This window comes from Pelmatolapia mariae, linkage group LG2 (assembly GCF_036321145.2).
Source record: "Pelmatolapia mariae isolate MD_Pm_ZW linkage group LG2, Pm_UMD_F_2, whole genome shotgun sequence".
Taxonomy (NCBI): domain Eukaryota; kingdom Metazoa; phylum Chordata; class Actinopteri; order Cichliformes; family Cichlidae; genus Pelmatolapia; species Pelmatolapia mariae.
In genome coordinates this window covers 12,883,692-13,027,870 of record NC_086228.1, presented here as the reverse complement: position 1 = coordinate 13,027,870, position 144,179 = coordinate 12,883,692, and the positions used below count along the sequence as shown (strand labels likewise).

General features: G+C 42.2%; 5 protein-coding genes across 5 annotated transcripts; 2 read left to right on the top strand and 3 right to left on the bottom strand.

The window, feature by feature from the left end:
• Positions 1–22,499: 22,499 nt before the first annotated feature.
• Positions 22,500–48,962, bottom strand: LOC134635633 (beta-1,4-galactosyltransferase 1-like). The gene is made up of 6 exons (XM_063485042.1): positions 48,627–48,962; positions 41,329–41,564; positions 29,757–29,944; positions 25,333–25,455; positions 24,733–24,837; positions 22,500–23,100 (listed from the first exon to the last, which is right to left on the bottom strand). The coding sequence occupies exons 1-6, from the start codon at positions 48,886–48,888 to the stop codon at positions 22,971–22,973; spliced, it is 1,044 nt and encodes a 347-aa protein (XP_063341112.1). The 5' UTR covers positions 48,889–48,962; the 3' UTR covers positions 22,500–22,970.
• A 27,840-nt stretch (positions 48,963–76,802) lies between these two features.
• Positions 76,803–87,105, top strand: LOC134641037 (RE1-silencing transcription factor-like). Its single transcript, XM_063493224.1, has 6 exons — positions 76,803–76,923; positions 79,262–79,541; positions 80,282–80,854; positions 80,988–81,148; positions 81,262–81,345; positions 82,747–87,105. The coding sequence occupies exons 2-6, from the start codon at positions 79,297–79,299 to the stop codon at positions 84,600–84,602; spliced, it is 2,919 nt and encodes a 972-aa protein (XP_063349294.1). The 5' UTR covers positions 76,803–76,923; positions 79,262–79,296; the 3' UTR covers positions 84,603–87,105.
• A 777-nt stretch (positions 87,106–87,882) lies between these two features.
• Positions 87,883–93,094, bottom strand: noa1 (nitric oxide associated 1). The gene is made up of 9 exons (XM_063493198.1): positions 92,857–93,094; positions 91,292–92,269; positions 90,609–90,773; positions 90,431–90,541; positions 90,059–90,150; positions 89,625–89,756; positions 88,733–88,849; positions 88,538–88,655; positions 87,883–88,446 (listed from the first exon to the last, which is right to left on the bottom strand). Exons 1-9 carry the CDS (start codon positions 93,035–93,037, stop codon positions 88,196–88,198), a joined length of 2,145 nt encoding a protein of 714 aa, XP_063349268.1. The 5' UTR covers positions 93,038–93,094; the 3' UTR covers positions 87,883–88,195.
• Positions 93,095–93,793: 699 nt separating this feature from the next.
• nipsnap3a (nipsnap homolog 3A (C. elegans)) lies at positions 93,794–97,869 on the top strand. Its single transcript, XM_063493212.1, has 6 exons — positions 93,794–94,024; positions 95,227–95,434; positions 95,528–95,689; positions 95,774–95,923; positions 96,006–96,092; positions 96,176–97,869. The coding sequence occupies exons 1-6, from the start codon at positions 93,953–93,955 to the stop codon at positions 96,250–96,252; spliced, it is 756 nt and encodes a 251-aa protein (XP_063349282.1). The 5' UTR covers positions 93,794–93,952; the 3' UTR covers positions 96,253–97,869.
• A 1,349-nt stretch (positions 97,870–99,218) lies between these two features.
• Positions 99,219–138,883, bottom strand: abca1b (ATP-binding cassette, sub-family A (ABC1), member 1B). Its single transcript, XM_063493187.1, has 49 exons — positions 138,845–138,883; positions 134,542–134,660; positions 133,350–133,443; positions 127,555–127,696; positions 125,917–126,035; positions 120,016–120,137; positions 118,871–119,074; positions 117,468–117,557; positions 113,981–114,221; positions 113,504–113,643; positions 113,286–113,402; positions 112,915–113,109; positions 112,624–112,829; positions 111,390–111,566; positions 111,080–111,302; positions 110,732–110,953; positions 110,448–110,652; positions 110,118–110,231; positions 109,806–109,980; positions 109,592–109,723; positions 109,217–109,494; positions 108,917–109,137; positions 108,581–108,656; positions 108,251–108,501; positions 108,083–108,134; positions 107,883–108,005; positions 107,492–107,640; positions 107,277–107,401; positions 107,092–107,190; positions 106,753–106,942; positions 106,124–106,218; positions 105,734–105,766; positions 105,540–105,645; positions 105,140–105,214; positions 104,423–104,592; positions 104,132–104,309; positions 103,937–104,052; positions 103,662–103,806; positions 103,427–103,550; positions 103,215–103,344; positions 102,989–103,115; positions 102,369–102,431; positions 102,156–102,262; positions 101,212–101,353; positions 100,894–101,028; positions 100,314–100,417; positions 99,884–99,976; positions 99,460–99,703; positions 99,219–99,381 (listed from the first exon to the last, which is right to left on the bottom strand). The coding sequence occupies exons 2-49, from the start codon at positions 134,605–134,607 to the stop codon at positions 99,226–99,228; spliced, it is 6,891 nt and encodes a 2,296-aa protein (XP_063349257.1). The 5' UTR covers positions 134,608–134,660; positions 138,845–138,883; the 3' UTR covers positions 99,219–99,225.
• Positions 138,884–144,179: the final 5,296 nt, after the last annotated feature.

Here is a 144,179-nt window from a genome sequence, read left to right as displayed (position 1 = left end):
TTTTAACACAGTAAATGGTCACAAATAACATTCAGTCCTTTAGAAAATAAACGCTATTGGGCTACTTCTAAAACACGTTGCACACGATGTCACCTTTTTCCCCCAAAGCAGCCAGTATCGCTCTTTTCAAACTTATCGTGTTTTAATCACACTCATTTTGTGATTCTGATGTCACAGCATGCAGCGATGCAAACATTTTATTTATTTAAAAACGGATCAAACGGGAATTTCTTCCGTAAGGGGTTTCATGGTTTCAGAGTAGTTTTTAACACAACAGATGGTCGCAAAAAACATTCAGCCCTTTAGAAAATAAACGCTGCAGTGATACTTCTAAAACCAGTCGCACAGACCCGCTCCGTCTTTTCAACAGCCGGTTAATTGTTTGAAATTGTTCAGGATTGCAAAAGCCCACCGCGGGTATCATTTAATTCTTGTGATTCCTTAGGAAGACAAAAGATAGGTGTAACACTTAGTTGTTGAGAGTACCATGCAAACAAGGGCCCAACCTATTGTTGAAAGTGGCCGGTATCGGCTCTTTTTGTAATTCCTCGACAAGGTAAAAGCCCCGCACATGTACCAGTTGAGCAGGGTCTCGCCTATTTTCTGAAGTAGCCAGCAAAAGCGGACCCTTAGGCCTTTCTTGGCCAGTTACACCGGAGCTCAGCAACTGCGTGCCCCACCCTCATTGTTTTAAACTTGCACAGCAAGGTGATGCCCTGCAGGTGTATTGCCCCCAGACTTACGGCCCCCCCCATCTATTGTTTTTGGAAGCACCCGGTCCTATATGAAGCCTTCCTCAGAGCGTGAGACCCTCGCCATTTCGCGTCAGGACCAGCGCCGGTGCAGACCATTTTCTACCCACACAGAGCATTTCTGACAGGCTGGCGTTGCTTATGCATAAGAGAAAAGCAACAATACAACGCGGTTCTCTGCTCCAAGACGTCGCGGGTCCTTTCACACGGTAAGCATGTGTGTTATAGTCGGCGCTTCATAAATGTCTGTCAGCGCAGATTATTCAAACTGTTTTTAAAATGTGACTCATTTGTTGTCCAAAAAACATTTTCTCTAAATTTGCAAAGTTACTGATTTAAAAATATATATTTTGGAATTTTTAGTTGGATGTCAAACATATGATAGACTCTTGAGCATATTTGTATAGCAAAATTCACAGTGGTATAACCATAAAAGATGCCCAATTGTGCACCAATGCACTCTGATGCAAGCCTTTAAACTGTATGCTGATAAGCGCATGAAGTTTACCTTTACCTCTATAGCTGAAAAGAGTCTGCATCCATAATTTGTGGATCTATTCATTTGTTTTTAATGTGGCACTTTTTTTTCCACGAACTGCAGATGATGAAATCCTCTTTATTTGAGAAAGTGTCCCTAAGCTATTGTTGCTCATACTTACTGAGTTCCCTAGCTACTCCTTTACTATGTCAGTAAACGTTTTGAACAAGGCAGGTATCGTAGATTTAAAGACACATCTTAATTGAAGCAAAGGCAAAAAAATTGGAATGAATTTTATGTGGCTGTTCATATTAAATCTATTAAAGAGTGAAAATCCAAAAAGCTGCTGCAATCCTTCGTATTAATGATCTCTCTCTCTCTCTCTCTCTCTCTCTCTCTCTCTCTCTCTCTCTCTCTCTCTCTGTGTGTGTGCAATGCTGCGTGTGCTACTATGTGAGTGTGTGTGTGTGTGTGTGTGTGTGTGTGTGTGTGTGTTTGTGTGTGCGCGTGCGTGCTCCCAGAACGAAGGTCAAGACAGGAGCTTTTTTTTTTTCTTTTCTTACAAGAAGTGTAGCTCATACATTGCAATAAATGTATTCTGCTACATCTGCTAACGAGAGAACATGTTTTTTCATCATAAAGACTGTGATATGAAGCATTGTTAAAGTGTCACTTCAGTAATGCTGCTGAGAGAAACAAGTGTTGACTCATTTTTTTTAAATACATGACTTAAAACACTAAACTCTAATTTCAAAGGTTTATTTTAAGTTTAAAGAGTATAACAGCTGGTAAGACGATGAGTTTTGCTTCTCACTGTCCGTGCTATGTTGTAGTATCCATTATCATGTATAATATTTTGCTCTGTGGACTGTAAAATGTTTCATTGTATTCATGAAATAAACCAGACTTTCAATGTCTGAATCTTTTACCGTTTTTCTGCTTTTGTTCACCCCAAGTTGACAAAACCTGAAGACATCCAGAGTTAACTCACTAAAATGTGGAGCAATCTCAGTGTATTTAGCTGCTTTTACCCTAAACACAATCAGCTGACTGAGATAAATGTCTGTAGTCCTCACTTTGGTCATTATGAATGTTGAAGGAGATTTGTTCCATAGACACCTTATACTAGTGTTTCCTGCACTTAATCCAACACTACTATGTTCTATTTAAATCCAGATTCCTTTTATAGATTGCAGTGAAATGTGTTAAACCATTTGCTTAATGGGACAGAAGTACAAGTTGCTCTTTACTAACACATTGTAGACAAGTTTATTGCTGGACAACACAGCTAGCAGTCTCACACACTCTTTAGATTTTTGAAGTTTTGTGTGTAATGGTTTAGTCTCACACACCTTACCCTTTTCTCCCCAGCATCACAACAGTATGGAAAGATTTCAACATTTCAGTTTGATTAAATTAAAGGTTTGTTTTTTTTAACTACACAGGGATTTATTTTCTCATCTGATATAGTTATCATATTGAACATGTCAGTGATGAAAGCAAGAAAATAAAGAAAAATAGTAAACGACTGTCTAATTAAACTGTTCCTGTGAACCCTAAGCCCAAAACAGCCTTAAATCATCCTTTAATATGTTCGGTGTTACAAACTTGAAGAACCACAGAAAAGATAATCAGAAATTAATCTAATCAGTTTTCAGCCTTCATTCATATTGAAATGTTGAAATCTTTCCTGCTAGACCAAATTGCAGCATTTGATACCGCTGACCAATGTTCCCGCTAATTTTTTATGTGTCTGAGCGAACACACAAACTCCCTGAGCGATCCCTTGCACCACTGTGAGCGACATCAGACGTGTGCACTGTGGTCACGCCAGCATCGAATCCATCCAAGTTAAATAGTTTATTAAAATCAAATCAAATTACAGCAGTTACATTTATGTTAGACTACCTTTAATTAACTGCTTTCGCCCATTTACAATGAAAATGTAAAAAAAAATCTAGTCATTGACCTGTGTAGTATGTTAACACTATTGGAAGTAAAAATAACTTGAACTCCAATTTCGAAAACACAACTTTCTTTCTTTTCTTTTTTTATAAAGCTCTGACTTGTATTATGAGTCTGTGGTCTGGGAGAGAGTCCTGTAACTCTCTGTCTGCAAAATATAGTATATAATGACCAATGCTGGGCAATTAATTATATAGTTACTTCTTCAAAATAGTAACTGAGTTATGCAAACAACAACGTTTTTTGCAGCTATTTTTTTAAATGCAGCCAATGCATTTTTAAATAAACATTTCAAACTATTTACAGAACAATCAGCTGTTCTGCATCAAATCTGATGCCACACAAATTATTTGTGTCACTCCAAAAAATAATTTCTGTCCACTATGAGATAAAGGAGAACAACAGCCTGATACCTGCAGGCCTGACAACAGGAGATGTATCACTCCTGTAACACCTGTAACATCCAGCAGTTGTCTCATTGCTCATTGCTAACAAAACTATTGACTACACTACACACTAACTACACACTAACTACACAAGGTTTGCGCTAAACGTCTCAAATCTCTCACATCTCAAAACACCGCCGTCACTCCTAAAACTTCCCCCCGTTTCTTAACAACTAGATGCCACGTTGCCATATCATTTTTTGATTGGTCGACATGGTACTTTTTTGGACGAATAGGAAAGGGGAGGCGGGGGGTTTTGTTTTTGCTGACAGGCGGAGAGCGCTTTCGAGCTTTTTTTCTTATAAAACGCCGTTTTTACCGTTTCTTCCCGCAGTAAATATAAACAACGATAGTATTCAGGAAGAAAACCAAACATTGCATTTTTTTTATATCACAACTCTGGTTTTACGTGGCCTATCAACACAATTTAAAAACTGGTATGAAGTCCACACTTTTCCCGTCAATTGTTCCGTCTGTCCTGCTCACATCTCCAATGGTTGTACACGTTGTCATTTACGTGGCTTCACTCCACATCAGCCACGCCGCTTTGCTAGCTAAAACACCGGTGTCGGCACATAAGGACGCTGTCATAGCCTGTCAACGACGTTGATTAGCTGCGTATATACGAATGTGAATCGCATTATTGGCTGGTCTATTGGATAAGGTGGCATCGTTCTGATCCCATACGGGAGCAGCCAATCACTTACTGACTCACACTGCAAAACAGAATTGTTAAAGAATTAATTTTAATTTCAATTCAGGTACTGTCAGTTTTTTTTTGTGCGCAACGCAGATTTTCTGTGCGCAGAGACTGTGCCAGCAGTGCGCAATTGCGCACGTGCGCAGCTTAGAGGGAACATTGCCGCTGACCATAACATTTTATTACAGCTATTATTTTGTATATAAATAAATGTTGATGTTGTGCGATGGGCTTCTTTGCTAATACCAGTTCTGTTTACATTATACATGCTTTAGAAGGCATAGCATACATTTTCACTGCTATGCAGATGATACCCACTTTTATTGGTTAAACTGCCGGAATGTCTTAGATACATAGTGAGCTTTAATTTTCTGCTTCTAAATTCAGATAAAACTGAGGTTATTGTAATGGGACTTGAAAATCTTGGAAACAAGACTACGGTACCAAATCAACTTGATGAAGATCTCCTTTGAAAAATACATACTCACGAGACAAAGTAAAAGCAGAGCCCTCACAGGTGGTAGTACAAAACACAGTGACAACTTGTGTATTAGATACCCTCACTCCAAAAGCATATATCTACATATATAGAATCTCCAAGAATATCATCCTAAAATGGCATTCAGGGGGTTGTTAGAAAAGTTAGACGTTGGTTGTACTATTGAAAATCAGTTTCATAAAAAAATCAATTAAACAGATATGACGAAGAATGTGTTTGTAAAACTAGCGGTAAAGTATGGGAACTACAGGGCAGACTGTTTCTGCTATCAAAACAGTTTGTGTTGTTAATCCTGAATGAATCTTGGTCACAACATTTTACTCCACACACATTTGGAAAATTGCATAGTTTGACAATAAATATCTCAGTAGAGACGCTTCATTTCTTAAGAAATATGCAGAAGGGAGTGATCTTTATCAAAAGTAGAAGTTATATCTGTAGCTAAACCGTTGTACACAAGAACTTTAAAAATCTATAGTGTGTGAGGTTGTGTAAGTAAGGGGTGGCTTGCCCTTCTCGCCCGCGTGTGACAAACCATCTGTTGGATCATGGATTTTACACCTTAGCATTGTGAACGTGGGGAAACATACTCCTGGCTGAGCATAAGATTTCTGCTTACAACTTAGAATCTCAGTTCTAAATGAAATTGGCGACTTCAACCACACCAACTTAAAGACAGTCCTCCCCAGATTCCACCAACATGTCTCCTGCCACACCAGAGGAGACAAGACTTTAGACCATGTTTATTCCAACTTGGCTGGAGCCTACAAAGCAACACCCCTCCCCCACATTGGACAATCGGACCATCTCTCCCTGTTCCTCACACCTAGGTATTCACCACTCATCCAACGTGTGAAACCTGCTGTGAGGACAATTAAAGTGTGGCCAGAGGGGACAGACGCAGTGCTCCAGGACAGATTTAAAAACACAGACTGGAATATGTTCACCCACACAGACCTGGACCAGTACGCCTCATCTGTACGGGATTACATCTCCAAAACCACAGACAGTGTCACCACCCAGAAACGGATCACCATGTACCCCAACCAGAAGCCTTGGATGAACCGGGATGTTCGTCTTCTCCTGAAGGCCCGCAACACCGCCTTTAGGTCAGGAGATGCACACGCCTACAGTACAGCCAGGGCTAATCTAAAGAAGGGCATCAAAAAAGCCAAACACCATTACAAAAAGAAGGTAGAAGAACACTTCTCCAACTCCAACCCCCGACACATGTGGCAAGGACTCCAGACCATTACAGACTACAGGACCACCAAACCCTCCCCCACATCCTCTGATGTCTCCTTCCTCAACGAGCTCAACAACTTTTATGCTCGTTTTGAGCGAGGGAACCCCACAACCAAAACAGACATGACGCCACACCACCAACCTCTGACTCTCTCCCCCACCGATGTAGGAGCGGTGCTGAGCAGGATCAATGTCCACAAGGCTGCAGGTCCTGATGGCATCCCCGGGCGTGTTCTCAGAGCGTGTTCTGGGGAGCTTGCAGGAGTGCTCACAGACATATTCAGTCTGTCCTTGGCCCACGCTGTGGTACCGGCCTGCTTCAAATCCACCTCCATCGTCCCGATACCCAAAAACTCCAACCCATCTAGCCTCAATGACTACCGCCCAGTAGCACTCACCCCCATCATCACTAAGTGCTTAGAGCAGCTGGTCCTAGCACACTTCAAATCCTGTCTCCTCCCCACCCTTGACCCCCACCAATTCGCATACCGCCAGAACAGGAGCACAGAGGATGCAGTCTCCATCGCACTGCACTCTGTCCTCTCACACCTGGACAACAACAACACCTATGCCAGAATGCTGTTTATAGACTTCAGTTCAGCGTTCAATACAATCCACCCCTCACAACTCATCAGGAAACTGACAGACCTGGGCATCAGTTCCCTCATCTGCAAATGGTTACTGGACTTCCTGACCAACCGCCCCCAACATGTCCGGCTGGATAACCGCTGCTCATCTACAATCACAATGAACACCGGTGTACCACAAGGCTGTGTGATGAGCCCTTTCCTCTACTCCCTCTTCACCCACGACTGCAGACCTGCTGATGGTTCCAACACCATCATTAAGTTTGCAGATGACACCACGGTGATTGGCCTCATCAGTGACAACGATGAGACCACCTACAGGGAGGAGGTGGATCGTCTGGCTGAGTGGTGCGACACAAACAACCTGCTGCTCAACACCGAGAAGACCAAGGAGCTCATCGTGGACTACAGGAGGAATGCTGACCCACATCCACCCATCCACATTAAGGGGACGGCTGTGGAGCGTGTGAGCAGCTTCAAGTTCCTGGGAGTCCACATCTCCGAGGATCTCATCTGGACGACCAACTGCTCCAAGCTGGTCAAGAAGGCTCACCAGCGCCTCTTCTTCCTGAGGACTCTGAGGAAGAACCACCTGTCCTCAGACATCCTGGTGAACTTCTTTCGCTGCACCATCGAGAGCATCCTGACCAACTGTATAACAGTCTGGTACGGGAACTGCTCTGCCTCGGACCGGAAGGCGTTGCAGAGGGTCGTGAAAACTGCCCAACGCATCGCTGGAGCACCACTTCCTGCCATAAAGGACATCTACAGGAAGCGGTGTCTGAAAAGGGCTGGGAAAATCATCAAAGACCCCAGTCACCCATCACATGGACTTTTCACCCTCCTGCCCTCTGGGAGGCGCTACAGGAGCCTCCGGACTAAGACCACCAGGTACCGGAACAGCTTCTTTCCCACAGCTGTCAGACTCCTGAACTCTGCCTCCTGACATCTGACCCACATTAAACTCATGGACTGAACATACACACACCCACAACCACACACAATGGACAACTGTACCCTCATACACACAATAATAACATGGACTGAACCACCACTCACAACCACTAGCTCTTTATATAGCCTCTGTAGAAATTATCCACATATCTCACTTATCTTAACTGCACTACTGTATAGTTCTGTGTAAATAATCATTCTGTACATACGATAATTTTTAATCCTACAACTGTTCATAACTTGCATAGTTCACATTTCTGTATAACTGTATATCTCATATTTCTGTATAGTTTATGTCATATTCTGTATAGTTTTTCATATTTATATCCTGTTCATAGCTTGTACTCACTACAGCCTGTACATACTTATAGTTATAGAATATTCATAACATACTTCATACCGTGTACATTATAACATACCATACTATTGCTAATATATATTGTAATATATCTATATCATGGCTAAAGCACTTCTGGATGGATCCAAACTGCATTTCGTTGCCCTGTACCTGTGACATGTGCAATGACAATAAAGTTGAATTCTATTCTATTCTATTCTAAATTAAAAATGTTTTTGTAAGTGTTGTGGATAGGCGTAGCTTTGGGTCACGTGGTGTCGGTAATAGTAATAGTGATTGCTATATCACCTGTTCACGGCCCGAGGGAATTTTTGTGAATGAGTGGGTGATAGGGGAAGTCGACTTTTGCTGACCGCTCAAGCTTAGAATGTTTGTTTTGATCACTGTTTTTCTACGGATTTTAATGATTTAACAACAAATAAAGAAGTTTTTAATCTGGAACTTTGACTTACGTTTTGAACAGCGGGCGCGTCAACATTATTCCCCTATTCAGCTGCTCGGCGACTCAAAGGCTTGACAGTCGCCAATAGTAAGTATGGCTAATGTGTACTTTGACTTCTAAGGCATTCACACACGCACACACACACACACTCACATAGTAGCACACGCAGCATTGCGCGCACACACACACACACACAGAGCGAGAGAGAGATCATTAATACGAAGGATTGCAGCAGCTTTTTGGATTTTCACTCTTTAATAGATTTAATATGAACAGCCACATAAAATTCATTCCAATTTTTTTGCCTTTGCTTCAATTAAGATGTGTCTTTAAATCTACGATACCTGCCTTGTTCAAAAAGTTTACTGACATAGTAAAGGAGTAGCTAGGGAACTCAGTAAGTATGAGCAACAATAGCTTAGGGACACTTTCTCAAATAAAGAGGATTTCATCATCTGCAGTTCGTGGAAAAAAAAGTGCCACATTAAAAACAAATGAATAGATCCACAAATTATGGATGCAGACTCTTTTCAGCTATAGAGGTAAAGGTAAACTTCATGCGCTTATCAGCATACAGTTTAAAGGCTTGCATCAGAGTGCATTGGTGCACAATTGGGCATCTTTTATGGTTATACCACTGTGAATTTTGCTATACAAATATGCTCAAGAGTCTATCATATGTTTGACATCCAGCTAAAAATTCGAAAATATATATTTTTAAATCAGTAACTTTGCAAATTTAGAGGAAATGTTTTTGGACAACAAATGAGTCACATTTTAAAAACAGTTTGAATAATCTGCGCTGACAGACATTTATGAAGCGCCGACTATAACACACATGCTTACCGTGTGAAAGGACCCGCGACGTCTTGGAGCAGAGAACCGCGTTGTATTGTTGCTTTTCTCTTATGCATAAGCAACGCCAGCCTGTCAGAAATGCTCTGTGTGGGTAGAAAATGGTCTGCACCGGCGCTGGTCCTGACGCGAAATGGCGAGGGTCTCACGCTCTGAGGAAGGCTTCATATAGGACCGGGTGCAGTGGCGGTCCTAGCCTGTTTGGCGCCCCGGGCGAACACGCCCTCTGGCGCCCCCCCACCCACCCACCCACACACACACACACACACACACACACACATATATGACCCTATATATGAAGAGAGAGAGAGTATGCATTGTATGCAAACGGCTACTAAACAGACATCATAATTCGTCATACAATGAGAACAGGACAAATCAACAATTGACACTGACTAATTAATATTATATTATTGTATATATTGTTTGGAGTTTAGTTTGTTACTGTTACTATTTTTACCATTTCTTCTTGGAGGAACTGTAACCCACATAATTTCCTTAGGGATTAAGAAAGTATTCTGATTCTTAATGTATTAGGATACATGACCTGCCATTATCCAATGACACATCTGCTTACCTGTATCTTTTGCTCGTTTCTCCTTGTAGGAGCCATAATTAAATGTATTGAATTTTAATGATCACTGGGTTTTCATTTGTTTGGTTGCTATGGTGATGTGTAACGGGAGTCACGTGGGTGGTAGCGGCGACATTAAGAGGGCGTTGTCAGTCTGTCTTTCACTGGTTTGATTTTGACAGAGAGGAGGGCTGGGTAGCCGTAGTTTTTGTTGACCGCAGCACAACGAGTTTCCCCTTCACTGTAAACCCGGATAAGTTCAATACACTTAAATCGTTTGAGGAAACCGATTCCCTTCAAATGATTTGAGTAATTAACCCAAAACAAAAAATTAACTGATTTAGTCAAGTAAACTTAAAAGTAAAATTGTCACAATTTACTATATTGAGTCATCGCTACCTAAAGTGTTTAAGTATTCAATATTTCAAAAATAATTTGTTTAAGTACAGTTAACTTAATACTAATAGAAAAAACTAAATTGTTTAAGTGGTGCTAATATTACAAAACTCACTTTTTTGCGTAGTGTTTAATTAAAAGCGTCTTTTAATTAAATGTATTATTATTACTAAAACTTAATATGTCAAGGCAAACACACTCAAAACCAAAGACCACTAAAGTGTTTCTTGTTTTTTTTTTTACTTTATTTATAACAAAACAAGACTTTTGTTTTCCTTTGAACAGTATTCCAATTTTTACACATGGCGCTTCTAAGAAGACATTTCTTTCAGAAACAAACACAATATTTCAGTTGTTCCTAGCCACTTTTTGACAAGAATTTATTTGTGGTCTCTGAGGTAGTTTTTTTTGAACAGTAAGTTTTTTGTTTGCACAATTGGACTTCCAATAAAACATTTTCTTTAAAACAATCCTTTTAAACAGATAAAACTGTGTATCACAAGTAAAGAGTAAAACTTATTTTCACAAATATTTTAACTTGGAAAAATAAAAACTATGGAATAAGGAATGGCCCCAGCGAGACAATGAAATTAAAGGAATAATTCACTGATTTTACATAATAAGATATGTTCTTACCTTAGCTTTGACGAGTTGATGTGTACCAGTCTTGTCTTTGTGCGTGCCCTCAGTCATCCAAATGGAGCAAAGCCTCTCCCATATATTCCAAATACCTCCACTTTTTGCTCCTTTTAGAAGCTACCGAGCTCCTCCACGTTTTCCCTATTTATGTAAAATTACATGAAAAGTTACACTATCTAAGTTTAGTTTCACTAAATTTAACGTATAGATTTTTTGAGCCGATAAAAAGGGGCACTATATTACAAGCGCGCAGTAACCCTAGTGCACTCTGGAGCATAGACTGAGTTACTGGGGGGATGAAGAAGTGCTCCTACAGTGTTATTACACCTTGTAATATAGTACCCCTTCTTATCGGCTTAGAAAATCCACACGTTAAATTTAGTGAAACTAAACTTAGATAGTGTAACTTTTCATGTAATTTTACATAAATAGGGAAAACGTGGAGGAGCTCGGTAGCTTCTAAAAGGAGCAAAAAGTGGAGGTAGTTGGAATATATGGGAGAGCCTTTCTCTCGCACAAAGACAAGACAGGTATGCATCAACTCTTCAAAGCTAAGGTAAGAACATATCTCAGTATGTAAAATCAGTGAACTACTCCTTTAAGCCCTGGTTTTGCCAGCCACTAAAAACAAAAAAAGACAATTACAAACACAATAATGACTTCCTGAACTTGAGAAAAAGCTGCTCAATGAAGAGTGAACATTCAATGTATCTATGCACACATTGAAAGCTCATTTTTTAGCCTTTGGAGTTTTGGAGGAGGATCATTTCGTCCCAGATTCAGCATAATCTGCTGGATAAACAGGAATGTATTCTTCATGCACTTTGGGTACTCCAAGTGGAGTGCATAAGTCAGTCCAAACAGGAGACACATTGCCAAAGGAAGACTGCAGATGGAATCCATTACTACATTGCCCTCTAGAAGGATCCCCAGCTGGGAGGGGTTCAGTTCTTGCTCTGGACTTCCGTTTTCACCATTGAAGATGATTCCTATTGGGATTTCAAGGTCACCATCAGCAGCATTCTACAGAGGGGGGGAAAAAACTGTGAGTTAACCTGTTGGTGGAGAGTAACACAAGTATAAAAGGTCAAAGTATTGTATTTCTATAAATGCTCTTTATTATTTAAGTACAAGTTAATTGTTCAAATAAAAAAAAAAAACAGGAAAATTTGGGGAATCTGTAAGGCTTATTGTCATTATACAACTGTATAATGAAGTTTGTCCTCTGCATTTGACCCATTCTTCAATGTTGATAAGGCAGCAACCCGTCAAGAGAATGGGTTTTTGTAGATTGGCTGCAGGAGCCTGTACAGCAGGTTGCGACCTAGGCTTAACCTGGAAGGAGGATTAACCTGTTGTGCATATTTTTGTAATTTTTCTTTCATAAAGATGATGAGCTTCATCTAACACCGTCCACTGGTTCACTCTTCTACTCTGGTCCACTCCAGTTGTACATTCTCATTTCGCTCTCTGTAGAACATGTCTCACCCCATAGGCTGACCAGCAACAGCTTTTTCGGTTGCACTGCAAAGCCATTTAGACCTTTGTCCCCAGTCCCACCCAGTCCTTTTTTTTTTTCAGTTTTCTGAGTCATTAAAGGAATTGTGACAAATTGAAGGGCTTAAATGAAACTTAAAAGTTTTACAGTTTTTAAAGTTGGCATTAAGTTGTAATTTCTTGATCTTTTATCCACAAATTCATAAAAAATACAAAAAGTATGGACCAAAGCACATTTAACTCCAACACATAGGGTGAACGGCTGGAGGTGCCCGGCCGTGCTCTGGTCCTCCTCCTCTGACCGGGGCCGGAGTCCGGACCCGGGCTAACCCTGAACACGGTTTGGATGTGCTCACATCACACAATGGAACCGCGCGGTTTGGATGGACGAGGAAGATGCTAGAACCATTACGCATGAGCAGGGGTTAAGGCTGTGAGGGTTACAGCCTTAAAACATTTATAATAAATACTTTTCACTACTTTGCGGATTTCACTTATTGCGGGTTGTTTTTGGGACGTAACCCCCGCGGCAAACGAGGGTTCACTGTAGATTGAATTAGCGTGCACATTTGCGTAATGTAACATGCAACTATTTTTGCTTAAAGTTGAAATACAAAGATTTAACTCACCAGTTTGCGTGGAGGTTTGAGGAAAAGTACTCCCTATCGACTGTAGACTGAAACAAACATGTCCAATCCCAGGCAAAACCACCAAAAACGACTTGTCTTAATTTTTTCTGACAAACAAGTCCAGACGTGTCTTCGGTTCCAGTGCCGGGAAAAATATGGGAGGGGCAACAAAAACTTAAAAATAGTGAAAGTGCTTTCAACTAAACATAATCAGTAAACATCAAATTTACTTTTATTATTTGAGTGTTGAGTTTAAAACTTATTCTCTTATAAAAAATTGAACTTAAACTATTTATTAGAATAAACTTAAAATAGAAAGGACCATGTTAAATGTATTCATTTTAGTGCATCACATGCAAAACAATATAGGTTAAGTGCAAAAAGCTTCCACCAATGAGTTCTGTCTGACACAGTTATATGATTTTAGTTTTACAAAGAAAATTAATTACCATCAGTGATTATAGCTAAACCATTTGAATGCAAATAACTTTTGGGATTACAGTGTTGTTGCTTTAGAGCCTGTGATGTTTTAAGAGTTTGAATCGCGAGCCGATCACATTGCTCTGTAAACTTTTCAAGCACTTTAATAAACAAGCAAGCAATTCCACCTCTCGCATTATTGCGTACAGTTGACAGCGCGTCAGGCAAATAGGCAGGCTCCATCCCCAGCATCTAGCGACTGTGGAAGTCGCTACACTCCTCCTCTTCTTTTCTCTTTTTTTAAACTTTAAAAAGGGGTTGTGTGAGACTTTAAATCAACAAAATATAAAATATACATTTTAAATTGTTATTGATCCCTTTACCCCTGGTCCTAAAGTGTATATTTATTTTCTTACTCTTCTTATATTTATTGTTTGTTTACTTGCACTGCTGTAACTGGAGCCTCGTCGTCTCGTCTCTCTATATACTGGACTGTATGTAGCGGAGATGACAATAAAGTTTACTTTGACTTCAGCAGCGAGCAGGCGCACCGAGGGCTCTCGCGCTCACTTTTCACGTATAGAATTTCGAAAAAAAACATCGGTGCAAATTATAAGTCTGTATTATAATGTCTGCTGTTTTCGTGTTGTTGGTTTGTTTTTATTTTGTTTTATTTTGCAAGTTGGTTATTAGATGCTGCTCCAGCCAGCCAGAGAATCCCCCGCCGCCCCGCCCTCTCCTCCCTGTGCCGCAAGCAGCAGGCGCACCTCGCAAACGGAGGGCGCCCTTACTCCCAGCAAATGGGCGATAGAAAACCGATCGGTGCCTATGCCATTCCCAATATGCGCTGGCTGATGTCGGGGCAGCATGAGTACGAGCATTTTTTTTTTTTTTTTGCCGATGCCCGTGATGCCGCCCCCCACCACGATGCCGCCCCGGGCAACCGCCCGTGTCGCCCGTATCTAAAACCGCTACTGACCGGGTGCTTCCAAAAACAATAGATGGGGGGGGGGGGGGGGGGGGGGGGTTAAGTCTGGGGGCGATACACCTGCAGGGCATCACCTTGCTGTGCAAGTTTAAAACAATGAGGGTGGGGCACGCAGTTGCTGAGCTCCGGTGTAACTGGCCAAGATAGGCCTAAGGGTCCGCTGTTGCTGGCTACTTCAGAAAATAGGCGAGACCCTGCTCAACTGGTACATGTGCGGGGCTTTTACCTTCACTGTAAAATGTAATGTTGTGTTTAATTAAAAATATTAAATAGGCTGAACTCAATTTTTATCAATTTGTTATTAGAACTCAATTTAAATAAGTTACCAGTACTTTTTATGCAAAACGCTGATAAACTCAATTTATTTGAGTTGTCTTAACTTAGAAAAACTAACTAAGCTGGAAGTTTTGCTTCTCAGGGCGGAAGGATGAAAGATGTGTTTTGAAAATGCTACGTGACTACCGTCCTCCTCCCTCGCTGATCAGTCCGCATGTTCATGGTGCATTTGTTATGGAATATGTTGAGCAAACCTGGAGAAGCGTCAGCTCAAGAGACTATTGTTGTCATTGCTGTGGATCTTTACCTGATACACTGACGTGGTGAGTAAATGTTTACTCTTATTCAAACTGATTTTGTGGCTTCTCTTAGTTTAGCACCAGGTTTAAAATCTTGCTAGCTAGTTAGTGTTAGCCTAGCGTTGCTGCTGCCGCTGGGCTCATGTTACTTAAAAATTAACACCACAGCCTTAAAAACCTTACATAAAACTATGTCGGTGAAATTTTCTGTTGATCGTTTGAAATAAATAAGTGAGATAAGAGCCCAGACAAAATTCTTTGGGAGGTGCAGCTGTTAGGGGTGGGGTAGGGTAGGGTGTGGGGGGTGGATAACAGAGCTCTCCGAAAACGTGGAAGCACTTTTGCAAATATGTGATATTTTGATAAATTAAGTAGATATTTGAGCATTACTCAGCTACATTCTCGCCTGAAAATATCTTAAAAGGTTATTTTGTGACCCGGAAAGGGTAGTCTGGGGAAAAGGAGGATCGCATTTGTCGGCCACGGTTGTCGGAGCCTGTGCGTACTTAAGCGCGGCAATGGCGGAGGAGCGCGGCTAAAAAACTTATTACTTTTTCTGGGTCACAAAATAAACTTTTAAGATATTTTCTGGCGAGAATGTAGCTGTGTAAATTTCAAATATCTGCTCGATTTATCAAGACATCACATATTTCCAAAAATGCTCCGACGTTTTCGGAGACGTCTATTTCTTTTCATGCTTTGTGGCAGCTTTTGAACATCTGTGTCATCTATTAATGTCAAATCCAGCCTTTATTTAACAACATAAGCAAACTCTATGTTACAATGATTGCACAGCCATTAAGGATCAAATCAATGTTCTGTTTTTTTCTCTCCCTGCTTGCTTCTTACTGTCTTTGAGGCTCGGGACCAGCACTCCTGTTGTTGGACAGAAAGACATCAACTCAGTGGTAAGTGTTTTGGTTTTCCAATATATTAGCAACTGTCAGTGACATTTATATTAATCAGGCTGAACTTTAATCATACTTTAGATCAGCCTGTTTTACTTATTGTTTTGTTTGTGCTTTGGTTTGGGGAAGTTGTTTCTTTACTGATCTTTTCCTGTCTTCTGTTATTAGACTTGAGATATGACTGCACTATGCTGTTGCTGTGACTCCAGTTAATTCTACAAGACATGCTGTGTAAGTAAACAAACAACAACAGTTTGGTCTGCATTTCTTCAAACTTAGTTTAGAGGGTCTACACTGTATATAGTGAAGTCTGCAAGTTTTCTAACAGCAAAATTTGTTTTGTGCCCAAAATCATTTTGCACATCATTAGAATGAAAGTTATTGGCCATGTTTGCATAGCCCTTTTTAAAATGATGCTTTCATGACATTATTGTGTGTTGCGTGGTGGTCAGGGCTATCCAGACTGACAATTTGGGACATTGAATGTCACCTCTCTGGTGGGGAGGGAGCCTGAGTTTGTCTAAATTGGAGTCTGTTTTATACCAAATGCAGAAAAAAATGTTTTAAGAAAGCAATTAAGTTCATGTTCCAAAAAATATGATTGTTTGCTTGCAGGACACCAGGAGAGATGAGTCCTCCGTCACAGATGGTGTGGTCAGTGAAGATGGTCGCCTGCAGGTTCAAGCTCATTGCATCTCCAACCCACATCCACTGCCACTGTACTTAAGGGAAGTTAAAGACTTTCTTCTGCACCTACATTTGGATCACCTCGATCCATGACAGTCATTCAGGCAGTAATGCCTGGACTGGAAACAAGCCATCCTTAAAATATTACAACATTCCAGCTCATGTGTTGGAATGGAAAACAAATGTGTTCTTTAAATTAGAGACTGCACTTGTGACAGAACAAATATTTTATTTTGATTATATAAGTAATGTAAGTACAAAACAAACTTGTGGTAGGCCTAAACTTATTTTCAGAATAATTACATCTGAGACTTTGTTTCATTGTAAGATTATAACAGTGATGGCAATATAATTGTTTGTTGTTCAGCAGAACAGTGTCCAGTATGTTGGCTGTTGTACTTTGTTGTGTTTGAAAATAAAAGTTGGGCTCATTTTAACATCATTACAAAAAGTGTTGTTAATTATTTTTAATCATATTCAGGTTACCACAAATTGTTTTTTCATTTAGTTGAACTTGAAATGTTTGTCAGTAGGTAAAAATTAGTATTGCACAGTCAGAAATATCAAGTTATTCTTAATACTGCAGACTTGCAATGTATAAGTTGTCCTAACAGTCATCTTAAGTAAGCTTTACTTAGTTTTTTTTTGAGGCAACGAGTTTCCATAATTTTTTTGAGTTCTGGGAACTAACAAGGCTGTACAGTGTACTCAAAATGAGTAAGTTGTCCTAACTTGGTCATCTTACGTAAACTTGATCCAATTTTTTTGAGTTCTGGGAACAAATGAGCTTGTACAGAGTATTCAAAATAAATAAGTTGTCCTAATTTAGTCATTTTGAGCTAAGCTTTACTCAATTTTTTTGAGGCAACGAGTTTCCATAATTTTTTTGAGTTCTGGGAACTAATTAGATTTTACAGTGTTGTCGAGGAATTACAAAAAGAGCCGATACCGGCCACTTTAAACAATAGGTTGGGCCCTTGTTTGCATGGTACTCTCAACAACTAAGTGTTACACCTATCTTTTGTCTTCCTAAGGAATCACAAGAATTAAATGATACCCGCAGTGGGCTTTTGCAATCCTGAACAATTTCAAACAATTAACCGGCTGTTGAAAAGACGGAGCGGGTCTGTGCGACTGGTTTTAGAAGTATCACTGCAGCGTTTATTTTCTAAAGGGCTGAATGTTTTTTGCGACCATCTGTTGTGTTAAAAACTACTCTGAAACCATGAAACCCCTTACGGAAGAAATTCCCGTTTGATCCGTTTTTAAATAAATAATGTTTGCATCGCTGCATGCTGTGACATCAGAATCACAAAATGAGTGTGATTAAAACACGATTAGTTTGAAAAGAGCGATACTGGCTCCTTTGGGGGAAAAAGGTGACATCGTGTGCAACGTGTTTTAGAAGTAGCCCAATAGCGTTTATTTTTTAAAGGACTGAATGTTATTTGCGACCATTTACTGCGTTGAAAAAACTAGCTGGCTCTTTCTCCCTCTTAGTTCAACATTCTGAAATCACGATTTTTAAATAAAATGATCGCATCAACCCGTGAAAGAAACCCCTGTAGATGCGTAAAAACTAGTTAGATTAAAACTAGTGGTTTGATTAAATGAAACGCTTGTGAACAGGGTGACATTGTCCATTCAGAAGAAATTCCCATTTGTGCCGTTTTTAAAATGAAATGCTTGCATCACTGCAAGCTGAGATATTGTCAGAATCAGAAAATTAGTGTTTAAAACACTATTACCAACACTTTTGACTAGATGTAAATAAGAAGCATTCCCACTTTTGTTAAGGTGCACTGTGAAGCAAAACGGCTTCCACTCCGCCCGCAAAAGAATTGCTTTTAAGAACACGTGTCTGCATAACTGAATGTTGAGACAAGCCAAAGCGATAAAAATAGTTTAATTAAAAACCCTATGGTTTGATTAAATTAAAATCCAGTTAAAAACACATGAACTCATATAACCCCTCTGACGCCCTGTGTGTTTCCACACATGAACTCGCATACCCCCGAGCACACCTGAACGCGCATGCGCACAAGCACGAAACGGTCAAACAAGTTGTCAAACCGGTTTGGTTGGCCGCCATATTGGACTAATTCCCCCGTATTACTACTCAGTATTTAAAAATCCTTAACTGTGATTTAGTTATTTTTCGTATTTCTTAAGTTTTAGTTATATTTTATTTTTTGTAGAGACAGCACCGGAAGGTCGCCGTTTCGATCCTCGGGTTCTCTGTCCTGGTCGTTGTGTCCTTGGGCAAGACACTTTACCCTACCCCCTACTGGTGTTGGCCAGAGGGGCCGATGGCGCGATATGGCAGCCTCGCTTCTGTCAGTCTGCCCCAGGGCAACTGTGGCTACAACTGTAGCTTGCCTCCACCAGTGTGTGTGAATGTGAGAGTGAATGAATAGTGGCATTGTAAAGCGCTTTGGGTGCCTTGAAAAGTGCTATATAAATCCAATCCATTATTAAACAGTACATTTGCACAATGACTGAAACTAGCCCACTGAATGAACAATGGGTTCAGTTTGTTTCATGGAGACTTTAGCAATCATCAAACCTCAAACGTCTGAAAATACCTCAAACTCTTCCAAACTTTCTCTTATGACTACATTCAGTAAACTCACTCTGATCAACACACTGATAATAAAAGTGTTTGGTTGTAAATCCTGTTTGAAAACCACCTTAAACTTCCTGCTGACACTCCCAGTGTCATCTGGAAAGGCACATTACAGTCCTACCATTAGAGTGAAGCTATAAGCTCCACTCATTTACTCAGAGCAGTGCTGGACAAATCTCACACTTAGATGTGACATCAGTCACTCCTTATTTGGTCTTATGTCACATGACCACATGCTGAGCCCATCCATGCTGGTGCTCTGTTGGTCATATGATCGGTTGTTTTAAATGTTTCCTATTAGATTTTTTTCTCTACTCAGACACTTAATTTATTTAAAATGCTGTCTGCAATACTGTTCTTGATGACCCTGATGAAAGGGACAGTCTGAAACTCTTTGGTCAAGTCATAAAGCTCTTCTTTATACTACACGACTTGGTGGAACTTCATTCTCTATCAAAGGTCAGAGCAGCATTATGTATAAACAATACAATATTAGATTATCAAAATGTGACATGTTATTTTCAGTCATTTTCTCACTATAATAGTATCCAGAACTTTAAGAACTCATTTGTGAAATAATCTGATGGATTTTAATCCAGTCCTGTGGCCAGCATGAAATGAAGATGAAACTAAGAAAGAATCATTGCATTCAATTATGTCTTAGATGCAGCAACTGTCAGTTAGTTCCTAATGAATTAAAGTAGCTATGCTGTATTTCAGCATATGGCACATCTTTGTGAAATGTTTTTGTTTTTTTTTTAAATATAAGAGTGGAATCTAAGGTAACCTCTGAATATTTAAACTGAACAGCATTTTTTTTAACTGTTTTCCATCAGTGTAGATACCTGGGAGAATATGTTGTGTTCATTCTGAAAGAACATAGTCAATGATTTCTGTTTATTCAGAATAAAACGTGAATTATTTTGGCATTTCTTGAATACTGAATGTTAATTTAGCAGCAATTTGTTCAAGGTCTTTAACGTGTAAATATAGCACTGGGTCATCAGCATACATCAAGGTTTTAACACCATCACACAGATGGAAAATCATATTTACTAAATTGTTTATAGTGAACAGCAATGGTCCTAAGATTGAGCCTTGTGGTACTCCCATAGTACAGGCTCTCAGTTATCATATTTTCAGTTTTATCCTGAACACTGAAAGCAGTAAGATAAGCAGCTGCAGGACTGAATCCAGTTTGTTGACATTGATAGACAGATGGAGTTAGATAACTTTAAGAGAAGTACTGAGTACAACAGTCTTATGCAGGTCCAGAAAAACAACACCCACCGCCCATCAGCCTTAATGGCTTCAGTGAAATAGCAGCATGCTGTTTCTGTGGAGCGGTAAGCTCGAAAACCAAACTGCATGGGGTGTAGTAGATTTTCTCCAGTTAGATAGGCCATCAGCTCTTTAGACACAACCTTTTCAATCATTTTTGAAGAGGCTGGTGGTATATTGAGGTTTTTAATGTCATGGGAATATACCTTCCTCCAATGACTAATTAATAAAATGACTAACAGAAGTAGTTAAAATGTCCTTATAATCCTTTAGGGGAAAAGTATCAAGGCCCCAGATGCATTTTGCTCATGAGTTTGGCTATAGTTTAGATATTTTTTACATACTTTATCATCATCTTTATAATTGGGAGTTAAAGTAGTTTTACCAATTAAAATAAAGCAGATTGTATTTCTGCAAACTTTATTAATAAAATATTAATAACAAACATTAATAAAATAGTCGTTAAAACGAGACTGTCATTTTGTATGGTCCAGTTTACTTGAAGTTGTATGGATATACTTTTCAGGTGCTCTCTGATTAATACTTTTCCACAGCAATTTAATATTTATTTTTGTTTTGTTCTGATCTCGAGGAAGAAATTTGTTAAGTTGCCCTGCGACTTTGTTTCTAATGATTCTGTACATTGAGTGGTCAGTTTTAAGCTGTGATTTTAAATATTTGCTTTTAGGACTGTATCCCTTTCCCTCGTTTACGGGCGTAAAATGTTTTTTAATCAAAGCAAAGTTCCTTTTCTGTTATGCTTCGGAGGCACAGCTTTTATTGAATTTGGATAGAATTTGCTACAGGTGAAACTTTTGCAAAAGTTAATTTATTTCACTAATTCAACTTAAAAAGTCAAACTAATATATGATATAGACTCATTACATGTGAAGAAAGATATTTCAAGACTTTATTTTTTTATAATGTTGATGATTATGGCTTACAGCTTACAAAAACCCCAATGTCAGAAACCTCCTGCAGAATCAGGCACTGGCAGGGGTAGCCATCTGCAGCAACAAGTTGGGGGTGAAGAGAGGAAGACAGGACTATAGTGTCTTTCTTTTTCAGGCAAAACAGATTCAAACGTTAAATAAGCTTTCTGAGCCAGACAGAGCAGTTGGGCGGGGCTTCTGTGAATAACATTTGAATAAAAAACCTGTTTTTCAGTAGCAAAAGCTTTTAAAATATTCTAAAAAGCATCAAAGCATTTTACTGGTGCAGGGAAACCAAATAATTCTTTATTTACTTAATTTTTTTTATTTTTTTTTAAATTTTAATCGTGAAATTCTGTTTGCATTACAGGAAAGGAATGCAAATAGAGGAAACAATGAAAAGCCCAACACATCATCTTTAATGTCCACATACAGAAACATATTATAGCCAACATCACTGCAGCAGGACAGAAATCTGATTTCAGGTATTTATTAATTTAACTGGTTTCATGAATCTGAATTTAGTGCATTTAAAAGGATCATTAACTTTTTTTTTCTTTTTTTTCCCCCCTCCTTCCAGCCTGCTGTGTTCCCATTCACGTCTCGTCTCTGTGGGTCAGGCTGACCTCCACCCTGGAAATGATTATCTACAGCACAGCATGACCCACAGAGACAACACCACAAACACCGAGTGAAACAAGACAAAAAGAAGAACATACACATGGCATATTAAAGGGAAAAAAAAACAACACACATTCATACACTGGCTTCTCCACCAGTCCCACCACTAAGGCACATTTACAGGTGATTTGTTCACAGAGTGAGGAGGAGACTGGTCTGCAGACACAAACGAACATGCAGGACAGATAACACACACTGGATCAATATGTGTCATCAATAATCAAACGAACTTGTCCAGCAGTCAGTTGACCTCATCCACAGGATCAGTAAAGTCTTTGGTACCAATAAGGACACTTAGAGATACAATCAATCAATCAAAATGAAGTACAGCTAATCAATCAACAGAGAAACCAACCATCACCGATAATCCATCATTTTTCTTTTTTTCTGTAGATAATCAATCAGTGCTGATTAATTAGTAATAGAATCTATTGAGGAACAGACTCGTTTCATTTTGGATTAAACTTTGGCTGTAAAAAGAAAAGAAACATTGATCACTGATTGAAAACCTGATTTTTAAAAAAGGTCAAACAGACACACTCAATAACCCCTAATCCTCCAGCAGTAAAGCCCAGACCACATGACCCTGAGGGCCGCTCTGATTGTCTGATTTTCAAAACAAAAGTCTTGTTTAGGAAATATCCCAGCAGCAGCGTCTGACGCACAGACGTGGGAGCTGATTGAGTCCTTAAGGCCCCGAAAAAACTCCACAAACCATGAGTCTGTTTGTGCAAAAACCCAAAAAAAAAAAAATCACGGAAACAGTCCAGTAGTTCTGGAGCAGAACCAGAACTTAAAGCTTCAAGTGTCAGAGGCACGGTGTGAATTTCAGCCTGGTCCCGGTGCCACAGATCCTTCATGGCTTTCCCACATCCACGGTGATCATAGTGTAAAGGTCAAACTTCTGGATGCTCAACACCTGGGTCTTCAGAGAGTTTATGCCGTCTTTGTCCATGGTCTGTTGAGTGTGAGCAAGCAGGTCAAACCTGGAACCAAAAACAGCATCCAGACCCTTCAGAACCAACAGCCTCGCTCTTAAAACCACATTTAGCCTTCATTTTAATTAGCAGTATAAATACTGATCAGTAATGGTACTTGTTAGAGAATTGTGGATCAATATGGTTGTCATTGTGCAAGATGATTAGATCTTTAGCATGGATGCTCACCTCTGTTTTCTACACGGACACACATTCACGTTTCACTGATCACCTCACATGCTCACACCCACACATCACACGTTCACTGTTGCGGACACACACGACATATGTTCTGCAGGAGGGGGCCAGAGTTGGAGTCCTCTGAGGTTGGGAGCAGAACTCATAGCTCTAAGATTCCAACTGGGCTCCCCATGCGCAAGTTAAAACCGATCGATCTCTGTTCGTCTTTTTTTGTTCACGGGAATAAGTCTCTGAGTCAGTGAGGTCTATAAGTGTAGACCTAACAGTACTGATAATAATAATAATAACACGTTTTTTTGTGGGCGCCTTTCTAAAACCCAAGATCAGTGTTCAAAGCATAGAAGACAAACAGTAAAAAGGATCAAAAACAGCATTAGACAATAATTGGAGTTGATGTTTAAAGAGAGTGAGCCAGTTTGAAGATGCATTTTTAGTTTTGACTTGAATAAGGGAAAAGAGCCTGTGTTTCTAATATCAGGAGGAAGTGAATTCGCGAGCTGGGGAGCAGAGCAGCTTAAAGCTCTGTTCCCAAAAGTGGTGAGATGGGTGCAGGCAACAATAAGGTGAGTATCAGAAGAAGACATAAGGGAGCGGGAGGGAGTAGCAACGTGGGGTAAATCACACAAGCAGGGAGGAGCCAGGTTATGGAGAGATTTGAAAGTGAGAAGCAATATTTTAAAAGTGATTCTAGACGCTACAGGCAGCCAGTGAAGCGGCTGAAACACAGAGGTGATGTGCTCTCTGAGGATGTAGGCGAGTTGCGATCAAGGCTGCAGAATTCTGGAGTTCATCAAGGGACTTGTTAGGGAGACCAAAGAGAAGAGAATTACAATAATCCATCCAAAAAGTGACAAGGCCATGGACAAGAATGGCAGCAGCATGGAGGGGGAGGACGGGACAGAGACAATTGATGTTGCTTAAGTGGAAGATTAATAAAGTACTGTTGAGGATGACACCCAGACTCTTAACCTGAGGGGAGGGAAGGATGGAGTTGTCATCAATATTAATGGAAAACCTGTAGGATTTGGTTAAAGTGGAATCTGTGCTGACAGGTGGAGCTTCAATTTTATTACTATTGAGTTTGAGAAAATCAGAGAACTATGGTTTAATCTCCATGAAGCAATCAAAGAGAGATGGGTGGAAGGGAGAAACTGAGTTTGGAAGAAATATACTGCAGCAGGTCATCGGCATAGCAGTGAAAGTCAATGTTATATTTCCAAAGTATGCAACAGTGAGGAATAACATTGGAAATGAAATTAAATCTCATGTGAGAAGTTTTATATGAAGTGAAAACAGTTCAGGAGAGTGGGTGTACTCCAGCGTGACTCCCTGTCATCATGCAGAATAAACAGTGTGTGTGTGTGTGTGTGTGTGTGTGTGTGTGTGTGTGTGTCTCTGGTATAACAAGCAGAGTTGTGTGAAGATGATTTGGGTCTGCACCTCTGTGGGTTTGGATCATTCAGCTTGTCTCTGTTGTGTCGGATCATGCGGCACTTCCCAATTTCACTGTCGGGTCTGGAGATGGACATTCCTTTAGTCACCACCCTAAAAACACAACAGTTTTTTAAAAGAATATATTTAAAATGTCTTTGTTTGATTTTTGTTTTTTAAAATATAATAAAGATGGTAATAATTAATTTGTAGCATTGAATTATTTTTTGGTAATTAAAAATATATATTATTGTCCAGGCATGCATTTTTTTTTCATAATTTTAAAAACTATTTTCCAAGTGTTTGTAAATGTTACATATTTCCTTTTTGCCCCATATAAAAATGTTCTTTTCAAACGTGGGTAATTTTAATGGACGTTTTTATTCATTTTTATGATGATTCATTAGCTGATGAGTGGATACCAACACATATTTGCTGTCAAATCAAATAAAAGCTTCAGACACATAAAAAATGCATAGTCTTCTCTGACACTGGCGCTGTGGTTGACCTGCAGACTGTGGATCATGTGACATGTGTATAAAGACGGTACGTGATGTGTTTGTAATGACACGAGTGAGTCCGCTGCAGCATGTAAAGCAGCAAATGTACCTGTTGTAGATGTCATCGTCCTCTCCTCCCCAGCCCCAATAGTTGTTGGGAAAGCCGTTGATCTTCAAGTATTGCTCTTTACTCAACGAGGTGGCGCCTCCAAAACACCCATTGTACGGTAACCTGCAGAGGACAAACAGTTCATTAAAGCTGACCGACATGATCGATCTTGGATATTAAAGGCAGAGGAGTTAAAATGGCTCATTTCAGACAAAGCATGAACTGAGGGATTGCACCAAGGCCAAATATAAGGTAAATTATTATTATTCTAAACTGTGAATCGTGCAAAGTGACTCTAATAAAGTCAAAAAGAAAAACATAAAGCTGGACATGATCAGGCCTCACTCAGCTGCAGCCTGCAGAGCATAGAGGAAGCAGCTTTCACTTGTTCTCATAACCAGTTACCATCCTGTACTTGTACAAAGCAGTTTTTACACTACACTCGTGTTTACACAAAACACTTCGTTTTGTGTAAACACAAAACACTTCGTTTTGTGTGTTTACACAAAACTGACACAGGTGGTGAGCATCCAGAAGCTTGACCTTTTCACTGACACAAAATGTGATCTGAGTGACAGTGGACATTTTTTCCTTCCATGCTCAGCCTGTTTTTCACAGAACAACAGCAGGAGGTGAAATGACACAGATCAGCTTCTTTGGGCTTCCTGACAGGAAACGCTGCTGCTCAGGGACAGCGGCGAGAGAAGGGAGGTTTTCTTTCAGTACCCACCTCTTTCTCAGTGGTTTGAAAGTCTGTCTGTTCTATTCACTAGAACTACACACTGTCTGCACGATTAACCCCGCCCACAACACAGATTCAGTGCTGAGCACATCCAGATCTGAGTACTGACACGTCAGCTCTGCAGTTACTCAGCAGTGCCCTACGACCTGACAGCTGCATGCTGGCAGGATGCTCCGACGCCAAAGTGGCACTTTCGTTTCACACCTCACAGCGAGACCACAGACAAGGATTTTTAGAAAGAAAAAAAAGACCCTCATTTCTCAGCTATGAATGCTTCAAGGAGGATTTTTTTTAAAAATTTATCTTCAGCAACAAGTCTCTTTTACTCCCAAAATGTGACTAATGAGTTCAACCACTTTTGTGTTATATAATTATCCCGGTCTCAAACACAGCATTACAATCAGCAGCTGCACAGCCTCTCCTGCGTTGCAATGTAGTCAGACAGGCTGGAGGATCCAGCAAGAAAAAGGAAGAGGATGTTTTTCTCAAAAACTCCTAAATGCATGCCAGCAAGGGCCATTTTTACAGTTCCAGGGTACTGTTATGAACTAATCATGAGATAATTCTGCCTGACCTTGTGTTCGACCTTGGTTACATAGCTGAGATAAACACGACTCCTTTAAAAGTCTCCTCCCAAAACACCTGAAGAAAACCGCGACTGTGTGTTGGGAACAACAACTGCCTGAAATGATTTTAGCTGACTTGATCCGTGATGCCAGTTATGTGTACGATGTTAAACATTATTAATTTTACTCATTAGCTACAAAGCATGTATCTGACAGGTATACGGCACATACTGTGCTGTCTCAGCTGACCTCAACATACAGAACACACAGAGTTTGACACCATCAGCTCAAAGTATGACAAAGATCCTCAATAACAGGTTACAAGAGATTGATTAATCATTACTGTCTGTCTGTAAGTACACGTGTAAAAATGAGCAGTGTTGGGCAAGTTACTTTGAAAAAGTAATTCAATTATAGTTACTAGTTACTTTTTTGAAGAAGTAACTGAGTTAGTAACTGAGTTACAGTATTCTAAAAGTAATTAATTACTTGAAAAGTAACTATTGCGTTACTTTAAAAAAAACGTTTAACCCTCTGGGGTCCAGGGTATAATTGGCCATTTTTTACTACTTTTGATTTTCCCTCCACATTTTACCTTTAAAAACTATTTACTTTGCCTTGTTTGGTATCATCCTTTTCAGCACAACCTCACGTGCCTGAATTTACAGTCATGTTTTCATTTTGATATACTGTATTAACACAATTGATCTAAAATCAGACAAAAACCATAAAATCAGAGTAGAAAAAGTTATATTTTTTACTGTAACAACCACAAACATCTTTAATGAATCATATTTCATAACTTCAAATGCAAATATTAATTGTCAATTTTAAAATTCTATGCACAAGTTTTGCAAACAACAAAGTTATTTGCATCCATTTACCTTTTACCCTTTTTTAAAATAACCATTTCAAACTATTTACAGAACAATCAGCTGTTCTGCATTCAATAAGATGCCACACAAATTATTTGTGCCACTCCAAAAAAATAATTTCTGTCCACTATAAAAGAGAACATCACAGCCTGATACCTGCAGGTCGGACAGCAGCAGGTGTAAATGGTAAATGGTAAATGGCCTGTATTTATATAGCGCTTTACTAGTCCCCAAAGCGCTTTACATATCCAGTCATCCACCCATTCACACACACATTCACACACTGGTGATGGCAAGCTACGTTGTAGCCACAGCCACCCTGGGGCGCACTGACAGAGGCGAGGCTGCCGGACACTGGCGCCACCGGGCCCTCTGACCACCACCAGTAGGCAACGGGTGAAGTGTCTTGCCCAAGGACACAACGATCGAGACTGTCCAAGCCAGGGCTCGAACCAGCAACCTTCCGATTACAAGGCGAACTCTTAACTCTTGAGCCACGATCGCCCTTTTTCTTTGTTCTTTTTTCCAGGAACGTATGTGGCGTTGTGAGGATAAAGAGCCATTCATGCCAACACCGGCGTCATACAGGCAAGAGCTGAAATAATACCTCAACCAAGGGCGTAGATTTGGCATGGACGGAAGGGACATGTCCCCACCAATATCCAGCGATTATTGAATCGCTGGATATTGAATTGTAATTTTAAATGGTTTAAAAGCATGTAGAATAGCATATGTAGGTAAGTATATTTATCCCCTTTTATCAAGAAGCAAAGACAAAAAGGAAAAAGAAAAGAAACAGGGCAGGGTTCGGTGGTTGAATCATCCGTCCCCACCAATGCCAAAACCAAATCTACGCCCTTGACCTCAACTGAAGCCAATTGTACTAAATGCACTATACGTGCGCTGTTACAAGAATGTTTTTCGTTCTATTGTTTTCTATTAATTTATATAATTTTAAGTTAAGCAAGACAGAGTTCTTTTAAAGTAAGATTTACTTATATTCTCAAAAGTTAAGCATGACAGGCTTTTTTTAAAAAAAAAAAAAAAAAAAAAAAAAAAAGCATGACAGGCTTCTGTTTAAGAAAGAGACCTGTTTTATTGTGTTAATATTGTCATTTTGAGCTAAAAATAAATGGCTAAATGATCATTTGTTTCCCATATGGTCATATCACAAAGAATATGCATCTACTTAAATCAAATTCAAGTCAAATGGTTAAAAAAATAATTTCACACACAAAAAAAAAGAGCTACAAAATTCCCCACACTGGGAAGGCCGAATACAACTGGGTTGCCCGGCCCTGGCCACGAGGTGTCCCTTATTTATTTTTCAGGGAGTTGGCAACCCTAGTCATGATAAACAATATATACGCGGCGTTTTTTCCTCAATAGTTTCGTCACATTTACTGTCTAAGGACAGCGCTAGCAAGCACTCTCTGCTTATGAGCCAAAAACAAAAAAAACAAAACGGGAAGTTTTAGGAGTGACGGCGAGAGAGAGAGAAAGATAGCAGAAAAAGAGAGAGAGCGAGTTTTGAGATGTGAGAGATTTGTGACGTTTAGCGTGTTTGGAGTGTGTAGTTCATGTGTTGTCTTGTGTAGTTAGTGTGTAGTGTTGTGGATAGTTTTGTGTTGTGTGTCAGAACAATGAGGCGACTGCTGTCTCCAGGTAAAAAAAAGGAGTGATACACCTGCTGCTGTCAGACCTGCAGGTATCAGGCTGTGATGTTCTCCTTTATAGTGGACAGAAATTCGTCAACATGTTGCAATCAATCTGAGTCGGTCTCCACTTATCGGGACTCAACTCAAATCAGCTGGTTGTATTCTGGTTATTTGCAATTAAAACACGGTCCTGCAGCAACTACGTCACAATTTATGGAGGAATTTCTGAACTTCTGTTCTAAATCTACGAGGTTCTGACTGGACTCTGACTGTAAGAAGTTCATATGAATTTCTGTGAATGGAGACAGGAAATGATTTCCAATCACAGTTTTTAATCACTAATAAGCAGACTAACTCCGTCCTATCTCGATGCACCAAAGTTGCTTTGAAGACAACAGTAGAGACTGCATGTTATTGCAGACCTGGTCCCCGACTTTGAAGTAATCATTTCAAAGGCAACGGGATCCCAAGTTCATTGCAGACGGTCACAATAAATCTGCTTGTCTTGCACCTCCATTCACAGTTTTCAGTGGCATAACTGTCGTTTAAGTTTCTCATCCCTTTATTTCCTGTGGTGTCTCACCTGAAGCCGAACTTGTCCAAGTACACACCCAGGTGCCGAGGCTGGCTGAAGCACTTGTAGGTGTTGCGGTCGTCCATGGGGATGACGTCGACATCGTTGAAGACGAAGCAGTTGTAATCATACTCCTTCAAGGCCTCTGCGTAGCCAGTATTCAGCAGCCTGCATTTGTTGAAGGTGTCGTTGCCATCCTGACACACACAGATAATCACGGGGTTAAAAGTGCGGCACTGGTTCAAGAACAGAGCGTGAAGTCAGTCACAAAAAACACTTCCAAACTTGACCTGTATCGTAGAGTATATAATATAGTAGATCAAATGTAACGAATCCAACACCAGGCAAACAATGATGGTTTTTTTTGTCTCCTTGTTCAGCAGCTTCCTGATCGACTGGTTTGAAGAATGTTGGACAACTTGAACTGTACAAACAGTGTTGGGAAGGTTACTTTTAAAATGTATTCCATTACAGATTACAGAATACATGCCCCAAAATGTATTTTGTAACGTATTCCGTTATGTTACTCAATGAGAGTAACGTATTCTGAATACTTTGGATTACTTAATATATTATCATGCTTTTTACAACTACGTGAATGTACTATTGCTGTGATTTATTACTATTACTGAAGGTCCGCGGCTCCGAACCGTAGTAAAGGGACCTCTGGCTAATACGTCGGGTTCCGTGTCGGGCTCGTAGCCGAAAACTAGCTTTACTTTGTTGTGTGGGTCAACTTTGCTTGCGAGAGACAGAGAGAGGCGTTGAAAGGCTGCTCCAACGGAACTTATTGTTTCGGAGGAAAACACGAACACAGTGTACAGTCGAGTCTTAATAGCTTACTTACAACTGGGCTCGTCAGGCACTCTTTGTGGCTGCAGTGGTTATTATTATATTTACATGCTTCCAGCTCCCGTTTTTGCTCGATGACAACTCGTACTTTTCCACTCCCCTTTTTCTCCCTCCTCACAGACACATAACGGGTATGGCAGTCCATTCTCCCTGCAGCACGGACTACACTGCCCATGAGGCTACATTGTTTAGGGCTATGCCTAGGGATGGGTATTGATAAGATTTTCACGATTCCGATTCCATTTTCGATTCTGTTTAACGATTCGATTCTTTATCGATTCTCTTATCGATTCTTTTTAAAAAAGGAGAACACTAAGGTCGATTAGCTTAGAACTTTGTTTTATATCTTCTCTTTGAACAAGATAGAAATTTAGGAGTAACATGGCCTTACAAACCCAACAGTGAGATCTTAAGAGATCCACAGCCTACGGCTCTTCAATGGGGTGTCATAGGGTCCCCAGAAAAAAAAATTGTAAATGTAAAATAATAAAATAATCTTCTGTAGCAATAACAAAGTATAACATAAATTATTCTGTAGCAATTACACAAGAACATCCAGTAATGTCCCTGCCTACAATTAAACACATTCACTTACCGAAAATCGGGGGCATCTGCTGTGGCAAATGGGTGCAAGCCTTTTACCACAAACTTAGTCACTGCTCGGTGACATTCGTCTATCCTGGCCTGAAAGGAGACGCTAACGGTAAACTGCAGCGAGAACTGCCAGCATCTGAGCCAGCCAGACTCTGTCTCTCTCATCATGGTCACCTAAACACACAGTAATGGCAGGTTTTGTAATAAGGCAGATCACGCTAACATAATATGCACTGTTAGTTGATTATTTACCTGCCGCATTAATGGCAGAGGACGTGCAAACGTTATGGCTGCTGCTGGGTTGAGATTCACGACTCCGGAGCGGAATTAAAAACACGACATTCATTCAAGGTCATCGCGTGTTTTGTGAGCAAATGCTTTTGCATATTCGTAGTGTTTCCTCCCTTTAATGAAATATCTACTTTGCAAGTATTGCAAGTTGCCCTGTTGTCATCCGTTCTCGTAAAGTATAACCAAACTTTTGAGCGTTTGAGCCGCTTAGGCACCATGTTTCCTGCCAGGTAAATGACGCTCCGCAACGTGGTGACGTAATTTGGGGCAACTGGAATCGATAATGGAATCGTTTGCAAAAATGGCAAACAATTCCAAGGAGTTGAAACAGTGGGAACCGGTTCTCAACAAGAACCGGGTTTCGATACCCATCCCTAGCTATGCCTGTAGCATTCTGCCTATTAGCTTAGCACAACAACAACAACAAAAAGGCGCTCTCTCACCCAGGAAACACACAGTTGCAGAGAGAGAGAAAGCGTCGCCCTGTAACCATGGCAACCGTAACTGCCGCCAGGAACAACAGAACGTAGCTGTCAAACAAAACCCAAACAGTCCTGACCCGCGACCAGTGTTGGGTAAGTTACTTTAAAAAAGTAATTAATTACTAATTACTAATTACTTAGTCAATATTGTATTTAAAATACTTTTCTGACACAGTAATTAGATAAGTAACTTAATTACTAAATAAGTAATTAAACTAAATACTTCTTAAAATCCCTATAAATCTTGAGTGGACAAACAAATAGAAATTAAACTCTTTAAATAATAAATAATTGTTTTTAAAGACGGAGACTCAGTACGCAGCGGTAGCATCTCTTCCACAATGTAGCCTGCAATCATTTTTTAAGCTCACCTTCAGACACTTTCTGTGCTGCTGAAGTAAAATCAAGTTATGCCTGCTTAGCAGGAGCTGCCGCAGTGTTATCCATGGATGATGAACAAGGATCACTCAGAAGTGTTCGTCTATGCTCTCGTGTCAAGCGCTTCAATAGATTACTCGTGCTATTAACAGCAGCCGATAGTTTTTTCTCCCCAGGACATAGCTTACACATTACTGTAATATTCTTGTCTGCTTGTTTCAGAAAAGTGAGGAGACAGCCACACGCTTCAGCCGAGTCCGACATCTTCCGCTTTAGAATACGACTATGCAGCAAACTGGCGCGAAATGATGTGCACCTGCACTACAGCGATGTTAAAGCGGCAGAGTTTACTTCTACGTTTAGAAGATAAATTATTGAAATTAAATAATGATATTCAGCGAGTTTAATTATTTTACATTGTAACGCAAGTACATTGTAAGTAACTGTAATTAAAATACCTAAAAATGAACAGTAATTAGTTACTCTACTTTTTCAGTGGAAAAGTAATTTAATTACAGTAACCAGGGCTGGACTGGGACAAAAAAATCGGCCCGGGCATTTTGACTAGAGACCGGCCCACCAGGATAGAGATTGAAAATGTGACGTCATTCAGGGGTAAAACCGCAAAGGATTCTGGGAACTTGTGGCAAGAGGTACTAGCTTTCACACAGCGATAAAAAGAAACACAAAAAATGGCAAGAAGCTGTTGTATTATTAACTGCAATAGCTGGTTGCATGACAGCCACAGGAAGCCGACGGGTAAAGAGATCGGTTTTTTTGTTTTTTTTTTAATCGGATTACGTCGTTGAAGAGAAATTTTTTAAGCCATGTTTCCGAAGTAAGAGCTGACGGATGGTCTGGATATACCAAATATAACGTCTCAGAACACTCCAGCTCACATGTTAGTCTGCTCCAAGCATTCCCACAAAGGTCAGTGTTTTGTAGTAGTTAATACGTCATTTTTCATAACTTAATTGGTGATATAGGTTACAAGCAAGTCTGGCGCTGAACAGAAATTGTCGCGCTATGCTCCTTTGTTTATTGTGCATAAATAGTGAATTGTCCTGACACAATATTGCGTTTCGCTTCTGTTATTACCACGGTACATTGACAAAAACATACTTTTATTCACAGGATAAAACAGTTGTTTTGTATCACTAATTGCCCAGTACGATTACAACATACAATATTATTGTCACTGCTACATTTCTGTAATGCTACCAGAAATTATTTCCACTACTAATTAATTACCGTTGAGCTCAAAGGTCCTATTAATAAACGTTTAACGAATGTGTATTTATGAAGACGATTTGTGAGACTGGTAAACTTACCTTTGTTTGTACGATGGTCTTTCGTTCTACATGGTGCATTTCAAGGTCCTGTACCCATCCGTCGGTAAACTGTACCTGGGCTTGTTGCAGTGACCTGAAGTTACTAAAAACTTCATGAGTGTATGCACTCACTCAAAGAACCGTATAATTATAAATCTGAGCGTGGTGAAAGTTAGGCAGCACGCTGACGTCTTTTGTCCACTCTGTGTGCTCGTAAGGGTCTGACCCTTTCACTCCTTTGATTTTTTCCTCGTATCTTTTCTTTGCCTTTTCGTCGAGTCTGTCTTTGTACGGTCCGGCATTATTCTCCTTCGTTTTGTACATTCCTTTTTTGTGTGGCAAAGAAAAACCAAGAAGGTATTGGAACCGGAGAATGAACGTTTTGCGGTGCTGCAAATGCTTGCATTTGATGTGGTACTTGGATTGTTTTGCCACGAGTTCCCGGCATGCAATGCGCGAAAGTCACGTGATCTGTCAATCGGTATAGGAAAAACCATAAAGCCTTTGCTTTGATGTACACTGCCTTGTTGATATATATTTATCAATCTAATAAACTTAAACCTACACCATCCTCCCTATTCTGGATTTTAAACAGTACATAGCGGAAACAAAAAGACTGCTTGGTCGAGTTAACCTCCTGAACTATCTACAAAACACGGTAGAAACCTTAAATTAAGACCAAGAACACTAGAGGTGAGACATGATCATTAATTAATATTAAAATTAATAAATTACAGATTTAGTGATATTTTCATAAACACCTCCTTTCCTTTTTTTATTCTCCATTTTCTTTAGTTCGTCTATAAGATTGCTAAACAAGGGGGAGGGTGCATCCGGCCTCCTCGGCTGTAATTGGTCCAGCCCAGAGTCGATCATGACCAACTGGCCAATCCAACACCTTTCATTATATATACCCTTCCTAAAAAAAAAAGAAAAAAAAAATCCATCGGCCCATAAAAACAAAAAATCGCCAGCGGCCCACCGGACAAATGCCCGGTATGCCCAATGGCCAGTCCAGCTATGACAGTAACGCGTTACTTAGTAACGCATTACACCCAACACTGCCCGCGACAATATGAAACAGGAAAGTACCGCCGTGTAATCCATTTATTTCAACAAAGTGACTGTATTCTAAATACCACCTTTTTAAACGGTAACTGTAACGGAATACAGTTACTCATATTTTGTATTTTAAATACATAACGGCGGTACATGTATTCCGTTACTCCCCAACACTGCGTACAAATATGCAGAAACTGATATGAGTAAAAGCCTCCCTCAAGGTAATACAAGACAAAGCTCAGTATGACCTTAAAAAATTGCAGGACTTTGAGACAACCCAAACCTTTTAATGAAATTTTACTGGGTTTAAAAATGTTTATGTCTGCGCTGACGTACGACTATTGTCTCATAAGATTACAGGGGCTACTTTCAATGCAGCCGAATATGCATCACCCATATGGGGCGCCGTTTGTAAAGTGAAACATGCTGAAATTAACGGCAACATTTTTCCACATTTAGCTCAAAACCTTACAAAAACATGTTTTTTTGAGTAATTTTTTACAACATTTAGTAAAATATTTCTAACTTTTCATCAAATGTTAAATATTAAATCTAAATGTTAAATCTAAATATTATATTTAAATCTAAATGCTAAATCTAAATATTATATTTAAATCTAAATGTTAAATGTTAAATCTAAATGTTAAATGTTAAATCTAAATATTATATTTAAATCTAAATGTTAAATGTTAAATCTAAATGTTAAATATTAAATCTAAATGTTAAATCTAAATGTTACAGAAAACTAAATATTTAGGCTAACATGCAAATTTATTGTACGGATCAACGGAAATACCAAAATAAAAGCTTTCCAAAAACCTCCGGTGCAAAAGTGTGCCAGTTGTGGTCAGATTGTGTCTGCTCTCCCCCTCACTTCTCCCCGCCATGAGCTGCTTCACTCCTTGCCTACGAGCATGTCCAGCGATTTTGCTGGACATGTGCTGCAGCGATTGTGAAGTGGAGACTGCAGCTGCTGAGAGTGCACTACTGCTGAACCTTTGGATGGCCGACAAAACGGATCTTCCGATGTTTTCAGCTAAATCGCTGGACGTGCTTTCTCATAGTCCGTGCCGGGTTATGGCTGAATTCCAGTGGAATAACGGTCCCGTGGTAATAGACGTTCCAGCCATGTGTTCCAGCCCTAAACCTAACCTTATCCCTAAACATAACCTCATTCCTAACCTTAACTAGCAGTTAAATGACGTAAAATAGTGTTTTCCAAAGCGATTTTCAGAAAATGAACGTGTGTAGATTGAGTCCAAACGGTTCTCATGTGCTCTCCTTTTTCCGATGCCGTCATTTAGGAACGTGTTGGGTACCCGAAAGCATAAAATGTTGACGATTTGTCACCTAGCGTAAAATATTACGCTTAGGGAGTGAGAACGTGTCTGACCACTACCGGCACACTTTTGCACCGGAGGTTTTCGGAAAGCTTTTATTTTGGTATTTCCGTTGATCCGTACAATAAATTTGCATGTTAGCCTAAACATTTAGATTTAACATTTAGATTTAAATATAATATATAGATTTAACATTTAGATTTAGATTTAAATATAATATTTAGATTTAACATTTAACATTTAGCTTTAACATTTAAAATTGTGTTTTAAATATGAAAAGTTACAAATATTTTACTAAATGTTGTAAAAAAGGACTCATTTTGAGCTAAATGTGGAAAAATGTTGCCGTTAATTTCAGCATGTTTCACTTTACATACGGTGCCCCATACACCCATTTAGCGGTGATAGACTTTGAGTCTCCTGCTGCATTCTTAATGACTTTTTGCAAGTTTGCAGCATTTTTCTTGCATTTAGTATGCTTTCTGCTTCATATGAAAAAAATGACTTCCTTCAAAGAGAGAGTGAAGTCAGAAGAGCCGTTTAAGGACAATAAGACAGCACGAAGCTGCTCCGAACTGAGTAGCGGCGTTACAAGTAGCGGCATTACAAGTAGCGGCGTTACTAACGGCGTAACTTTTTTACAGTAACGAGTAATCTAACTAATTACTATTCCTATCGTTACAACGCCGTTACAGTTACTAACAAGAAAATGCGGTCCATTACCATTTTTCAACAAACAGACGGTTGAAGCTGTGTTCAGCTTACCGCATCTTATATCAGTTGCACGGCAGTAGCTGACTACGTAAGAAATCTGGGCGCTATAGCTTTAAGCAGCTGCGCGCGCTCCCGCGGACGGTAATCACGATCACTGTCTAGCACAACACCTGGAGCTAAGGGGGCAAAACAATCGCATGAGTGCTGCTGTTTGGCTTACCACAACTACTTTATTCTTCCTCAGTCAATCACATGACCACTTCAAGACAAAGCAACAAGGTGATATATACCAGTTTTTAAATTGTGTTGATAGGCCACGTAAAACCAGATTCATGATTAGGGTTGCCAACCGTCCCTTAAAAAATGGAATCGTCCCGTATTTAGAAACAAAAGTACACGTCCCGTATTGAGCTAATAAGGGACGCACTTTGTCCCGTAATACAGTGAGAATCAAAAGTAGTCTATAAATGTTAATGGAATTAACGCTTTGTTTGAAAACATAATTCCCAGCCACTCTCCTGCTTTGTGACCAATGAGCTGACAGCACACTTATGACAATTCGAGTATGACAATTCAGATTACCGCTTATCTCATTGGTCGAGGAAAGATCGCTTACGGAGAAAATACCGGAAGACAACAGATGGCCATGCTTCTTGTTGTGGTCAACAGGGAAACAAACGCCGACACTGCGGCGCAAGTCTCGGACGACAGTACACCTAAAGCTGGGCATACACTGTGCGATTTTTTCAGTCACGTTATTCAGCTCCTGCTCAAACTGCACGATTGACTCGCAGGGGTTATAAGTTCGTAGGTCACGATGCAGGGTCTCACACTATACGGCCCGATGCTCTGATGCGACCTGAGTGCTCACACTGTGCCTCCATAAAATGAAGGTTATAACAGAAAATTTGTCGCTCACTCTCCCTCTCTGTCTTTCACTCACACAGACACGCACACCACCACCATCAACTTTGCTAAATTGCTAATGAAAAACATTGATCAGGCAGCTGTGATTGAGCAGCAATGTAAATCCAACTATTTTCACGGTTGTTGTGGTCGTGATAATTTTGTGAGGCCACATCGAAAAGGCTCGGATGAGCTTTCCAAAGTTCTACAAGTTGTGCCTCCATCGCTTGTGTCCAGATCACACGCTGCACAGCCGTGCTGCTCCGTCTTTTTCACCGACGTTTACGTGTTTGCGCGTGAGCAGTGTGAGCGGCTGCGGTGACACCCTCACGAGCGATTGATGATCGGGAGCTGGTCGTGAGGTGTTAATCGCTTCTCGTTACCCCACGTATACTACACGATGCATGATGAAGGCCAAAATCGGGCCGATCACCAAATCGGTCGCACGACTCAAAAATCGGCTCAAAATGGGCCAAAAATCGCACAGTGTAAGCCCAGCATTAGACCAGCAATGTTTGTTCCCCTCAGAGAAAGAAAAAAAGGCTGCAAAAGTACAGGGAGGAATGGGAAAAGGAAAACACCTGGCTGGAAAAGTGCACGATAACACCTATAAAGCGCACTGCACTGTGTGCTGGCGCACTTTTTCCATAGGCATGCTTCTAATGGTGGGCACATGAAGAACATGAGGGGCGTGGAAGCTCGGGGAACCCTTAACCAATTTTTTGTCCACCAGGCCACGGCAAAAGCAGATATGGTATGTAAACACTGGTTTGTTTTTTTTAAACCCTCTGGTTAAGTTAATATGGGCATGTGCAGTGAATATCAGCGCTATGTGGCCAGAAGTGTGATAATATAATTTATTTTGTGTAATAAACAACTGCAAGGATAGATGATTATAACAAATAGATGACTAATACATAAAAGTAATACATAGATGAATAATGATGATGAGTTATGATGCGTAATCATGGGAACAAGCGGGTTTACAAACAGGAGCAGCTGATTAGCATTAGAAAAGCTGAAATAATACCTCAACTGAAGCCAATTGTACTAAATGCACTATATGTGCACTGTTACAAGAATGTTTTTCGTTCTATTGTTTTCTATTAATTTATATAATTTTAAGTTAAGCAGGACCGAGTTCTTTTAAAGTTCTTTTAAAATTATTTTTTTGGAGTGGCACAAATAATTTGTGTGGCATCTTATTGAATGCAGAACAGCTGATTGTTCTGTAAATACTTTGGAATGGTTATTTTAAAAAAGGGTAAAAGGTAAATGGATGCAAATAACTTTGTTGTTTGTAAAACTTGTGTATAGGATTTTAAAACTGACAATTTATATTTGCATTTAAAGTTATGAAATATGATTCATTAAAGATGTTTGTGGTTGTTACAGTAAAAAATATAACTTTTTCTACTCTGATTTTATGGTTTTTGTCTGATTTCAGATCAATTGTGTTAATACAGTATGTCAAAATGAAAACATAACTGTAAATTCAGACACGTGAGGTTGTGCTGAAAACAATGATGCCAAACAAGGCAAATAAATAGTTTTTAAAGGTGAAATGTGGAGGGAAAATCAAAAGTAGTAAAAAATGGCCAATTATACCCTGGACCCCAGAGGGTTAAACGTTTTTTTAAAGTAACGCAATAGTTACTTTTCAGGTAATTAATTACTTTTAGAATACTGTAACTCAGTTACTAACTCAATTACTTTTTTGAAGAAGTAACTAGTAACTATAATTAATTACCTTTTCAAAGTAACTTGCCCAACGCTGGTGACACTGCGGCCTGCAAACATCAATAGCACTAGAGATCACACTCTCAGTTTCCAAGAACTCACAGTAAATTCTGCTGATTGAAGAAACTTTGTGTAAGAGAGAAGTTTAGAGTTCTAATGGTGCGTTCACACCAAACGCGATAGAGGCGGCCAGAGCGTCAGGTTTACATGTAAAGTCAATGGAAAGAGCGCAATGACACGCGATTGCGCGTCCGGCGAAAATTCGGAAGCAGATTTGCGTCGCCAAAACGCCAAAACGCCTGAAACGCGCGTCAGTGTAGCGCGTCTGGCGCGTTTGACTCGCGAAGAAAACCACGCGTGTCAGATCTTGTGTTACATTTTGTGCACACGCACGTATCGCGCCAACCGCTCGAGTTGGAAAATCTGAACTCCGGCGTCAAATCGCGCCGCGACAACCAATCAGGAGCCTGGTGACGTGGCTGTAACTAGGTCAAAGGGGCAGATCCAGCCAAAGCCCTTCATTCATCATTCAGTATGGAGGAAAAGCTCATCAGTGCCGTGGCTAATCATCCAGAGCTATATGATGCTAGCTGCTACTTCTACCGAGACAGGAATAAAAAGGACCTAGCTTGGAGGCACATAAGTGAGGAGATTGGGCAACCTGGTAAGTTCATTCATTCTTCTTTTTAATTTTCAGACTGACCCGATGAAGCCGCGCAAAAGCTAGCAAGCCCGCCTACTGTCCCGTTATTTTCCCACTGATGTACAAATACCTTTCCGCTAACAAGATAATGTGTTTATTCAGAGGACATCTGCAGCACAACACATCTGGCACAACTTCCTCCCACATTCCTCCCACATTTCCGGTTCACGCGCGTCAAAATATGCAATTTTGCGGCGCGATGGATTTTTCTTGGACACGCGTTGAGGTGCGAATGTGCACGCGTCAAATTAGGGGCGTTTGGGGCGTTTTCGCTCGCGCCTATCGCGTTCGGTGTGAACGCACCGTTACTGTGAGATACTCTGTGAACCACCTGTGGATTTTTATGTTAAACAATCATGATGCGATTGAAGTGTAGACAGAGAAGTTTAACAATGGTATTTCATTAATTAAGGATTGAAGCCTTTTTAAAAACAAAACAAAACAAAAAAAACACTGTTCTCCACCCTAAGAGAAACATTAAGAGCTTTACATCTGGTAGCCACTGCTCCTTTTTAGTTATAAGATGGGGTCCAGTTCAAAAAGGGGCAAAAAAAATAAAGATTATCATCTTATTTTTAAACCCCATGGCTTTCTTTCATTACTTCTTTTTCTTGTTAATCAAATACTCAACAGTAATTTTAAAGGTAGTTACTGTATTAATAAAAATGTTTGATTTTGTACAGAGGACTTCTTATAAATGGTTTATTCCTGTTGTAAACCAATAGTTAGCTGCATGAATAACTTAACTGACTGGTATTTCTGGTCAGAAGTAGCGATATCAACCCCCTGCACACACCCCCATCAGTCACGTTTGTTCACTTGTGGTCCACGAACTTCCTTTTATCACTGACAGCTGCACACTGCAAAACAAACTCCTGCCATCGCACAGTAAGGGGGAGTGATAGCGATTTCATGTAAGCAACAAGCTGAAGCTTGAATTCCAGGAACGTATGTGGCGTTGTGAGGATAAAGAGCCATTCATGCCAACACCAGCGTCACACAGGCAGGAGACCTGATGTATTATTTTACTATTTGTGAAACCAAACTCTGGATAAACATGTTCTCTCTCATTTCATTTTTACGCAAAGAGGCAAACAGTCCACCCTGTCAAGTAAACAGTGGAACTTATACATACAGGATTTTAATTGTTTCTTTGTTCTCATGTATGAACACACATCGTAAGTGTACCTGTTTGATGACGTAGACCCCGTAGTCGAGCTGCTGCCTCTGCAGGATCGGGTGCAGGTAGTACAGCCAGTACTTAAGGTGCTCTTCTCGGTAACGGAACGCGATGATGATGGCCACTTTCTGTAGCGCCTCGCAGTCTTTGGGTTTGAAACGTCCGCCCGGCTGCACGTTGGGGTTCTCCTTTTTTACCAGCTCCAGGTCCACAGTAAAGTTAAACTCCACCTTCAGGGGACCCACTGAGGACACAAACACCAACATCAGAGAGTCTGACTACAGAGTAAAGGATCAGCACAACCTTTTCAGGTGGCCACAGCAGAGAGCTTTGCCCACAGGCAAAAAACTGAGCCAAAGTATTATTTAAAAAACAAACAAACAAAAAAACAGGTGGACAGAGTGAACAGAGTGTAAAAAAACAAAAAGTGAAATAATATATAAATATACAGCAACTAGGCCTCATTCACTAACATCCACATGGAAAAATACAGTAGGAAAAGTTAATGAATACAAATTATTCCAAATATTCTGGGAGATGGGCAGGTACCCTGGGGGTGCTGAATAGGGCCATAGAAGGCCCTTAGCCCATATGGCATAAGCCATAGAATACCAGAACTGGCAGGTCCACCACTGACGTCCTGCTCACCACAGATGAGAGCAGCTTCACCGTGAGCCCATGTGACAGACGTGAAAGCATATGGAGAAGCCGTGGAGAACAATATGCTCCCTGTAACATTGTTTAGTACGTATGTATTAGTATGGTGGGTCAGTGATGGTCTGGGAGGCATATCTATGGAGGGACGCACACCCATCCACGGGCTCAGCAACAGCACCCTGACTGCCATTAGATATCAGGATGAAATTCTGGGACCTGATGTCAGACCATACACTGGTGTAGTGGGCCCTGGGTTCCCGCTGGTGCACAACAATGCCCGGCCTCATGTGGCGAGAGTATGCAGGCAGTTCCTGAAGGATGAAAGAATTGATACCACTGACTGGCCCCCACACTTTCTTTACCTAAATCCGATAGATTGCGCTCAAAACATGTTTGGGTCAATTGCCAAGTTGCAACTCAGACTATCCAGGAGCTCAGTGATCCCCAGGACACCATCTCATCACATCAGGAGCATGGCCCAACACTGTCAGGCAGGCATGCATACAAGCAGGTGGGGTGGGGGCATACAAACTACTGAGAACCGCTTTTGAGTTGCTGCAATGAAATTTGGGCAAACTGGACTAGCCAGTCACACCTTGATTTTCAGGGTTCAGCCCTCTGTGAGTGATCATTTTCAGTCCTTTAATGCCAACCATATCACCGAGATAACCAGCACCCCCTCTCATTAAACTCTGATGTGTTTTCTAACTTTTCTTATAAGCATTATGTATGAATGAATGAAAAGAGCGGCCCCTGAGGAGAGACGAAGTAAAATGTATCTGAGGAAAACTGCTGTAAAGATTCTGGTCACATAATCGTCAGGACAAGTTAAACGTGTTTGTGTACGCCTGCGGCTCGTTCTTCCAGTCTGTTCTGGTTTATTCTGACTGAAATGATGTGAGCACAAACAGCAGGACAGAAAACTGTTTTCGTCCTGCAGAACATTTTCCAACCTTCTACAGTTCTCAGTGTGTAATCAGAGAAATATGCTGCTGCAGAAAGAGTCCAAAAGTCCAAACAGCTCATTAACACACAAAGATTTGCGCTCTTCATCCAGAGAGCAGTTAGACGCTGATCTCAGGTCAACAACTTTTATACAGCCTGTATATTCACGTCATTTTCCTGAACACGGAAACATGTCTGCCCGTGCGTTACGGACATCTCTGTAACAGTGACATCATGCCAGACCAGTGCCAAGAAAACTACTAGAACAGAGTCCTACTCATGTCAGATAAAATGTTCTGCTCCTCTGCCAGTCCAAAGTACTATTTCTCACCGTGTGATGACGTGTCAACAGAAACCAAACAGGACTCCCTAACAAAGGAAACGGGAGCACAGCTGGAACCATTTTACCACATCCTTCACTGTTTAGCCTTCCACTCGTGGTTTCAACACAGTTTCACATGTTAATATGTTCATCTTTAAGCCACTTCAAGCTGCTTTCAGCTGGCCATCCCTCTGGATAAAGATTTAAGGTCAGCTATTAAAAGATGTAGGCCTGCGTGAGAACATTTGATTTGTTAAATAGAGCAACGTGCAATCATACTTCGGGAGTTTCGAGATATCTTAATGGAGTTTTGTTTGTTTTTTATAAAGGGGGAGTTAATCTTGAGCTGAGTATTTACAGTCATATATAAAAGTTTGGGCAATGGCTCAATGTTCTCTCTATGATACAGTGAACAACAATCATAAGCATGTCATAAGTTTCAAAGACTTTTACAGTGTAGAGTCCGTATTTACAGTTGTGACTCTCCTTCATAACGTTTTCAATCCTCTGTAGCATGCTGGACTTACCAGCACTCCAAGCTGATCACAGTTTGTGCTTTTAAAGGATTGCCTGTAGGTTTTCAGTTGAATTAAAAGCTGGGACGTTTCCTGCCCATGGATACAAACTGCTGGATAATGTCACTTTGCTCCTGGATCATTCAAGATGGTCTTTGAGGAGATTTAAGGGCAGTCCTTAAAAAGCAGACTTGCACAGATGATTCTACTGGAGCTAGAAGAATTTGGACTGTTTTTAAGTGCTTGTTTGATTCTGGAACCCGAAGGAGGGCTTGGACCCAGAAAGAGCTAATGGCAAATCGTATCCACTTAACAAGCGGATTTCAATGGGCTTCCTTTACTGTGAAAATTCAAACCTATTTGATAGTGAGGGTTCACTTCAGCCAGTTTGCCATCTATGAGATTGGAGCAAACACAGGTCACTTGATCTAAATAACCCTACAGCTGACCAATCGACTGATCCTACATACTCTTTACTGACCTCTGGCCGTCAGGCCATAGATCATGTGGAGCAATCTTGTGGCTCCACGTAATCCGCACAATACTTGAGTAAATATTAGTTAGGATATTAGGAGCTTTTGGTCTAACAGAAACAAATAAGTGTTGTAGGGTGACACCTCTTTATATGACACAATATCTGGCAGAGCTCACCGAGTCAAACCATTGATCATTTTCACTGCTCATTAATAACCAAGGAGAGCAAACCTAATCCGGCTCAAACAGAAAAAAAAAAAAATGGACAGTGCACACTGCAAAAAATAAATGAATAAATAAATATATAAAAGTCTATAGTAGGGATGGGTATCGAAAATCGGTTCTTGTTGAGAACCGGTTCCCACTGTTTCAGGTCCTTGGAATTGTTTGCCATTTTTGCAAACGATTTCCCTATCGATTCCCGTCACCACGTTGCGGAGCGTCATTTACCTGGCAGGAAACAAAAAGTTTGGTCATACTTTATGAGAACGGATGACAACAGGGCAACATGCAATACTTGCAAAGTAGATATTTCATTTAAGGGAGGAAACAGTACGAATATGCAAAAGCATTTGCTCACAAAACACCGGATGACCTTAAATGAAGTCATGTTTTTAATTCCGCTCCGGACTCGTGAATCTCAACCCAGCAGCAGCGGTAACGTAAATGTAGAATAATAAAATAAATATACTTTGTTATTGCTACAGACGAATATTTATTTTATTATTCTACATTTACATTTTTTTTGTAATAAGGCAGATCGCGCTAACATAATATGCACTGTTAGTTGATTATTTACCTGCCGCATTAACGGCAGAGGACGTGCAAACGTTATGGCTGCTGCTGGGTTGAGATTCACGAGTCCGGAGCGGAATTAAATACACGACATTCATTCAAGGTCATCACGTGTTTTGTGAGCAAATGCTTTTGCATATTCGTAGTGTTTCCTCCCTTAAATGAAATATCTACTTTGCAAGTATTGCATGTTGCCCTGTTGTCATCCGTTCTCATAAAGTATGACCAAACTTTTTGTTTCCTGCCAGGTAAATGACGCTCCACAACGCGGTGACGTCATTCGGGGCGACGGGAATCGATAGGGAAATCGTTTGCAAAAATGGAAAACAATTCCAAGGAACTGAAACAGTGGGAACCGGTTCTCAACAAGAACCGGTTTTCGATACCCATCCCTAGTTCAGACTAGTTTGCACTCAGAAACCAAAGAGTGTGATGAAGCTGAATGTCTGTGGGCTGACAGAGCTGATCTGAGAGGTCTGAGGGGGTCCGAGAGGTCACAGCTGAGGAAACTGTGAGATCATCAGACTAATCATCAGGCTAATAACAAACATACTGATCAAAGTTACACAAACTGATCAAGTCCAGACAAACACGCAGAGAGAACGTTTATGAAAGAGCACACAGGACTCGTACTAAAAGTGTACCTGCACTACAAAATATTTTATAACACTGTCTGCACCTGTGCTTTACAACAGACTTGTTTTAAAGCCACAGCCCATCTCATAAAAGACACATCTCATTCAACCAAAAATGCAAAGCACCTCATGAATGTGGATTCTCTCCTTTTAGTGGCAGCACTCTAGCTAAAACCTGCAGCAGGCTGGAGAACTGGTTCATGGGTGCTGCTATGCCAAAATCACAGAGGTTGCAGAACAAGATGAGGATTCCAAGCTGCAGTCCAACACGGAGGAGATGGAGTGTGTCTGTGGGAGGAGAGACGCACTCGAGAGCCAGCTGGTCTGAATGTTTCTGATAAAGGGGATCTGTAATCGTTTTTTATCTTATAAAGAAGCCCACTCTGGTGATTAAACTGGAGCCATCTGCAACCCCACAGATTCATGAAACCTAACGTGGAAGCAGCTCATGGTGTTCTTCCACCTCATCTATTTAAAAAGTAACAACAATTACTCTCATTTTGGTTATTTCAATCTTACTGCGCGGTCATGTGATATTGAAAAAAGTTGTTTCCAGCTGGCTAAAAAATAAATAACGGGTAAATGGTAATAAAGTTGCCAATAATAAAGTTGAAACTTTTCGTTGTTTTGGGTTTTTGGGGATTTAGTTTGTAATTTGTAACCGTCCACAGACAAAGATTAGTTGGAAGAGGTATTAACTGGCAGTAATCCTCTTCGGCTAAATCAGCACAATACTATCATAGGAATGATTTCTCAGCTTGGGAGATTCCGGCCCTCCGAGGAGCACATGAATGCAAACGTGCATGCACTCTTATTATTAAAGCAAATTAATCACATTTTTGAGGTTTAAGACTGTCAGGAGTGATTAAATTTTTAATATTTTCCATGTCTAATTGGTTTACTTTAAAAAAAAAAAACATTAAAGTTTTCACACTGCTAGATTTAGCACGTGTCCATATGCAAATTGCATATGTGTTTAATTTGTCCTGACAAGATTCTCCAAATACAAAGGAAAGGTGCTTTAATGCTTCCTTTATTACCTCATACATACACTGCAGTATCCTTTATGGAAGGAGAGGAGATAATGCTGTCCCATAATTCATAGTGACGCAGACATGAGAAGCCTTAATAAGGAGGAAGAATGGAGTTACACTGGCTCTTTTTTTGTAATGACTTTTTCATGGTAACAAACTGTTAGCATGAAGTCAGAGCACAAGTTCTTATCAGTCGTACTTCAGAGCTATCTTTGACCTCATGACAGAAGGAGGCAGGAGGTATTTTTGGACCGAGATGCCATTTCAGCCATTTCCAGGTAAACTTCAAAATATATCATGTACCACAAACATATTTGGTTAATCTAGTCCACGGATCTCAAAGTTATTTTGCATCATGGATCAGTGAAAGTATATAACAAAATGTGTAAAATTACAGAAAATATAACTGCTGACGGTTCATTGGCCAGACTCTCCTGTAAATATAACATATGAAGTTTTTGTTCATTCACAGAAGACTTCCTTGAACTCGCTGTAAAACGGGAAAAAAAAGAAAAAGTAATTTCTATACCAGAAGGTGAACCCTTTTTTTTCTTTGTGTATCTATTACTATTGCAGGGAGGGGTCTTTATCAATATAAAAAGCTGTAAACCCTATGAAAATACAGGTAAGGAGTCTGTGCACTCCTTCACGTTTTCCAAACTTGACACACCTGATCAAGTCTAAAGATCTCAGCTAAATTGTAAAGCCTTGTCTGTTCACTTATCCTGATACTGGAGCAGATCCTGAAGCTTGAGCTTCATATTTAAATCATACTTTTGAAACCTGTAAGTTTCATTTCTGCCAGCATCACTGAAAGTAGGTGCTCTCTAATGCCATAAAGTGGGAACAGGAAGTGATCTGTAACTCGATAGTGCAACAGGCAAAACGAGTACAGGAATGTGGCTTTAAGGCAGCCACATTCCTGAATGAAACTCTTTAACTGCCATTTTCATTTATTTAATATCGTAGAGGTCTGGACTGTTTGTTGGACAAGATGAGCACGTGAAGGCGTCTCTTTGAGTAACTGTTCTCGCGCCTCTCCTCCACAGCAGAGGGATGAGCCACACATAAATAATAACAACCAGTATGAACTAAGTTTAGTAGATAAAGCTACCCTAACTGTAGTTTTTGACAGGAAAGGAAGACACGATGTCCAGTGTGCTGCTTTTCTCTCCCACGACTCGTGCAAGTTCAGTTACTAGTTTTGACATCTTAATCTTAAATTGTCTCAGGAGCAAACCTGCAAGAATCTGCAGGTCTTTTCATTTGAACCGTTCAGAAAGCACTTTGAAATTGTAAATTTCTGATTGAAAACAAGAGTAATTTTTCATTTAATATCTTAAACAATGCTGTCACAGCATCGTCAACCTGAAAAGGATCAGCGCAAGAGAATGGATGGATGGATCTTAAACAATGTCTTACCCCTGCAATAAAGCAGCATTTCCAACCTCAGGCAGTTATTAAAAAAAATCCAGCTCCACAAACAGTTTCTAAAACAAAAATTCAAACACTCAAGTGACCTCATTTGTTCTTGGTGATTAAACTTAAAGGAGCAGTACAGTATCTTTCTACAGAAATACAGTGAGGTGTCGGGAGCGAACAAGTATACTATTTAAGCCCCAAATGCTTGGTTTAAATTGTTAATAATCTGCATTTATGCCGTTAAAAAGTAAACGATCGTCAGAATATGAGTTTGGAATAAAAGAAAACAATACTAATACAAAAGTATATTTATTGTTTTTGGTAGTTGAAGCTAAAAAGTCTGTTTGAATAGGTTATTAAGTCACAGAAACCAATACTGTCACAATTCTACTGCCCTGTTTCCTATTAAAAGGTGAGGACCGAAACTAGTCAATCTCCGAGGTTTGTGGTGTTTTAAACCTTTAAACAGACTCTGGACCTCAGAACCAGGGTTCTGGCTAGTCTTACCCAGCAGGGGGGACGTCTCGGGGCATTTCTCCAGCTTCTTCACCGGCTGCTCCAAGACTTTCCCGTAGCTCACCACCGGGTCGGTATTCTGGCTCTTAGAGATGTTATTATTGGACTGCTGATTCTGAACGAAGGCGAGGCGGAAATCGAAGGAGCGGACATAGAAGACCACGGCGACGGCGATGTGGAGAAAACAGAGCAGCACCACCAGCTTACAAATCCGGTGGAGGACGCTGAAGGTGAAGGAGGGGTCTCCGGGCATCCTGGCTCGCACAGTCCCGAAGGTGTTTCGTTAAAACCCGGCCGATGAAGCGGAAATAACGTCTGTTTCCCCTGGTCGCTTAATGTTATCTGCTTTCAGACTCCACTTTCCTGCAAGTTGTCGGGAAAGTTTCCAAGTTTCCAGTGATATCCGGTCAAAATAAGAGAGAAATGTCGCGGGAATAAAGCGAATAACCGAGATGTAAAAAAAAGAAAAGAAAAAACGTCCGTCACGTTCAGGTGGATGGTAAATTAATTAGGCTATGTTTACACTGCAGGTGTGTCTGCTTGTTCATACAAATAAAATGCGACAGCAAACGCGCTCTAGTGTGAACGCTCAAAGCGGCCCGCATGCGCAAAAGAAGATGTCACACACAACGCGCTCTGTTTAGACCCAGAGCAAACAATATTGTTTGACTGATGGCCCTTAATATAAAGACTTCGGACTTTACGTTTCCCAATTTTTGCTTTAACTTATTTTGTTATTTACATAATAATGTAGATAACCTAATAATTAGGGCCCGAGCACTGAGAGTGCGAAGGCCCTATTGTATCTGCTCTGTTTATTATTATTATTATTATTATTATTATTATTATTATTATTATTATTATTTTTCATTGAAATGAATTGCCTTTTTGAGGGCTCTAACATGCTCAAAAACTCATGAAATTTTGCACACATGTCAGGTCTGGTGAAAAATTTTGTATTTTAATGGTTTTACACATGAGCACTGGGAAATGGCTCTGTAGCGCCACCTATGTGTTGTTAAATGCAGCCCTACGAACACACGGTTTGAGCTACATGTATGAAATTTGGCACACATGTGTATCATGCCAAGACGAACAAAAAAGCCTGTGGGCCCATTGACGCAAACCCAACAGGAAGTCCGCCATTTTGGATTGAAAGTGACATTTTGGCTCTAATTTTGCCATTTCCATGCCTCGAACTTTTTCGAACTCCTCCTTGGGATTTGGTTGTATAAGCTTCATCTTTGGTCAGTGTCAACTACACCCCTGGGCAGTGGCGGTCCTAGCCTGTTTGGCGCCCTGGGCGAACACTCCCTCTGGCGCCCCCCCCCCTCCCCACACACACACACACACACATAAAACATATTAAGGCAGTGGTTCCCAAACTTTTTTTGCTGGGCCCCCCTTTGTTTATAGGAAAAATGTTCGCCGCCCCCCCCCTCGCGCGCATGCGCGCACGCATGCACGCACGCACACACACGCGCACACCCTCCAACCACACACATCCATATTTTGCTCCATTGCGGTTTATTTCACACCTCAAACATTTAGTAAACAATTAAGCAAATACAAGGAATCTGCAATAAATTACAGGTAGTAAGGAAATAAACTACAAACTCTTTTATGCTACGTCCACACCTACACGGGTATTTTTGAAAACGCAGCTGTTTCGTTCACACGTAAACGGCATTTCGAATCACCGAAAACGGAGATTTTTTTAAATCACGCAACGTCAAATGTATGTGCCTTTTTTCACGTCAGGCTGTGCGCACGTTATTGTTTACATGAGATGAATTGCAGAATGGCAGATAGAGACAAAATACTGTTACTGTTAATCTGACTATCTGCAGGTTTTACATGCTTACATATACACACGCAGTTACTGTCCCTCCTTTTAGAAAGGCAGAGGCTCACGGTGTAATTATTTTACATGTAGTTGTTTTTTTTCCTGTGTAATAATATTCAACATTGCTATCAATACATTTTTCAATCCCTCTGCAAAATGGGTTCAAAAACATAAACAACTGTTGGATGTTGTTTGTCCGTGATTTGAACCGGGGGAACAAATCGTGTCAGGATCAGCCTGATATTATTTGTATCCCACTGTAACTTTACTGTATAAAGAGCTAACATCTCCAAAATGTCAGGAGCAGTTAGTCATTACAACAAGTGTTTGTGAACTAAAAATCAAGAATGTGGGATACTGTTTGTCCGTGATTTGAAGAACCCAGCACGTGGAGACCTACCTCGGCACTTGTGCAGGTGAAACCAAAGGGAAGATATGCTTCACCATATTTTCTAGTCTTTGGCTTAGAATGAAGTTGGTTTGGAAACATATTCAGCAATGCTTCATCTCCTGATTTGCGTTTGTGGAGGCGCCCCATGCTAGCAGTGTCCAAGCGTTTTGTTTTTTTTGTTTTTTCCTTTTCATGTCGCGCCCCCCCTGCAATGGCTTTGCGCCCCCCCCCGGGGGCGGGCCCCACACTTTGGGAAGGCCTGTATTAAGGATTGTACATTAACATAAAACTGTTGTAGGAACCATACTGAATTTCACCAGAGAAACACACACACACACACACACACACACACATATGAAAAGAGAGAGAGTATGCATTGTATGCAAACGGCTACCAAACAGCCATCATAATTCGTCATACAATGAGAACAGGACAAATCCTAAACCTAACCTTATGACTAAACCTAACCATAACCTTATTCCTAACCTTAACCAGCAGTTTAATGAGGTGAAATAGTGTTTTCTAAAGCGATTTTAAGGGAAAAAGCGAAGATGTGTAGATTGAGTCCAAACGGTTCTCATGTGTCCGCAGTTTTCCGATGTCGTGACGTAGGAACGCCTTGGGTGGCCGAAAACGTAATATGTTGACGATTTGTCACCTAGCGTAAAATGTTACGATTTGGGAGTGAGAACGGGTTGGATGTCTTTTCTCTTTTTTCTAAACTGAGCACCTGATGGCTTTGAACTTTTCTTGTCCATCTTCCATTGGTTTTAATTTTGCACTCCAGTATGAACACAAATCCCCCAACCCGAGGATCACCACAACATAACCTAATAAACCTACACCTTAGTTCACAGATTCACTTTGTCTAAGGTGTATTTCTGGGATTTCGCACAACCCAGGATTCAAATCATGAATACATAATGGGCTTGGATTGACAACATTATGAATGAAATGTGCTCTATTTGAAAGCAGCCGGCCCCTCCCCTGTCGACGGGTTGTGTGTGAGACTTTAAATCATCAAACTGTAAATTATAAATTTTAAATTGTTATTGATCCCTTTACCCCTAGTCCTAAAGTGTATATTTATTTTCTTACTCTTCTTATATTTATTGATTGTTTACTTGCACTGCTGTAACTGGAGCCTCGTCGTCTCGTCTCTCTATATACTGGACTGTAGCGGAGATGACAATAAAGTTTACTTTGACTTCAGCAGCGAGCAGGCGCACCGAGGGCTCTCGCGCTCACTTTTCGCTTATAGAATTTCGAAAAAAACATCGGTGCAAATTATAAGTCTGTATCATGATGTCTGGTGTTTTCGTGTTTGTTGGTTTGTTTTTATTTTGCGAGTTGGTTATTAGATGCCGCTCCAGCCAGCCAGAGAATCCCCCGCCGCCCCGCCCTCTCCTCCCTGTGCCGCAAGCAGCAGGCGCACCTCGCAAACGGAGGGCGCCCTTACTCCCAGCAAATGGGCGATAGAAAACCGATCGGTGCCTATGCCATTCCCAATATGCGCTGGCTGATGTCGGGGCAGCATGAGAACGAGCAATTTTTTTTTCTGCCGATGCCCGTGATGCCGCCCCCCACCACGATGCCGCCCCGGGCTACTGCCCATGTCACCCGTATCAAAAACCGCTACTGCCCCTGGGCCATGTTAAATTGCGGAGCTTTTGAGTTTTCGCGATACGGTGAAGCGGCGGCGCCACGGCGAATTTCGATGACTCGCCATGAAAATCTTAATGCCTCTCATTCTGTCATACATGGTCCGACCTGGACCAAAGAGCGCACATATGATAAGGCTCCACCCCTGAACATATTTCAACTGCCATATTTGACCTCAGGGACAGCGCCACCTAGTGGGAAGAGGAAATGTCATGTTTTACACTTTGGGGTACAGTATTGTGATGGGTGACATCTGCAGCCTCAAATTTCTCCAGGAAAGCCTTAAGGAGTCGGTCTTGGGTTACAGTGAAAACTGTGAGTTTTCGCGAAAGGGTGTGACCCCTGCAGAATGGCGAACATTGATGTCTCGCCATGAAGAAACAAATTAGTGTAACTCAATGAAATCCAATCTGATCAGAACCAGACTTTACAGGCATGATGTCAGACCCGCCCTGAACAGATTGATGTGCCCATTGTCAGGAATACGTAGAGCGCCACCTAGTGGCAACAGGAAATGTCATGTCTTTCATTTTGTTGTACTGATTTTCACAGGTTCATCGTGGCCACCTGAAAAGCGGTGAATATCACCATCAGTCCATCATGATGCTCCAGTGAGAAAATTGTGACTTTAAACTGAACGGCGCACCCTGGTGGCAACGCAGTTCACCATGAACAATGAAGTGGCTTTTGAGTGGCTTGGAAAGTTTAAAAAGTCCTGAAATTTGGCGCACACCTCCAATGTGATGAGGGCTTTCAGGTTCTCTCATCACTTTCATTGAATAGCGCAATATGGCTCCACAGCGCCCCCTACAAAATTTCAAAACATCAGCCCCTGCTCTGTGTTTCATCTATGAGTCTGAAACCTGGTAAGCTTATGGAAGATATCAAGATGTACAAAAAAGTCTCTTGGAGCAATATCCCAAATCCAACAGGAAGTCAGCCATTTTAAAATTAATGTGTAATTTTGGCGACATTTTCACCTCTTTTAAGGCACCGTTCTTTGACGAACTCCTCCAAGGGATTTCATCATATTGCCGCAATCTCAAGTGCGTGTAATCTAAAGACCTTTGTGATGTTAAATTGCGAAGCTTTTTACGTTCAGGGAAACGGTGTGGTCATGGCGGCACGTGGAGTTTCAATCACTCGCCACAAAGCAGTAATCTGCTGTCACTCAAAAATACAATGTCCAATCTCTCCCAAAAGTCGCAGTTATGATGAGACTTGAGCTCGGAAATGTTTGTTATGCCATTTGTCAGTAATGGTTAGAGCGCCACCTAGTGGGACGACTATAATCATGATTGAATGAGATGAAATGTTAGCTGGTGGTTAAATGCATGAATTCCAATCAATCTGACATCAGATCGGACGTGCTGGATGTAGGAGTTGGGCGTGGCTCGACGCGCCGGGGGTGCGAGGGCCCTCCTAACGCTGCTTGCAGCTTTAATTATTATTATTATTATTTTCATTGAAATGAATTGCCTTTTTGAGGGCTTTAACATGCTCAAAAACTCATGAAATTTTTGCACACATGCCAGGTCTGGTGAAAAATTTCGTATTTTAATGGTTTTACATATGAGCATGTGAAAATTACTCTAGAGCGCCACCTATGCCTTATAAAATGCAGTCCTACGAACACGTGGTTTGAGCTACATGTATGAAATCTGGCACACATGTGTATCATGCCAAGTCGAACAAAAAAGTCAATGGGCCCATTGACGCAAACCCAACAGGAAGTCCGCCATTTGGAGGTGAAGGTGACATTTTGGCTCTAATTTTGCCATTTCCATGCCTCGAACTTTTTCGAACTCCTCCTTGGGATTTGGTCGTATAAGCTTCATATTTGGTCAGTGTCAACTACACACCTGGGCCATGTAAAATTGCGGAGCTTTTGAGTTTTCACAATACGGTGAGGCCGTGGCGCCATGGCGAATTTCGATGACTCCAAAGAGCACACATATGATAAGGCTCCAGCCCTGAACATATTTCAACTGCCATATTTGACATCAGGGACAGCGCCACCTAGTGGGAACAGGAAATGTCATGTTTTACACTTTGGGGTACTCTCAGAAAAATTATGGTTCTTAAATGGTTCTTCAGATGTCTTCATGGATCTTTAAAGAACCATCATATGTCAAAGAACCTTTTTATTTTGTAGATGGTTCTATAGGTATTGCAAATGGTTCTTTAAAGAACAAAAGGTTCTTCATCCTTAGCAATCTAAGTTTGATGGTGCAAAATGGCATAAATATTTATTCACTATAATGAGGGTGTGAATAAATATTGTGTGTTTTGTTTGTGTGCATGTGTGTGCAAAGGGGGAGGGCGGGTTACCTGGCAATTACCTTTAAAGAGCAGATGGTAGAAAACTGAATATTCAAATAAAAGTTAGAAATACTTGCTTAAAAATATACTGGTGGCAGGGGTGGGGGCCAAAGCCTAAAGACCCTACCCCCAACACCCCCAACCCTGCAAACCCATTGATCACAAATAATGTGGTAATAGAATATGGAATTTATTATTAAGACATTTATGAATATGGTGAGTTAACAAACAGTAGACACAATGCACACATCCAAATACTGTACTTTAGTTTTAAATTTTAATAAAGTATTACTATTTTCTGCTTCAAGGCATTACTTTTGAGATTATTATATATATTAGAAAATATAGCATAATGATAATACTAGTTATTGTAAACTTTACAAACCACCCAGCAGTATGTAAAGTCAAATTATGAAATACAAGTAAATAACAATTGCACAACAGAATGTCAATGTAATGAATACACTTATGTGTAATAAACACACTTATGTGTCCGATACACACTTATGTGTTCATTACCGACGCGCTTACTTAGTTTTGACAAAGCACACTGCTTAGGTAAATGATCTCAGTACTTGTTTATCACTGAGGAATTTGTTGTGTTTCGAGCAAAATAAATGACAGGGAGAGAGAGAGAGTGACGTTAGAACACGTCGTAATATGGCAGCCTCCCGAAAGGGAGGGGAGTCAATCGTTGGGATGCGCATGCGCAGGCATGAACTTTCAAGTCAAGTCAAGTCAAGTCAAGTTGGTTTTATTGTCACTTCAACCATATACAGTTAGTACACAGTGAAACGAAACAACGTTCCTCCAGGACCAAGGTGCTACATGCAACATAAATTTACAACATAAATTAACAGAAAACACTAAACTAGCTAACTAAGAGGCCTAGTTAGCTGGCTAGCAGAGACAAGACAGACTGACCTAACATAAATTACAACATAAATTAACAAAAACTAACTATCTAACTATCTAAGGAAAACTTGGTAGGTAGGTAGTGCAGGAACAGTAAACATTCCTTAATGTAGCAGCAAAAATTAGGAAGTAAAGAAGTTAGTGCAAAAAATCCAGTAATCATATTGTGCAAAAGAGCATTTACAGGTTGGTGTGTACGATAGTTTGGTGGTGTAGGTCAGTGTGTTTGCGCTTGTGTTGATTAGTCAGTCCAGTCTCAATGCTTTGAGGTAGTTGAGTTAAGCTCATTGATAGTGTTTGTGTGTGTGTGCGCGCGTGTGTGTGTTTATCAGTCCAGTCCCTTTTTGTTGAGGAGACGGATGGCTTGTGGAAAAAAGCTGTTGCACAGTCTGGATGTGTGTGCCCGAATGCTTCGGTACCTTTTTCCAGATGGCAGGAGTGTGAAGAGTGTGTAAGAGGGGTGTGTCCGATCAGCCACAATGCTGGTGGCTTTGCGAATGCAGCGTGTGGTGTAGATGTCCTCAATAGAGGGGAGAGAGACCCCGATGATCTTCTCTGCTGTTCCCACTATCCGCTGTAGGGTCTTGCGGTCCGATATGGCACAGTTCCCAAACCAGACAGTGATGCAGTCGCTCAGGATGCTCTCGATAGTTCCTCTATAGAAGGTGGTCAGGATCGGTGGTGGAAGCTGGGCCTTTCTCAGTCTTCTCAGAAAGAAGAGACGCTGTTGGGCTTTCTTGTGCAGGGAGCTGGTGTTGAGGGACCAGCCGAGGTCCTTCTCCAGGTGGACGCCCAGGAATTTGGTGCTGTCGACGATCTCCACAGAGGAGCCGTTGATGCTCAGCGGTGAATGGTCGCCTCATGTCCTCCTAAAGTCAACAACCATCTCTTTTGTCTTGTCAACATTCAGAGACAGGTTGTTGTCTTTACACCAGATCGTTAGCCTCTGCCGGAGGCTAACGATCCTCGCTAACGATCTCTCTGTACGCTGACTCGTCGTTCTCGCTAATGAGACCCACCACGGTCGTGTCATCAGCGAACTTAATGATGTGATTTGAACTGTGTGTTGCTACACAGACATGAGTCAGCAGTGTGAACAGCAGAGGACTGAGCACACAGCCTTGTGGGGCCCCAGTGCTCAGTGTGGTGGTGCTGGAGGTGCAGTTCCCGATCCGTACTGACTGAGGGCTTCCGGTCAGAAAGTCCAGGATCCAATTGCAGAGGGAGGTGTTCAGGCCCAACAGGCTCAGCTTTCCGATCAGTTGTTGGGGGATGATCGTGTTGAATGCTGAGCTGAAATCTATGTACAGCATTCGAACGTGTGTGTCCTTCTTGTCCAAGTGTGTGAGGGCAAGATGGAGTGCAGTGGAGATGGCGTCGTCCGTTGAGCGGTTATGGCGGTACGCAAATTGCAGTGGGTCCAGTGAGGGGGGCAGCAGGGTCTTGATGTGTCTCATGACGAGCCGCTCGAAGCACTTCATGATGGTGGGTGTAAGTGCAACAGGACGGTAGTCGTTGAGACAGGACACAGAAGACTTCTTGGGCACGGGGACGATGGTGGTGGCCTTGAAACACGTGGGAACGACGGCACTGCTCAGAGAGATGTTGAAGATGTCGGTGAGAACATCTGCCAGCTGTTCAGCACATTCTCTGAGCACTCTGCCTGGGATGTTGTCTGGTCCAGCAGCTTTATGTGGGTTGACTCTGTGTAGAGTTTTCCTCACCTCAGCTGTAGTGAGACACAGCACCTGGTCGTTTGGAGGAAGGGTGGTCTTCCTCGCCGCCACGTCGTTCTGCCTGTCGAACCGAGCGTAGAAGTTGTTCAGCGCATCTGGGAGGGAGCCGTCACCATCACAGGCAGGTGATGTCGTCCTGTAGTTAGTGATGGCTTGTAAGCCCTGCCACATGCGCCGTGTGTTGCCGCTGTCCTTGAAGTGGTTGTGGATTCTCTGGGCGAGTGCGCGCTTTGCCTCTCTGATGGCCCAAGAAAGTTTGGCCCTAGCTCTTCTAAGCGCCACCTTATCTCCCGCTTTGAAGGCAGAGTCTCGGGTCCTCAGAAGTGCACGCACTTCCGCAGTAATCCACAGTTTCTGGTTGGGTCGTGAGATGATGGTCTTGGAGACAGTGACGTCATCGGTGCACTTGTTGATGTAGCTGGACACTGATGACGTGTACTCCTCCAAGTCAGTGAAGTCGCCGTAAGTTGAAGCCTCCCTAAACATGTTCCAGTCAGTGTTCTCGAAACAGTCCTGAAGAGCAGAGATGGCTCCTGCTGGCCAGGTTTTCACCTGCTTCAGAACCAGTTTTGATCGCCTGACGAGTGGTCTGTATGCTGGAATTAGCATAACAGAGATGTGGTCTGAGTAGCCAAGGTGGGGGCGGGGCTCTGCCCGATATGCGCCGGGGATGTTTGTGTAAACAAGATCCAGCGTGTTTTCCCCTCTCGTTGCAAAGTCCACATACTGATGGAATCTGGGAAGCACTGACTTGAGATTTGCATGGTTGAAATCTCCAGCAACAAGGGAAAAAACAATTTCTCACGGACGGTGACAGCGAAACGGATAACAGTCTTCAGTACCTGCTGGTCTTTGAAGCTCTGGATTCTGGGACTGTTGGAAAAGGTAAAACATTTTCATTAAAACCTTTTTACTGTTTTGTTTTTGTTACTCGTCATTGTAGCTTGCTGTTAATGTTGTGCTAACAATAACGGTTAGCTATGTTAGATACGTTAGCCGTTGACGTTAGCGCAATTTAGTTTTCCTTAAAAAAAAAAAACCCCACTGTTATAATTAAGTGAAGGTGCTCCCAACTAATTTGAACCATTGGCTTCTAAAATATGTGGTTCTATTGCGTGCTGCGTACATAACGTAATGTCAGCTAGACCAATATTAAAATGTATAATATTGTTAAAGTCACTAAAATGGTGCCTGAAGCCTGTTGTGATGTGAGCTGTGTCTGCTCTAGAAACTCAGAAATTCAGTAGAGCTGAGCCTTACATTAAATACTCGCATCAGCCTGTACTTTGCATTCTGTATAAAACACAGCTATGCATAAGTGTTTTGAATGAATAGAAACGTGACACATGAGAAGGTGTGTCTTTGACTGTTCCTGTATAACTTATTTTTGGACTAGTTGACAAGTTATGCTCCGGCCATTTGATTTTACCAAGATGGATGTCCTTTTGTAATATAGTTAAATTTTCTTTGTACATTTCATTTATCCACCATCATATATTAAGCCAAGAAGTCATTATACTAACAAGAGGTATCAACGCTGGGCCAAAGTTCAGCACGTGGTTAAAGTTTGTAATCCAGCCAGGGTGTAAATATCACTCAGCAGCCAGAGCTGAAGCAGGTAGCATCAACACATAAATCTACTCTTCCCGGCTTAAATCACAAGACCACCTCTGACCGAAAAGCTGATTTTTCTCGTTTGCACAAATTAATTCAGATTCACACTAATTCTTTTCACAGCTCCAACAAAATGAGGAAGAGGAGGGAGAAACACAATTAGATTTAATTGAATTACAATTGGATGGAAGTCGAGGACAAGGAGAAGGAAGCTTAGGATGAGGAGGAAGAGAAGCAGCAGAAGCATCTTTAGGGATTTCTATGATGTCATTGAGGTTTGTTTCATTAATATTGTCCTCTCACAAAGAAAGATGACTTGTTTTAGTTCACCTACTTCCTGTATTAAATAGTGATGTGCAAAACATTGTGGAAAACCACAGAGCAGGCACGTATAGTGAATCTGCAGGTAAATGAACATCAAACCTCTCAGACTAAAATCTGTATTATACTTTTAGTCTTAAGAACATATGTTGTATATTTATCACCCTTATGATAAAACCCATGTCAGCCATTGGTTTATGGACTTTGTATTTAGAAGCCTCAACATTTGCTTTATTGCTATTGCTATGGTTTTTTGTGAGCCTTTTGGGACCATATTAGGATGAGGGATCAGAATCTGGAGCCGTGCACACTACTGTTTCATTTAGCGTGTATCTATAAGATTTGTACAGCAGATCCAAGTTGTGCCTTGAAAACAGGATAGTTGTCTGCATAGAGGAGAACTTTAATAGCAGCCTTGTACAAAGTGAAGCTTTGTGCTCACATTTGCTGCAAACACTCGTTTTAATTCTGTTACCCTGTTTTGATGCAGAATTCATTTGAAATCAGGCAAGAACTGGACTTGTTTTTTATGTGTTCTTGTAAATTAATTGTGTATCGCATACATTTGATTTGACTTTCTGCGAGACAACAGTCCTCCGCTGGCCAAAAAAGTTTTCCAAATACCTCCACGTGATCAAGCCTGGATTTAGAAAAGAGTAGCAAAAAAATCTGCACCTCCTGCTTCACATGCAATTTGTGTTTGTGTGTTCAGAGGCGGCGGCGAGAGGGGAAACCTTGGCTCATCCATCTGGAGCGCCTGACCAGGAGGAGTCGAACATTAACTCTGCTCTTCCAGGGCACCCTGCAGACTCGGCTGCTGGCAACAGCGAGGGAGTGTGGCCGCCACTGGGATGACGTGAACGCCAAACAGGAGTCCATCACAGGTCGACTGCAGGTATGCGAGTCAGGCCTTCTGAGGAGGGTTTCACTTTTCTCTCTTCTTTATAATTGACCTTTTTTTTTTTCCCTCTCTCTCAGCTCCTTGTCTCAGAGTGGGAGGGATTTGAAACACAAAGGGAGGAGCTTGTCATTTGGTTGGCTGATATGGATGGCCATCCTGAGTGAGGTTGACCAGCTGACAGGAAACACCTGTGAAAAGCTGAAACAACTGCAGGTGTGGGGTTGTTTTGATATGACATATATTTGATATGATACATACGTCAAGAGACATTATCCTAAACTGGACTAACAAAGAACCATGAGTCCAACATTAAACTTACCTTACATAACGTAAGGCTGAAGTTCATTGATAATTTTAATCAAAAACTTGTTGTTGAAATATTTTTACTGAACATGCAAACATCTGCTGATGAAAATGTCTTGATTTATTGGTCTGTTATGAAGCAATTGCTATTTCTAATGTGTTTTTATCACTTTCTGATGTTTTATTAATTAAACAATACATGTATTAATTGTTGTGTTATCTATAGATATAGTATTTATATATATTTATTTATTTATTGATAGTATAGTAAAAATGTTTAATTATTACTGTTTAAATGACTAATATGTGACATATATTAGTAGTGATGTTGTGCTGAGGGTTAAAATGCTTTTTTGTCTTTTGGTATACTACGAAATGGCAATAAACCATTAATATATGTCTATGCTGTGCTCATATTTATTTTATCCTACTCAAATTCAATTCATGATACATTTTATTTTGAAAGATTAAACATGGTTCTTTAAAGAACCATTTTAAAAAAGGTTCTTTAAAGGTTCTTCAATGAACCACTGAAAGAAATGGTTCTTCAAAGAACCATTGTTTGAAAGTTTCTTTGTGGCACCAAAAAAGGTTCTTCTATGGCATCAGTCTAAAGAACCACTTTTGGTTCCAGTTGGCACCTTTATTTTTCTGCGTGTACAGTATTATGATGGGTGACATCTGCAGCCTCAAATTTCTCCAGGAAAGCCTTAAGGAGTTGGTCTTGGGTTACAGTGAAAACTGTGAATTTTCGCGAAAGGGTGTGACCCCAGCAGCATGGCGAACTTTGATGTCTCGCCATGAAGAAACAAATTAGTATCCAGTCTGATCAGTACCAGACTTTATAGGCATGATGTCAGACGCGCACTGAACAGATTGATATGCCCATTGTCAGGAATACGCAGAGCGCCACCTAGTGGCAACAGGAAATGTCATGTCTTTCACTTTGTTGTACTGATTTTCACAGGTTCATCATGGCCACCTCAAAAGCGGAGAATATTAACATGAGTCCCTCATGATGCTTCAGTGTGAAAATTGTGACTTTAAACTGAACGGCGCACCCTGGTGGCACCGCGGTTCACCATGAAAGATGAAGTGGCTTTTGAGGGGCTTGGAAAGTTTAAAAAGTCTTGAAATTTGGCGCACACCTCCAATGTGATGAAGGCTTTGTTGTTATGTGATCAGTTTCCTTGAATAGCGCAAAATGGCTCCACAGCGCCCCCTACAAAATTTCAAAACATCAGCCCCTGCTCTCTGTTTCGTCTATGAGTCTGAAACCTGGTAAGCTTATGGAAGATATCAAGATGTACAAAAAAGTCTCTTGGAGCAATATCCCAAATCCAACAGGAAGTCAGCTATTTTAAAATTAATGTGTAATTTTGGCGACATTTTCCCGTCTTTTCAGGCACCGTACTTTGACGAACTCCAAGGGATTTCATCAGATTGACACGATCTCCAATGCGTGGAATCTAAAGACCTTTGTGATAAATTGCGAAGCTTTTTACGTTCAGGGAAACGGGGTGGTCATGGCGGCACGTGGAGTTTCAATCACTCGCCAAAAAGTAATAATCTGCTGTCACTCAAAAACACAATGTTCAATCTCTCCCAAAGGTCGCAGGCGTGATGAGACTCAAGCTCGGAAATGTTTGTTGTGCCATTTGTCAGTAATGGTTAGAGCGCCACCTAGTGGGAGGACTATAATCATGATTGAATGAGATGAGATGTTAGCTGGTGGTTAAATGCATGAATTCCATCAATGTGACATCAGATTGGACGTGCTGGTTTTAGGTGTTGGGAGTGGCTCGATGCGCCAGGGGTGCGAGGGCCCTCGTAACGCTGCTTGCAGCTTTAATTATCCTTATTGCTGTTTTAGAGGAGCGGTGCTTCAAAGGATAGTTGCAGATTTCTGTCAGAATCTGCAGATTATACAGTACAAATAAAATGTTCACTTTTGTCCAACGTTGTCTTCCCAACAGTTTCACTGACATCTACACTGGATGGCCAGGAAGCGGTCGCGATGTCTTCTCGGGCGCTGATAATTGGCGTCTGTCTTGTGTCAGTGACGTAAAAGACGGATTTAATGCGACACGACCATTCAAACAGCAGTCGCTTTCTAAAACATCGGATATGTATCGGATTCAGTACCACATACGAAAGTGACCCAGATCGGATTTGAAAATATCAGATTTGTGCCGTTCACACTGTCATACCATGATCGGATATGGGTCGCATAGGGTAAAAAAAAAAAATCGGATTTAATGCACTTTCGCCTGCAGTGTGAACGTAGCCTTAGTTTGCCCCTCAGTTCCGGTTTAAAATAAACTCAGCTACGCGGCTCGGAAACTTCGCGTCTCTGTTAAACGTTTTTTTTTTTTAAGTTGGCTAACAAACGTAAACAAATCATGCGGAAAAATTCTGAAAAGTGCTCGAGAGAAACATCCGCACATCAGTCTGTACCGGAGACGGGAGCAGCACAAGTCAGTTCGGACAGTGAGCTGAGAAGTTCCGGAGAAAGTGGATAAACTTTCGTGTGCCGCAGAGGACACCAACCTGTCAGTGTGACGTGGAAATCTCTCCATGTCCTAATATTGTCCCAGTATGGAAATATTGATTTTTGGTCTTTTCAAAATATTCAAATTGGAGTAATCCTTAAGGACAAAAATAGTGAGTTTTTAGTTAACAAAGTATTGCATTCATAAATGCCGATATGCTAAATCCCCCCATTCATGGCCTGCTCTTAAAAACGAACTCTCCCTGTTCCGTAAATCTTTTAAGCTAATAAATAAGCCCCAAGCAATCAAATTGCATAGATTTTTAGAAGAGTTTGATTTTTCTTAGCCCCTTATTTAAGTTATGTGTTGTTTATGGAACCTCACTTTTAGAGATTTTATGATCCCCCTTGTCTCCTTTATTTCTGTTCCTTGTTTTTCCATTCTTTTTTATTGTTATTTATTTATTTATTTTTGTATTGGTTATTCATCTTTTTAGATTATTATTATTATTATTATTATTATTATTATGTAGATGTGTGTGTATGCATATGTATGTATTAGGGGTGCAACGATACACAAAATTCACGGTTCGGTTCGGTTCGATACTTTGGTGTCACGGTTCGATATTTTTTCCATACAAAAAAATGTTCATGCCTTTTTAATTTGTCATTTATTAAAATTATAAATATATATTTTAACTCAAAAGTACAGTTTTTAAATTTAATGTTGCTGAAACAACAAAGTAATAAAAAAAATTAATCTATCTGATCGAGAAATCCCTCATCTTTGGAAAAAGAGAGTTTATTACAGAGAAATGGCTCTTTCCAAAATAAAAGCTATACTATACGCTTCTTCTGGGCTATAATCTCAGCAGCATATTAAAGGTATCAGGTCCCCATAAGGAGAATCATGTGCTAACGGCTGTCTAAATGACTCGGGTAAAGTCTGTAGTTTTTGTCTGCTTCCACTTGTCTTTGCACTAGAATGATGTCGGCGTAAATGTGCAGTCATATTTGTTGTGTTCCCACTAGTGCTGTCAGCGTTAATCTCGTTGAAATGACGTTAACGCCACAACACGGCAAATCTCCGTTAATGAGCTACCGCAGATCGACCCCTGCGTGGGGCTGGACAGCGTCAACACGTTAACGAGCTAACTGCACTAACGCACTAGTTCCCACCAATGCAATTGAGCATTGCGTGGCACATCCGACATACTGTTTTACTTTTGTCCATGACGCGCTTACCTTCAGGGTCATACTTCACATGAAGACCAAAATAGTTCCAAACGCCAGATCTGAATGAGGGTGGGGGAGGTTCAATTTGCCATGTTGCAACGGGCTTAACTTCTGTCTCGCTAGCTTGCGCTGCACTCAGTGGATCTGCGCTCGACAGTGCAGCCTAGGCGGATAAGTCGAACGCAGATCCACTGAGCTCTCAACACAGACAGCATCGTCAGAAGAAAAGTTGATAAAATAAATTAAAAATTTTGTATTGTTCGGTACATATGCGTACCGAACCGAAAGCAGTGTATCCAGCGGTTCAATATCCATACGAGTATTGTTGCACCCCTAGTATGTGTATATATATATATATATATATATATATATATATATATATATATATATATATATATATATAGATAGATAGATATATATTTTAGTGCTGTCAAAATTATCGCGTTAATTGTTAAGATCAACGCGAAATGTTTAACGTGTTAAAAAAATTTAACGCTGATTTTTTAAAATTAATTTCCTGTAATCTAAGACCTTTAAACTCATGAGCACCTCTGGAGGAGGGGGCAACAGTGTGCTATGCTGGCGTTTGGCCTGACAGAAATGATTAGAAGAAGAAGAAGTGACACCATGCTACTATCTAGCTAACACTAGCTAACACACGCAAGCATGGATGAGGGTGGACTTTTGGGTGGAAAGTTTCTCTTTAAGAAGTTGCCTGATGGTTTGTTGGACAAAACGAGAGTAAGGTGCACAATTTGCAAAGCTGAATTCAGGTACCACAGAAGTAGTTCATCACTGGCGTATCACCTGAGAGCAAAACACCCAACTGAATCCGCCTCTACGGGACCTCGCCAGTCTACGCTTCAGGAGTATGGTGCTCGTGGACGAATAACAAAAAATGTGAGAGAAAAATTAACCAATTCCTTGGTTGTTTGGATAGCTAAAAACTGCCGACCAGTTAGCATAGTAGAAGATGATGGACTGAGAGAAGTCAGTCGCGCTGCATCAGGAGATGTGTGTTACAATCTGCCCTCGAGAGGAACCATTGTGTCGAGACTGCACACTTTGTATGAGGACCAGAGGGCTCAGCAGTCCAGCAAGCTTGTGCAAGTAAGGAACGTCGCTCTCACTGGAGACCACTGGACTTCGGTGAACAACAATAATTACTTGGGGGTCATGGCGCATTTTATTGATAACGACTGGACTGTGCAATCTTTTGCACTAACAGTGAGTAAAACTGAAGAGAGACACTATGCTGAGGCGTGTGCTGACCATTTTCTGAATGTTGCAAACGAATGGAAAATCAAGGACAAGGTAACCACGCTTGGCACCGACAGTGCTCGTAACATGGTTGCAGCCGCCAGACTACTTCCATTTGAACACATGCCCTGCATGGCCCACATTCTGCAAAGAACGGTCACAGTTTCTCTTAATGACAGCGCATTTGAAAGGGCTTTGGCCAAATGTCGCAAGATTGTTGGACATTTTAAGCATAGTCCAGCAAACGCTCAGGAATTTCAGCATACATTATTTGTGTTTATTCTGCATTTACTTCATTGTATTGCATAAATGTCTGTTACAATCTTAAAATATAAAGTTGGAAAAATGTAATTGGATCCAGGCTATTGATCAAGTAATTGCGATTAATCGCAATTAATAACAGAAAATTGTGAGATTAATTAGTTAATTTTTTTAAATCTATTGACAGCACTAATATATATATATATATATATATATATATATATATATATATATATATAGGCATAATATTACAGCTAACAATCTAAAAAACTCCCAAATTAGGGAATTATTTACTCATGCCTTTTTCCCTTATAGATCCAATCCAAATTCCATCTCACATCTGTTCTCCGGTGATCAAAAGAAAAGAGATCAGAAAAAATTACCTAAAACTTCCCATTCCTCCCAAAGCTAAGGAGGTCCACTACAAAATCCTCTCTGGTATTTACCCTTCCAAAGAATTTCTCAGACGTCGCTTTGCTATTGATAATAATTCTTGCTCTTTCTGTAATGGGGATATTGAATCAACAGAACATTTATTTTATGATTGTATATTCTGTAAAGCCCTGTGGAACAATGTGCTCTTCCCTAAGATTCCAAAGTTACTTGAATTTTCTAAAAATGATATTATCTTTGGTTCTCTAAGAAAAGAAAAGAAGCTTGAAAATGTTTTAAATGTAATAATTATTATGGGCAAATTCTTCATTCACAAATGTCGTTTTCTGAAAACAAAGCCGTCCTTACTTTTCACAAAGAACTCTGCCTCTTCCTCTCTTCTGTAAAATTTATGGACAAAAAACAAGCTCTGGATCTGAATCATATGATTATTGAACTAGATCTGCTAGACGCCCTCTAAGGTATAACTTATTTTGTCTTTTAATTACCTTTTTTGTTTGTTTGTTTGTTTGCTTTGATTCTGTTTGGGGTTTATTTTTATTTATTTATTTATTTATTTGTTGTTGTTTGTACTTCCTGTTCATGATCTATCTTCTATATGTCAGGAATTTAGCCTGTTCTGATACAATTTCATGTTGGGAAAATAGAATCTTTGTAGAGATTGCCATAATTGTTGTACATTATATTTTGTGCAAAAAAAAAAAAAGTTTTGAACGAAATGGAAAAAAAAAAAGTTTTGGACATGATTTTGGAGTATATCTTCGCAGTAGCGATTGACCGCAAAGTAAACCTACCGGAAATGTACAACCCCACATCCGGTCTCAAACCAGGAAGTTAGCATTTTCTCGTCTATTCTGTTCTGAATGTCCCGGTAGTCGAAAATGAGGCAGAGCTGTTGAGAAATGCTAGGAGCTAACTGGGCGCTAACCATGTCATTCAAAAACATTAACTGTCGCAATGTTGGCAAAGAGAGGAAGTGACGTAAGATTTGCGCATGCGGGGTACCGATCGGGTTTCCGGTACGGATCGGGTAGCGACACTGGCTGTGTCCCAATTCAGGGTATGCACGCTTGAAGTACGCATTTCAAGTGCGAATACGTCACCGCCACGCGACGACGGCTGTCCCAAATCAAAGTGTACTTCAAATGCATACTCCAAATGCGCCGTCGATTTCCCCAAATATCAAGCGTGGTCCGGTGCACGCTTCGTGGTCCCATATATCCCACAATTCATAGCGCAGCGGTGGGTGTGGATAATTTTGCCGCAAAATACGGCAGAAGGGAGCGGCCGAAGAGTGAACTGGCAAAAGTAAGTACTGAATATTATGTCACTTATTTATGTGCGAATGTTTAATAATGAAGAACATGAAAACATTACTGTTGGCCACATGTCGGCAAAGTTATGTGACATTAGTGATGTTTGCACTTTCACTTGGTTTTAAAGCCTTTACTCCTATAGTCGACCTTAATCTTACAGAGAATGTGATGATTTTATGGATAATTAAAGTCAGTCATATATCCACAAACACAACAAGCTGAAAGTCAGTGATGCTGCTCGGTTTGCAGTCGTGAATATCACGGCACAAGCAGGATTCACTGCACTGTTAATGTTAGCTATGTTATATTGCTGCCTCTGTTCGGTGGTGTCGAGCCAAACGGACTTTAACGTGTGTTTGAACGAGCTGACGGTTCACTCGTTAAGCTGAAAGAAAGATGCTTTAATCACAGGAGTCACACATGTGTCCACTGTACCATCTGGAAACTCTTCTTGTTTAACACTCGTAATAACACAAAGACTAAATCCTCCTTCTCTTGTGCTGTTTTGTAACAGTGTATACACCTGAGACTGTCACCTGTCTGTCTGTCCTGCACTCTCTCTCTGTATGAAGTATGAACATGTATTTATAAGTTACACTTGTGTTTGAATCCTGCAGCTTATCACACATTTGATTTCCATGTGTGACGACTGCAAGTGTCCAGAGTGAGGACAGACTGAGGGACCCACTGCTGCACATCATCTGTGAGGCTTTGCACCCCTGATGATCCACCAGGACAAACTCAGCAGTGTGTGAGGAAGAGGAGGAGGAAGAGCCAGCAGCAGCTGACAGATGGAGAGAATAGACAGACTATTCCCTGTTTGTGAAGGACTGCTAGAAAAGTTTAAAATAACTAATTGTCTGTCCTGAATCAGTCTTATTAGGTAATGTTCAAATAATGTTATCATTCCAGTGTTTTCAGTGTGGGAGAAAGTACTCAGGGCCTTCAGGTTACACACTATGAAAGGCAGCAACAAGTTTAATATTCAGAAACCTAAAGTATGTATCAGCAGCAGAATGGAGCTAAAAATAAATGTTTGTTTCAGTTCTATGAAGCTTTGAGTATTTTGGATTAGTAGTACTGCTGTGTTTGTTGCATCATATTGCTGTAATTGTTTATATGCTTTATATATTCTGAGGTAAGTTGATCTATAGTGTTACATCATATTCTATAAGGATGTTATGTGTTTGTTTACTTTCTGCCCAGTTTGACCCATTTAGCAGAAGTCAGCCTGTTTACGGCTCTGATATCTATTCTGTATGACTTAAAGCAGTTATGACATGGTCTGATTTTCTCACCCAATAAAGGAATATTCAATATATCAGAAACAGTTTTCACAGCTCGTACATTTTCCTTTTTACACATATATGTAAGCATTGAGCCAAATTTAGTAATGCCAACATATTAAACGAACAATATTTGTCTCTTATATATAATAAGATGACCTTTATTGTTGGAGAAACACCGTACAGTCCTGGTAGGTACGGTGTTATCCACACAGAAATTAATATAGTCCGTAATGCATGTAGTAAGGCTGTCGATGTCCTCTCCGTGGTCGTCACAGATCACCTCCCACACAGTCGACTCAAAACAGTCCTTAAGAGTCTCCTCGCTCTCCTGCGACCATCTCTGTACTGTGCGGGTGGCTGGTGGCTCCCTGCGCACTAAGGGCTCATACACAGGGACAAGACACCTATATATACACTGTCAAAGATATTTGTCTTTGAGTGAAGATTTAAGGTGATAGGAAATATAAATAACTGCAACTTTAATCTTTGACCCAGAGTTCAAGCTCACTGCTGTAATATATATATATATGTATATACCATAATAATCTGACAATACATATAATATTGGCCATATTATATTTACATTACCACAGTGAGATGATTTTAGTCTCATGAACAACATTAGCTGATTGTTATTTACTAACTAATCTTGAAATGACTGTTCAGTACAGAAATGAAGCCCAACTATCATGTTTTACAGTCCTGTGGTCTCAGCCTCAGATACTCAACTAATCAAAGTGATGTCATGACAAAAATGAAGGACCAACAAAACATTTTTTCTCCTTCATTCCTGTCACACACTGCTGTATGACACGTTTCTCGCAGTTAGTATCATGGTTGCTAGGCAACCTGAACAGCGCGACAAGTGCTAGACCGTCCCATTTCACAAGCCTCTCACTTCCGCACTTCCCGTACTTATAGTACGCACCGTCCGTAGTACGCGTAGTGTGCGTACTTCAAGCGTGCATACCCTGAATTGGGACACAGCCAATGATTCGTGTCACTACCCGATCCGTACCGGAAACCCGATCGGTACCCCGCATGCGCGAAAGGTGTCTACTTCCGGTCGAAGCGTTTTACGATAGTTACGGGTCAGAGTATCTGTTAAGATGTTAAGAATAATAAGTATCTCTTAAAATGTTTCCAATAATGAAACATTTCAATATAATGTAGACAAAAACGAAAAATAAAAAGATAGTTACGGACCAGGACTCCCCGATCCGTACCGCGCATGTGCAGGGGTTTTCTTCTTCTTCTGTTCGTTTAATGGCAGTTTACTCCCCAGTGTATGAGGATACTGCCACCTGCTGACCGAGCGAATGAACCCTATTATAAACTGAATTACTGTCATTTCAAATGCGTGTTAAATTTGATTTAGCGATAGTCCAGTGTGTTTAGGCTTGTCTGTGTGGAGAGGATTGATTGGAATAGTGATGATGATTTCCACTATCACTGTCAATTGTCAGTAAACACTTCATCTGGCTGATGAATCTACACGTGAGATACTACAAAGTCTGTATTATTAAGTCTGTAATTAGGCGCCATTCTTCTTATTTTACGGCGCTGTTATTCATTCGGGGAATGCTCTCTGTTGAGGAGAAAAGCATGAATTTATTTGTATACGGGGGTATCCATTGTTTAAATGTCCCGGTAGTCGAAAAGGAGGCAGAGCTGTTGAGAAATGCTAGGAGCTAACTGGGCGCTAACCGTATCATTCAAATATATTGAATGTCGCAATGCTGGCAAAGACAGGAAGTGACGTAAGATTTGCGCATGCGGGGTACCGATCGGGTTTCCGGTACGGATCGGGTAGTGACAATTCGCTTGTCTCTTTGAGATTGTTATTGTTCTAAATAAAGTTCATTTAAAAAAAAACCTGTCAGTGTGACGAAACTATAGTGAACACCTCCGGTTTCAGACGTTCATAATAAAACACAAAACCACTTGGAGTGCCGTTTCTCTGTATCCTTACTAATAAATTATATGTTATAAGTTAATTCCACTCAGTCAGTCAGTTAATCAATCAAGAAGTCTTTGTCTATATAAAGCATGGACGTATCCATTAGTAAGTATTTTCTTTTATTGACAAACACATTTTTCTTTCAAGTATTTGGCACAATATAATCCCCCCAACTCCACCCCAAGGGAGGGAGTAGGTAATCACTCTGTTTGTTAGCATCCACAGTTTTAAAGACATACTAGGCCTTGCATTTGACCTTTACCTTCACTCTCACTGCCCAAGGCCAAAGTTAATTGAAAATGAAAATTCAAGAAACCATATTGAGTGCCCCCATATGAAAGGGCAACACACTTTTGTACCTGTGCAATATAGTGCCCTAAAATGTCACAATGAGGCACATAGTGATTAATATAACGTTTTTACCGCTTGTAGAAGGCAAAGATTTCAACCAGTTCTGCTCCAATCATATAGATAAACATAATAAAAGAAACACCTCACCATTTTATCTATCGCTGTTAATCAGCTATGTAACACAGGCCTTCAAGTACTTTCATGATCATTTTTAAAGGCCATCACTGTCTTAGCTAATTATAGGCCAATCTCCAACCTTCCTTTTATCTGAAGATGGTTGATTTGAAGAGATCCAGTCAGGTTTCAGAGCTCATCACAGTACAAAAATCAGCTTTACTGAAGGTTCCAAAAGATCTTCTTATCCTAACAGTGGAGACGCAGACCCAGGCCAAACTGTAGAGGTCAGAATAATTGTCAGATGATTAATGAGACAATATCTAATGTAAGAACTACTGGAACTCAAATCAGAAATTATTGTTAAACATAAAAATATGCAACTGTCAAAATTATCAGAGCACCGAATCATTTAGGATATATCAGATTATTGAATGAAATTACTCACATAATCAGTTACTTTTTTCTATGCTAATATGCTAGGGCAGTGGTTCCCAAACTTCTTTTGCTGGGCCCCCCTTTGTTTACAAGAAAAATGTTCGATCCCCCCCCCAACGCACGCGCGCACACGCACAAACACATCCTCCAACCACACACACCCATATTTTGCTCCATTGCGGTTTATTCACACCTCAAACATTTAGTAAAAAATTAAGCAAATACAAGTAATCTGCAATAAATTACAGGTAGTAATAAAATAAACTACTAACTCTTTCACGCTAGGTCCACACCTACAAGGGGATTTTTGGAAACGCAGCTGTTTCGTCCACACGTAAACGGCGTTTCGAATCACCGAAAACTGAGATTTTTTAAAACTCCTTATTTGCGTTTACGTGTGGACGAGGAATACAGAGTTCATCACGCAATGTCAAAGGTATGTGCCTTTTTTCATGTCACGCTGTGCACCACGTTATTGTTTACATGAGATGAATTGCAGAATGGCAGATAGAGACAAAATACTGTTAATCTGACTGTCTGCAGGTTTTACACGCTTACATATACACACACAGTTACTGTCCTTCCATTTAGAAAGGCAGAGGCCTCACGGTGTAATTATTTTACATGTAGTTGTTTTTTCCTGTGTAATAATATTCAACATTGCTATCAATACATTTTTCAAAAAATGTGTCTCTGTGCAAAATGGGTTCAAAAACATAAACAGCTGTGGGATACTGTTTGTCCGTGATTTGGAGAGCCCAGCGCTGCTCCCGACACAGGGAAAACCAATTCTGCAGGGGAGACCTACCTCAGCACTTGTGCAGGTGAAGCCAAAGGGAAAATATGCTTCACCATATTTTCTAGTCTTTGGCTTAGAATGAAGTTGGTTTGGAAACATATTCAGCGATGCTTCATCTCCTGCTTTGCATTTCTGTGGCCGCCCTGTGCTAGCAGTGTCCAAGCGTTTTGTCCCCCCCCCCCTTTCATGGCGCGCCCCCCCTGCAATGGCTCTGCGCCCCCCCCTAGGGGGCGGGCCCCACACTTTGGGAAGGTCTGTGCTAAGGTGACGATAACACCAGAGAATAAAATTAACTAAACTCTTGTTTGGTTCTTCTCTCCTAATGCTTAGCTAGACTTTTATTTTGAAGGCAAACGCAACACTTTTCCTGGAGGAAGTTCGACGTAACTTCCGGTTAAGCAAATCAGTCCAACCCATTGGTCCAACCCTTCTCAATCAGTGACAATCAGTCTTAAATAAATCTTTTATTTGCGTTATGAATCACTGATCTTCCCTGAGTCAATCTAGTTATTCTTAAGGATTAAAGGCTGTAAAAATAAATAAATAAAACGAAATAAAAAATAGAGAAATACATGAAATAAAATAAAATAAATCGTAATAAACTAAAATAAAATTACTTAAATCAAATGAATTACACAAAGTAAAATAACGGATAAAAAAATAGTACAAAAAAAGTACATTAAGACTAAATAAAACAACGAGAAGAAACAATTTAATAAACAACGAATAAACAGGTAAACGACAACAAACAATGCTTCAGTTAAACAAACAACAGTAGTTGTCGTTACTTAAGTAACAATCACTTACGTACCTCAAAAACAATAACTACATTAATTTAATATTAATTCATTTAGACGATTAAGCAAACAAAACTAAAATAAAACAAAGTGAAATTAAATAAAATAACATAAGAACGTTTGGCACAAAATAAAAACTACAGCCCAAGTAAATTATCTGAAAATAAATCATATAAACTACACAAAAAAACTTAAAAAGTATAATAAATTCTTGACATGAAGTTTATTATTAGAGTCTGAACGGGCTGTGGTAGTTTACGAATGTTTACTGCGCCTCCATGTGGTCAAAATTTTGAAATACAACAACAAAGTTTTCTTAATACACCAATCTTAGTAATATCCGTTTGGGCAATATCACATTTCATGTCAAGAACTTTGTTTTAAATTTAATCTTCGCTTTAATCCAAAAATCTATAACAAGTTGATAAAACGATCCCACTTTCTCAAAGATTTAGGTAATATCTGCAGCACTCAGAGATTTCTCCTGATCTGCGACAGCGCCACAATGAAAATATTGCATTTAATGCTAGAAAAAAATATACTAATCAGGTTAAAAGACACTATATCTTTATAAGATATTTTATCTCTATCAGATCAGATAACCAAAATTTGGAGAGAAAAAAAACAAACATTTGAAACCATTTTAAATGAACTTGATCCAGTTAATGATTGTATTACACTGAGATTCAAAGAGCATGTAAATCGTTGTATTTTTGTAACAGTGAGTGAGAAAAATTCATTGTAAAACAATACAGTCCTTTTGGACTGGTTGCAGGCCAGAATAGAAAAGCGGAAATTTACTGAAAAATGAAATTTTAATTGGAAAATATTTCATTCACAAAGGCAGTTCAAAATGGATCAGTCTATAAATTCCTCTCATTACTTAGTAATTTAAATTTAATATGTGTGTGCCTTTTTTCTTTTTTCTCTCTCATTTTTGTATAATTTTTATTTATTGACATATTTATTTTTCATATTTATATTTATGGATCATTATATTTGGTAAGCCTGTGTTGTTGTTACAATATGTTCAATACAGCTTTTTGTCTGGCAAAAAAGAAATCAAGTATCCATCCATAAATTTAAAGTTTATGCTGGACTTGGAATCAGTTTCGTTATGCTTTTCCAGAAGCGTTTAGCAGCACCTGCAGTCTTCCTCGACGGGCAGTCTTTGCTTTGTTGTCTGTGCAAACTGAAGGTGAAGTGATAATACCTGTGTGTAAGCTGCTGGTTGTTTCTCACTGTGGATTAAACTTTTAATGTTAGGCAGGCTCCAGATGGAGGCCCAGAGGTACCAAACCCCCACTTTCTCACCTCATTCTCATTTCTTCTTTAGGTGGTAACTGCTCCAAGATCCTTTTCGAAAAACGTAAATAAATCAGGTTTGTATTTTGGTTTGTAGCTCCTGTCACTTGTTTCCAGTAATGCTGCCTAGGTCTCATCTCCTTGAATTAGCTGTGTCTCGTTACCCTGATGTTTCCTGTATCGCTGAATACCTGTGAGACTATTTAAAGTCTCACTTTGCCTCAGTTCTTGTCACGCTGTATTGTCTTCTGTCTTTGTAGATGCCCAGCTCATTTTTACATTCCTGGATTTATGTTCTCAGACTTTTCCAAACTCAGTAAATGTTTTCTTTTCATTTACCTTACACTTGCCTTTGCTGTCTGCACACCTAACCATTACCCTGCCCTTCTCTATACTTCTCAGTGAACTCTCTCAAATCAAACACTAGTAGTATTCTCTCATCCTGAAGCCATACGGCTCACTGCTCCTGTTAAACTCTGGGAACCTTGTTCTTGACAGTAGGTACCAGCACACTTCTATTCCATTTCTCAGTCATCCTCTCCAGAGCACGCCTTCGCCTCTCCGGGCTCTCTCCCAGCTGTTCTCTCACTATAGATCATCTCTAAGATTGTGTTAAACAATCTGATCAAAAGGTCCACTGCCCTCTCTCCTAGACATCTCCTTCACAGGTATGTCATGTGGACCAGCTGCCTTTCTACTCTTCGTCCTCATCATAGCTGCCCTCATTTCCTCCTTACGAATCATCAGCTCTTCCTGAGTCACTCTTTCCTCCATCCACCCTCCACTCGCTGTCTCATTTTCTTCATTCATCAGCTCCTCAAAGTACTCCTTTTGGGTGTTAGTACACTTCCATCTCTGTCCTTAATCACCCTAACCTGTTGCACATCCTTTCCAGTTTGATATCTCTGCCTAGCCAATTGATACAAATTCTTTTCTCATGCCTTAGTATCCGGCCTCCTATAAAATTTACTATAAGCCTTTCCCTTTGCTTTTGCGACTCTGTTAGCAATGTTTTGATATACTCAGATGTTAATTTTGTGTTTAAAATCATTCAATAAGGAATCAAATCTGATTGTCTGAAACAAAAATGATTCTGAGAAGTCAGTGGTGTGAGCATTTGTAACCCTTTATCATACTGATTCATATACTTTCATCGTTAATGGGATAATCTAGTTGAATGATAGGTGTGTATACATATGGAGGTTTTACAATATGTATAAATTTCATGGTCAGGTGAGGGTGAGGACTATGTACAGTTATGTCCAAAGAATTTTGGGAAGCAACATATTTTTGTGATTTTGTCTCTGTCCACACCACAGTGGATTTAAAATAAAATAAAAACAAACAAACAAAAAACAAGATGTGATTGAGGCACAGACTTTCAGCTTTAATTCAAAGAATTTAACCAGAGCACTGCATTAGCTGTTTAGGAGACAGATATTTCTATAGTCTCCCATTTTCAGAAGCTCAAAATATAAGAATTCAAAATAAAATGAGAAAACCTGCATTTTTGTCCAAATATTTTTGGACCCGTGTGTATTATGACAGAAACACTATCAGTATTAAACCAATGTTTGATGGTAGAAAAGTGTTATTGTTCACTAGAAGTCGTTTTTGTTTCAAAAGGGGCAAGGAAAGTTATATTTTCAAGCTGCAAACTGTCAGTGCTAGCTTTTGAAAAGTTGCCTACTTAACTTTTAAGTGACCAGGTGAGGTCAGTTATGGCTCAAGTCATATATTTATTTGTGTTCTGTGATATTTTTAATTATAAAATGTTTCCTCCATGATGAATGTCAATCTGCTTCCTCTACTTTTTTGTTTGTTTTGTTTACAGGAACTGGAACTGACTATTTGGCGTAGCAAGCACAAGAGTTCCATAACAATATAAGTATAACTTTTTGTTTTGAATTAAAAAACAAAACCCCGTCTTTATTGTTCCGTATGAGGGGAACGTCATCTTTGTAGGTAACTGTGACATTTTATATAAAAAATTTAAATCAACTGGATGAATCAGATACAATAATCAAAATAAAGTGAATAAAATTAATAAATAATACAATTAATAAATAATACGGGAGCTGATTTCCACACCTCCTTGCGCTGTGTGAGCGACGTGCTGACGTCACGGTCGTGCGTCGCTGTGGAGGAATGTGCGGAAAGTTGTGTCCACTTTTCTCCGTGCGCTGTTCGTCGAAGGGAGAAAGAGAAGCTAAAAACAGAAGCAGAAGTCCAGGAAAAGTTCCGTAGAGTTCGGACGTGAGGAGCCGGTGAGTGTCCGGACTGCAGAGCGGGAAGTGTCGGGCTGAAAGCGCATCTGTGCGGGGTTTTTGTCGGAGCGGAGCGGCTGCAAAGTTGAAGTCAGTTTGGGAAAATGGAGGCGGTGAGGTGGTGAAGAAGGCGCTGTCCGGGGCTGATCAGGACCATGGCTAACACTCTAACACATCGACCCACACTTTCCCCACATTTTCCCGGCTGCCAGTTGCAGATTCACCGCTGGAAAACAGCTGGAAACGCTCCTGTAACACTTTAGACCGACTCCGAAGTGCCGCAGTAAAATGTCGCTGTTTGATTCGACTTGTGCGCTTCCGCAAACGAAGTTTGGTGAAACTCCGTAAGGATCTGAAATGGTGGCTGTAAATTACAACGGCAGCTTTACAGCTACCATTTTTTACACGAGTAAAATATAATCTCATAGGTTCAAGTTTAAAGTGATTTAATCAAACGTCTCTGGAAAAAAAATCGGAAGTGAGATTTTTTTTTCTACAGAAAATAGTTCCTGATGTTGTTAGTCCCCAAACATCCTGAATCTGTGCAGATTATTGCACTTTCACTTTTTAATCCTTCACTTAAAACCTTCTTCTTATGTCCACTCTGACCTTATTTATCTTGATCCAAATCAGCTGAACAAGTTTACTTTCACCACCGCTAATTCGATGTCGACAGATTTATGGAGGTATTTGTGTTTTTATGTGGCGGAGTTTTAGGTTTTTGTCACTTCTGTTTTTCCACCATAAATTCGGCTTATTTTCTGCTGAATAACTTTGACCTTTAGTTGGTGAGATGTGGGGTTTAAGTAGCTGCCAGGCGGCCTCCTTCCCCGCGGGGTGGTCCTCTAAACTTGGTGTTTTTCCACAGGGACTTCTGTGTGGCGCTGTCGACTGAGCCGTGGTGCTGCTTTCAAAATGGCCGACAAAGCGATGCAGTGAAAGTTTTCAGTTGTTATTTCAGCGTCTTTACTGCAGGATGTTTATTCTGAGAGGAAGGAAAATCACCCTGTAATGACTTCCTCTTTTTTATATTAGGCAAATTCATCTCCCGGGAGGCTCATTGATTAGTAATAAGCGCTAATATTTAAAATTGGTAAATTAAAATGACCTAAGCCGCAAGTGACCAAGCTATTTAAGCGACTAACATGACCAACGAATCGCTTTTTTTTTTACTATGAAAAATATTTTAAACAAAATAAAATAAAATGAAGTCCCATTTTTTATTTTTTTTATTTTACAATGAGTTAAAAGCACACACATTGTATCAGTAAAATGTATTATACAGTCCAAGTATTACAAATATTTTTTTTTTTAAAAAGTTTGTCTTTATTTTAGTAATACTGGGAAAAGAATACATTTTTAAAAGTTAAGACAAACACTGTTTCTGTGACACATTTTATTCCACGTAGGAGTACACTGTGCATATGCACTGCGTAAATTGTGAGTAATAAAAGTTTACACACAAGCCAGTGATTTATCAGTAATTTTATACCTGACTGTGTTCGTACTCTACCCTCAAACTTAGATGTAACTGCATGAGAGCAAATAGTGGCCCTTTTGTTTATAAAAAATCACAAGTCTTTAAATTGAAAACTGCGGCTAATAACAATAATAAAACTATTGTTGTTATTATTGCCCTTTGGTCATCATCTACAGTTTGCAAAAATCCCCCAAACAAACCATAATGTCTCAGTCATCCAGGTCATGTTAGCCTAAGAAGCTTTAAAATAAGGCAACTGGACTTATTTAAATTTCTTGAAAATGTTTCACGTCTCATCCAAGAGGTTTCTTTAGTTCTAAAGCCAAAGTGGAAGTGATAAAGTGGAACCTTGCTCCCCCCCCCCCCCATTTTCTTGCCTTAGCGATGCAGGTTTCTCTCTTAAAACATCGTCACCACTTCCGGTTCAACTGGAGGTAAACTAGAGAAGTGATAGAGAAGTAGTGGCAGTATGCAGATTGCACAAAACTGTTGGTTCAGAATGAGTTTGATTTAGTAACATACGAAAACAAGCCGGTGCACATGTTTTGTAGATTATTTTTTTGCACAGGGTAGGAACAGTTCCACTCAAATATTCAGAAATGAGGGCCATGAGCTTGTGTGGATTTGCAGATTTGCATTTATCTGTAATTATGGGCATTATTAAGTAGATTGCGCTCAAATCCTACATGAGAAAAACTGTTATCTGTGGTCCGTCTTAGGCAGAGAGGATTTAGAACGCTTCATGTTCAGTGTTACACATAAGTCAATGGAATAACCAGAAACAAGAAACATATATGTGGTTATAATTCTGAGATCACAGTTATTAAAAATATTCCTCCCGTGTCGTTGTCCCTGCAGCTTTCCGTGTGTCTAGGTGAAGCGCTGAACTCCACATGGCAGTTCAGCCTGTGTTCTCGCTCGATATGTTCCCCGTGGGCGTTCCTCTGATGGAGGATGGGCAGAATCTCAGCGACATGCCCAGGAACACGCTGCCCGCCCCTCAGTTGGTGATGCTGGCAAACGTGGCAGCGGTGACAGCTGCGGAGAGCGGCGGTGGCTGTGATGGTGAGAAGGAGATGATGGAGCTGAAGACTGTGGGAGGCAGCTACTCGGACAGCGAGGACGAGAGTGTGATCAGGTGAGGAAGTGAGAACGAGTCCGACCTGGTCTTGACCCCCATATTTAACCAAGGGAAACTTTAACCAAACATTGAAACTATTTGTTAACACAGTAATTTAATTTTACTGGCCAGTTGTGATGCTCCATGGGTTGTTTGCTATTCCTGGAAACATCCAGCCGTTTCTATATTTGCCATTAAGAGAAAAAACCTTCAGCGACAGCTCGTCTGAATGGGAGAAATCATAATCACACTTTTTTTTCTGTTGAGATTGCGTTTGGTCCAACATTATTACACACACAGGGTTCCTGCGGTCATTAAAAAGTCTGGATTTAAAATGAAGGAAGCTAAGATCTATAAATGTTTTATATTTCCCTGTGAAGTTGCAAAAGGCGTTACATATTCCAGTTAAGGACAGCCCGTGATGCTCCCATGTGTTCCCAGTTCAGAAGTGAGTTATCTGCCTTTTTTGCTGTCATGGAGAATGAGTTGTTGCTTTTGTAGTCATTTTTCCTTTCCAGCAGCACTTAGTGTGGGTAGTTTGGTTTGATTTCAGCTTAACTGTGAGTGCATATTGTGAGGAATTCCCTTGTTTGTGCAAAGGATGCCCACAGCAGGCAAAATATTTTAAAGCATGCTCTAGATTTTCTGATTGAGATATTACTGATAATAAAAGAAAGACCTGCTCTATAGTACCTGATAGTAAAATTGCAGATACCTGTTTCATCTGGCCACTAACTCACCTGTGTGTGTGCGATCAGGTATGGCTATGAGAACCAGAATCAGAGAGATGCCGGTATTGAGAAGTATCCCGAGACTCTGGGCCCAGGTATCCGTGCCGTGGTTGTTGGAAACAGGACAGAGGAGAATGAGAACGAGGATGAGGAAGACAAAGCTGAAGATCTGTCCTGCCCGCCTCAGCCCCGCTCCTCCTCCGCCACCACCACCAAAACACCACCTCCCCAGGGTGCCAAACGCAAAGAGGCCCCGCCTGCTGTGACGGAGAGCACGAAGAAGAAGAAACCGTTCCACTGCAAACCATGTCACTTCCAGGCGGAAAATGAGCAGGAGTTTGTGGATCATCTAAGCAGCCACAGCATCAGCAAGATGATGGTGGTGAACCGGGTGGAGGGGAGGAGCAAGACCAAGGCAAAGGAGGCGGAAGCACCCGAGGCCCCAGCAGGTGGGGAGGCCGAGAGCGGCGGGGAGGTGGCAGCCAATGCAGATGACATCAAAGGGCTGATCAGGTGTGAGCGCTGCGGCTACAACACCAACCGATACGACCACTACATCGCCCACCTGAAACACCACAACAAGGAGGGTGAAGACCACAGGTAAGACCTGCGCTTGTGCACTGACACACACACACACATTTTGCCTCCATATACCAGCATTTTGCAGGAAACCATGACCAGTTTTTTTTACCGACCTGAGTAACGAATGTGTGCTGCCGCTGTGTCTCTGCAGGGTGTTTAAGTGTACTCTGTGTCCATACACCACTGTCAGTCAGTACCACTGGAGGAAACACCTAAGGAATCACTTCCCCAGCAAACTGCACACCTGCAGCCAGTGCTCCTACTTCTCTGACCGCAAGAGCAATTATATCCAACACATTCGGACTCACACTGGTACGACGACCCTCTGCGTTTCTGTCTTTGGCCTGTCTGAAGTCTTTTAGGCACTAACAGTGTCTGCATGTAGGTGATCGTGGGACCTCAGTGTTGTTTTCTGTCTATTTCAGGTGTTCGCCCATTCCAGTGTCCATACTGCGACTACTCAAGCTCACAGAAGACCCACCTGACCCGACACATGAGGACTCACTCGGGTAAAACTAACTGTGGAGGCTAATAAATCAGTTGAATAGTCACCTGTTATATCAGTTGTACAGCACTGCTCGATGTTTCTCTTAGCCAGCCAGAGTGAGTGGTTTGCCCTCTTTGTTTGGCACTTGTTCCAGGATTAAGCAGATGGCGTAAAGACCCAGGCAGTTTTTCAGGGCAGTAGTAGTAGTAGTTCCTTGTCCCTTGAAAGCAGGATTTGTCCCATATTTATAAAATACGTCCGAGTTTGACACCCTTGGTCTAGATTCTGAAATGTACCTTTCTTTCTTATCTAGCTCATTGTTGAATATTCAAGACCCGAGAGTAAAACTGTTAAAGTATTAGTATTACAGTAGTTGTAGTGCTCACACTGCTGTACTTTAGTAGATGTAGCATGGTGATACTAGTGATATATGATAGGACTAAGTAGAATTAATATCACTGATGTTATCGCTCTGTTTTTGTTCCTCTGACTCACTCTGAACATTTCTGTTTGTGTTGCTCTCACTGAAGCTGTCGCTGTTGGACTAACATGGTAACAGCAGAACTATATGCTACCATCTCCTGTGTTGTGTTGTGTTGTGTTGCTCTGTGGGGCATTCACACCGAGGAGCAGATGAATCTGAAAACAGATCAGCGGGGTCAGAAAACGGCCTCTGATTAAGTGGTTTCAGTTTTATCTGCTCTTCTGTGATCCTCAAAATCCTGCATGAACGATCCTGTTTCAGTTGTTTGGCTTCCATCGGGATACACGAATAAACCTGAATGATTTGAAAGTAATAATTTTGCAGATTTTACTAAACAAGACACAATTTATAGATTTGCTGAGAAAAGGTTAAATAAAAACTCCACCTATAAAAAGCAAAAAGCACATTAACGGCAATTTGACCAATCTCCACGTAACCAAATTTTGTGAGGAGGGTAGGATGGTAAAGTTTTGTTGGTTTGGTCAGCAGTAATTGCCCTCCCTCACACCGTTGGATAAATGTTTGATCTCTGGGCTGCAGCTGGAGACCCTTCAGCTTCAGCAGTGATGATCTTTGGCCTGAAGGTGGCCACTTTAAAACCGAAGTTGATGTTTGGAAGCTAGTTTGCTCGATTTTACCATGGAGCTCATTCAAAAAAATGCAGCCACAATGGGAATTTGTCCACAGGTGCACAAGGAGATTACCTTGAAGTAGAGATCAGTCAGACTTATGCATGGTGTGTTTTTTGTTCTTTATGGTTAAGAAAGGGACCTCAGGGTTGTGAATACAGACATATAGCAGTTACAGACAAACACAAGGAATCAGTCTACTGACGTATATAGATCCTCAAGTATCAGACTCACCTGCTGCATGAAGCTTTTCTATATCCTACCGCCTTCACTGCAGGGGTGTAACACCTTCTCACTTTCTTGTGTGCAGGTGAGCGTCCTTTCAAGTGCGAGAGCTGTACCTACCTGGCAGCCAACCAACACGAGGTGACTCGACATGCTCGACAGGTCCACAATGGCCCCAAACCTCTTTCCTGCCCCTACTGTGAGTACAAGACCGCCGATCGCAGCAACTACAAGAAGCATGTTGAACTCCACCTCAATCCTCGGCAGTTCCTCTGTCCCCTCTGCAAGTATGCTGCCTCCAAGAAATGCAACCTGCAGTATCACATCAAGTCTAGGCACTCTGGCTGCAACGTTGCCCTGGATGTTTCCAAAGTCAAGCTGCGAGTCAAGAAACCAGGTCCCGAGAGTGCAGAGGAAAAGTCAGACTCTGGAGCAAATAAGCTTGATGATTCATCCAGCATTGAGGAAGACCTGGACATGGACAAGGGGGAGGAGGAGTCGAGTCCTATCAATCTGTCAATCAGAAAGAACACTCGGCCCAGCACTGGCCAATCGGTACAGACCGAAACACCTGACAAGGTTCAGAAGAAATCAACCATCACATCTGAGAAACTGCCAAAAGCGAAGGACAAAGTGGAACCAGAGAAAAAGATCACAAGACAGAAGAAGGTCGAGAAGGTCACTGAGAGTCCGGTGGAGAAAGCATCTGTTAAAGAAATCCAGATGGAGACAGAAAGTGTAGAGAACAAGGTGAAGAGACGAGCCAAGAAGCTTGCAACAGAGAAAGTAGCTGTTCAGAACCAAGCAGAAGCACGCATAACCCAGAAAGACCCAGTAGAGACAGAGAAATCTGACCAACAAAGACCAGGGGAGGCAAGATCAGCAAGGCAGAAGCTGGACAAAGAGGAGCAAAAAGGGATGCCTGAGAAAGAGAAAGAAAATCAGAAGAATGACAGCAAAAATGCCAGCAAAGCCAGAAAGTCTGGAACAAAGAAGTCTGAGAAGACTGCAGAGCACGTCAAACAAGCTTCACAGAAACCCAAGTGTCCAGAGAAAGGTCAGAAGGAAAAGGTAGTCAAGGAAAAGGCCTTAAAGAGGAGAGCTGTGGAGGCTTTAGATCTTTCCAGCAAGCCCTGCACTCCATCCAAGACCAGGAGGGTGAAAGCCTCAGCTGTGGAGGATGTTCAGTCTAAACCTGCCTCACAAGACACCAACAAGGTAACTGAATCCAGTCTGACAGCACACAAGTCCAATGGGGCAATACCGGCAAAGCAGAAGAAGACGAGGAGCTCCAACAAGAAAGCCCCCACCCCTCAGCCTGCTGTGGAGCCAGCAGAGGGTCGAGCAACTTCAATCAACAGTCCATGCTCAGAGGCTCCTAAAGTTTCTCCTCATCTGGACAACTCAAAGGAAACCGCTCCCAGCGACCCAACAGAACACAGCCCTGCAGCAAGAACCACCTCCGCAAGTACACATGCTCCAACAGAGCCAGAAAAGACTCCAAACAAACCCTCTGAGAAGACGGACATTTCACCCACCTGCAGCTCCGGTGAGGACACGCCTTCTCCTGCTGAAGAACCTGCGCCAACATTCCTAAAACCCAAGTCACCACCTTCTCTGGTGCTCCCTGGGCAGCGAAGCAAACCCACCGAGCCCGAGGATGACGAGGGCATCCACAGCAGCCACGAAGGAGGGAGTGACATCAGCGACAGCGCCTCCGAGGGCAGCGACGACTCCGGCCTCAATGGCAACGGCGCCGGGTCGACTAAGATGCCCAATGACCCAGAAACACCCACTGATGAGATCCCAACTCCTACTGAGCTAAAGAGTCACATGTGCATCTTCTGCGACCGCACGTTCCCCCTGGAGGTGGAGTATCGGCGCCACTTGAACCGCCACCTGGTGAACGTCTACTACATGGACAGCAGTTCCCAGAAATGAGGAGCTGTATCCAGCACACTGTGCATCTTTAGGACCCATCTCTGCTTTAAAGTGCAAACACTCCAGTTGTGTGAAATAAGACTGCACAAACGTATAAACTGAACAAATGTCTCATCATTTGGTGTCCGAGCACCAACTCTTTAAATTTAGCAGCTGATTCTATTCAGTTATCACCAGATTTGCTCTTGTTTTGCTGATTTGAAGACCCTCCAAGATTCTGGAAGGTCTTCCAGAATCATCCTCCTCCTGTGGAGTCCTGGAAGAGGTGTTGGGGCTATGTTAGGTGCTCAGACCCTTTTGAACTTTTACATGCTGGTCTGGTCTGTAGGGTCGGTTTGAGCCGACACACTGGCATGTACATATGCTTTTCTCTCTCTCAGATCATGTCCACCTCAACTCTGCTGTTGCACATACAGTGAATTTTAACATCATATCAATTTTCATGACCTCCACAGAACATCTGAAGACCTTTTTGAAACCTGTCAGTGTCGTAAAGTCTCCATGTAGGAAAAAAAAAAAAAGATTTTCTAGTGTAAAAGTGGAATTTTTTTCCCTGTTTTTTTTTTAAAAAAAGAAAAAACATTCAGTGCCTTTGACAATCAGCTGTTGAAATGTTGCGCTCTTCTTCTCATTAGTTTTTATATTTGTCGTCTGCAGAAAAATGCTTTTCTCCTTTGGTGTGTTCAAACAAAACCTGAAGCAGAGTCGCTGGAATGTTTTTGGACCTTTTCACAATCACATATATTAATAGCCAGAGGGATGACTGCTTCTTAATAAACCTCACCAATACCTGAAGTCATGTAACATTCAAATGAAGTCCTAAGATTACTCTCCTTATCATTTAGCAACTGGCTTTTCCTCCATTTCTGGCTTGAAGAGAATGGACAGTCTGCAGGAAAATCGACACAGCTCAAAGCAAATCTGTTGAATTTGCGTTTAGTTCTTCACAACTTTTTCCAAACTGTGTTTGTAATCACGCTGCACTTAAACTTCACTTTGCATTTGGTCTGAACATGCCGTTTTTGTGTTAGGGACTAGTGTTAGGGCCACTTTATGGAAAAGGTTGATTAAAACCAAACTAAATACTAAGTCTACTTAAAATAACCAGATTTTTGAAAGGATGAAAACCTGCTCACACAATTATTTTGTGCTTCCACAAAAGAAATGGTGTGTGTGTGTGTGTGTGTGTGTGTGTGTGTGTGTGTGTGTGTGTGTGTGTGTGTGTGTGTGTGTGTGTGTGTGTGTTTTGAGCAGGCTTCAAACCACACTTGCTAAAGCCATTATTGCCAGGTTAGCACCTGAGCCCCACACCTTCAGGATCAAACACTTTAAGTGTCTCACTGTTTCCTGTGGTGGCCTCTCACTATTTCACACAGGTGTGACCACTGATGTTCTTGCATCTGTGCATTAGCAGCTATTTGAGTTTGCTCAAATGTGTCCAACTGGAATAGCTGAATTCCGGATACTTTTCACCAGACTGTGCAAATTTGTCAGCACAGGCCATATTATAGAGGCGCCAACAGGAAGATGAATTTTATTCTCAAAATTCCTTTTTTTTCCTTAGTGTGGCCCTGGTACCAGTTTGTGAATGCTTTGAGATGTGATTGGTTAAAGATCTGGTTATTACACCAGCTGTAGTAAAACATTAAATTCCATTAATGGTTAGGGGTTGGGGGGTTATATTCTTATTTTTCATTACAGTTTCAGTGCAATATTCCTTTTAGTGGAGACGCCAAAGTGTTTTCTTTCCGACTGTACAGAGTGATCGTCATCCGAGGACTGTTATTATTACAGAGGCTTATTACTATCAAATGAAAACGACATCATACGTATGAGTTACTGCTTGTAAAGGTTTGTGTCAGCAGCAGCTTGTGTAGTTTCTGTAACTTAACGATGAGGATGGTGTTTTTTGATCTTTTCTGTAATTAAGCTCATTGGGGCTCATTGAGTCTTCGAGAGCAAGCACTGCCCTCAGTGCTTGCTCTCAGGCATCTCTAAGCCTAACTGATCTGTGACAGAAAGGTGAAAATGATATTTTTAAAGAAAGGAACAAAATTTATTTGGGGCTGCGTTCAGAGGACACTACATTTACGTGAGCCAAAAAATCCGTCCAGTAGGTCCCGAAACAGCTTCTCTTGCTAGTTCACACTGCGATCAGGTTCTTCCTGCTTCTACAGACTTTATTTTAGTTTCTGTCTTGAAGCCTCAACTTGAGCACTTTGGCCTCCACCATGCCCCATGTACAGCTGAATATCAGAGTAACTGAGTGATGAAAATGATCAGATAAAATTACACCAACTTTATCGTTTACAAAGGTTTGCAGTCTGTTTAACAAGATGAAACGTCTTCTCCTGTCAGGAGGTTTAAATCAAATTAGAAATGTTTGTCTAACTGTCTGATGTTATTGTGAGCAGGTTGAGTGCACTCTTCAGCTAAAAACTAACCGATTAAAGCTTTAATCTGTAATGTACTTTCTTCTGCTTTTTTGTAAATAAAGATTTCCAAACACTATCAGCAGCTTCCGCATCTGTCTGCCCGTTTTTAATAAAGTTGGAACACATTCAGAATTAACCGGAGCTCGGAGTCTATTAAAAGCCTCATTAGTCCTTAAAATCAGACATCAAAGAAAATCTGGTGTGACTTTAAATATAATCTATATGCTAGTGACAACATATTTTAAAATATCACATTCCATTCTGTGTTTTTGCACAGAATGGAATCAAAGCATCACAACCAGCTAACACCGAAACTCCCCAAATTAAGTTTACCAACAGATTTTTGTGAATACGAGTTTAAAGAGTAAAAAGATTTAATGTGAGGGTATTTCCACCTAGACCTCTGATTTTACACCTTACATTTAAAACAAATTTAATTTTATTTATATAGTGCCAAATCACAACAAGCATCTCAAGGCACTTTATATTGTAAAGACCCTGCAATAATCGCGAGTTAACCCCAACAATCAAATGACCCCTTATGAGCAAGCGCTTGGTGACAGTGGAAAAGAAAAACTCCCTTTTACCAGGAAGAGACCTTTAGCAGAACCTGGCTCAGGGAAAATTAGTATACAACGTAGTGAAATACAAAGTCTAATGTCACTTATGAGCTACGTCAATAAAATTAACTGTTTCAAATAAGACGCTCTGAAAAAAAACAAATGATGAACACTGTCCAGGAGGTTAAAGTCTACCAGAAAGAGTGAAAGAAACCAGGAGTTTCTCGGGGGAAACAAGTGAATTATTTAAGAACCACAAATAAAGAAGTGAAGAAACCACACTGGAGGCCCAGTTTGGAAGGACGCTGGTTTAAAAGTGTGAATTTAATTTTATTTTGATAGTATAACTTCATATTTATTGCGGCTGAATTTCAGCCTGTCACTGTCAGAACATTAAGACCCAGCTGTACAAACGCCATTGACGATAACAGTATGAAATATGTATATTTATATAACAAAACGACACACATCCTCCAACAAAGCCAAATTGATCCAGAATCACATTCCCTGAGGTCAGAGGTCAGTTTTTCTAGAAGCGGAGCTACAACCACCTGCAGAGAGTCTTGGTGGTGAGACAGGAGCTGCTCCTCCACGTCCTCTACCCTTGGCTCTTCTTCTTCTTCTTCCTCTTCACCTGCAGCCTCTCGGTTTCGGTGGCCGACAGTCCGCTGTGTAGCAGACCCACGGCTTTCATTGGTTTGTAGGCAGCAGACTTGCGGATACGTTCTCCTTTCAGAGAGATGACGTGAGGAAGCAGCGGCGGCGTCCTCAAACCGAAGCCTGCAGCTTGCGGCCCGTGAACTCTCAACAGCAGCTGATCGCCCTCCACTGCCGTCACAGCCACCCAGCCTGCAGAGAGAGAGAGAGAGAGAGAGAGAGAGATGGGCAGGTGAGGCAGGTGAGACACTGAAGGTGCTGCAGGTGATGTTTATGAATTTACCTGCAGATGACAGTTTGATGTCAGCAGCAGCCTCCAGATAACCCCGACCCTCCAAACTGAACTCCTGAGGAACCAATGCAGGAAACTCCTTCATGCGCTCCGAGCCTCCGATAGGCACCTGAACGCAGCACGCACACAAGCATTAATAATCACAGGCACTCGAAAGCAGCACTGTGCAGGGCTCATGCAACTCACCCCCAGCAGCACGTGTCCACCATGTTTCTCATAAATGCTGTCGGCTTTTTCCAGGCTAGTGATGTGAACCGGCACCCGATCGGAGGCCACGACGGAAAACCAGCAGGACTTTTCTCCCTGTGGAGGACAGCGCGGATCAGCAGCTGATCAATCACTTATTAATCGCTCAGAAGCACCAAAGAGCTCATTTCTATTTGTGGCAGCAGCTGCTTCAGGCACATCCACACGTTCTCGAATTTCAAGTAACAGTGGTGCCGTTTCAGAGCCCAGGCTTACGTCCGTGTGCCACTGTGATATTTTTAATCCTTAAACATCTCCAACCATGAATGTATCAATTTATTTAACAATATCTGGGTTTATTTAAACAGATACTGGCTCGTTGGTGTGGTCAGGATAACAGAAAGTTGAAGTGTTCTTTGTCCACAGTGGAATTATTGTACATCTTTAAAGACTTCAAAGAAACAAAAAAGATTTAGGTTGACAAGTTTGAAATTTATTTTGGATTTTTCCCTTTAATTTTTTTCCCAGCCAACTGTGACATTCACACCCACGGTGAGTGGATGGAAACTTCTGACCACACCTGTACTCTGCAATAAATAAATGACTGAAGAATACGTTCAGTGGCCTCTCTAGCAAGCCTCATCCCGCTGTTGGACTCTGTGATCCAAAAGTATTCCTTGTTCTGCCTTGTCCTGCCCCCTCCCCCAGACTTCGAGCCCAAAGCAGCACCGCAGACATGATCGAGGACTACAGTCATCCAGCTCAGTGGAGATGGAGTCCGCTCTCACTGGTGCTGCTCCTCCACTCTGACTAAGCTTGCTTCTCTTGCTCTTTTTCACTCTTCGCCACAGTTGTTGGATTTCAGTTCTTTTGTTCAGCTTCTTCTTCTCACCTGCAGGAAGTCAATCCTGGCCAGAGCTCCCACAAACAGACTCGTGCCTGGCTTCAGAACGAACGTCCGCGAGACAATGGCCTGGGTGGGAACCACCAACCTCACTTCCTGTTCATGCAGCAGGTTTAGAATCTGAGAAAGAGAGAGAGGAAAAGAAAGATTTGTGAACATCCAATGTCAGCAACACACTGAGGAGAAGTCTATTCAGTGGAGCAGTGCCCCCTGCTGTGTGGAGGCTGGCATTTACAGTTAACATGTAAAATCAGAGCTTCTGCCGCTGATTTATAGTTAATGAAAGTATAAGAGTGACTCCAGAGATATTTGCTTAGAGAATGAACTCAGGTGACTACAATAATTGGGACAAAGGGTATCCAATCATAAGAAAGTCTTCTTAAAGGACTAGCTCCGAGCCTGAAGATTAAAATGAGCCTCACGTCAAGCTCCTTCATGATTCCCGGCGTGTCGTACAGCCAGTGGGCGTCTTTTAGCTCGTTGTGGCTCAGCTCCTCAGTTGACCTGCTGGCAGCTGGAAGGCAACGTCACACAGAGGTCAAAGGTCAAATCAGCAGTGCAGTAACGCTCTATAAGACTTGTAATAATTTATGAGCATCACAACTGGAGGCTTAGATGGGAGAGAAGATTAATGGAGTCTCCTGTGGAGTAAGTAAATATCAGGCTGAATACAGGAAGACGGTAAAGCATGTTACAGCAAGATAACCACTAATTAAAGCTTCATTAATGATCACTTAACCATTTTTGGATTCTCATAAAATGCTTTCGACAGATTCCTGCATCAGTTCGCCCACCTGTCGTCGTCTCCTCGCCGTCTTCGTTTTCTCCAAATGCCAGACTGTCAGGATCAAACTGGATCTCATTCGGTCTGAATCCTTCAACCCGGAACGTTCTGCCAATGCGACCTGAAGAGATAAACACGTGTTCAGACAGGAAGCACCTCCTCGTCTTTCCTGCTCCTTCACCACTTACCCACTAAGTATCCCTGCCTGCTGAAATACTGCAGCCTTTTTAGCTCTTCCGGCGACAACTCGCTCTCCTTTTGCTGCGACGCCTCCTTCAGTCGCTCCTGACGCTTGAACATCCTGTACGGAGTTGGGTTGATGATGGGGAACTTCAGCAGGTTCAGAGTCGTCCCTGAAGGCACCACAGCAGGAGGAAACAGTCACATGATGATGGGACACTCAACAGTTTAACCAAGAGACAAGAATATCAGAAATAATTGAAGAGGAGAAGAATTCAATCATTAAAACAGTATTTAGATATTTTTTTGTTTTAAATGTATTTTTTATTGCCAATGTCTTAAAATAATAAAAAATAATTAAAAAGAGACCCTGTGACTCAATCTCTTGTGGGTGCAGATGTCATTAATAACTGTTAACTAAGCTCCTTTAAATCATTCTACGGGAAAACAGGAAACTCAAAAGAATAAACATGATTGGAGTAGATTTAACTAAAAATCTAAAACCAGCAGCATTTGTCTTGAATGTATCTCTGACAGATTTGTTTGTGACAGAATTTTTTTCAACCTGAATTAAGCAGCAGCCACTTCAAATTCATAAACATCTCCCATCATGCTCTGGGACTTCTCTGTGTCTGGATGAAAACAAAGATACAATAAATTGGGCAAAATGTAAATGGAGTCTGGTGCAGACCTGGCCACGGTGAGATGGTAGCCTTGTGGATGACGTTTGAGGCTCTGGACTTGCAGTAGTCGGACTCCAGCAGCGTGTTGAAGAGAGTCGACTTCCCGGCATTGGCGCTGCCCACCAGGTACACATCGCCTTTGTACTTCCAGGACCGCTGCAGACTGGAGATCAGCTCCTCTATGCCGTACCCAGTCTTAGCACTGATCAGGTGGACGTCGGTCACCTGATCGCCAAAGCCGGCGTCCTTGCAGTACTGAGAGAGCTGCCGCTTGAGTCGCTGCAGGTAGTTCGGCGAGTCTCCGGGCAGCAGGTCGATCTTGTTGCCAAGGACAACGATGTGTTTGTTGCGTCCCACCAGCTCAGGCAGGTCGGGGATGATGGAGTCCGGCACGTCGAGTAGGTCGACGATGAGCAGCACCAGAGCCTTGTGCGGGCGGATCTGCCGCACCACGTCCCGGTACTGGTCTTTGGGCAGTTGCAGGTTCAGGGCCTTGTGGTGATGGGTGAGCAGGTGGCAGCGCTGACAGGTGGCGCCGCTCAGACGACCCTCCTGGACCAGCACCTTGTACTTCTCACTGGGCAGGTAGCCAGGGACAGCGGCGGCGGTGCAGTGCAGCACGGCGCCGCAGCCTGAGCAGCACGTGTCGCTGACCGGCTCGTCCACGTCAGGGGTGCCGAAGATCTTGTGCTCGCCTTTCCCCACAGCCGCCTTCTTTTTCTTCTTTGCAGCCACGATGCTCTCGTCCAACGGGAAGTCCACATCATGGAACTGGATCAGGGAGTCCAGCTTTGCCTGCGGCTCCTTCAGGACGCCATGCCTCAACAGCTGCAGCTGATGCTCCAGAGACCTCAGGTGTTTCTGAGGGGACAACTGAGTATCAACCAATGATCCGGGCGCAGCAGCGGAGGAGGAGGAGGAGGAGGTGGTGGCGCTCAGCTGACGGAGGAGCTCTTTCTCCTCCTGACCGGAGTCCTCATCTGCATCTGAACCAGGAGAGAAGAAGATAGACTCATGACACCTTTGCAGCAACTCTGCAGAGACCTGTCCTCTGAAGCTGGAATTGGGGCTTAGCAAACTTTAAGGCTCAGTTTTCAGTGAGTGCACACCTAACCTGCTCCAGAGCAGCTTGTGGTACAGAACCACCACCAACCAATCATTCCACTAGAAAAATAGCATTACCACTCCTGGAAGATCCCGCAGACCTCAGTGTGCAGACAGCAGGAAGGTCTCAAGCTTTTAAAGAGTATTCAAAGCATTATTAAGAGATTCTTAGTAGTACCTGTTGATCATATGAACATAGCAGAAGACAGACAGGTAATGCTATGCTAATACCTTCACTGATCCAGCAGAAATAATAATAATAAATGAGAAAAACTATTACTGTAAAAACCTACCTCCGGCAGGTAACCGGAGAGTTCAACTTTCCAGTTAAGGTTGAACTGTCAGCTGGTGCTTGATTTTAGTGTTTCTCTTTGATAAACAGAGATATCTCCACATTAAACCGTTACAGAACAGCTAACCACCTGCTGGGCTGAGCCTGTTCTTATCCCTGTAGCACCTGCGCGCTCACCTGTGCAGTCCAGAAACACGAACTGCTCCTCCAGGTTCGGGTCTACGGTGCAGGTCCGGACCCCGGGCCGGCTCAGACCGCGACCCCCCGCGGCCCCAGAGCCCCTCTGCGCTCCCGCGGCAGAAGAACACGCACTCCTCCACAGGTGGCGGCGGACGCACACCTGCAGGACCTTGAGCATCCCGACGGTCGCACACGTTCCGACACTCAGCACACGCGGAGGAGCCGACCTCTCTGCTTCAACTTCCTCCTGTGGACGTGACGTAAAGCTACTGGTTTGTTTATGTTCCGGTTTAAAAAAAACTAATAATAAATTTACTTTATTTTTTTAAGCAATCAAAAATCAAACACTGCGCGTGAGATAGTGATAATAAAGTAATTCATAAATTCAGCCAAATGGAAAAACGTTTTAAACGTCGTGACGTCATAATGTCCTGCTATCTGAGACGTTAAGACAGGAGAGCTCACTCCGCCTTAAATTTAGACGCACAAATGTAAAAAACAAAAAGCAAAAACAAAGTGTTTACAGATTGGCCTTAATTTATTTGCTTATTTTATTTTTTAGCACAGACAATTCACAATAAATATTTGTCACCAGATAGTATTTAAGTCTCATTTGTGTCTTTACTCCCTAGGTGGAGAAGCCTGGAGGCAGCTAGCAGCTACAACCAAGTTACCTATGTGTTAATGATTGCTGTGGATGTAAAATCCCTCATCGTGTCTCCACGTACATTGAAAAGGTACTGTCATGCGTGGTTGGAGCCTTCTGAGTAACTCATTCAATGACCCCAGCTGGTGGTAAAGTAGGTGGTGGTGCAGCTGGATTGGAGCAGGGACTGGGTGCATCAGTCCAATCAGACACAGGGATAGTAAGGGGGCAGGTAAGAAAGAAGAGACAGCAGGCAGAGTCGGTGCAATGTCCAATCCTATGCAAGGACTGACCAGTAGAATTAAAAAATACCTTGATAGGAATCATCTCATTGAGAGGGAGCGGAAGGAAGTACTAAGGAGTGAGACCTCACGTCCATAGAGGATCTGCACACGTCCTGCCTGAGCTTCTTCCTAAAGTTCCACGCGTTTCGGACACTTGGTCAACATGTTGAAGCTGAACTGCTCTCTGAGGTCCGCCGCGCTACTCCTCAGACCCGCCGCTGTTGCTGCTGCTCAGGTGAGTCCAGCTGCCGCCCAGAACCAGCCAAGCAGGTCAGTGCACCGAATCTGCACCGTGACCCTGACAGTGCACGCACGTCCGAGCTGGAACATGTAAACTTGAACCTGTGCACACGCACATTCCTGCTCTGGACTTCATGTTTGTGAGCTCCGTGTTTGACCTGCTGAGCTTTGATCTGGGTCAAAGGTCGCAAGTTTAAAATTAACCAGCAGCAGAAAAGCAGTGGGTTCACGTGAATACGCACACGAGTACACACGGAGACAAAAACAGAGCCTGCTCTGTGGTCCACGGTCACGTATCCCTCAGCTGCAGTGTTTTAAGGAGCCCAGCAGGTGGCAGCAGGATACAACTAAAACCGTTTCCATGACGACAGTTTTGTGTTGATTTTTATCAGTGTCTGTCCTCCCATTCTGGGTTCTGGATGTTCCTCTAACACTGGTCATATCTCTAACACAGATTAAAGGGCTCACATGCCCCCAATACAGACTTATAAACAGATTATTTTTCGTTTTTTAATGTGGGACCCAAAAAGGCATGGTAGAAGGGGGTGGTTAAATAAGAAACATCTCTGAGAAATTAAAAAACAAAAAAACAAATGATCTTCTGCTACCTTAAACATGCTTTAGGAGTTCTGGTTGTGGTTCCAGCCTTAGATGGTTCGTTCTGCTGAAAAACAGCATCTCACAGAGGAGTTAGTGATAGTAGGTACACAAAAATAATTTCATGACCCTCACCCCCAATTTTATTTAGATAAAGGACAGTCTGAGGGTACACACTCATTTGCTTATTTATTATAAAATTACCCATTCACACTGTTAATCTTCATCCTGTCAGTTTTTGAGGGAGTATAGCCCTGTACACACTTCTGTACACTTCTTTCAGCAGTCACATCATCAGTGATGTTTCCTGAAGTCATCCGGTGTTTCAGTCCTGTGACATCAGACGTCCTCGTTCAGGTGACCCAGCCAATGGCGATCGGTCCCTGACTCGTGCCCCAGCAGCATTGGCCCATGATTCAGACCTTTTGATCCAAAGGTGTTTCTTTGTTTGCTGATTGGCTGGCTTGTTCTTGTTGCTGTATCATATAAACGTTGATTTTAGGACAACAGAAACCAGGACGTGTTTTGAGTATCGGTGAACTCCGTGCTCCTTCTTTTCTGTTAGAGTGAGACCTCTGCTCTCCTCCCTCCTCTCTGCAGCCACGTGCGCACTTCGGCACCGGTCCCCAGCAGAAACACAGAACCTTCTATGAGTTCCGCACCTACTGCATCCGCCCGGATCAGAATGCCGCCTTCCTCAAGCTGACCAATGAGAAGATCCACCTGCGCACTGCCCACTCCGAGCTGGTTGGCTACTGGAGCGTTGAGTACGGTGGCCTGAACAAGGTCTTCCACATATGGAAGTATGGTGAGGACCTGTTTCTTCTTCTCTCACACAATATGAAGGTGTTTCTTCTTCATGGGGCTTTTAAAAGGTAACGGGTCCCCACCCACTCCTCAGACAGTTACGCCCAGCGGGCAGAGGTCCGGGCGACGCTCGCTCAGGATCCCACCTGGGTGTCAGAGTACCTCTCCAAGGCCTTACCAATGCTGACGTCACAGGACAACGAAGTCACCTATATTGTTCCTTGGAGCCGCCTGCAAAGTCCGCTGCAAGAGGGTGGTAAGCCCCGCCTTCTGTGTTTCACGTGTCAGTGACATCATCCCTAGCTGGTCAACAATCACCTGTTTTGTTTGTTTGTTTCAGGTGTGTATGAGCTGGTTTCTTTCCAGATGCGTCCTGGTGGACCAGCAGTTTGGGGAAAGGCCTTCCAGGCCGCTATCAATGCCCATGATGCACCTGGGTACGGCAAGCTGATAGGAGCTTTCCACTGCGAGTTTGGACTGAAAAATAGAGGTATTGAGGTGATGATGTCACTGTGTGTGAGTGATCATGGGACTGTGAGTGGTTGACAGTGTCACTGTGTGCATCTCGTCAGTTCACGCCCTCTGGTGGTTCGAGAGCCCCGACCATAGAGCTGAAATCCGACACACAGCTCACCATGATGCCAGAGTGGTGGCTGCAGGTGAGACTCCGCCCATAATGACATCGCACACTGACGAAAATCCCTCATACATTAATCAATAATCGATAATCTGTGTCTTTCAGTGAGAAACAACATCGTCAATCTGGACTCTCAGAGGAACCAGCTCATGTTGCCGTGTCCTTTCTCGCCTCTGAAGTAACTTCCTGTCCTGATGCCCGCCTCTCACCCAGAACAAAGTTTAGCATGCAAACCTGATCTTTAGTTTGACCTACTTGGGCCTCTGTAGACGCAGACGCACTCTCAGCAGCAAGTGTTGGCGACAGCATCCAATCGCACGGTGTGACTGCTAAAAGGTGGGCGAGGCTTCTCTCTGCTTTAGGTTAACTGACTGGCTGCTTTAACGTTTCAAAGTGTGAAAATAAACTGTCACGTGCCTCTCAGACTCTGTGGACTGTTTTTCCATTCATGGATGGAATTATTTTCCACAAAGCTGGGACTCAAAAATATTTAAATAAAGGAGATGATTTACACGTCATTTCACGCCTGTTATCCAATAACATCTGGAGCAGTTTACACATTCACCTAACAGGTGAAAGGTCCCTCATTTGGCTCTGAAAGGGGTTGCATCAGGCATGTGTGGAGCTACCTGCTGTGAATAAAGGAGCAGCCCAAAGTAGCTTTATATATGATAATATCTGGTACAAAGACAACATATAAAAAGGCTGAAAACTGAGAAGCAAGTAGAGCTGGGTTAAAATCTGGAGCTTTTTAATGTAATTTTGATCATGTTGTTTTCTGAGAAAACTTACACTTTACCCAAAATGCACTTTTTAAGGCATTGTGTCACCACGTGTGATGGGTGGCTGCTCAAAACAAGTTGGAACATATGAAAATTCCCATTTTCACCTGTTTTTAACACCAGGATCAACATCCAGTCACTGTTCTCCCTCCAAAGGGAGAGAGCATGTAATCAGTTTGTTTGTTTGTTTGTTTGTTAGCAGTCAGGCGTCCACAGTTTAAGATTTCATTCTGAAATTTTGTGTGATGGTCGCAGGTCAAGGTCACAGCAACTGTGAAAATCAGAAACTTTTTACTTCCCACAATTTCTATGCATAGTCTTCAAACTTTATATCAATACACAAAGGGCATGGGGGGCACGAGTACCCAGGTTGGCTAAGCATTTGACCTTCATTGTTGGGATCCAAGGTCAAAGCTGACCTTGAAAAAAACCCAAAAAAACCATTGAGTAATATATTATATGAAAAGGCACAGAGACGCCATAACAGGTTGGTGGCATCGTGTGGTAATACAAACATCAAAGTTTTAGTACAGCCTTTAGCCTTCGGGGGGCGATGTGAGCTATGGATGCTCTCCTGTAATAGCAGTTTTACTAGTATTCAGGTAAAATCAGCTGATTCTGATGAAATGACCCTAAAATCTTATTTAACCCAGTGGGAAAGCATCTCATTCAAAATAAAGGAGAAAACTTAAGATTTCTAAAATTTGAAGATTTCTTGGTTTTAACATGTTTTCTTTTCTTTCACACAAAAACTTCAAACTGTGTGTAAATCTGAATTCTGTCTTTACAGTTTAGACTTTATTTTTATGCATGTCCACCTCAGGGCCTTTAACCTTTGGCCACATGGATTATGAAGAGTAACATTACTTGGTTTTTCCTTAAAAAGTGGGTGGACAAGCAGAAAGTCGCAAACTGATCAGCACTGATAGCCAGCACATCACAGAGAACTGCAGCAGAAGAAGAGTCTTTGCTTAATATTTGATTTATTTGCTAATAAAAGCCTTTGAAACATGAAATGCTCACGATTGTTCTTCATTACATCATAGAAACATGTAAAAAAAAATAAAAATAAAGAACATAGTGGCACAAATTTTGTTTCCACAAACATTTTTTAGTCATGAGTGTATATGAGAGGTCTGAGGAGATTCATCAGGATCCTTCCATCCATCTTCCTGCCGGTTATCCAGGTTCGGATCAGTGGGGCCAGCAGTCTAAACAGAGACGTCCTAATTGCCCTCTCCCCACACACCACCTCCCAGTCATCTGTGGGGATAGGGAGGTGTTCGGAAGCCTCCTACCTGTTGGACATGGTCAAAATACCTCACAGAGGTGGTGTTCAGGATTGCTGGGTGAGATTCAGTGGCAGTCAGTGGTGGAGGCCCTGGCTTCCAAAACTGATTCTGCTTTTTAAACTCAACTTTTCCAAACCCGAATTCATTTTTTACTGTTAGTGATTTAAAACAACCTAAGAGAGGAGTCTCTGTGTGTGTGTGTGTGTCAGAGCGAAGTAAAGAGCCGGGTGGAGGCAGGAGATTTGTTTCAGTTTAATCCTGGTTGTTCGGGTCGTAACAGCTCTTCATCCATCAGCCGCACGATCAATAAACGTGATCAAGTTTGATTTCAGTGCAAAGACAAACTGATGGTGTTTGAACACTTCAAGTGCTGCAGTCACAGAGAGTCACCTTTAGCAGCTCGCCGACCAATCAGAGCGCCGATTGATCAGCAAGGCTGCTCATCAATACTGTAGTGTGCTTCAGAAGCTGATGAGGTATTTCACTGTTTCAACACCCAAACTCACAAATCGGCTTTTCTTAGTATCCTTTCTTTAAAAAACAAAACTATAAAAATCAGTACATGTCTCCTCTGTATCAGGTGCTTTGATTGGCAGTTAAACACTACAGGAAACAGTTAATGACTCCGTCAAAATAAAACAACAAATTACACGTCTCTTTTCACTACACATATAAATAAAGTCTGACAGTAAAAACGGAATCAAATGTTTTTTGTTTTGTTTTTTTAAAACGTGTGATTTTATTTTTTTTCAAACAGCCCTCGGCTGTTTGAAATGATTCGGATTCTTCATCGTTTGTCACCAAAAACAGTCGCTCGCGTTCTTCGCCTTCAATCAGGAAGAGAAGAAGAGTCTCGGAGCCGCGGGAGGTCTGAAGGCACTCGTTCAAGTGATTAAGTCGGCGTTGTCGGCAAAGCGCTCCCCGCCTCCAGAGGAAATCATTTGCATTGACTGGCATAAGGCAGCAGGTGACTCCACCCACCGCCATTTTTAAAAAAAAATCAGTGTGACATCAGAGAAGAGGTAGGTGTCTTCTCTGCTGCGGGTCAAGTCCAGGCTGAAGCTTCAGCCTCGCAGTGCGGTCACATGACGCTCTCCGACAGCCCGCCACCGTCATGCGAGGCTCCGCTGGTCGAGCTCAGCGCCGGGAGATCGATGACGACGACGTCCTTCCGCCTCACAGAGTTGTCTTTGGAGTGATAGTCATCGCTCTGGTCCTTCGCGAAGTTTACAAACACCTGAAAGCACAAACATCAGTCAGAACCTCTGCAGGCCACACCCCCTTAGTACCTCCTTAGGTGCGTGCGAGTCTCTACCTGGTCCAGCGTGGTCTGAGTGACGGAGTAGTCCTCGATCCTCAGCGTCTCTTTATTTTTGGCCAGGATGGAGAAGATGTGAGCAAGCGAGGTGAGCGAGGACGGCAGCTGGTACTGCAGCATGTTCCGGTGCTTCTCCTTCAGCGTGCTGCCGCTCAGCTCGCTTTCAATGAACTTCATGACGGGCAGCAGGTCGGGGTTCGGCCCCGCCACCCGCAGGATGATGGTGTACCCATCGCCAAACCTAAGGCACAAACCGTGAGTTCAACACTGAAGATACTCTTTTAAAATAAAGTCACATTAGAGGCTCTCCAGTATCCTGAACCTCTGTGCACAAACTTCTCTGACTGATCGAATTAAAAAGCTGGATTTGGAGGATGAATGTGTTTAAATGTAGCTGCTGTCGTGTGTCTGTGAGCGCTACCTGTTCTTCAGGTGCTGGACGCTGCCGAGACATCTGAACCTGCCGTTCACCATGATCGCCATCCTCGTGCACAGAGCCTCACATTCCTCCATGCTGAAACACACACAGCCGCTTTAATAAGCACACGCAGAGGGGACGCCAGCTGGTGTCACGATGACTGTTTAACATTTAAATGTTTGGCTGTGCTTGTAGATATCTATTACTGTTTTTATCACTAGCCAAAGGGTTAGTTACTGATATCAGCGAGCGATTTTGGAATCAATAAAGATAAATCTGAACTGGGATAAAAATATGGAAATGGAAATGTTATACAGATATGGTAAAAGCATGTCTCAACCTTTCAAAATCTCTACCAACTAAACTGAGGGACTGGCAGACCCACTATGAGGATGCATTAACCATGAAACCATCCGCCTGTCCTCGTGTTTACCTGTGCGAGGTGAGGACGACGGAGCGGCCCTCCTTGATGACGCTGTGGATGCAGTTCCAGAGGGCTCGGCGGGCCTTGGGGTCCATACCCGTGGTCGGCTCGTCCTGTAACGAGTAGGATAGCCAGGTTGAGGTTGGCCCACAGATGCAGCAGGAAGCAGAAGGTAAAGGTGAGGAGGAGGGGGAGGAGTGTCATTGTAGCCACACCTCCTCCACCTGCACCTGACAAAGTACCGGCTCTCGTCCTTCTGTGCTTCAGACCTCGCCGTCTCCTACTCCTGTTTTCCTCAGCAGCTCCTTTAAATCCTTTTCCCATTACACAACCTCCACCTCACCCCCACACACAAATCCTACTGTTAAACATCTGCACTGTGATTGGCTGACCTTGGTTCTGCTGCTGTTGTGCAACAGCGTGTTTCTTCAGTTACAAGACGAGTGACAAATTAAAGGAAAAACCTGCAGTCTTGACCCCTGCGGTGAATGTGTGGCTCTGCTTCGATGCCCCCCGTGGTGATCTTACTGAATCTTACTTCAATCTAGTTTTACCTTTAACTAAAGTTAGGCAGTGAGGTGCATCTTACCAGAAACACTACAGGGGGTGCTCCGATCAGAGCCATGGATGTGGACAGCTTCCTCATGTTTCCTCCGCTGTAGCTTCCAGCTGCTTTATCTGCATACTTGACCAGACTCAGTTTCCTGATACCCCACTCTGCTACCTGTCAATCAAACAGCAGCAGTATCATCATGATGAGCATTATCATGGGTAGCAGATGCACAGCAGTGTGTTGCTCAGGGTGTCTTATTATTTAAAACTGCATATTTACAATGTGTGTTGGCAGTGCATGTTTGCTTTGTGCTTTTGAGTGTTTGCAGTCTGTTGGCGGTGTGTTTACACTCACGTCACACACTTCCTTCTCAGGCACCCCTCTGAGGATGGCATACAGCTCCAGATGCTCTCTTCCTGTCAGCAGCTCGTTGATGGCGTCAAACTGAGGACAGTAACCCATGTTTCGATGCACCTCGTCAATCTCCCGCAGGATGCTGCAAACACACAGATATTAGCATGAAGAGCAGAAAAATACTTTAATTTAAATTTACATTAATCCTCTTGCTGTCCCACCACTGCACCTGTGCTTAGTGTGACTTTTTGGGGGGCGGAGGGCGGTGTGTGCGGGTGAAGGCCCTGCAGGGAACATTGCGCAGCTCTGCACGTGAATTCCTGACAATTATAAAATAATGGAGCAACTTCCTGGCTTTGTTTTAGCAACTTTATTTGAGCTGCTGAACGAGGATCCGAGCAGTGAGTAATGAGCTTATCAGGGAACGAGTGTATGTGAGTGTTAAAGCTTCAGCTCAGGTTCTGTTTGCGCAGTCAGAAGAAATCACGAGAAGGCAAAGCCCTCAGAGATGAAGAGGCTCATGTCTTTAGTGAATTAATCAGTGTTCATGATTTGGAATAACATGGTGGGTGGCTCCACAGATTTTAAATCCATGATTTTTACCTTAGATGTTCTTCCTGATACAACCCCAAAGAGATTTCAGGATCGATCCAGAGATCTTTCACTTGTTTGAAACTTTTTGAAACTTTTTAACGTGTCACACATCGTCCTACCTTCTCTTTTAAAATGAGGTTAAATTATTTAATTACGACTTATGGCCTCCAATTTTTAGGCCCAACCATGTGAAGTGAAATGAGTTCTCAGTGAACTAAATCCTCAGAATAAGTCTGCAGGAAACCAGGTCAATCCCCAACTCCAACACACAACAACAACAACAACAACAACAACAACCCAGAAAGTTTCAGCTCCAATAAGCTCTGAGCTGCTTAGACCTTTGACCTCACCTCTTCCCAGCCAGGAAAGCCTCTCCTCTGGTCACTATGGTGTCTCCCGTCAGCATCTTGAAGGTGGTCGTCTTTCCGGCTCCGTTCACACCGAGGAGGCCGAAACACTGAGGACGCACATTTTAAAATCACCATTCACAGGTTCGTTTTTATGAAGGTGATGGTTTGGTTTTAGAGGCTGAACTGAAACATGAGACTGCAGATCGAGCTCACCTCTCCGGGAGGAATCCCGACACACAGTCGATCCACCGCCGGCTTCTCCTTCCTCTTAAACACCTGCAGGACACAGTTCACTCGGTCACGAATCATTTACTTTGGATTAAAGTGCTTCCTATCTCCAATAAAGATTAACAAGCATCATAAAAATACATGTACACAACAACAGATTTGTTATAATCTGGGAGAAAGAGAGAGTGACTCATTAGGTTTTCTTTCTCAGGCTCCTCCAGATTTGAGGAGGAGCCTGAGACATTCCCAAAAGAAGAATGGGCTGGGATTGCTCAGGAGACGTACACGAGACTTGTTAAAAACTACAAGAAACGACTGTAAAAATTAAACAAAACTGACTGTTAGCATGGGGGGCTAATCATCTTGACCCTGGTAGTTTCTGGTTTTGGTGAAAAAATTCTGTTTCTGTGTGGAAAGTAAAATAACGTAAGCATCTGAAATAAAACCAGATGTTTGGAAAAGCTGTGTTAAAATTTCCTTGCGTTGGGTAACAGCTCTTAAGAAGTACTTGCTTTGTTTCATTAATATAGTTTATGAGCGTCATTCAGCCTCTGACTGTGTGTTTGGTTCAGGTGGAAAAAAACAAGTTGGATAAAAATCTGCACCTTCGTCAGCTGCCGAAGTTCCAGGATGTCTCCTTGTCCGAGGCCGTGGACGATCCTCTGTCTCTCTCGGGCCACATCCTCATCCTCCTCACCCAGAGGTGCCAGTTTGGTGAGCTTACTGACCGGCCTGCACACACACAGACGCACAAACACGGCGCTCATACCGGCTTTCCTGCAAACTGGTCTACATAAGACGAAATGAAGCGATCCAGGTGTGCTGACTCACTTGGGTTTGATGCAAAACCTGTACTGAATGAGGACGGTGATGAAAAAGAAGACAACTCCCTCCACAGCCATGGCGAGCAGGTTTTTTCCCACCATGTCCCACTCCAGAGGAGAGCGGAACCTGTTCTCACCTGGAACACGACCACAGCGTTCACAGAACCATTCAACAGCAAACAAATAAATAAATGCTGCGATCAGAAAATGGAAAGCTACCGAATCTCTCGAGGGCGTCGGCCATCGCCTGGTTCTTCACCATGTCGATGAGACCTCGGCCGAGACAGAAATGAGGAAAGATGAGGAGGACGTTCTTCAGGATGTCGTTGATTCCTCCGATTTCCTGAAAAGAATGGAAAGTCAAACCGCTGCTCTCAGGTTTACTTAAATTGTTTATTTTCATTCGATCTGTGAATCATTTTAAAATCTAGCGTCGGCATCCGTGAGGACTCACGTTGTTTCCGAACAGCTCCATGACGAAGGTGGAGATGCTGCCGTTGATGCCGATGAGGATGTTGACGCTGGTGAGGACGACGTACGCCGTGCTGGGGATCTTGAAGAAGAAGGAAGCCGGGTACATGAGCGGCGTGATTGACCAGCTGGGAGAAAAAGGAAAACAAAGGTTTCTGTTAGAGCACAAACTGGCTCGGTGCCACTCTCTGATGTAGTACGATACAGTGGCAGCATGCAGTACACTGCAGTACTTTGCAGTATTTTGCAGTATCTGACCCGTAGAGCAGCAGCAGCAGGGCGAGGGCCGGCAGATTTGTGGATGATACGTAGGCTTTTTGTTGGAAGCAGATGAAGATGAGGATGACGAGCGTTGCCGGGACGATGTAGTTACACTGCAGAGACAAGCAGGTATCAGCAAACACCCAAGCGCACAAACACACAGGACACAGGGGCACTTGTTTTGGGTCTCACCATGTCCCATATGAAGTTGGCGGTCCAGTAGAGCAGCGGATGGACGCCACTGATGAAATGCATGTGTTTGGCTTTGCTGACCCGCTCCTGGATGAGGAAGACCACGAAGCTCGCAGGCACGAAGGACATGGCGAAGATGACGCAGATGGACACCAGGACGTCCACGGAGGTCGTCACCCTGGAGATGAAGAGCAGAAGGAGGTGGTGGGGAGAGACAAGAGAGAGGGGGTTAAGAGGACTGACGTGCAAACATAGACTGCCGACAGGTGTGTCATTCAGGCGCGCACTCACAGAGCGACCTGGGACAGCTGCTCCTTGGTCAAGTTCAGCGGGTGGTTGAAGGCGCTGATGCCGTACTTGCTGGCGTCTCTCCCCTGAGGGAGGTTTGCCCTGAGGATGGCGTTGTTCATCACGTTGATGAAGGCACCGATGCTGTGCCAGCCTTTGTTGTTAAACCAGATCTGAGGAGAGAGGATTCAAGGACAAACCAGTGAACAGCCTCTTCAGGTTAGCTGGCGTCCCCTCCTCCCAACAGAGCCGTGAATGACCAGTTTTAATCAGCAAGTTTGACTAAACTGACTCTTTCAACTGTCAGTGGGTGAAGTGAGTCAAATATTTGATTGAAGGACTGATGGTTTTGTTTCTAACATGTAATTAGTAATAAAATAAAAACATATTACATTACAAACAAAACAACAAAGAAAAATGACATCAAGTTGTCTGTAAACCAAATCATTTACCTGCTGCACGTTCATGCTGAGTCCACAAAAGTCCACTCGTATTATTAGATTTCAATAATTGGAAAAAAATTTAACTATAAAATGATTTTAACTTAAGTCTTTCTCAACCCTGAAAAAACTGTCTTAATATCTCCTGTTGATATAAAGCACAAAATGCTGGAAAGCTAATTCATAGTATAAAGACCAAACATTTGCAGGCCTTCATTGAAAATACTACAGTTATTATTGCAGTCATACTCCAGAGGCCGGCGCCACCATGTGTTCTCACCTTGACGTTGTTCTTTGTGTCGAGACCGTTGATGAAGCCAGACAGAGTGTCCAAGAATCGATCTGCAGCGGCTCCCTGCAAGAAACAGCAGCCACATTTCAAAGTCTTACTTTCCCTTTAAAGAACCAAGGGCTGGTTCTGGATCAGACAGGTGGACTGGCTTTCCTCTCATGAACTTAATTAGACCAAAGATAAATTATTTCTGACCCTAAAATATATCCACCATCTCAACTTCATCGTTTGATGACTTCTTTGAGGTTTTCTTCCAGCCTGTGAGTCGAGCCTGAAGCCGACATGTTTTTAGTAAAACGTTTGCTTTGTAATAAACCCGACAGCCTGGAGTAATGTCTGGACAATAAAAGCTGCAATGAGTCAAACATTTGGTTTCTCTCTGACTGACCTCCTGTAACTCAAAGATCTTTCGGACTCTCTCTATGGCGTCGTTGATCTCGTTAGCCGGAGGGAGGACTTGAGTGCTCCTGGCACCCAATGAGAAGCCTCCGTACCTGTAAAAATACCAAAAGAAAACAGCTGAGCACCTGCAAATGACCAACAGATGGTGTTTATGATTTCAAAATAAAACCAGACACTGACCTGAATTCATTCACCCAGACTTTGTTCTTCAGGCTGTGAAAACAGAAAAAAACTTTTAGTCCAGCTTGTGTTCAGGTGTGAGTGAGCAGGTGAGTCCTCTGAGTGTGTGTGTGTGAGCAGGTGAGTCCTCTGAGTGTGTGTGTGTGAGCAGGTGAGTCCTCTGAGTGTGTGTGTGTGAGCACGTGAGTCCTCTGAGTGTGTGTGTGTGAGCAGGTGAGTCCTCTGAGTGTGTGTGTGTGTGTGTGTGTGTGTGTGTGTGTGTGTGTGTGAGCAGGTGAGTCCTCTGAGTGTGTGTGTGTGAGCAGGTGAGTCCTCTGAGTGTGTGTGTGTGTGTGTGTGTGTGTGTGTGTGTGTGAGCAGGTGAGTCCTCTGAGCGTGTGTGTGTCTTACCTCTTGCCAATGATCTGAGCGTAAGTCTTCACCAGGTAGTCGGAGATGTTTCTCCCAGTGATGTTCTGCAGGATGTCGGTGTCGCTCAGCTTCATCTGAACGACAGGAAGAGTCCCTTTTTATTTAACCACAATTACACAGGATGCTGCACACAGGTGGGTCAGGCTTAGGTCAGGTAAATCTAAGACTAAAGTTGGGCCAAATGCAAAAAAATGTGGCATAAAAAAGAGTTTTAATATTAATATTAAAACTATTTTAGAACTAATATTTTAATATTAAATGTGTTCAGGTGATTCTTTTCAAAGTTTTTCTAAGCTTACAGAAATTCCCCTTCAGAGAGCTCAAAGTGAAAAAGTGGATGATTTGAGTGTTCTAATTCTTCTAGTAATAAATGTTGGGATGCTGTGTAAAATCTAAATACAATCATTTAAAGCATCTGCATTTAATTCACAAAATAATTATTATTTTTTTTAATCTGAAATAAAGAAACTGAGAAATCTGATGGTTTGTTGAAAAAAATTGCTCGTCTTGAATTTGTTGCAGTAAGACGGTTTTAATAAAGTTATAACAGCTAAAAAAAACTATTACACTAAAAAACTATTGTTGGAACATCTAAAACGAGCTCTGACCTCAGGTGGGGGCAGACCTCCGGCTCCAGCCGGGCAGTCTGGCAGCATCTTCTTCTTGCCATCGCAGCTGCACATGCAGGCTGGAGAGGGATCGTCCATGGTCCAGTTTCTGGAGCTAAAGAGCTCCAGGACGCTTTCAGGAACTTCAGGAGTGTACCAGTCCTCATCGCCCATCGTACAGGGTGCCTCTCTACAGGGAGGAGGAGAGCAAGAGGGTTGGAAAAAAAAACCGTAGTGAGGTTTCATGTGAGTAAAAGCTGATTCGCTCACACGTTGCTGAAGACTAGTTTAAAGAGGAGCAACAGGGAATTTAATGCTCAGGGTGTCGAAGTTTCTTACGGGATCGTGTATCCATCCATGCAGCGAGTCCCAAATCCCGGAGCATTCAGCAGTGCATCTAAAAGCTTCTGCATGTTGGCATTTCCAGGAGCATCATCACTGAGAGGACGAAGAACACAACCACAGTCAGATCGCAGGAAATACCTCCGGATAACTCAGTGAGAGAGTTCAGGGCAGTCGTGTACCTGATGAAGGTCACTTGTTCCTGGTACATCCACGGCTGCAGCTCCAAACTGGGATAAACTCCAAACGGCGGCACGATGAGACTGAAGACCAGAGCGATGCAGACGAACACGGCTGGAAGGACGATCTGAAACACAGATTTTTTTTCCCGATGAGCCGCAGCAGGCGGGTTTGATCAGAAAGCAGCAGCGGATTTTTATCGCTGGCGACGGCATACCTGAGCGAAGAAGCCCTTCCTGGAGCGCCGGGCATACAGAAACCGCTTCCACATCAGAGCGACAAACTGCTGCCTCCTCAGAGTCCAGCCTGTCACCTGATATGAGCCTTTACCATCAGTACAGTTCAGCCAGTCGGTTTCTTTGCACTCTGAGAGGAAACGAGGTCACGTGATCAAATAAGAAAACTTGGAGAGTGCACAGACAGGATGTTACAAGACAACAAAAGTGAGAAACTTCTCAGATTTGCACTTGTTACTTTGCACAGTTGGTGCTTTATTTTGAAATTCCAGAGTCTTTTGTTTTCTTCCCTTGAATTTTGCGCCCCTGGTATTTTATCCCATTGTAACTCTCTGTGAATAAATATGGCTTTGCTGTGTGGTTTTTTTGTACCTTGGTCTTCAGAATCATTGCTGTCATCATTGTCATCATCTGTTAACGGTCTCAAGCAGCTCTGAGGGTCTCCTCCACCGAAAGCATGAGTCCTCCTCCGCCTCTGAACAGGAAGTGTCCCATCTAAACAAAAAAATGTGGAAATGTGATTTCAGGCTCTTATTTTGATATGTCACAGTCAGACATCACTCCTTCCTCACCTGAGGTCACTTCAGTGTCGACTCCGTTATCTTCAGCCACTTTCAGGAAAATCTAAAGTGACATAAAACATTAAAACTAATGTCACGCTTTTGTTTTCATGCTTCACGGTGATTCACGGAGAAGAAATATTTCCCTTCACAAATCAGATTTACTCAAATGTGTCCCACCTCCTCCAGTGTGGTGTCCGACACTCCGTAGCTGGAAATGCCGAGGTCGGAAAGCTTCGTGTCCAAGTCTTTGAAGAGCTCCACGAAGGCTCCGTCTTTGGCAGCGATGTACGGCAGGACGTAGGTCAGCTCGTGTCCCAGGTCCTCCACCAGGCGGGCGTCGGGGACGTGACGCAGGATCAAGGCAGAAACCAGCGACACGTCCGGGGGTACAAAGGGGATATTGCAGATGGACGCCGCTGGGCCATTTTCTGAGGACAGAGACACAAAACAAATCAGATCCACCGGACAGCGAAGCAATCAAACGCTCTGTGGGAACAGAGAGCTCACCGATGGTAGCGGCCTCACTTTCATGTTCGCTGCCGAGTCCTGCGTCGCTGCTGCTGACCGAGCCGCACTCCTCCTCCTAAAACACAAATAGTTTTACTTTAAGGTATTGCTACTGCAAAGGAAGAATTAATATTGCTAATTAATACTCCAAATGCTAAAGAAAAATACTATAGGGAGACAACTACACGGTAAAGGTTAAACACTGCAAAAATACTTTTCACTAACAGACAAACTGCTGAAAATGTATTAATCCTACTGGAATACAGTGTACAGAAAGACATATACTACTGAAAACTGCAGAGCTAAGCATTACTAGTAAATAAATTCTGCAGAGACCTTCTTGGTGAAGGAGACGGTGCTGGCCGAGTTCCTGCAGGAGCTGAGTGATGGCTCTGGGTTCTTCTTCACCAGCGTCAGGTAGTAGCCGGTCCCCAGCTGGTTCTTCAGGTACAGAGACGAGCCCACGCAGCACAGCTTCCCGTGACTGATGATGGCGATGCGGTCGCCGAGGATGTCCGCCTCGTCCATGTGGTGAGTGGACAGGATGATGGTCCGGCCTGAAAGGAGACCCAACGTTAAAAACCCAGTCAAAACGAAGAGAGTAGCTAAAATCTGACCAATCTGGGAGAACCTTACCCTGGCGGTACTTCAGCAACAGGTCCCAGATTCCTCTGCGGGCGTAAGGGTCCACGCCAGCTGTAGGCTCGTCCAGGATTACAACCTTTGACCCCCCGACAAAGGCCAGGGCCACGGACAGCTTCCTCTGCATGCCCCCAGACAGAGTGCTGGTCCTGCAGTTGCGTTTGTGCGGCAACCCTGTGTCCTGCAGGATCTGCTCGATCTCACCTTTCACGCGTTCCTCTGGCAGGCCTTTGAGCCGTGCGTAGAACCAGATGTGCTCCTCCACCGTGAGCCTGCAAGAGGTGCCACAACATAAGCAAGGTCACGTAACAATCAAGGTAAAGACTGAGCGAAGACAGCATAACAAGCGTGTTGAGGAAAAGCACTCACATGCTGAAGAGGACGTTGTGCTGTGGACAGACTCCCAGACTCTGCCTAATGGCGCTCAGCTCCGTCCGGATGTCTCTGCCCAGGATGTAGGCAGTGCCAGAGGTAGGTGGGAACAGGCCAGTAAGGATGGACCTGCAGGGAAAAGAGAGGAGGATGTTATCTGCACCAGGACCTGTGACAGAATCTGTATCAGCAGTATGGTGTGTCTGCTCACATGGTGGTGGTTTTTCCGGCTCCATTGTGTCCCAGGAAGGAGGTGATTTGTCCCTCGTAGAAGCCAAGCGTCAGTCCATCCACCGCCAGCTTCTTACCATGACGGTAAACTTTCACCAGGTTCTCGATGTAGACTCCAGGCTCCAGATGAGCCGGCTCCTCCTCCATGCACACCACTGCAGACATACAGACACATCTTACCGCACTGTTCAGGAAGTCTCTTTCACATTAAAAGCTCTGTTTAAAATTAAAGAGAACTCAGTTGTTGGTTTTTAGGAGGAAGTTCTGCAGCTTTGCAGCACAGCAATCTCACCTCCGGGGTTTCCTTTCCGATTCAGTGGGAGTTTGTTGGACTTTCCGTCCTTTTCTCCAAACCAATAGGATTTAGTGAAGGGGAAGTACCACGGCCGAGGGATCCCATACTGACCTGAGGAGGAGAATGTGCTTTCAGTCTTTGTTGTGTATCAGAGATTTTTCATGGTCAGTGTACAAACAGCCTGTGGACTGAGATGAGCTGGATGAGCTATTCAAAAGATGTGTTGATTATAACCGTTAATAATGTATAACTAACATTTACTTCCTGTAGCATGCTAAATAATGATGACTGCAGTTCACTAAACACATGAAGAAGAAAAGCTCTCACCTGGAAACACGGCTTCGAGGTACCAGGTCAGGACTCCGTACAGGAAGGAGTCAAAGTACATGATGATGATGGCGGTGCGGAGGCTGTAGTCATCCTCCTCCAGTGGGCTGGACACCAGGTTCTTCCACTGGATACCGACTCCCTGCTCCTCAAACAGGGCGAAGTACTCGCAGCCGAATCCAAACGCCACAGGGGACAGAAGGCTCTGCGGAGCGAGAGGTGGACATGTGACTCACCCCATCACATCACAACAACAAAATCGAGAAAAAGATGCGCAGCCTTACAGCGAAGACTTTCGTCCCGAAGCCGATGTACTCTTCCCAGGCGACGCAGAGCACGTACGGCAAGTAGAGGGTGAAGTAGATGATTCCTCCACAGGCGGCGGCGAGGTTGGCACGGGCAAATGCCGTGCTGAGCAGGAAGCACTGCATGATGGTCACCACGCCGAAGGACCCCAGGAAGAGGAAGATGACGCCGGGGTCGCTGTAGGGCAGGAGGTTCCCCATCTGCACAGGAACCACGAGAAGAAGAGATGGGACATTATTAATATTGCATTCTTGGACATGTGTATGTGGATGTTCTGTTTTTCTAATGACACTGTTTTTTTATGTATTTTGGTTTTCAGTCGTCACCTTGAGCAGCAACACTAGCAGCCCGGCGCTGATGAGCAGAGGAATCAGGCTGCTGATGAACCAGCTGAACCACAGGATGCCGTTATCCAGACCCATGATCCTCATAGTCTCCTTCAGTCGAGCCTCCTTCTCATACACCACGCTCTTCAGGATGATGGCCACCGAGTACATCCAGGCAAGAGTCATGAAGAGAGGCATGGAGCGGCTCATCACCCGCAGGAAACTGAGACAGAGGACAGGAAGGACAGGGTTACAGACCGAGAGCGGCGAGGAGGGGACCAAACCTGGCAAATGATGTGAATAACCTCACATGTCATCTACGTAACACGGGTACGGCATCTGCTGGATGTAAACTCCCGTCTTCTCCTTGGTGCCCGTCACCGCTCTGATGATGCCTTGCTCAATAACGTCCTGAAGGTACGAGAACCCACCCCAGATGTAACGCATGTCCTCAAACGGGTCGGCACGAGGACCCGGGTCCCAGTATCTGAGAAGGAGGACAGAGTGCAGGAAGTGCTGCTAGTTAAACAGCAGGATGTGATACAGAGCTACAGAAGGAACAGTACAAGACTGAAAGAAAGGTTAAATAATGCTCAAGCAAAGGAGCCAAGGCCATGACTTTGTCAATTTAGACCTCAAATGCATTATTTTGCATTGTAAGGTCTGTACCTTAAAAGTACATTAAAAAACTGTTGTTGTAAAAATGTAATTATTATAAGACAAATGTTAAGTGTTAAAATTTGCTCCAATGAATTTTAAAAAACAAACCCAACTTACCAAAAAAAACCCAAAACTCTGGTTTGCAGATGTTTGGAAGGTTTTTGAGCATCAGCATTAGCACCGGATAACCTTTCACCCACATACTGTTTATGCTTTCTCTACAGTGTTGCCAGATACAGTTTTGACCTGTAGCTTACATCATAACAGTATACACATTAAAAAAAAAAAATCTCAGATTTAATCAGCTTTAACATCCGAACCTGAACCCCTGTATGAACTAATATAACTGAGATTTAAAGCTTCAGTCCCCACAGTGTTGGTGAGCAGTCAGATCCAGGTCATCATAACGCAGCTATGCAACAACACAAAACACTGAATCTGAGTCTTTGGTTTCATTGAAGGCTCACACAGTGCCTCAAGATGCACCATTAAGTCAGCCATAAACCCGGTATGCCTACCAGAAACCCCAAAGTGAGCCCTGATAAAATGCACCTAGTAGCACCTCCAAATCTGACCGATTAAACCAGGTTTAAAGTTTTTTGGGAGGGGCTTTCTTTGAAGGCTTGTTTTCCAGGTTCCTTTGTAGCCTAATTTTGGTTTTCATGAGTTTGAATGCTTAGAGACAATGAAATCAGTTTCTTTGGCCCTGAAATTAAATGTTTTACATTACGGGGATGTCCTGTTACTGACTGAGAGGCGAGTCCTCACACGGACCGTATACAAACCCACCTCTAAACTATTTGTGCTGGTTTTACTGGAGCAAATTCTGGAATTTAGGAATGAGGAACAGGACACTTTATCTGCCTGTGTGTGTGGCTCCTTACGCGTCTTTGATCTTATTGGTCCGCTCCACGTTGTCGATGTCCATTCTGATCTTGTAGTTGAGTTTGGCAGGTAGCTCTGTGGCGTTGGAAGGGACATCCAGAAACACAATCCCTGCCCAGAACTTCCTGTCTTCCAGTAGCTTCATGGACACGTTCACCATTCTCTCCTCGTTGGAGACCGGCTCCAGTTTGTCCAGGTTCACACACTTAAAATACACACAGACACCGATCAGGTCATGTGATCTGTGCACACCAACTACAGCCAGTTGCCATGCATGCTTGGATACCGACCTCCATGAAGTGGGAGATGCTCATGATGGCCTGATCGGTCTCGTTGAACACATCCCTCCAGGTGAGGGTGCTGCCTGGTGGCTGCTGGTCATCTGCTTGCTTGGACAGGAAGTTGGAGATGTCCTCTACGGTCCAGTCTGTGTCAGCAAGCTGAGCGCGAAAGACTCTGGCGGTGATGTTGTTCTTTAGCAGAGTCTGAATGAAAGATACGAAGGACAAAGGAAGGAAGAAAGAAAAAAAAGAGAGGGAATTAAGGAAGGAAATACGAAAGGATAATAAAAGGAGGGTTTACAAAGTCATTTCAACACAGACTAAAATAAAGCAGATGAGTTAGAAAGACATCGATGAGGTGGTGGGCGGAGCCTGCTTACCCTGATCACGTTCATCTGCTCGCTGTTCTCCATGAAGTCCCAGACTTTGGGTCTTATCTCCTCCCACATCCCCCCCAGCTCCCTGAACACACCGAGCTCCTGGAAGGTCCGATTCACCTAAACACACCACAGACATGAGTCTTTTTACCCTGGGTTACTAGCTAAAGGTGACCAATCAGTTGCAGTCTGGAGCTTTTGCACAGGAAGTGACATCATACCTCGTGGATGATCTTCTGTGTGGCAGGCGTGTGGGGGGTGTACAGGAGCTTCCCTAACAGCAGGGGCTTCAGGGCCTGCCAGATCATCCTGGACATGGGGTTTGAGTCCATGTTCTTCACCAGGCTGTTACAGTACGGAGCTACAACACACACGTGATGGAGGTTACCACATACATGTAGCAGGCGTGTTTCAGGAATCACGATAACACAAAGAAAAATAAATACAGAAGTATCAGAGTCTGGCTTTAAAAGCACCTAGAGTATTTGAAGTGGACATAATAGCTCATTTCCACCTCAGTGTTTTTATTCTTGGACTCGGACATCTATCTGTTCACAGGAGGCTGTTATATAGCAGGATTTTAGTTTCTCTGACATGGGCTGTATTAGCTGAATGTTTGTCTGACAGATGGAAGAGGACATCTGAAGACAAACGCTTCATTGGGGTTGGAAGGTCCGAGGATGACCCCGAGGACTCACTGGAGGAGTTGTCGTACAGCGACGCCGTCTCGTCCTCGCTGCTGTTGTAGTTTCCGAACAGAGCCTTGTAGTTGCTGTCTTCGTACCAGTTGAGGGATTTGATCTGCAGGCCGCCGCCTTCGGGGTGACCGCACACGATCCGGGAGACTGCCTGGTACATGGCGCTGGGCGACGACGTGGCGTTCTGTGTCAGGAAGACTATCTCGTTCCTCAGATCGATCCAGCTCTTCATACTGGCCAACTGTAGACCCAAGACAGAAGATACTGGTCAGACTGGTCGAGGGAGACTCGACTGATAGCTAAAGCTGGATCATGCGACCCTGACCCCTCCCTTAATTTACGCTGCTATATGCTCAAGGAGATGGGAGACTTCCCATCATGCACTGAGCATCCACTTCCCTCTTCACATTGTTAAATTTTGTCTGCGCTTGACTGTAGCTTGTGTTTTGCCCTGTCTATCTACACTCTCGTCTCTGTTCATTCACCCCTCAGGTCAAGGCAGATGCTCCTCCCTGATCCTGATTCTATTTGAGGTCTCTTCCTGTCAAATGGGAGGTTTTTCCTCCCTGATGTCGCCAAACTTTCTCACAGGTCGTCTGAATGTTTGGGTTCTGTCTCTGTTGTTATGAACCAGTGCTAGATTTACATAAAAGTCTAAATTAAAATATATAAATATGTAATAAATGAAAAATATCAAAGTTAAGGCTCAAGTAGAAAACAATGCATAATTAAAAATGAAATAAACTTTAAAAAGAGTCAGAACTCAGGAATTATAGACATTCGCCGAAGGTTAAAAACTGAACATGCTAAAAATGGATCACAGAATAAAGCTGAACTCTCCCCTAGCTAAAAACTGCTGACAGTAAACTCGTGTCTGGCTGCGCTTCCTGTTGAAGCTCAGACTAATTTTATACACTTCATAACAAAAGTGATGTAACAAAGCAAAAGTTCAGATGCAAACAGCTGATCCAGTTAATGTCAAAAAACAAGGTTTAATGTCCACATGCTTAATTTGAAGTAACTTTTAAAAGTCTCACAGTTGTAACCAAAATATCTGATAACTCATTCAGCAGTTTGGTTTTCTGCTCACAGATTAATCATTCAGTCCTTAAACCACGTCATGATTTATGTGTCTGCTCAGTCTCTAAAAATATCTCATTTAAAGGAGAATAAACCAAACAGATTTACAGATTTGAGCATCAACTTTTGCTTGTTTGACTCAAAATCTTTCCAGTTCTGCTATTTCACCTGTTTTTGGTAATTAGGTCCTTTTAAGCTCACAGATGTTCCCCAGGTGTGTCACAAAATAGCAACCAGAAAGAACACATTCTTCTGTAACAACGTGATTTTCTTCTAATTGAAAAGGTTCTAATTTGACCGGACACCACAGGAGTTTTGGTGCCTGCTGGCAGAATCTAAATATCAGCATTTAAAAAGTACCAATAGAGGAAAGGGTAAAAGGAGCTTCAGATGTTATTATTTTTATTGCCTCAGGAGGAAGGAACCTCAAAGAGGAAGAGCCGCAGGTTACTTTAGGTCAGCGCCATCCTGAAACCTTCAGCAGAAGTGAAACTGCTGCAGCTCCAATCTGAGGAAAAGGTCAGTTATTGTCCCAAAGATGTCCTCAATATGTCTACAGCTTTGTCCCAGTATTTCTTGTCCCCAGCACCTCTTCAATATTTATCCGGATTATCTGCAAATGTTTGAGTACTATGTGTCGAGTATCTCTAAAGTTTGTTTCCAGTATTTCTACGCTGGGTTTCCCGTTTTTGTCCTCAGCATGTTTATTGTTTCTCTACTGTCCCCAGCCTTTGTTGTCAGTGCTTCTATAGTGTGTCCCCTGGGCTCTGGGAAATTCAGACAGGCATGTTTTACCATTCATGTTAAAGCTGTTCAAGTTATTGTTCAAAGCACTCTTTTTATGAACTGATTAAACTAATAAGTATATTAACCAGGCAGTAAAATAAGGACGCCGTATCGTCGGGTCCCGTACATATCGTCTTTAAACCTCACAGCTGAGACGCTTGAAAGTAGGTCAGGTGTTGACGGCGTGGGCGTGTAAACTACGTGTTTACCTGTGGACAGGGAGACACTGTATGTGTTTTTCATATGACTGGGATCTTATCAAACAGATGGAGCTCCAGATGTTTAAATAAAGTTATTTTAAACTGGGAGTTTTTCACAGAAAATGTAAAATGGGTTTTGTTCTAACGGTCCCATCACAGTCTCTTTTTTCTTCATCACATGATTTTTAATGCAGTGCTGGGAAAAACACTTCCTCTCTGACCATGAGAACAAAGCAGAACGAAGGAGATAAGATTGTTAAAGTTATTTAGTTGTTCGGGTTTTTTAAAACTAAATGTTGTAATTTCCTGGATTGCCAGTTCAATAATGCCCATCTTAAATCCCTTTTTCACAGGATCACACTCGCCCTGTCCCTGACTCAGCGCCTGCACAAACCAAACAAAACACTCTGTCACATGTTTTCACTTTAGCCCACAGAGCGATTGTGTGTACTGTGTGTTTTAAAGTGTGTGATAACCTCGGGGCAAGAAACAACAATCTGGGGAAGTCTAACTGAACTTTACTCTGATTATCAAACTGTTCACGCCAACCACAGTCTCCCACTCCAACTTTATTTCCAGTCTATTCCCACTATAATCCCAGGCTGGAGGCTCTGCAGAGCTGCAGATGTGTCGCAAACCACTTTCTGCCGCACAATGCAGCTTTCAGAGCCTCCTCAGTGTCTCTGTGACCTCTAACATGGTCACTAAAGGCTGCATGCAGCCATCTGCGGTCTTCAGCGTCTCAGCAGGACGTAGACGGACGCTGAGTGTTTGCTGTTTGTTCGGACTCGTGCTTTCTCCTCCTGAGGCGGCTGTGAAGTGAAAACCCACTGAGACATTTGAGTCTTTGTTCAGCTGGGAACTCGTCTGTCTCTGCTGCAGGGAAACTGCTTTTATCTGGACACAAAGACTCGCAGAGACACTCGGAGCTGCCAAGTAAACCCAGTGGCCCCTGATGGTGCTGACGTGGCCCGGAAGACTCGATTGGGGAACACGCATGTCCAGTAAAAAGCTGACTGTGATATTTGTGCCCTGATCTTTGTTCGTGAGACAAACACCATCATTAAAAACACACGATGAAAAGACACAAAGAAAAACTGACTGATGATCTTTGCATCAGCTTGAATCAAGCATCAGCCATCGGGGATGAAAAGTTTAGCTGAAGCTCCAGTTTCTCTAATGTCCACCAGAGGCTCCAGCAGTGAGCCAGTCCCCAAAGAGACCAATTAATTTAAAGCAAAAATAAACACGTTTAGAGCCTGATACAAAAGGGGAGTGGCCTCTTTGACGGACAGGTGGTTTAAGCTGCTAGCTTATGCTAGGCTAAACCTCAACGTCTGAACTGGACGTGTGGACCAATAACACAGCTGCTGAGATATTAATTGTACTAATAAAGGTCTGAGATCCTGCTGATGACTTACCTCAACTGCCAGTGAACCCAGACTATCCAGCAGGTTGTCGGTTGCCCTGGCGACCTCTTGGACAGCCTCGGGGTCAGCCCTGACGTCCCTCTGAAAGACACAAAGAGACATTTTCAGTTTCAGCTCAACCTTGGCTGAAATAAATAATAACCCACTCATCTATGTTCAGTTTAGTTATTTCAGTGCATTTATATTTTTACATGTTTCACAGTCAGATGAGACAGAGACCTTCCCAGCAGTGTTGAAAGATACTGACTGATGACAGAAGTCATCATATGAACGTTCTCTGGACCCTGAAAACAGACAGATTTAGCACTCGTTCAGCAAACCGAACTCTGAACTCTTTAGGTGTTCTGCACTTCTAGCAGATCACCTGAACTCTGCTCGCTGTTGTTTATTTTTGGCTCATATTTGTGACGATTTCACTTCTCTGTCTCTGAGTATCTAACATTTCTTTGCTTTCGTGTTGTCCACTTTTCTCCGAACGTTGCCATTTGTCTGATTTTTAATCAAGTTTTAAAAGTTGCTGTGTCATAACTGGAGATAAATGCACGGCAATAATGGGCATGTGTGGGGGATTTTCCCCTAAAATCTGGCTTTTAAGTCTAGTTCACTCTGTTTAAGATTCCTATAACTGATAACTAGCCAAACACCTATGACTTCTCTGAGACGAGGCTGCTGGATTTTCACGGACTTCGTTCTGTGCTGCTGTGGAAACTCGCACGGTTTCAGCTTCGCAGTCAGCTCGTAGATTTCTGCACACAAAAGAGGCTGAGGCCTCTTGTGACATACGGCTGCATTGAATCCTTCAAACTCTTTAAAACTGGTCTCCGGGCTACGAAAACTGAGACTGTAAAGAGCCGGGACAGGCCGAGGCACGCCTCCTCCCACACACACACATTTAATATGCTGAGGACACGCCAGCACACCTTTGCTGTGTCACCTGAGCGGGGGGGAAAGAAAGAAAAAAATGCCTTTGGACTATTCCAGTGAAAAATTCACTACGTTTTCAGACAAGTTTGTTATTTAAAGTACGTTAGAGGCAGCCTGAAAGACACACCTGCAGGCAGAACTCTGGGCTAAAAGTGCTCAGCGTGCCAGTTCAAGTGTTTGACGTCTATAAGGAACTTTATATAATAAGTTTATAAAATCTGAGAAAGTATTTAACAGAAGAGCAGACAAGTCAAGATTTGAAATGTGTTCATAAAGGATAAGCTGAAACGCTGCAGGAAGTGGTTTCACACTGGGAGAAGCTAAAATAAACTTTATTAAAGCAGGCACTGATCATCTCTAAACCATAACAAGCAAGTTTAAATAAGCCAGGCTCAAGTTTCAGGATGAAAAACCTGCTCTAAATGAGCAAAAAATGAATCATATTAGTGGATTAGCAGGGCCGTATTTACCCGGATGGGTTTGAGGAAGTCCAAGTTGTCCAGAAAGTGCTCCTCGGCGTGGTTGAGCCAGGTGGGCGGAGCCTGGCAGATCTTTTCTTGAACCATTGCCGATACCTGTGGGTCCGAGATCGTCACAAATTCCTCCAGGCTCTGCTTGCCCCCCCTCCTGGGACACATGTCCCTCAGGTGGACCCCGAACCCCCCGAGGAGGACCTGAGACAGAAACAGAGGCCAAAGAGGGATTTCTTTATCTTCAGGTTTCACTTCATATAGTCTGACTTTAATATTCTGAAATTAGTTTCAATCATTGTGTTTATTTCATGTTTTTATTGTGTAACATGTACTCCAACATTTCAGTCTTTTATTCCATATTCTCTGCAGATTTTCTGCAAGTTAGCAAATTTTATTTCAAGTGTTTAATCATTCACGAACTTTTCCTCCTTATTGTTATTCCACCTCTCCACTCAATTCATATTTGCATTTTTCTTTCTTGTGTTCTGTACACCGGTCCACAATATTCCAGCTTTTATTGCATATTATTATGTTTATATTCCATGTCTTCATTGTTCTCCTTCATATTTCCCAAAGTGACTAAACCTAATTCCACTTTTAAGACCTTCCTTAAGAAAATCCCCATAATCACATAATCCTCTTCACTGCTTTTAATACATGCAGTTGACTAAATGCAGTGAATAAAACCCCAAGTTAAGTTCAGTATTATCCGACTTTCGTATATTTGAATTTAAGTTGTCATTCGCTTAATATTCCACTTTTTGTTTTCTAATTTTTACTTTTTTATTCCAAATTCATTCACTTTTCCACCATCGGCTCAGACTTCTTTAATTTTATGTTCCAAATATTCTCAACTGACTTTTTCCTAAATGATTTCCATTTAGTCTGACACGTTCTTCTTCTTCTTTTACTCCATACTGTGTTGTGTTTGTGTGCATTTTATATATTTTTTTTTAATTTTACCTATATTTTCAGACTTTCATCTGATATCTGTCAACTTTTTTATCCCATATATTGTGGATGGTTTTACTCCACACTGTTAGTTTTCTCATGAATGAAAGTTGGAGTAAAGTACTCCAGCTGCCCATATCCATGTAGGGCTCACAGGGGTCAGACTGAGCATGTGCAGAATGCCTCCTCACCTTCTGCAGGTTGATGTCGGCCTCCGTGATCTGCTGGACGCTGTGTTCGGGGAAGGAGGCGTTCCTCAACAGAAAACTCGACAGAGTCTCATTGTCTCGCAGGAAATGCTTCAACTTGAAGCCTGTGGGAGAAAAAACAAAAACAGACAAAACAGAGCAGGTCAGAGAAACCTGACTCCTCCTTCTCCTCCTCCAGTAAATCAGAGGGTTTTGTCTTTTAAATGTGAACGTGTTTGTGGCCACAAAGCAATTGTGTAATTTTTTACAGAGGAGGGGGTGAAGCAGTTCCCCCAGCACATTTTTAAAATGACATCTCTGCTTACGGTTCGACTAAAATCCGTCCAAGCTGAGAACGAGACAGGCTGATAAAACATTGGTTTCATTCAAGCTTTTAGGCCTCTCAGGTGACACACCATTGACTCGTGATTAGTGCAGGAGAAAGACTAACAGGTATCAGTCAGGGCATTAAACAGAGACATTCCTCTATGTTCTTATGACATCGGTAAGTAAACTGTGAGTAATCCCTGAAAAACAAAATCCCTCAAACACCCAAAAAACTGCGACGAGAAAAATTCAATTACACAAAAACACAGATCTGAGATTAAAATAAAGAAATAAAAAAAAAAAAACAGGTGTGACTGTTGGTAACAGAGCCGACTGCTACAGCAATAAAAACCTTTGTTGACAGATATTTGAACTACGAATAATCCCGGAAGATTGAGAGGTTTTATTTGTTTGGATTTGGACGACTGGAGTGATTGTTAATGGTCCGTTTACTGTGGTTGGATTTTTTATTTTAATCTGATGTCAGTTTGAGTCTGAAAGTCAGATAGAAATCATTTTAGTGAAGGTACAGATGCTGTAACTGCGGCCTGAGGAGGCGTTCGGACCATATTTGGGCTTGTCGGGGGCACGTCCGTACCCGAGCGGCTGCAAGTGAGCTTTACGTTCAGTCTTTGCTACGTCATTGCTGCTCTTCGTTCGACCTGCGTGCTCTCACACGCCTGCAGCTCAAACTTTCCACTCAGCTCCATCACAGCAGCTGGATGCACTTTTGCATGAAGCCCCCGCACGCATACATGCCCACCCCTCCCTGCACCTTTCTTCTTCTTCTGCAGGTTTGAACAGGCAGCTACAACGAAGGCTGAGAGGAGCTTCTCTTGTCATTCATTTGAAACAAACAGGAAGCTAACGTGTGAAGCTTCTCTGCCTGTGTTGCTTCACTCTTTCAAAACGTGGAGATTTAAGATGATGGATCATCCAAGATTACAGTCGTTGCTGTGTTGCTGTCCTCCTGCCTCCAGCCTGCTGAACATCAGCAAACCACAGAAATGTATTGATCGATTGGTTTTATTTGCAGCTTTATGGACATCCATGAAGAAATGCTCTAACTGGTAAAATGCGGCTGCTGATCCATCAGCCAGCTTCCATCAGAAACCCCAAAATTCAATAAAAGCATCGTCGAGCTTCCTCAGAAGCTTTTATCCTCCAGCTTAGAACGACGTCACCGTTATTAATCGGCTCCTTCATCACTCTGTTTATCAGCAGGAGAGTATCAAACTGAGGCATATTTTTTATCCCTTTTCTGCCGTATTTTCCTGTTTCACTTCTTATTTTCCAAGATGTGATCTGTATTTTCATACATCCAATTAATATTTTTACCCTTCTCTTCACAGACTTTATAAAACATGGACAAAGCCATTGTGCTGTCACACAATTGTTACCTTAGCTCACTCAAAGTGACTTAACATTAGTAGCCTGGCTCGTGCCATGTTGGTTCTTTATATTTATATTTTATTACAGGTTTGTCACAAACTACCATATTTGGACTGGACAGAACAGGTACTTCCGGCTGCTTCCTTATTTTCCCCAGAGGTCGCCATGGATGGATCTGCACATCTGCTTTCCCACAGATTTTACGCCTGATGCCCTTCCTGACGCAAACCTCCCACTTATCTGGGCTTGGGACCGACACTAGGAGTACGCTGGGTTGTGACACCCCACACAATTTTCTTTAAGTCCAGTTTTGTGTGACAGCTATGCCAATTGTTCTTCTCACACAGTGGTTATAACTCTTGAATTAGGAAAGTGTCCTTTACTGTTTCCACTAAATGCACTTTAACTTATGTCACGTAGCACACTTCACACACATCTTTTTGGTTTACAAGCTTCTGTAAGCCTGGACAATCTACCATTTACCTGTTTAAATTTTCCACTTTTCATTCCATGTTTGCGGACTTCAGCATGTTCAGCTAAAATACAGAGATCGTATTTATGATTTATGTGATTTTGTTGTGAAAGAAATTATTTAAAATCAGAAGCCGCCACTCCTCAGCCTCAATCTGATTTCAGTGCCAGCCCAGATCAGCTACTCGCTTCACTTCCTGCTCGAGCAGGAGGAACCCTGAACAGATCAAGTTCAGGCAGAACCGCCGTAAAAGCGAGTCTTTTCCGAGGAAGTATCATATGTTCTCTGATCTGTCTCTAATAAATCAATCCATGATTAATTTTCCTGTTTCAGCTAGAAGGCAGCAATCATGTGGTGTTCATCTGCGCTGAGATGAGCGGAGGTATAGAGGCCCTTTGGGGACAAAAAGCCGACTGTGTGTTACTACAGTTAGTGTTAGTGACGGGTCAGAGGACAGGTCCAGCTGTCTGACATCAGCAGCTCGCAGTGATGTGATTGGTCAAATGAGAAGCAGTTTCCAGCAGAGAAGCCCGTCTGCTTCAATCACAACTCGCCATCATTAAACCGCCACACCACCGCGTTCCGCAACCACATTAAAAAACTGGTTCTTGTCTGCCACTCATCATGTTTGAACTTTTTGATAGCGTTTCAGAAAATAAAGACGCTCAAAGAGTCCTCCACTTTCATGACTTCAAACTCGCCGGATGGGTTTTAATCCACAGAGGAACTAACAGTCAGCTGCTAAACTGTACAGTAATGGTTATGTGAGATGCCTGCAGCGACCCAATCCAGGTTCAGGTCTGATGTGGACCCCCATTAAGGCACTCTGAATTGCACGTTTGTACAGCTGCAGGGACACATCTGAACTCAGTGACGCTCTGCGGGACGGCGCCGAGCTGAGCAGCAGAAAACCCAACACGACAGGGCGTCGCGAACATGCACGATACACACTGACCCTGTCAGTCCACCTGCAGGGGAGGGGCCACAGGGCCAGCCAATCAGAATCGGCTCCTGCTGCCACCCTTTTATCCCCCTCAGCAGAGTCAGAAGAGAGTTGTGTTAATATCAGAAAACTGCGTGTGGAGTGACCGCTCGCAATCAGATGACAACCGAAAGACAAAATCCACAACAGAGAGAAAACAACACACAGTGGAAAAAATCAAACACAAAGAGGGAACAATCGAATAGAAAGATGCAATAACTGAATTCAAAGAAACAAAAATAATCACATAAAAATAAAAAAAGGACACAAAGTGGTGAATAAATAACCCATAGAACCATAGAAAAAAATAACACGAACAGACACGAATCACAAGCATGAAGAGGCAAAAACAAGATAAAAAGAAACAAAAACCAATAAGACACAAAACCACAAAAACAAAATCCAACACAGAGACAAAAACTAACTACAGAGAGCCAAAAACAACACAAACAGCCAAAAATGAAATACAAAGAGAAGAAAACCAACACGAGACAAAGACAGGACACAAAATGACAAAAAAACTACAAATAAATAAACTAGAGACAAAAAAAACATGTCATACATAAAAACAAAAACAAAACAAACCCAAACATTAGATCAAAAACAACAAAACAAAACAACAAACCCAGCATAACGAGGCAAAACACAACCACAGACAACCAAAAACACCACAAAAAACAAAGACAAACAACACAAAGAGGAAGAAATCAAACAGTAAGAGGCAAAAACTGGATACAAAGAAGCAAAATATCATACAGAGACAAAAAGCAACTACAAAAGAGACAAAAACAGACAAAAAGACAACGAATTAAACATGAAGAGACAAAAACCAATGAAACACAAAAACAGGACGCAAACACAGACAAACAAAAACAACACAAAGTGACAAAACAAACTATAAAAACCACCAGAAAGAAACAAACAAAGGAAAAACTTTCAGTGTGTTTCGGTGTGCGGTCTTTGGTCTTAACGCCTCGATGTGAAAGTTGGGGGTCTTGGCTCATTTGAAGCTTGATAATTAGCTGATTAGCTTTCTATGCTTGCTTTAGATTTAAAACTGACATGAAAATTTTTCCGTTTTATTGGTGCTGAACAAACCGTTAAAGGTCACTTGCTGCAGAGAAACATTTGCATTTTCGCAGATCTGTTTCTAAGCCCTCGGGCTATGAAGTTTCCTGAGAACTACTGAATCCTGGTTGCTGCCCCCTAACCAGGTGAGCTCACCTGGAAGGTAAGCAGGTAAACCTGCTGCGGCGTGTCATGCCGCCCCCTCATCACACCATCGCTCCTCCTGACCAATAAAGCAGCTTCATTTATTATCAGATTAGAGGGAATAAAGAGCAGAAACGTGCTGATGCTCAATCAACAGGGAGGAGAAACAAGAGAGCCGGCAGGTCGGTGCAGGTAGGGAAAACAAACGCCCCCCACAGAGAGCCAAAGCTGCAAATTAACGCACAAAAGAGAGAAATTCTTTTTGTTCAGCGAGCCTGAAAACTCCTGCGGCAGAGAGAGGACACCTAAAAACCTGCTGACCTTTAAGGGGCTCTGCAAAGGCTCGCTAGCTGTTAGACTCCTTCAGCGAGCTGATCTCGGAGATGATTTATTGACAAAGGTGGCATTCAAAAAAAGCAGCAGTCATGACTCACAGGTTTATGAATGCCACTGTAGGATTAGTCAAGGCATTCTCTCCAAACATTAACCTCTGGGGCTAAAAAATAAAAGCTAAGGCTCCAGTTTCAAAAGCTGCAGTTCCTCTACTGTCCACTCGAGGCTCCAGCAGTTTTTTAATTTTTCATACAATTATCCGACCAATATTATGGCTGCTGTGAGCTTAATTGTATGAATACAGCGTCCAAGTTGTCTGTTAACTGTGTGTCCTACTGTACAGTCTATAGATGAAGCTTGCTAACCAATGTAGCCAGCATTAGGTGATAACTTCAGTCCATCTTTTCCTCTAACATGGTAACCTGGGGTTAAGGAATTCATCAGGTGCGTCTTAAAAGTCTGAAAAGACCAAGTCCTATAGCTACCATAAAATCAGCACAAGAAATGTTTAAACCTTTGCCTCCAGCGTCCTTGTTTTGCAGGAGAAACTGTTTGCACAGAAATATAGAAGATGGGTCTCAGTCAGTTTAACCTCTTAACACCAATCAGGGCCCAGGTGACCAGTTTTAGGGTTCTGCTGTGTTTTTACAACATTACTTTTCAAAATAAGTGCATGCATTTTGGCTTTTAGGTTCCTCTGTTAAAGGACTACCTTGTGGGAATGGCAATAAAACCTTCACATTTAGGCACCAGCTGGATGTTAAAAGAAAATGTTCTACTTCTTCTAAATCCTGTATTTGTTCTGTTATACAGTTTAAAAATGATAATAATGAATATTATTACTATGGTCATGTTGACACAGTAAGATTTACTTTTCTTATCCAAAAGCTGGCAAAGTCCTTTTTTTTAATCTTTGTTGCCGTGTGCAGGTTGTTAAGATTAAAAAAAGAACATGTCTATAAATACACCTCATAGCTGGAACTTTCACCATTTAAACACGCTGTGAGTTTTTATCTACACTGTGTATTTCTTATTTTGTGATGACGTGATTACGGCTGATATGTCTGCTATCACTCCAACCCACACTGATGCTCAGATTAGCGAAATCAAACAAAGTCAAACTGCATCGCTAACCCTGATCTGAGCTCATCCCCACACAGTGAGGGTTGCGTTTTGCGTGTCCCACCTGAGCGGCTGGACTGCAGCACCTGCAGGGCTCGAGCCAGCTCCTTGAAGCCCTCGAGGTTTTTATCATTCTGACTGTACAGGAGGATCTTCTTGGCGTCCGAGAAAAGGCGAGAAATTCTGCAAAATAAAAGTAAAACATCAAACGTGAGCCACAAAGGAGCTCTTAGCATGCATACAAACACCGAGGGAAAGACCCGGCACATGCCAGCTTACAGTGAAAACAACAAACAGGTTAAAATGGCACATTCCTGTTGACACTCAAAACAGTTAAAGTGTTAGTTTGTATGGAAGCAGTGACTAACTAAACTCCAGAGTTTAAGGTTTACATTCGTCTAACAAGCAAAAGATCCCCCGGTTTGATCACAGATCCAATCTGCTGCTGAAGTGACCACCTTCTGAATAAGGGATCAGCCAAAAGTAGGTTCTAGATAAAAGTAGTAGATATGTAAGGATATTACTTCAGTCCACAGGTTCAAAAGCTAACCTTCTTACACTGACTGTCTGCAGACAGAAACGGGGGGAAGGTGTCAGCAGATTAAAAATATGTGAAGTGAAACAGTGGAAAAAGGTTCAAAATTAAACTCTACAGGAAGTTTAAGTGTCACTTTAAAACAAGTAAAGGAACATGAAGTATTAAAGTGAAAAAGCTCAGATAAGTAATTTATATCGTAGCTTTAAGTCTTAAAAGTAGTTGATGTTTATGTGTCACAACATCTGAGAGTAGTTGAGCTTCTGGCTCCTTAGGAGAATGAAAAAGTAGCAGGAATTTGATAAGCAACCAATAAGATTAAAGATTTGAGGCCTCAGTCACACAGGCCTAGAGACCAGCGAACCTCCAGCGACCTCTGGGTGATATTGGCTCACAAAGAAGATGCTGCACCGGAAACCTCTTTATGATCGATCTGGTCACCAGCAGATTCCCACGGTACACCACAGGTTGGATGAAAGATGCCGGTTAGTCTGCAAACGCTCGCCCACTAACCACAGAGTGGTGGTGAAAGTCAAAAACGTACGACACAAACCAGAAAAAAAACAATGTTCACTTTCATAGTAAAAGCGACTCCTTATTGCTGAAACCAACACATTCCAAAAGGGTGCAGCTTTTACTTTGAAGGTCACTGTTCCAGTACCGCTTAACAAGCAGCTCCCGAGTATAAACTGCTAGCGAAAAAAGCGATCACAAAATCAGCTGATGTGTGTGATGTAATCAGTCATGATGAATCCTTACTGATTTTAGGTTTAGGCCATGAAAACAGCTGAAGCGTCAGCACTGAGAGCAGATGACTTGCCGGTGTTGGTTACAGGTAAAAGCAGCTGAAATCTTAAAATTCAGTTTTGTCTGTTAATGTGTGAGAGGAGGAAAGTTAAAGTGTATCAATAAAGTTTCAGAAATAAAGTCATTGACAGCCTGTTTCAGCTCTACAGACGGCATTTATGTAAGAACTGAGCTGAGATTTCACTTGATATGTAAATGTAAATAACAAGAAATGAGAGAATGTGAGGTACTATCAGAATAAAATTCATTTTACTTAAAAATGTCTGCTGATTAGTAAAAGATGAAACCACAAGCACGCTTTAGCAGTTTAATAAAGATGAGAAATTCTTCAGAATAAAAGCCTCTTTTTTGGGCACTCACATGGAGTCGTTGAAGTTGCCGACGATGCCCGGAGACTCGCCCGGTGTCGGATGTCTGAAGCAGGGGTTGTTGGCGTTGCAGAGGATTCCCTGAAGCCAGGGCAGCGTGCCGGCTGACGGCATCGCCTTGTTTGGAAAATGACCTGCAGACAGGAAATGAAAACAGGAAGTCACAAGAAAGTCGGAAGATCTAGCAGTAAAAGTGACAGGAAAGCTGTGACCAGCTCCAAATAGGCTCATGGGAGATATAGTGCACATTTTTAGGTGCCCTCCAACTCACCTCTGCACTGTAACATGAAGAGAATAAAGCCCCTGTGTTTCCCAATGTAAGATGTGCAGGTTTTAAAGCCATACATGTGGTTTTGCCTGTGTTCTGCGGTCAGATTTAATCTGAAAGATGTTCAGGGTGTTTTTTTTAATCTTCCTGCTCTGATAGAACAAAGTGTTCCCACGTTCACCTGGACTCAGAGGTGTCAGATAAACTGCAATTGGTTTATTGTCACCTGCAGTCAAGCATCAGCGGCACCCGCTGCAGGTTGAAGCCGAGGGCAGAGGCACGAGCGGGTTCACTTGAGAGCAAAGACCTTTACCCCCTTCTCTCATCGAGCTTCACCGTGTCAGCTGTACGCGCAGAGAAGGCGCTGATATCAGGGAACCTTTAAGACTGCCAACTGGCCTCTTTTTAATCAAAACACAGATAAGATAAACGAGAGGCGCAGATTCACTTCACTCGACAGCAGAGTGAGGGCCACACAGGTGGAACAACAGCTTCAGGATGAGCTCAGGAAGACAGGGGTGAAAAACTCCCACAGGCTCCAGACCAAAACACCAGAGCTTGACTTGTTAAACTGGGTGTAAAAGACACACTGCAGCTTAAATCTGTGAACTGATAATGATCATAAAACATGTTAATAATCAATTAATAGCTCGAGCAAAAGCTCCAGCCGCTCAGACCTCCCTCCTGGTGTTTGTCAGGTTCAGATTTACATCATAAGAAGGCATATGCAGACTCATGTGCAATTTACAGTACTGCAATTGGGTCCACTTGTGCACGTGTTTCCCCAGAGAGGGCTTTCCAACCACTGCAAACGTGCTCCGTGCAGTTTCCCAAGTGCTGCACAGTGCAGGACGTGGATGACGCCATGAGTCAGTTGAACACTTCCTCCTTGCACATCATGACTTCACTCTCCTTTAGGACCAACAACACAACATGCAAGAGAGTGGCCCACAGACCACCAGCAGCCACTCTCTGCAGGCCGACAGGCATCCACAGATTGAACCATGATTTCCAGACACCAGCAGCGGTCTGCCAAGAATCCTCAAAAACAGGCAGGTAAACATGCTAGAGGAAGAAAGAATAGGAAAGAAAGAAAAGGGATATCCGAGCTCCACCTGTCCCAGCAGCAGGTGGAGTCTCTCTTGTCTGTGTCTTATTATGAAACAGAACTTCTGTTTCGTGCTGCCAACTCAAACATGTGGATCTACGCGCTGTGGCCTGACTCTGCTGTGATAACTGCGTCACACCATCCACATCATCACGTTGTTTTCTTTGCAGTTATATTCCAGCGTGGTTACACCTCAGTCAGCTGGCTGCTTTATTTAGTAATTTCACTTATCATGTGCCCTGAGGTGTTCAGAGTTTGCTAGAAGTTGGTAAAATAAACTCATTTCCTCAGGAGCACAGTTGAAATATTTTCTTCCCAAAGCGCTTCTTTATCTGGTCACGGTGCAGCAGGTGAGCTTTTCAACAACGCCTTAACTCTTAAATCACCTGTGAGACTTGGCGATGCATTCAAGTACACCCCTGAAAGGTCAAAGGTTTTGGAGGAACATGCTGGCGCACGCTGCACCTCAGTGGGAAACGTTCTCCCGTAACAACTTCAATCAAGCGTGTTAACAACTGAATTTGAGAAAGAGCTGATATTTTTTAAAAGACAATCAAATTTCAACACTTGATGAGTTGCTTTAGGATGAAACATCCACACTTTGGTTTTACTCTTTAGATTTTAAACAGCATCTAAACTTTTTTAGATGCTGTAAACAGAGTCAAGTGAAGTGAATAATGTGGAAAAACCTTAAAAAGAAGCCACAGATAAAGGAGACTGCCCTCACATGACTGATTCAGACTTGTTAAAGGTGATGTCAACAGCCACATTCTCTTTAGAAATTAATCTTAAAAAGTAATTTTATCCTGTTGACTCAATCAGTCCGATTATGTTTCATTAACCCAGCTTCACAGCTAAAAGTCACATCCATTATACTTCTGATGTTTTTGGCCGGCATGGCGGACAATCGCCTGAAAGAAAAGTGGGATCTACAGCTGAAAGCAGCTCTGAATATCTGCCACAAAAACAAACAGAAAAGTTTCCACAGAGCAAATGATGAACTGTGTGCAGCGGCGCTGTCGTGTCACGTCAAGTCACATTAATTTGTACAGCACGTTTAGCACGTGGTGTTGACCCAAAGTGCCCACGCAGAGGGATTAACCATTATAAATTCGTCTCCATGAACATGTTCAAAGCTATGCTGGTGTGTAAAACTGGAAATTAAAGGATCGAGCGGGACCACGCTCCAGCTCGTCTCTGATCCTCAGGAACTTTCTCCGAGCGCCTTCCAGCCCAGAGCGGCGAGTTCCAACAGGTCCCTGCAGCTCACATGCTGCGTGAATCACTGCACAACTATTCTCATACAGCACGAGAACTGAAAGTACTTAGAGTGCCCAGAGCTTCTGCTTTCACGGGGAAAGAGGAAGACGAGCAGCTTCCTGCTCCGTCTTCATCTCCTGATGTTGATGTTTGGCCCGGGTGAGGCAGAGAGGCGCTCCTCCTCTGAGATAATCGGTGAGGAATAAAGCGTTTCCTTTTGTTTCCTGTCAGGCAGGTTTCATTCATCCAGTAAAAAAGTATAGCCTGAAGCTTCAGATTCTTCATTTTCAGCTGCTGACACCGGATTATCTCAAGATCCCCTCAGTCATTTTAAACTTTGGCATTTTACACCCTATTTGAGTCGGTTTATGCCGACGTGTGTTACACTTTAAAAGTTTAACTGTGTCGTTTTAAGGAAAGATTTCCGGAGCTTCAACAGAGCGAGATGAAAAGACGGCTGAAGAGTCAATTACAGCAAATTGCTGTTATTAACTGTGACAAATTCCCAGTAAAATCACAGATATTCCCGGTGCAGTGATGTCAGATTTAATAGTAAAAAGTTAACACTTAAAAGCATTTCTTGATCTGGACAAGTTGCTTGAATGCCTTTACGGTAATGATTTCATGGGGGTGGAATAACAATAGGTCTCTAAGGACAGCAGTGTGGAAAAACACTGGTATATTTCCACTGATTCCACTAATTTCTCTTAAGCAATTTTAGGCTGTTCTTCCTTTGTTTTTCAACTGAACTGCTCAATAAATGAGGAAAAATTACTTTTTTTTCCTTCAAAGTCTCGGCATGAAAACACACAACAGGAAGTCTTTGTTTGGGGGTTGGGGTCGTCCCAGATCGTGACTTTATATCTCACAGGGTTCATCCGGGTTAAAATATGACTGTTGGCTGCACAATATCGTCTGCAGCTGCGGAAGAGTTTACCGATCGGTTGATGGGAAGAACGTGAACTGATCAATCGTGAAGTCTGTGTTTTTAAGGTCTGGACTGTTGGTCGGGTGACGTCAGCTTTCGCTGAGCGGACGTGTCAGTCAATGCTCAAAGTAAATGAACAAACAGATGGGTGGAAACATAATTAAGTTGCTGACATGTGACTAATAAATGGACTTACCAGCAGATGTTCAGTTTTTCTTCATTTCCACAGCGCTCGCCGGGCGAAAAGGCCTCACATCACACAACCATTCGCTATCGGTTTAAAGTGGACCTACGCTACTGAGTCACCACTTCACGTCTTCATATTTTGCTTTCAAGGAGCAAAATCCAGTTTCTCTCTGGACATTTGCTGCTTTTTCACTCATTTTCAGTCCAGTTCTTATACCTGACCATTTTTAACCACTTAGCATTAACAAATGAATCACTCAAACATAAAAATTCACCAAACTCAAGAGATGAACCAGTGTTGAATCTACACATAACAGAAAACTTAAAAAAGACCAATTTCCATCTGCAGTTCAGTCCAGCTTCAAACACCTTTGATTCAAACATGAGATCCTTTCCATGTGGAAGTAACCTGGAAAACGTTTTCCTGCTTTCTCTCTCTGTGAGATCACCATAACTTCCTGTCTGAGTCAGCTTCTTCTCTCCAACTTCTCCATGTCCTTCGTCATATTTCCTTTCAGGCTTGGGAAGATGTTCAAAACACCTGATTTCAAACAGCTTTTTTTTTTAAATCAACATCGAGGTCTATGCTGAGACGGAAAAAGAAGACGCTGAAGTCAGGTTTAACCCTTTCGTGCAGTTTATCACTCCTATCAGAACTTTTTGATTGTCGATGGATCTCTGTGACCCTCACGACGTCTGATAATGAGCAATAAAGAGCAATAAAAAACAAGCTCCTCGTGATAAACAACACGGGGAGATTCATTTAGCACATGGAGCTTTAATTTGAAATCCTGCAGCAGTAAGCAATACTGCACTTCCTCCTGCTTCCAGTACCACTGTCAATCAATAACCTCGGGTAATCAGAAATCAATCAGTGTGAAACCGATATCAGATGTTCCTAAAGGTGCAAGGGTCTGAAGAGAGATGATAACCAACATAAGATATTCCAGCACTCATCTGGCCGCCCCTGGACCCTCCAGGAACACTTGAAAACACCTCTGCAACATCTGGAGGACTCCAGCTGGACTAGGCTGGAATGTATGTGCCCACAGTCTGATCGCCCCCTGTGTGACCACCAATAACTGACACCCTCACTGCCACGCCAGGGGAGGAGACAGGGTCAGGGTGCACAAATTAAGGTAGCTCTATCCCCCCTCCATAATGATGCTGGGGTCAGAAACACACCTGCGACTTTGTTTTTAAAATATACATTTTTTTAAAAAAAGGATATAGATTTAGCTTTAATTCATAGATAATAGTCAACAGCAGTCAGCTGAACACCAGCCTGGCTCTGTGTTTTTTTTATCATTCATTTCAAAGCGGGCAGAGCTCTGGGCAAGAACACACAAGTCTGTGTGTGACTTATCTGCACATTAATGGGAAAATTAGACAAAAAACAAAACAGAAAAGTGCATTCATTGATAAAATCAGCACAACCCAACCCCCGCTACACTTATATATTATATTGTGTGATTTATATAATGGTGGTGCAGTGGTTAGCAGGGTCACCTCACAGCAGGAACGTTCTAGATTTGAACCTTTGTGTTCATCTCTCTCACCTCCAGCGCGTATTGGCACCACCTGACTGGTGCTGGTCCAGTTCTGTTTTGGTTGTGTTTCTAGCAGAAGCTGTGCTCATTTTTTGTGCAAAGGAAATCACTTTCGTAGCTGAAAAACGAAGTCAACGTAGAAATAAAAGTGGCCCGATAAAAGTCCCCACAGACACCCAACATACGTCAAACACAGCCTGATGTTGTCACCACCATGTTTATGACATCATCATTTTTAGGCCGAAGCTCCGTGTGCTGGGTCAACCATGACGAGCATAAACTTCGCGTCACGCCAAGATTTGTCTCCCAGATCAAACAGACACGATGCTGCAGGCTGATTGGATGAGGATGCTCTCTGACATCACTCTTCATCACTTGAGGTAAACTTTGTGAAACTGGGGCAGCTGTTGCCTCAACGGATCGATCGGCTCAGGCTCTGAACCAGAGCGCCGTTTGATTAGCGTTTAAATAAAGGCTTTCAACTCACACTCATGCTGCTCGTAGGGAGGGTAGTTCAGCCGCACAGAGATGAGGATGAAGAAGATGAAGAGGGGCCAGACGATCTCCGCCAGGAGCTGGAGCTGAAACACACACAGACACACACTTTAACACGTAATCCAGCTAGAAACAGGAAACCATTAGAGAAACACACAAAGAGTGCGTGCATGCGGTCTAAAAGCCTCCTGATTGGCTCCTTTTAAGTGTTTTCACCATGACAGGAAGCAGCTTCATGTGTTTATTATTAGAAGTTATTCATAATTAATGAAAAGTCACTGATCGATCAGCAGCAGAGCACGGAGCCCAAACCAGGTAACTGATCAGGGTCGAGTGAAAAAAAAACAACCCAAAAACAAAAAAAAAACCCCACACAACTCCAGAGAGGTGACCTTTAACCCCCATCAAGCTGACCGCTTTGTTTCTGTGATCAAACATAAAACATATCAGACAGGTGGATCTATCCAGGTAACACAAACTGAACCGGTTACAGTCAGCTTCATCTCAGTTTGCAAACATAAAAATGTAGAAAATAAAATTAATTTTTTTTATTTCCAGCTCCTCACATGATGCTTTCCAGAAGAGCATCATTAAAAAAATGTTTCTCTCTGTTATCAGACATGTTATCAACCAATCAAGCGATTGATTTATCCAGAAACTGATCAGCTTAATAACGTTTAATCTAAATTGCTATACAAGTAGTTCTTTCTGCGAGGACAGGCAAACACTGATAACATATTCAAACAACATGGCATTTAATCCATGCTTTTAGACTTTTCTTCAGCCATCTGTAAAAATCCCACAAACACTTTTTCCTTCATTCAAGATATCGGCTGTTTCAGGAACCGCATGACTAATTAATAAATCAAAACATGTCAGAGCTGAAGAAGGTGCAGTTTCTTTAAGGACAGGAAGGTAAAGGCTCATTAAAGTAGGCTAATCAACTGTTTTGTCTAGCAATATTTTTCCTTTAGTCCAACATTTAAAATTTTAAGGGTCTAAAGGTCCTCAAAGGTTATTTATGGACCAAGTGATTGACTGAATAATGCAGAAACTGAAAAATAACCTTTAAAAAGACTTTTTATGGACCAAATGACACCCTGATGAATGAAAAGGTTCGCAGGCTAAGCCCTGATGAACAATGCGCGTGTGTGTGTGTGTGTGTGTGTGTGCGAGAGACTGACCGTCTGTCGTCGTCTGTAGGTGAAGTTCTTCCACAGCAGCAGACCCAGCTGTGTAGTGACAGACATTCCTGCTGCCGCCGTCGCTGCTCCGCCTGAATGATCGTCAGCTGCCGCTCGCTCTGCATTAAAGCACACACAACACTGAGCTCAAAGGTGCAGGGGTCAAAGGTCACATAAGATACTGAAGATGCTGATCTCAGTCCAAGTTATCAGCTGAAACACAGTCAGCAACTGTCTCAGTGTTTCCCATCAGAGTCATCCTCACAGGGTTCCCTCTTCATTCTTAGCGACAGCATTTGGAAATAAAACAGGAAATATTTCACAAAGTTAAACACGAATTAAAATCTCATCAAACATTTTTAAATTATCTGAGGATTTTAATCAGAGACCTGACATATGTATTTTTTTAAGGTGATTCGAATCCTGACCCAGGAGCCTTTGGAGCAAACTGCACATCTGCCATCACATCTTTACAAACACATCAAACTGAAATCAGAACTGTGGGCGTCACCTGGATGATCTCAGGAGAACATCGCAACCCGTTTCAGATCCAGGTATCCTTCTGGATTCAGGATTTTATCCCCTTAGAATTATTTATAGCGTAGGTGAATCTAAGAAAATCTCCTTTTTTACCCTCTCAGCTCTCTTGTTTTCCTCCCGGGTTTACTCCACCCTCTCATCCAGATTTGGTCATTTCTGGCTATGAAACAATCTATCGTTCAGGATTTAAAAGTACACATCTGAGGGTCTCTCACACCACAAACTCCAAACTAAGGTTCACGTTTTGGTTTCATGCACTCGGGTTTGCTTTAGCTTGAGTTTGTAATCACGCAACAGCACAAAAACAACTTTACCTCGCATACCTCCACCCTGCCATCATCACCTACATGGGCTGGGTCTCGCTTTGAACCGTGATGACTACCGCCTTCTATTATGACTTTATTAAACAGAGAGCACATCCATCTTGTTGCCTGCCTGTAGGCGTTACTTTATCCCACTTTGTATAACGTCAAACCATCATCCAGCAAAAACTTGATCCCTTCCTTGTATTTTGACCTTTTTTCAGGTCTGGATCTGCAAACAGCCTCCCACACACTAATTAGCAGAAAAGGTAGTGAACTCAAGGAAGGTCTAATACCGAGAAGCTGCAAATAAATATGTTTCTGCATCTTCAAACACATGCCGAGTGATTTTGATTCTCTTTGTGGGTTTTCTGCCGTAACTGCAATTGGTCTGAAAGTCTGAACCAAACAAAACACTCCTGCACGCTAATAACAAACTGAGCACCTGTGATTTAAATCCAGCGTGTAAGCACTCAAACGCCTCAAAGTGCACGTGAAAATCTACACCATAAAGCTTGAAACAAAAGCTTTATCGCTTCCTTTACTGCGGCATGAATACGCACTTAGATACGATATGTGGTGTTTAAGGTCAGACATTTCAACGAGTAAGAGATGTCATCTAAAGCTCCAGTCAGCAATATTCACCCATGTGACGTCAGTCCTTGTTTCTGAGAACTTCTCGTGGGCTACTGGTGGTTTTCTTTACAAAAAAGCAGAACACACACAATGTGAGGCAACACGCAAAAAGCTGCATCAGGACTGCGGCACACGTACAACCCTCGTCTCCATACGAAGCTGCCCTGACATGCAATGCTCTCTAGTTCTGTATTTTATTTTGTATTGATTTTAATCATTCACCTCCCACTGACTGGTGTGGACGCAGAGAGCTACAGAGCCTATGGATGTCCACGCCGAGCCCCACCCTCACCGTCTGATAACAAACTTCATGTCACCCTGCATACTCTCGGATGCAGAAACAGTAAAACTTGATAAGAAAATAAGAAAGCGAGCTGGTTTTACACGTGCGCTACATTAACCTGAGAATGAGCCACAGGTGTCGCTCTTTAACCTGCAGGTCTCGGGTTTAAAGTCTGGGTGGTGTGAGAGGTCATCATGTGTCCTGTCGCCGGGTTTAGGCAGCTCAGGTGTTACTCGTGGTTTTAATGAGATTCAGGACATGGTAACAGAACAGGACCCTAAGAAGGGGACCAGGAATTAGGGTCTAGGTGACTCTCACAGTCTGTTTTTCCTCGCTCAGTACAGGCTGGGTAATAACCCTTACAGTCAAAAACGCCCAGAATCCATCCCTGTGTATCCCAGCAACCCCGACAATGACTTTTCTTCATCTTTTAATTTTTTGGTTTGAATTATATTTCGAGGAAGATCCTTTTGAAGGAATTTTAGTTATTATTCACCTCTGGCTTTAGTGTGTCTTTATCCTGTCTTCCTCCCCTCACCCCCAACCAGTTGCCACAGATGGATGCCCCTACCCAAGCCTGAAGAACATGAAAGGGAGTTTTTCATTCCCACTGTTGCCAAGTGCTTGCTCATAGTGTGCTTTTTTTTTTAAAGTTTAATAATGCATAATGACGAGAGTGAATACCTATTACTTGCGTCCTGTCTCATCACAAAGCAGGCACTAAAGATGGAGTCTAAACCGAATCGATGTACACTCTCTGGACGTCTACCTGCTGCATCACTGCAGGGATCAGCTGGATGTCAACTGGGAGCTGCAGCTTTCAGGCATGATTAATCTGATCTGAGCAAACACATGTGGAGAGCTGCAGTGCATGCTTAAGAAGTGATGAGTGCTGAGTTTTTAAGCTGGGACTGATCTTTTCAGACTTCAGATAGATGACTAAATTCATTAATTTCATTAGACCGACGATCCACAGCAGGGCTGTCAGAGCCTGGTCTGCACCTGAAACGCACCGCTCCTATCACCGCTGCTATTTACAGGCATTTATATTTATGCCTATCACCTGTATGTTAGGATCACGTCTTTAATCTAAACTGCTGAGCTCGATTTCTTCTCTTTCTTTTGTGCCGTGCAAATTATCGGCTGTGTTGTTTAATTTTCTTCCGTCCTTTGCCATCGGGGCAGCTCCTCAGGCACATCTCTGAAATAAGACTTAGCGTTATTTATCCTGGGCGTAGTCTTTAGTTTTGAAAGTTACGACTAATCTGCCTTAATCTTTGAGCAAAGTCGAGAATAGTCTGAGCCGCCCGTGGATTTAAATAAAGTTTTCACTGATCTGAAAGTAGTTTAAGCAGCAGTGGAGAGTTTGATGGCCCGACTGATCAGTGTGATTGGGCAAAAAGGAAGGAGACCACATGGACACACACACCTTTACTCACACTGATCAATGAGCCGCAGTTCCGCCTCTAACACACATACACACACACACTTGTTTCTTGTGGTGTGCCCATGATTAAATCAGAAGATCAGAAACGACCCACGGCGCAACAGCCGCTTCATCTATAGAAAACTTTATCGATAAAGCTCGATCAGGTAAATCTGCAACTCCACATTTCATCTCTAAAACGCCACACTGTCATCTTCAAAGTCTGAACGAATCAATGTAGTTATTGATTAAGGTAAATGATTAGAATCCAATCATCAGTGATAACACTCCCAGACTGAGGATTTAATGTCTGTGGGTTCTAACAGACAGCGTGACACACACACACACACACACACACACACTGAGGAAATATGACAATAATCAATACCTGCAGCCTGACATGGCATCATCTACAACACATAAAAACTGAGCTTGTCTACACAGACTTTCTAAAAGCTGATTCTGCTGCTGGTTTCAGCTCATCAGGTCTGGATTTTACTCCCCTGGGACTCTGAAGGAGGCTGTGTGCCGTAAAAAAAAAGTGAGTAAATATGAACATTTCACACACTCTTACTTGTGGAGGTTCAGGAATAAACATTTCCGGGCAGATAAAACATGTCAGAAGCTTTGATCTGCAGTTCGATGCCGCTTTAGGAGTTTGATTCATAAAACCTCAGCTACGGGCTGCTGCAGCGTCCCCAGCGGTACGAACACAAACTGCACATTCTGCTTCTCAACTCGCTTTAAAACCTTCTTAAAAATCCAAATAACCCCCGCTAAATGCTTTAAAATGCACTTTGAAAGCAAGAGTTTATTCTGTTTTTTTAAAGAGTTTAAAGGTTTGACGTAAACCGGGTTCACACCCCGACCTCCTTCTCCTCTTTACTGTCTCACTTTTTGTTCTTTGGAGTTTATTTTGGAGCCTCTTCTATGCTTTTTATTCAGTCCGAGAACCTAAAGCGAACTTTTCCGTTTCCCCCTGAGAAAAAAACATGTCACGCGTTTAAACCGAGCCCTGTGTTCCCACTGTACCGCAGTTTAAACCGGATTAAGAGCAGAAGCAGAGGGGAGAACATGAAAGAGGAGGACAGAAGGAGAGAAGCGGAGTGATCTCACCTGTGTGGCTAGCAGTCAGTTGCTCGGTCCGGGACTCCCTGTCTCCTCCTCTGCCTTCACTCAGCAGCATCTGCTCCTCACGGAGCAGCAGCCGCCGCACAAAACTCACCGGAGTAAAGTCCCAATAGTCAAAACACACTTCCGCCCAGGATCTTCAAAATAAAACCCGACCGCCGGGGAGGAAATGAACTACAAGACTGTTCAAGGTTCAAGGTTCTTTATTCGTCACATGCATCGTTATACAAGTATAACTCACAGTGAAATGAAACCTGACACGTTCCTCGACTTGTGCAAAAGGGGGGGAGGAAGAACATTATATATAATATATATATGTCGTCAATATATAATTCTGTACATTAAGTGAATTAAATAAGAATAGACAATCTGAACATTTTACAAAACTGACAATTTGAACATATTTAAAATGAAAGGAATTTGAAATGTACATTGTGCCGGTGGGTTTAGAGTGTCTAGAAGAGAGTCCTGTCTCAGTCACTTATGGATGATGTGAGAGGGCCGGTGTGTGTGTGTGTGTGTGTGTGTGTGGGGGGGGGGGGGGGGGGGGGGTTAGGGCCCGGATGGCTTGGGGATAGAAGCTCCTCTTGAGTCTCTCTGTTCTTGCCCGGATGATGCGGAACCTTCTACCGGATTGCAGAAGTTGGAACAGTTTGTTGCCAGGATGAGACGGGTCCTTCAGTATCTGCGCTGCTCTAGTCCGGCATCTCCTGGTGTAGGTGTCCTGAAGCGGGGGGAGAGCAATCCTGCAGCAGCGTTCTGCTGTACGGATCACTCTCTGGAGAGCTTTTTGGTCCTTAACACAGCTGTTCCCAAACCAGGATGTGATGTTCTGTGTGAGGATGCTCTCCACAGCGCCTGTATAGAAAATCCTGAGGATCTCTGGAGAGATCCTGGACTTCCTCAGTTGTCGTAGGTGGTACAGGCGCTGCCTAGCCTTTTTGGTCTGGACCTGAATGTGGGCAGACCATGTCAGGTCTGAGGAGATGTGGACACCGAGATACTTGAAGGACTGCACCCTCTCCACTGGAGCTCCATTGATGATAATGGGCTTGTAGTCTCTGTGCTGACTCCTTCTGAAGTCCACCACCAGGTCCTTGGTCTTGCCATGTTCAGCTGGAGATGGTTGTCCTGGCACCACGATGCCAGATTTTTCACTTCATCCATGTAGGCCGCCTCATCGTTGTTGGAGATGGCACGCAACACCACTGTGTCGTCAGCAAACTTCACAATGGTGTTGGAGCCGTGGGTGTCCACACAGTCTGAAGTGTAGAGGGAGTAGAGCAGTGGCGAGAGGACACATCCCTGTGGTGCTCCTGTGTTGATGGTGATCCTGTTAGAGACGCATCTACCCACCCTCACCACCTGAGTTCTTCCAGTGAGGAAGTCCAACACCCATGTTGGTGGAAGTTTTACAAACTGGTGTGTGATTTTGTACTTGTTTATGTTTTGGAAATAATTAATGAAAAATTTATTCAACCAGGATAACAAATAAAAAACACAAAACAAGCAAATGTCAAAGCTGAGCAACCCTAAAATAACAGAAAAGTCCATGAAAGCGGTCATGAATGTAACTGCCTCCAGATCTAATCAAAGCAAATCTACTTAAATTCATCTACATAGACCGGATCTTTCAGGTTTATTGATTTTTGATTTTTACATGATTTCAGGTGGAGGGTAGTGAGCATGTCAGTGCTCTTTTTCCAGCTTCACTACATTTTAAAGAGCACATTTTAAGGGTGCTTTTGTTAACATTTCTTTTATCGCATTCTATTTTTAGATAATATATTTTAAATATTGTATATTGTGTATCATATTTTATATAATGTTTAACATATTTATTCTTTAAAAGTGACAATTTATTTGTGTATTTTAAAGTGAAACAATATTTATATTTCACTTTCATTTCTGCTTTTCGCCAGAGATATTTTGTGGGGGGGTTTACCCTGTCATAAGGAACTAATAAAATTAATAAAATAATAAATTTTTAGTGTGGACCAATAGGTAAAAAGCTAACAAATAGGCTTCCTGATTTAAATTTATGAAATATAATACATTTATTTTATTTTATAAGATTTTATGCAACCTTATTAATTAAGGGAAAGAAATAAGACTCTTGATATTGTATGACTGCAGTACAATTATAAGTTACATAAATTGGTAACAACCAGTCAAGTACAGGCAAAGAATAAAAATAAAAGACAGAAACAACCAAAATATAAAAACTTTAGTATTATAAAATAACTTTCTATTAGTTCTGTGAATATTTTGTTCAAGACATGCTTTTGTTTTAACAGGTCCAATGCAAATTTAAACAGTTAAAGTTAAACCTGTTAAAAAGCGTGAAAAAAAATCGTTTTTATATCCCTTTTATATTTTATAGTGCTTTTATATGCTTTTATTGTGGTAGCAACGCTTCCGGTCATTCTGAGCGTCCATTGATGGAGCGCTCACTTTGCGGGGTTTCTATCGGTCACCAGCAGCTGGGTTCACTGTTTCACAATAAAGATGGTCCAACTGATATTTCACAATAAGAGAGTTTCCGCTGTGATTCATGTGAAATGGGAACACTGAAGACGCAAAGTACTAGATCTTTATTTATTTAGTGATCTTTAACCTGACATACACATTGCTTACTCTATTTTGTAGTTTATTTTGTTATCTTGTTTGTTTGTTTGTTTTTAAGTCTGGAACTGTGTAAATGTATTCACTGATTAGAGCTCATTGATTGCTGAAAAAATTATTCTGTTACTAAGTTGATGTTAGTTTTACTGACACAGCCTGCACTGAAGTACCTAAGGGGTATTTAGAATTTTAATTCATTACACGTTATTGTGGTTTGCCCTTTTAATGTATTTTAAATTGCTTGCCCATTTTACTTGGTATTTATTCGGTTTTACTCCATTTTACACTAACTAGAGATAAGGTGGTGATCCCTGGAGGGTGTCTGGCCTCTCTGGAAGAGATGAGGAGGAAGGTAGGGGGTTGGTCATATTGGAGAAACACAGAGCAGAACTGCTAGTCCTCGACAACAAAGGGAGCCAGCTGAGGTGGTCCAAGAACCTGAATAGACACATTAAATTGATGGATGACTAACTGGTAGGACATACTCAGAAAATAAAATGAATCTCAGACAATAAAAGAAATCCTGATATTCTCAAGCAGGAGTCTATATTTCTTTAGATAATTCAGGAAAATGTTTATTTTTAACTTTATGGTTTCTATTAATCAAAAATGAATCTCAACTTATCAAGATTCTGCTGATGCACTGTTGGCAAAAACTGACAACTTTCACAATGCAATCACAGCATTGTAGGATGGTGAAAGATATACTCTTCCTCAATTCCTGTGAGTACATCTTTGACCATCTTATAATGCTGTGATTGCAACCATTCCCCAACTCTCTGTGAATGGTACTTAAATGTATTGCAAATGTATTGTTTATAAGTTTGGGCAAGCCTGCTGAGACTGAAGAAGTTACCTGGATGACACATTTCTCCCACAGAATCAACTTTTTGTGATTTGATTTTCTTACCTGGATAATTAACAATGAATCAGAATGTTCCAAATACTAAACTACAAACTAGTAAAAAGCTCACACAAACTATATGACTTTTGTATAAGTAGGTGAGAGTGGAGCCATTTCATTGGTGTTTGTACAGTGACATCACAGCTTGATTGCTGACCCAGAGGCCTGGCTCCAGATGATCACACAGCTGGATACGTGTGATATAATCATGGGAATGCATCTGAGCTGTTGTGACACAGAAACACAATCCCTTCAACTGTCACCGTAAAAATCTTCTGCCGTATACACTCAGTGTTCACACAGACCTGTCACAGAGAAAGAGCTGCTCCTCAGAGTTATTATTTTTGTAAAATCTCTTTAATGTACAGAGAATTTGAAAAACTTTAGCATCTATTAGGTATTTGGCACTAATATTCACTGATATGATGATGTACAGACTTTACTGACTTTAATAAAAGCGGACATTGTTCCATTATGAAGCAGAATCCCAAAAAATAAAACAGCACATCATCAGCATATAGTGATATTCTCTATTTGGTTAATAAAGTTGACATTATCAATGTCGAATATCAAGCGCCTGCACTGAGGATCCCTATCCACTACTCATACATCATATCATTCTAATACAGTTTGTTTTTTCATCTTTTTTTAAGTAATATGACCAAAATTGATCAAATATCATCACGTTGTGTTCAGTAAGGCTTGAAACTACAGACTACTGCTACAGGCCATAAACCCATCAAGAAAGTGTTCAGTGGGGTCACAGATCAAGTGAGTGAGAGAGTCATTTTCTCATGTATTTCTCTGCTTAGCACTTTTCATTTTTATTTAAGTGTTTGTCTTATCGTATATCTCGCACAAAGTACCGCAGCAATTTCCTAATATTGTAAATCTGCTGAAAATTTGGCAATAAAACCCTTTCTGATTCTGATTCTGATGTACTTCTATACAACCAGCCTTCTTTTCAAAACCAGAGTTACCCCCTGTTGGCAATCAGAAAGAATTCAAGTCCTTTTAGCATTGTGTAAGTTTCTAGCTTATCCCAGGAATAAATATCCTGTAACTATTCCCATGTCCAAGGCAGGTAGTTTCCCAGGTGGTGTCACGCGGTGGCCGCCCATTCCTCTTGATGATGTGTATTAAATGTAGGAAATATGTTGACCCAGAAAGGATCAATAAAACAGATAATGTCATTTTACAAGCTCACACTCCTGAGATTGTAAAGTGACGTTCACAAACAATTCCAAAGGTTGTATCTCCAAATCAGTCTTTATGGACCTGAATAACAAATGCACAGTTTGTACAGGAGCAGTAATTATTTTGGACTGATAGGTAGTAGGACCTCTGACAGTTCGTATCTGTGCATTTTTTCTTCCCACATCCTCACTGTAACTGTCAAACATATCAGTTATGCCACTACTCCAGTTATTTTGAAGAGGACAAAGCCAACTTTCTGGCACAGGCATCACACAACTGCTGACTCCCATAAAACACTGGAATCACGGTGGCTGTAGAAGGGACTGCTGTGACCTCATTGCAGCTGACAGATATAATAATTTTTTTGCTGATTGCTCTTCCTAGGGCTGTGCTCTTCTGGAGGGAGATCTCTGATGTTGCTCCCGGAGTCTGCTGGAGCCACTCGCCTAGCTTCGGGGTCACTGCACCGAATGCACCGATTTACCACTGTTACCTTCACCCTCCACATCTTTTCGAGCTCTTCTCTGAGCCCTTGGTACTTCTCCAGCTTCTCGTGTTCCTTTTTCCTGATGTTGCTGTCACACCATGTAGCTA

Excerpts from the sequence above, each read along its gene's own strand:
- LOC134635633 (XM_063485042.1), bottom strand. The coding sequence starts at position 48,888 with ATGCCCGGAGACCCCTCCTTCACCTTCAGCGTCCTCCACCGGATTTGT. Across the intron at positions 25,456-29,756 it reads TTGGACAAGTTCGGCTTCAG|GTTACCGTACAATGGGTGTT; the intron begins GTGAGACACCAC and ends TGTCCTCTGCAG. Across the intron at positions 24,838-25,332 it reads GACGATGACATCTACAACAG|GGTGGTGACTAAAGGAATGT; the intron begins GTACATTTGCTG and ends TTGTGTTTTTAG.
- LOC134641037 (XM_063493224.1), top strand. The coding sequence starts at position 79,297 with ATGGCAGTTCAGCCTGTGTTCTCGCTCGATATGTTCCCCGTGGGCGTT. Across the intron at positions 79,542-80,281 it reads GAGGACGAGAGTGTGATCAG|GTATGGCTATGAGAACCAGA; the intron begins GTGAGGAAGTGA and ends GTGTGCGATCAG. Across the intron at positions 81,346-82,746 it reads ACACATGAGGACTCACTCGG|GTGAGCGTCCTTTCAAGTGC; the intron begins GTAAAACTAACT and ends TCTTGTGTGCAG.
- noa1 (XM_063493198.1), bottom strand. The coding sequence starts at position 93,037 with ATGCTCAAGGTCCTGCAGGTGTGCGTCCGCCGCCACCTGTGGAGGAGT. Across the intron at positions 90,774-91,291 it reads TACCATCTCACCGTGGCCAG|GGACGACTCTGAACCTGCTG; the intron begins GTCTGCACCAGA and ends TGGTGCCTTCAG. Across the intron at positions 89,757-90,058 it reads GAATCATGAAGGAGCTTGAC|ATTCTAAACCTGCTGCATGA; the intron begins GTGAGGCTCATT and ends TCTCTTTCTCAG.
- nipsnap3a (XM_063493212.1), top strand. The coding sequence starts at position 93,953 with ATGTTGAAGCTGAACTGCTCTCTGAGGTCCGCCGCGCTACTCCTCAGA. Across the intron at positions 94,025-95,226 it reads CCGCTGTTGCTGCTGCTCAG|CCACGTGCGCACTTCGGCAC; the intron begins GTGAGTCCAGCT and ends TCCTCTCTGCAG. Across the intron at positions 95,924-96,005 it reads GTTTGGACTGAAAAATAGAG|TTCACGCCCTCTGGTGGTTC; the intron begins GTATTGAGGTGA and ends GCATCTCGTCAG.
- abca1b (XM_063493187.1), bottom strand. The coding sequence starts at position 134,607 with ATGTCTGTCACTACACAGCTGGGTCTGCTGCTGTGGAAGAACTTCACC. Across the intron at positions 103,345-103,426 it reads CGACGCCCTCGAGAGATTCG|GTGAGAACAGGTTCCGCTCT; the intron begins GTAGCTTTCCAT and ends GTCGTGTTCCAG. Across the intron at positions 101,029-101,211 it reads CTGAGAAGGAAGTGTGTGAC|GTAGCAGAGTGGGGTATCAG; the intron begins GTGAGTGTAAAC and ends TTTGATTGACAG.